Below are 144179 nucleotides of genomic sequence, written 5' to 3' on the forward strand. Positions count from 1 at the left end.
CGCTGTATTTTATTCTCCAGACGCATTTTGCCTTTTGTCACTTTTGTTCTGATATGCATTATTCGTAGATTATAAAACAGTCAACTGCTCGCTTTTTATGTAAATAAGTGATTATTTACATTTATTGGCGTTTTTCTTGTCATCTGCGTATCCTCTCACCTGGTCACACACTGGAGGTCGCACTACCGCTCTATTTACGAAACGTAAGCATGTTTTCATGTTTCGAACATTTTTCTTCATCAGTTGGCCTGATAAGGAAAAGTGCCTGGCAGGACCGGAACCAAGTCCAGTCCAGGTGCCCTTCCCCCCTCCCCCCACCCAACGCCATGGCTGTCAGGTGCGGCTCAGCTACGGAGGCGGATAGTATGCTACACATTTATGTAGACATTGTGATATGTATTGTTCTCTTTAGGCAGGTCGTCTTTGCGCGTATCTTATCGCTATAGTGTACAAATTACTGAAATTTTTAAAATTACATTGCGCAAGAAAGTGATGTAATATACAGGGTGACAGATATTGAGCTATATGAAATAAAATCATCATAACTTCTGAACAGATTGCGTTAGCCCGTTAAAACTACGCGGCTGGCAGTGGGGCATGATGGGAATTAGTATGTGGATGTATTGTTTTTTCAGCGACGATGCCCTGTTTCATCTGGATGGGTTCGTCAATAAGCAAAACTGGCTCATTTACGGAACTCAGAATCCGCATTTCGCTATCGAGAAGCCAACAGGTGACTGTGTGGTGTGCATTGTCCAATCACGGAATAATCGGTGCGCTATTCCTTGACGGCACGTTGACTACCGAACGGTACATGAAGGTTTCGGAAGATGATTTCATCCCCGTTATCCAAAGTGACCCTGATTTCGACAAGGTGTGGTTCATGCAAAACGGAACTCGACTCCATTGAAGCAGGAGAGTGATGTCGCGGAGGAGCACTTTGGGGACCGCATCCTAGCTCTGGGGTCACTGGCATGGGCCTCGATTGGCTGCCATATTCTCAGGATCTGAACATATGCGACTATATGGGACTATATTAATGGCAAGGTGTACAGCAATAACCCCGAAACCAGTACTGGGCTGAAAACAGCCATTCAAGAGGTCATCGAAAGCATCGATGTTCCGACACTTCACCGGGGCATGCAGAACTTCGCTATTCGTCTGTGCCACGTCATTGCCAATTATGGTAGGCATGTCTAAAGCGTCATAACCTAAATTCGAATATCTATAGTGACATTTAGATGTTGAATAAAGTGTGTGCACGCCGTTGTTGGTAATTAATTCACGTTTTTTTTTCGTTTAGTTCAATAATTGTCATTCTGTAAATGAAAAGAACGATATTGTTTATGGGCACTCGATCATAGAAATGCAACATCTGGCATGACTGTCCACGATAAACATTTTACTGATCATGACCACTCTCGTTATCGGTTAACGTTGTAGTCAGGTGTTGGAATATAATGTGGAGCATTTTCAGTAGTCTGAAGTTTCAAATTGCCTGTCATTTTGCTATATGAGATCCGAGATTGGAGGAACGGTAGCATCACTGGCAATTTCTTTAAAATCTATTTACTGCAAATCCATTTCAGATACTGTGTAGATATCTTCAGTGATGTTATATCCAAGTCAAGATGACTCATTGTAAATAAAATCACGCACATTTCAGATATGTAATGGAAGTGTGGCACCATGTACGATTTTATTTACGATGAGTGTCACGACTTGGATGTGACTGCATTGAAGATAGCTACACAGTTGCTGAAATCGATCTACAGTAAACAGACTGAAAAATATTACGACTAATTCTGCCCGTCCTCCTACCTTGGATCTCATTAATACGCTCGTGGAGCATTCAGTTCCTGATGGGAACAAACGTGATTTTATGACAAGGTTATCAAAAGTTCTCTTGGCCTGATAGCATTCCTTATGACGTGGAATAACATCAGAGCGTGGAACTGGACCGACGGATTGCTCGTAACATGTTATCGAGGATCGAGATGTAAAATAGTTAAGAAGAGGTGCTCAGCTTTTTGCAACAGGTTCAAATATTGCAGACAGATTCATGACCCGTTACAAAACAGGTTTTAATGGCAGTGGTAGCCTGGAGAGAATTGAATTTCTACCCTTTCTTATCGACGCCGACATGGTGACATAGCTGTACTTGATTTCGTTGAGACTGGTTGCATCCCACAGTCTTGCTCACACCTGTTGTTGGCAGCAACCTCGCCGTTGCACAAGGCGGACAAGGCTGAGAAGAGACGCAGAGGAGCTTCACCTCGGGAGAACAGCCGCCGCTCCCAGGCCTCCTAGTGCTGCGAAGCGACGCCCCACTCCACTCGATGTGCCAGTTTCTGTATTGTTTTATATTACCAAGTCACAGAAGCTATTCGGGCCCCCTGAAACAGCAGTGGAAATTCACAAATGCCTACATTCCGTGCAGTATCGTTTAACACGACACCGGTCCTTCGCTTTCATCAGTGGCAGGTAGCGAGAGTCTTGCTACATAAGTCTTCGCACAGATCTGAATATTATGCGAGTCATTACGCAGTATTCAACCGAAAAATAATGTCCAATTTTGTCTGTGAAATATATAACTGTTTTGTTCGTTTGTTTTGTTTTACATGCTAGTCTCCTATTATTAACTTTCGTGAGTGTGTGTATTGTATTGTGAATGTACTCAACTGAACAATGCAAAAACTACCCGATGAAAAGAATCACCAAATCCAGCTGATATTGTATAAAAGTGTTCCAGTAAACTATTAATGAAAACAATCAGAAAACCTAAAAAATGGCTCTGAGCACTATGGGACTTGACATCTGAGGTCACCAGTCCCCTAGAACTTAGAACTACTTAAATCTAACTAACCTAAGGACATCACACACATCCATGCCCGAGGCAGGATTCGAACCTGCAACCGTAGCGGTCGCGCGGTTCCAGACTGATGCGCCTAGAACCGCACGGCCACAACGGCCGGCAGAAAACCTAAAACTGTATACTAAACATACTATCCTGTGAAATTTCGTATTGTACAGTGCAGTGAACAGCGATAAAATGCGTGACGTCACAATAAGTTCCTTGCAATTCCAATACACATAGCCGAACAGAGTGAAAATTCTATATAAAACTGCAAACTGAACTTTGAAGGAATAAACGCTCAAAATAATTCTGTTAGGACGCCCTGCATATTTACGTACCAAACCATAAGAATAAGAATGTCTTACAAAGAAATGAGATCTGAATTAAATTGTAACTGACTGACCCTGAAAAATAGCCGGCCGGAGTGGCCGCGTGGTTCTAGGCGCTACAGCCTGGAACCGCGAGACCGGTACGGTCGCATGTTCGAATCCTGCCTCGGGCATGGATGTGTGTGTCGTCCTTAGGTTAGTTAGGTTTAAGTAGTTCTAAGTTCTGGGGGACTGATGACCTCAGATGTTAAGTCCCATGGTGCTCAGAGCCAACCCTGAAAAATAATTTTGAAATGCAGTGCTTGACTATAAGCAATCCTGTTGTGCTAGCAGTGTAATGTACCGTGTGGCAAAGGAAACTCGGTACTGCTCGAAAATGGTGAACGTTAAAATGCACTGGAGCAGGAAACCAGCTAAAGGAAACCTTATCCAAGTGCAATGCAAGGAAACCCAATTATGCCAAGCACATCGCACTTAAAGCTTGAGCATCTGTCTTCCGATAAGTGCAATGCGGTGACACACGATTACAAAATAAATCTTTAGTAAGGGGACGGTGAAAGAAACTGAATAGTATAGAACAGACTGCTATTTAAAATTGTATTGTGAACTCACACTGCACGGATTACGCTGTCATGCCTCTCTCCTCGACCCAAATTCTAACAAGGGAACCTCCCCATCGCACCCCCCTCAGATTTAGTTATAAGTTGGTACAGTGGATAGACCTTGAAAAACTGAACACAGATCAATCGAGAAAACAGGAAGAAGTTGTGTGGAACTATGAAAAAAATTAGTAAAATATACAAGCTGAGTAGTCCATGCGAAGATAGGCAACATCAAGGACATTCGGAGTCTAGGTACGCCGTGGTCCCGTGGTTAGCGAGAGCAGCTACGGAAGGAGAGGTCATAGGTTCAAGTCTTCCTTCGAGTGTAGAGTTTAATTTTTTATTTTCAGTTTATTTGACAAACTCTTATGTTTTCATCACTATTTTGGGAGTGTTTATCACATCTACAAGAAAACCTAAGTCGCGCAAGGTAGAAGAATCTTTTTACCCATTCGCTAAGTGTACAAGTTAGGTGGGTCGACAACATATTCCTGTCATGTGACGCACATGCCGTCACCAGTGTCGTATAGAATATATCAGACGTGTTTTCCCGTGGAGGAATCGGTTGACGTATGACCTTGCGATCAAATGTTTTCGGTTCCCATAGGAGAGGCACGTCCTTTCGTCTACTAATCGCACGGTTTTGCGGTGCGGTCGCAAAACACACACACTAAACTTATTGCAGTGAACAGAAACGTCAATGAACGAACGGACAGATCATAACTTTGCGAAAATAAAGAAAGTAAAATTTTCAGCCGAGGGGAGACTTGAACCAAGGACCACTCGTTCCGCAACTACACACGCTAACCACGGGACCACGGCGCTGCTAAACGTGCACTCTCCTTGATGTTGCGTATCTTGCATATGCACTACTCAGTTTGTATATTTTACTAATTTTTTTCATGGTTCCACACAACTTCTTCCTGTTTTCTCGATTGATCTGTGTTCAGTTTTTCAAGGCCTATCCACTGTGCCAACTTATAACTAAATCTGAGGGGGGTGCGATGGGGAGGTTCCCTCGTAAGTGCCGTCTCAGTCTAGTTTAAATTTCCCCTTACAGACAAACAGATTTACCGATGCTCTCCGTGTTCTGGAGTAGCACCTCAGCATCAACGCAAAAGGGGATCCAGCGTGAAACCCAAGTGCAGGTATTTATACATTTGAAATGACACAATCTCAGATACTTTACTGGTCTCATAGAGATATGATTTTGTGTACATAGACTGAAGTGGCGACTGAAAATTTCTACCAAGGCCGGGAATCGAACCCAACCGAACCCAGGTCTCCTGCTTTCTAGGCAGATGATCTAACCACAGTAGACTGGGGTGACAGTGAGAATTTGGGTCTTGGGTGCAGGGCAATCTGTGAACCACTGCCCCATGGTGGCTTAGCGGCTAACGCCTCTGCCTAATAAGCAATAGATCCAGGTTCGATTCCCGGCCTTGGTATAAATTTTAACACCACTTCAGTCTATACGCATAAAATCGCTTTTATCTATTACGGTAATCTTTGCAATGAACAAATATAACTCTGCCATGTAATTCTTTTATGAAATGATAACGGAGTGTTGAATTCATAACTCTGAGTCCAAGCCATGTGAGCAGATAATTTTATTTAATCGCGTATCGACGATGAAGCTAACCTGCTTGAATCAATAAAGGAAAATCACACGGAAGATTTATCGCCCTCAAATGTGTCATAAATTGTGCGCGAGCAAGCAAAGCAATGACAACATTACCTGAATATCTCCACACTTGTAAAATCAGTCTTTAAAAAACCGCATTTCCAAAAATCAACACCCTCTGCGTTTGCATCTCTGTGTTCTACTAATTATGCCCAGACCGCTCACCAGAGTGACCAACATCAGACGCTATCACTTAATAATCGTACAAGCTACAATATTGACAGCCAAAGATGATAACGCTTGTACTCAGAACCTCTGTGGCGTAACACATAACATTTAGACTGTTAGAGACTTCGGTCTGAAAAAGTACCCAGTGTACAAGTATAATGCATGACTCATCGAATAAAAAGAAAACTACATCTACATCTGCATGGATACTCTGCAAATCACATTTAAGTGGCTGGCAGAGGGTTCTTCGAACCACCTCCACAATTCTCTATTATTCCAATATCGTATAGCGCGCGGAAAGAATGAACGCCTATATCTTTCCGTACGAGCTCTGATTTCCCTTATTTTATCGTGGTGACCGTTTCTCCTTATGCAGGTCGGTGTCAACAAAATATTTTCGCATTCGAAGGAGAAAGTTGGTGATTGGAATTTCGTGAGAAGATTGCGTCGCAACCAAAAACTCCTTTCTTTTAATGATATCCACCCCAAATCCTGTATCATTTCTGTGACACTCTCTCCAATATTTCGCGATAATACAAAACGTGCTGCCCTTCTTCGATCTTTTTGGATGTACTCCGTCCTATCTGGTAAGGATCCCACATCACGTAGCAGTATTCTAAAAGAGGACAGACAAGCGTAGTGTAGATCTGTTAAATTTTCCAAGTGTCCTGCTAATAAAACGCAGCTTTTGATTAGCTTTCTCTACAACATTTTCTATCTGATCCTTCCAATTTAAGTTGTTCGTAATTGTAATACCTAGCTATTTAGTTGAATTTACGGCTTTTAGATCAGACTGATTTATCGTGTAACCGAAGTTTAACGAATTCCTTTTAACACTCATGTGGATGACCTCACACTTTTCGTTATTTAGGGTCAACTGTCAATTTTCGCACCATTCAGATATATTTTCTAAATCGTTTTGCAATTTATTTTGATCTTCTGATGACTTTATTAGTCGATAAACGACAGCGTCATTTGCAAGCAACCTGAGACGGCTGCTCAGGTTGTCTCCTAAATCGTTTATATAGATAAGGAACAGCAAAGGGCCTATAAAACTACGTTGGGGAACGCCAGAAATCACTTCTGTTTTACTCGATGACTTACGTCAGTTACTAAGAACTGTGACCTCTCTGACAGGAAATCACGAATCCAGCCACAGAACTAAAACGGTATTCTATAAGTACGCAATTTCACTATAAGCTGCTTGTGTGGTACAGTGTCAAAAGCCTTCCGAAAATCGAGAAATACGGAATCGATGTGAAATCCCTTGTGAATAGCACTCAACACTTCATGTGAGTAAAGTTTTATTTTTTTATTTTTTATTTTTTAATGTTTATTTGGCCTTTGAGTGTGTCCTCAATTTAGCCATCGGCAAAACATAGTGACAATGTACACATAATTGAATAAACAAATACAGAAATGCATATTTACAAGAATAAAAAGCTTAACTATTACAGTTTTGTACATAATGTTTTAAAAATTGAATTGAATTGAATTGGAAAATACACTCCCGGAAATGGAAAAAAGAACACATTGACACCGGTGTGTCAGACCCACCATACTTGCTCCGGACACTGCGAGAGGGCTGTACAAGCAATGATCACACGCACGGCACAGCGGACACACCAGGAACCGCGGTGTTGGCCGTCGAATGGCGCTAGCTGCGCAGCATTTGTGCACCGCCGCCGTCAGTGTCAGCCAGTTTGCCGTGGCATACGGAGCTCCATCGCAGTCTTTAACACTGGTAGCATGCCGCGACAGCGTGGACGTGAACCGTATGTGCAGTTGACGGACTTTGAGCGAGGGCGTATAGTGGGCATGCGGGAGGCCGGGTGGACGTACCGCCGAATTGCTCAACACGTGGGGCGTGGGGTCTCCACAGTACATCGATGTTGTCGCCAGTGGTCGGCGGAAGGTGCACGTGCCCGTCGACCTGGGACCGGACCGCAGCGACGCACGGATGCACGCCAAGACCGTAGGATCCTACGCAGTGCCGTAGGGGACCGCACCGCCACTTCCCAGCAAATTAGGGACACTGTTGCTCCTGGGGTATCGGCGAGGACCATTCGCAACCGTCTCCATGAAGCTGGGCTACGGTCCCGCACACCGTTAGGCCGTCTTCCGCTCACGCCCCAACATCGTGCAGCCCGCCTCCAGTGGTGTCGCGACAGGCGTGAATGGAGGGACGAATGGAGACGTGTCGTCTTCAGCGATGAGAGTCGCTTCTGCCTTGGTGCCAATGATGGTCGTATGCGTGTTTGGCGCCGTGCAGGTGAGCGCCACAATCAGGACTGCATACGACCGAGGCACACAGGGCCAACACCCGGCATCATGATGTGGGGAGCGATCTCCTACACTGGCCGTACACCACTGGTGATCGTCGAGGGGACACTGAATAGTGCACGGTACATCCAAACCGTCATCGAACCCATCGTTCTACCATTCCTAGACCGGCAAGGGAACTTGCTGTTCCAATAGGACAATGCACGTCCGCATGTATCCCGTGCCACCCAACGTGCTCTAGAAGGTGTAAGTCAACTACCCTGGCCAGCAAGATCTCCGGATGTGTCCCCCATTGAGCATGTTTGGGACTGGATGAAGCGTCGTCTCACGCGGTCTGCACGTCCAGCACGAACGCTGGTCCAACTGAGGCGCCAGGTGGAAATGGCATGGCAAGCCGTTCCACAGGACTACATCCAGCATCTCTACGATCGTCTCCATGGGAGAATAGCAGCCTGCATTGCTGCGAAAGGTGGATATACACTGTACTAGTGCCGACATTGTGCATGCTCTGTTGCCTGTGTCTATGTGCCTGTGGTTCTGTCAGTGTGATCATGTGATGTATCTGACCCCAGGAATGTGTCAATAAAGTTTCCCTTTCCTGGGATTTTAGTGTCTTGCATAGCGTCTGTCTCATCTCTTTTATTTCACCGATCAGAGAAAAACAGCTATATGCCATTATATTTAAAGCAGTGGTCGTCAGATATTTTTGCTTACAAGCCAATACTGACATTGGGGGGCGGCACTTCTGGTCGCGTATGTACCGGTCTTATTATTAATTGGTAATCTACATAAATTATTATGTTATGAGCTCCCAACGGACTGACTATAGTAAGGGCGCGATAAGTTTGTCGCTGGCCCCCAAATTTTATTTATTTATTTATTTGTATGCCTCACATGCAGTGTAAAATACATGTATATAACATCAGTACATGTGTATAACAAGAATACAGGAAGACAAAACTACATATGAAGCTAACTAAAAGCCAGTTTCTAAGTTTCTAATCAATACAAGAGCTGTATCGTCAGGTTTCATAAGTCGCTCCAACTACCCTGATAGGAACGCGAGGTCCATTTGTCTTTAATGTGCTGGGTTGTCTGGTTCCGTGACACACAGTCGCAGATCGGAGACTGTGTAGCCCCCCATTTGTAGAGAGAGTCTGCACATGGTCCATGCCCAGTGCGAGCTCTGTTCAGTTTAACGCATAGTTTCCTGTCGAGCTCTATGCCAGCAGTATCACAGTGATACTTTCGGAACCACTCACGCTCTTCAGCATTTTCAATAAGTTGACAGTTCTGATCCCACAGGTGTCTCACGTCGATATTACTGACACATAGTTGTTCTGCTTGCCGTAATGGCAGGTTTCTTGAACGGACTTCGTATGTCTTCCTGTATGGATAATTCCAGTTTCTCCTGTAGCTTTCGGTATTCCCTAAACAAGGACTTGCTTCTACGGATTGCGGGTGGATAGATAATGCTTAGTATTGGAAGACAGTAAGAAGGTGTTGGTCGGATTGCCCCAGTTATTAACCGCATAGTGGGGTTTAACTGGACGTCGATCAAGTTGTGTGGCAGCTGTTTAGCCACACAGGGGCACAATACTCGGCTGCTGAGAGGTCCAGCGCAATGGATGGTGAGCGCAAGGTTTCTGTTGAAGCTCCCCATGTCATTTCACAGAATTTTTGAATAATATTGTTACGAGTTTTTATTTCGGCAGTACTATTTTCAAGAATTTTTTGTATAGAGGGTGTGGTCAAGGGTGGCACCAAGGTACTTAGAGAACTTGGTATGGCAATGACCGTTCCCGATAAGTTTCACTCTGAGCTCCGTATTAGCTCGTTTGCTGTTCAGATGGAACGTACATGCTTCAGTTTTATTTGTACAGGATTTAGCTCGCCACTTTCTAAAATAGGAGCTTATAACGACTAGATCTTCTGTGAAAATTGTCTCCGTTTTTCGGAGACCTTTGGCTCTACAAGCAAGAGCGATCCGGAAAATAGACAGTATAAAATGCTGCAAGATGTTTGAAATTCTCAGGAAAATATATAACGCTATAGGAAAAGATGGGCAATGTACAGTATTTACTAGAAGGAAAAGGGGACAATAGGAATGGAACAGCATGAGAAAAGAACTCGGATTAATCAGTGTGTAAGGCAAGGATGCAGACTTTCTCCCTACTTTACAGCTTTTACATAGAATAAGCATCGACGAAATAAAAGAACGATTCGGAAGTGCAATCAATATTCAGAGTGGAAGGATGTCAGTGAGAAGATTTGCTGATGACCATGCTGTCCTCAGGGGAAGTAAGGATGAATTACAGGATATGTTGATTGGAAACAAGACCCTACCGAGTACGAAATATGGGCAGACAGTAAACCGAAGGAAGACGAGTGTAATGAGGAGTACCAGAAACGAGATTAGCGGTAACGATTATTAGCGCAGGAAAAGAGGGCATCCGTCACTGAAAGAGTTAACGGGTACAAACGCAGGCGTTAATTTGAGGAAGAAATTTCGAAAACTGTATTTTTAGAACACAGCATTTTATGGAAGTGAATCATGGATGGTAAAAAAACCAGACGAGAAGAGAATGGAAGAGTTTGAGATGTAGCGTCATACAAGACACTTGAAAACCAAGCGGATTCATAAGAGAAGAAATGAAGTCGTCCGCAAAATTGGCTAGGTAGGGGGTGTGGGGAAAACACCAACTGGAGGAAGGATAGGATGATAGGACCTGTGTAAAGACGTCAGAGGATAACTTGCGTTGTGCTACACGGAGCCGTAGCGGGCAAACAACTGTAGGGGAAGATAAATGAGTACGGTGGGTGTACTTGAGGTGTAATTGTTGAAGAGGTTGGCGTGGGAGAAGAAATTGTGGCGTACCGCATCAAACCGGTCAGAAGAATGAGATGTACAGGGTGTTCGTTTCAATTTGAGACAATTAAGTATCTGGAAAACGACGTATAGTACAAAAAGTGTTCCATATGAAAAGCTAATATTAATAGTGGAGGTATCTGTCTGTGCTACAAATGGCCACCTACTAATGACGCCTCCTTCTTGGACGAGGTCAATTTTGTATTTTCAAATGTGACCTTCCCCTATTTTTATTGTATATTTGGATTCTGCGCCAAAAAAGGATGTACGGTTTGCTCAAACCACTGCTTTCCATTCGTGGTAGATGGCGCTGCAATCGACAAATATCAAGTCTGCCAGTTTCTGCAATTAAGAATTGACATATTTGATTCTATATTTCATTTAGCACACAAATGTAAAGCTTTGTGTTATAACAGTTGATGTTTATGTTCGAAATTTACTTTAGAGTTGCAAATTTGATTGTACAGTAAAATACGCTGAGTCGTTGCAATGACTGGTTAGAAACTACGCTTAGCGTGATCCGAGAAGAATGACATGGATGAATACTTTTCTGTTCCCATCGCAGGGATTGACATCGGTGAGTCCTCTTGCCTCTCACCCCTGAAGTGCTTGCCTTCGGTGAGTATCCATGGCAGGCGCACCGTCGCTATCACTTCGTGGACATTTCACCCTGTCACAGTGCTAATGGTCTGTATTCCGCTGGTAGCCACGTAGCGACCAGCGCGAGAATTACGGCGATTAGATGGAACCCACGCCCCGATGGCGAGGTTTGAGGGCGGCCACCAAAAGCAAGCGTTCCGATGGCTTGCGGACTGACCACAATCGACCTCGTAGGGATCAGAAAACTACATTACAATCCAAATTGTTTATTTCCTGAAAAAAGCAATGTTTAGCAATATTATCTGTTTTTACGACAATTTGTAGCACTCACCTAACGTTTGAACATCAGTATCGACCGTCAGAACCCAAAAGGTTTACATTCACATCGTAAATAAAGAGTAGAAGCAAATGCGTCGGTTCTTAATTGCAAAAACAGGCACATTTGATGTTTGCCGATTATAGCACAGTCTACCACGAATGGGAAAGAATCTTTTGAGTAACCGTAATATTCTTTGGCATAGAATTTGAATATGCAATAAAAATGGGGAGGTCACATTTGAAAGCATAAAGGTGACCCCGCCCACGTAGGAGGGGTGTTTACAAAAAAAAAAAAAAAATGTTTCAAATGGCTCTCAGCACTATGGTACTTAACATCTGAGGTCATCAGTCCCATAGAACTTAGAACTTAAACCTAACTAACCTAAGGACATCACACACATCCATGCCCGAGGCAGGATTCGAACCTGCAGTCGTAGCGGTCGCGCGGTTCGAGACTGGAGCGCCTAGAACCGCTCAGCCACAGCGGCCGGCGGTGTTTAGAAGGTGGCTAGTTGTAGCACAGACATATGTCCCGTTTATTAATATTAACTTTTCATCTACCACATTTCTTTCGTACGTTGCGTAATTTTTGTCATATTTAGTTGACTCAAGTTTAAAAAAAACGACCTGTACGTAACATTTAACGAGAGTTTTTTTCCTGTGCAACACGAGGAAATACTGCACAAGTCGATTTTGATCTCTTCCTCAGTTTCGTTATATGTTTCTCCTGTACATTCTGTTTTAGCTCGTTTGTACGTAACCTTAACTTTATTCCTGAGCAGCCTACACTGCTCAAAACTCTCGCTCCGACTCAAAACTCTAGAAGAAGCAGAACTCTAGAAACGTAGGGGTATCTCCTCTTCAGTTATCCGATTTTCGATTTAATTTCAATAATATCTACAGTATCTATCATTACCCTATTCATCTATCTTTTCCAGTTCTCAGATTACTTGTCAAAAATATTACCTCATATAAACGCTTGGGCATTTGGTGCATCGTATGGGGCAGAATCGCTTATGTTGATGAAGGAATCTAAGGAAAGGTTTCAAGAATGAAAATGATGTTTCGGTAGTTATGTAGTGGAAGGAAGGAAGGAAAATTTGTCATTAACGTCCCCTTGGCAATGAACTTCTTGGAGACGGAGCACATGTGGGGATTAAGGGCGGATGGCGAAGGAAATTGGCCGTGCGCTTTCAAGGGAACCATTCGGCAATTACCTTAAGCGATTTGGGGCAGCCACGGAAAACCTAAGTGTGGATAGCCGATCGGTGATTTCAGTCGTTGTCCTCACGAATGCGAGCTCCAGTATGCTAACCATCACATGCTTGCTTGGCATTTTTAGTTTGGAAGTAGTGTTCCAAATCCACAACAATAGAGAGGGCAGAGAATGAAGACGCCAAAGGGACGTGAAAACAGATTCAACATTGATACTGTAAATATAAACAAAAAGCTGTAATGGTACGGTCACTGGGACATACGGATGGTAACAGTGTACCTCAGAAAGTGTGGGCGTGGAGACCTACATGAAGGTGAAAAAGAGGTACAGCTGGGAGAGACTAAAACGCAGGAATTGTAGAGTCCATGCAGGAAAGGTGACACTAGTTATTTGAACGGATGAAGAGGCATGCAGATTATATAGTGGCAGGCGTACAGCGATAATGTGAAACAAAAAAGTGGCAGACGAGGAACCATGCTGTGAAACAACCACTTCAGTATACTGCTCTTCTCTCTGTAGAAGGGTGAAGTCCAGTTTCCACAATTACTAAGGATAATGATGGAGAGGGTTGTATGGGCGCACGACGGCAAGGTCTTCAGCGCCCACTCAGTAACAGATTGAGACGGTTGTCAAGAAAAGACTCAGAACAGTAAGTTAAAAAAGTGGGACGAAGCATGCCGTCAGCAGTAAAACATGGACAACACAAGAAGAAAGTGGTAGAGGGAGCTAAAACAATGTAGCAGATGGAAGTGGCTGGCTGACCGCAAGGAAAAAAAGGGAAGAGCCAGCCTCTTTGTAATACACTAAAACCTCCAGCCTAAAAGTTTAGGCCAGAATCCATACACATCACAAAACTTTAAAACCCTAGACACACACGTCTCATCATTAGCTAAAACACAGGGCAGATCCCCATCAACTTGTGCTTCTGCCCTTGCATCACGGTATAAAATGCAGTCTGTTAAAATGTGCCGGACAGAGATGTGCACACCAGAAACATCACAAAACGGGGGATCCTCCCGCCGTAATAGACATATCTTTCTCTCTGAATGTTATTTATATTTCTGTATGTTAACTCAAAACGTAAACAGAAAACCCTTCCTAACATCGTATTCAAAACAGTCTTTAACTCTTTTGCCCAAATAAACTTGGAAATATTTCCTGTAAGAGAGATATATTATCAGATTTTTCCCTAGTACTTGGACTTCTATCATTTTGTTCGAAGAACATGTTATTTGATCATCTATTGGGCTAATTAAGTTTCCTTCTTTTGTGCAGACAGTGATCACAGTGAGAATATTTTGATCGACTGAATGTACTGCGTTGATATACTGTGACACAGTTTCTCAATGGAACGTAGTCTGGACAGTAGACAGCTGATATATGGTCACCAAGATCGTAAACCTTTTCCTACTGCCTTATAATTTTTAGGATTGTTAAGGACTGAAATGCACAGATAAAATATGGAAACGAGAGGTGAGACTTGGCAGTGTTTTAAACGGTTATTTCCTGTTAAAGAACGATGTAGAGAATAGCTTGGAGTTACTAAAGTAGAACGTGCCCACATTAGCCGCAAAATGCGTTGAAGATGCTTGTGAGATTTTTGAACGTGATCTTCCAGGTACAACTGACGATAAAGCAGAATAAACTTTATTTATTACGATCGTTCTCGTTCGTAGCTCTTTCCCATAACACTCGCTGAAAGTCGGAGAGAAGTAATATACATATATATACCCTCTATCGCACATTCATTTCCTCAAGAAACGCCACATATAATAGCAGTGTATATCATCACAGCGAAATCCAGTTCTATAACAAGTACGCTGCCTGGCCAATTTTGTTGTATGTATATAAATACTCGTTTTACATAAGCTCTAATATCTTTGTGCAGCAAGAAAAAGGAGTGTGAATTTATAAGGAGAATATCTATATGTCTGCGAATTCTGTTTTCGGAGAGACAGAAGAAAAGTTGAAATCAATGGTTACTGTAACTGGGGACCATTTTACCTGGCGGTCACGAAGTGCGCTATCGCAGGAGGCATCAAGGACAGCGTCGTCGGATCTGTGAGAAAAGTCGACATTGTTAGTGCAGTAGAAGCATGATGTCGATATCTGAGATAAAATTCCAAACAAAAGGCTGTACACGCAAGTTTGACGCGCCGACGGAGAAGGAATGGTCGATGTGCGCTAGGTACAAAAAAAATGAAGATCGTCAGGAAGATGAAGTTAACAGGACGTCTGAGAAATGGTGGTTCGCTCCAACTGACAGGACAAAGGAGTGGTCGCGACATGACGGACAACGCGGGAATGCCGTGGAGCTGCCTCCACGCTACTGGAATCCATATACGTCTATTTCAGAACTGATTATCAGGCAGTACCTCGTATGTGTCTGCCAAAATGGCGCTACCTGTTAGAGCAGATTGTCGACCGTGCCAACAGTACAAGAAGAATCACCAGACTGGCTCTAACTGGAACAGTCCGGTAAAACATTTATACAATTGAAAACAAACCAAGATTTTCGGTAACTTTCTGTGACAGCCGAAGTTTACGAGCCCATCTTGTTTTCGGTAATGTTTATACCTATTTTCGCCTACAAAGTAAGAGATTCAAATTTCTCACATAATTACGTAATATACTGGTGCAGTTACGAGATTTTATACCGTTCCAAATTTGTCCATAACGTAATAATATTTTTTGCATGTCTGTGTGCGATAATGTTGGAATACAAATTTTTCTTTATAATAACATAGATGTACCTATAAGAAGCGTAACATGGCTTTTATTTTTTCTTAATATCGTTCGTTACTAACGCCATCTGTACATGATTATTTTCCAAATTTCATTTATGTAACGACATACTCGTACAAAGTTTTATTGTTCACCAAAGTAAGAATCATCATTATATTGCAAAAAAGCACTTGACTTCTTCATAAATGAATTACCTTGACTTTTTTGTTTTTTAGTCATTACGAATTCCTCTCCTGTGCCAACCTCTTCTTCTCAGAGTAGCACTCGCAACCTACGTCCTCAATCACTCGTATTTGCTGGGTGCATTCCGATCTGTACCTCTACAGCTCCCTCTAGTACCATGGAAGTCATTCCCTGATGTCTTAACAGAAGTGCTACCATACTGTCCCTTCTCCTTGTCAGTGTTTTCCACATATTCCCTTCATCTCCAATTCTGCACCGAACCTCCTCATTCCTTACCTTATCAGTTCACCTAACATTCGTCTGTAGCAGCACATCCCAAGTTGCTTCGATTCTCTTCTGTTCCGGTTTTCCCACTGTCAACGTTTCACTAGCACACAATGCATGCTTCAAATCACATTCTCAAATTTCTTCCTCAAGTTGAGACCTATGCTTGATTCTAGTAGAATTCTCTTGGTCAGCTAATGCTAGTCAGCGTTTGATGTCTGTCGTCTTTGCTCCGTCCATCACTGGTTATTTTTCTGTCTACATAGAACAATTCCTTAAATTCATCTACTTCCTGACATCAGTCTCGATGATAAATTTCTCGCTGTTATCATTTCTCCTACTTTTCATTACTTTCTTCTTTCTTCGATTTATCTGGATTTATCTTGATGGAAAAACAAGGCCTAACGACGGTAGTCCCACTATTACGTCACATGAGGAGTATTCAGAACGCAAAAATCATCACATCACACCCCAGGTCTCATTTTCACACAAGAAATGTGCCGCACCCAGGCTGGAGTCGAAGGGCGATTGGAGGGTATAGAGCTCGTGGACAGTGATAGGGATCAGTTGCAGTTGCCATCCTGGCTGTTGCACAGGAGCAGGCAGTGTCGACTTTTTCTTCATGGCAATGGCAGTGTGGCCTCGGTCAAGCGTATATCACCGGTGAAACGACAGTGCATGACATCATGAAGGCGCAATATTGACGCTCTGGAAAACAATGGGGACAGCTCAATATACAATATCTTTGACAACGACAGTTCATGGCTGTCGTTCTTAGTGTCGACTTCCTTGTGTCTATCTTAGTAGGCAATACACTGTTGCTCAGCAGTCAGATGACAGTAGGATTTACATGGCTCTAGTAAGAGAAACATTGATGTGGAATATGGAGTAGCACAAGTTGGCATCGACTTGGTGTCCATGGGCTAACTGCAAATGACGTCAGTGCTGTGATTAGGGACCATAGCTGATTGGCATTCTCATGAGGGGAAGGTAGGTATATTTTTTCAAGGCCTATTTCACAGCACAATATTGCACATTGCTAACTGTCTGTCTGAATGGTTCACCAATAAAAACTCGAAGAATAAGAAAGTATCGCTGTGAATTGTGGAATGTCACTGCAGGACATTTTGATACTGTGAACCATTGTTATCTTCATATCTAAGAATTGTCAAGTCTCATTTGTACTCTCTGCTTTGTTGTCGAAACTTCAGACACCTAGAAGCCTGTTCCACTCATGTTTATTGTGGAATGTCACTGCAGGAAATTTTGTTACTGTGGACCATTGTTACTTCGTATCAAAGAATTGTCATGTCTCGTTTGTACTCTCTGCTTTGTTGTCGAAACTTCAGGCACCTATAGGCCTGCTCCACTCATGTATATTGTGGAATGTCACAGCAGGAAATTTTTTTACTGTGGACCATTGTTATCTTCATATCAAAGAATTTTCAAGTCTTATTTGTACTCTCTGCTTTGTTGTCGAAACTTTAGACACCTAGAAGCCTGCTCCACTCATGTTTAAGAACAGCAGGTCGCCGAACTGGGATGTCAGGACAAATCGTGTCTTGCGACTCTTTTGATATCAAACTGATATGCTAAGTCAGGGCCGCACAAGGTCCATGCACCGATGCATCGCACAGTGCAGAGTGCAGAAGACGGCTGCGCTGTGTTGACGACGGTGCAGACCCCCCCCCCCCCCCACTCCTCGGCTTTGCGGAACAGCGCTGCCTCCCACTTCCTTAGCTTGTGTCGCTCGCGGCCGCCTGTCTCGACCTGTTTCGAAGCTTTTACCCTGTTGTCTTCGTCATTGCCAAATACTAATGTACACTAGGTGGAGAGCTTAGTTTGGTGTACCGGTACAAAAGAGATTTATATAATAACTGTAATGGTAACAATTTTAAATTTGGTTTCAACACAAATGTATCTTCCTATGTGCTCTTTATTTTATTTACAATTATGCTACTAAGATCTGGAACAAGAGATTGGCTGACAGCAATTCTGAGAGAATTTTTTAAATTACAGTTAGAAATACTCGCACGCAATCTTGTTTTTGTACAAGACAAAACAGAAAAAAACCTTTCACATACACAAGTGGATCCAAACATAGAAATAATCTTCGCTGCTTCTCTGTGTAACTTGGGAAATTCTTCCTTCGGCAAATTCTGGTGGAATTGGACCAAACCTTTCGGTGAACATCGCTTTGCAAATCAGTTAGCTCGAAATGTAAATCTGGAGGCACAGTTTCAATATCCATCGAAAAAGGTTTCACAAAAACATAGGTTAGGTTAGTGGTGTTTAACGTCCCGTCGACAACGAGGTCATTAGAGACGGAGCGCAAGCTCGGGTTAGGGAAGGATGGGGAAGGAAATCGGCCGTGCCCTTTCAAAGGAACCATCCCGGCATTTGCCTGAAACGATTTAGGGAAATCACGGAAAAACTAAATCAGGATGGCCGGAGACGGGATTGAACCGTCGTCCTGCCGAATGCGAGTCCAGTGTGCTAACCACTGCGCCACCTCGCTCGGTACAAAAACATGGAGAATTGGCCGCAGATAGGTAATTTCCTGAAACAATAACAAAGCCAATGTTAATAAATGAAAGTAATGTAAGCCGTTGTTTCGAAGTACTAAAATGCGATAGATTTTAATAAACATGTAGTGTGTACTATTGGTTTTAATGTAATGTTACACTTGCATATGTAACGCAATATCCTTTATGTAGCTGTATGTCTTACAACGGCACATTACCTGGAATCAGTCGTTAAACGCATTATCAAGGGATTGTAGCACCTCGGCGTATTTTTCAAAGCGCGCTCCTTCCTGCACAGATGCTGTCAAACAAAAACATAGTACCGTTTTGATTAGAGCGGTTATATAAATCAGGCTGTTTTAATAAAGCTACAATTTATATCTCGCTTACCTAGTTCAGGGAAGTGTTGCGTATTTTTCTCTGAAAGGTTGTTTTTGAGGAGCTTCAGTTTATACTGGAAAGCGTTTATTTTGCTGATCATATCGTTGATGATATTGTTTTCTTTTTGGAGTTTCAGACTTAAATCATTTAGGAGAGCCATAATGTCCGCTAAAAGTCCTAAATCAGCTACCCATTCAGGGTCATGGAAAAGTGGCTCCGGACGTCCTTTGCTCTCCAAAATCTGAGCCACAGTGTGGCGTAGTCGAAAAATTCGGGAAATCACTTTCCCTTTGCTCAGCCAGCGCACCTCAGCGTGGTAGGGAATATCTGGATACTCCTCTTCAAAGGAAATAAAAAATTGACGATAAGTGAGTCCATGAGATCGAATGTAGTTCCCGATACGCACCACTACCTTCATCACATCTTGAAGACCGATAACTTTCGCACAAAGAGCCTCTTGGTGTGCAAAACAATGAACGGAAGATAAATTCGGCATGTTAAGTTTTTTCCGCAGTAGGCCAATAGACCCTTTTGCTTTACCGCACATTGCAGGTGCCCCGTCTGTGGTTACGGAAAATAGCTTTTCCCAAGGGAGTCCTATTCCTTCAGCTGCCACTTCAACAGCTGCTAAAATATCCGCCCCTGTAACAGTGTCCTTCAACGAAATCATATCCAGGAGCTCTTCCGTCACATGCAGGTCGTCGTCCACGCCACGCAGAAATATTGCTAACTGAGCCGTGTCGTTAATATTCGTGGACTCATCAAGTGCGATGGAGTACGCTAGGAAGTTTTCAATTTTGCCTGCCAGTTGTTCATGCAAATTCTCAGCAATGTCGCTGATTCTCCGATGTATTGTCATTCTGGAAAGTGGTATTCTGCTGTACGCGGGAGCTAATGTGGGATTCATTGTCTCTACTACGTCCAACATAATGTTTTTTATTAATGGCCCGTCCATAAATGGCCTCCCAGCTCTTGATAAACGTAGAGCAACTTTGTAACTAGCTCTGAGAGTCCTTTCGCAACACCCCTCATCTTCTTCACCCTAAAGTAGAGAAAAAAAGATATGTTAGAAATAATTGATGCGAAAACTAAAACTAAGGAATCTAAACAAATGTTATTTCGTTTCGCATGACCTTTAACCAAAATATACATGCTAAAGTACTTGCAACAAACCTCGTTTTTAGATACAGAATTCTCTTCTGTAAGAGTTTGCAACTTCCGTAATTCTTCCTCTCTGGCATCCCCTGTTATATCACTACACTTTTCTGAATGCAATTTGCTGTAGTGCCTTTCAATAGACGATTTTCTGACACACGTAATTAGTGTACTGCAGATTAGACATTTGGCTTTATCGTCACAACGCACAAAAAAGTAGGAGGGTTCCCATTCCGGTTTGAATTGACTTTCGGCAATTTTCCCTTTTTTTTTTTTTTTTTTTGGAGGAGATGGTTCCATTATTCCGGTAATTGTCTTGCGCTTACACTAAACACATCTGGTGAAAAAAAAAAACCTTCCTATCACACACACTCGCAGTAGCAAAGTGCACAACATCTGCCAGGCAGCCGTAGCCGCGCCAGAAGGGAGAGGCCCGCTCACACATCGACCACGCCGGTAGCTGCGCGCACGCCCCCAGCCATACCAGATGCTCAGAGACTGGACAGACAGTCACCACGGCCGCCAAGCAGTGAACCGATCAATTTGCACAGTGGAATACTCATCCAGCACGAACACTCGCTGTATTGAATTTTCTGACGCAACACACACTTTCGCTTCTGCCACTGCTCAACCAGCATACCGGCTAGTTAGGTACTCAGCCACTTAGAGGGCGCGCGAGTGCCACCACCGTGACTTACCCCTTGGACTGTGGGCAACTTCCGACTATCCGGAATCTTTCTTTGTACTCACTGGTCGTGCGAGTTTAAGCCGCGGTTTCTGACTGGCTGAAACCTTTTGTCCACTCCTGCTGCTGGCTACAGTACACTGCGAGACAACCAAACATGACCGGGACGTATAGTTCTAACTGCAACATGTAGATTCCTCCCATTTACACAAGTTGTTTTTGAAGGAAGAGCATCCACACATTTTCACATCGCTAAAGTATCGTTGCTTGGGAAAATCCGGTACAGCAGTAAGGCGTGGGCTGTATTTCCTCTAAGTATTCTATCAGGGGTATTTTTTTTTAAGAACTGTTTTCATTAGTTCAGTATCTGTTACATATCGGATCTCAGGACTAAAATATTAAACTAATTTTTGTTCATGACAGAGTGCTAAGAGGATGTTCTACCTCTGTCACAGGATGCCCCCTCACTTTCTAACTCTCTTAAAGTCTCTCAAGGTAGTAGCACACTGGAGTCGTAAGTATCAGGTTAATAAAGGTGGCGAATCGTATCAGCGAAGTTTGGTGGCAGGAGGACACATCACTTCTTCAGATTAACGTTGATAACCTACTATGAATAACATAGTGAAAGTATTATCGTAGCCAAGACAGACATGAAGCCCGCACCTACCACAGCAGAAAAAGTTTATATGCCAACTAGCTGCACAAATTATGAGGAGCTCGAAGAAATGCGTGATGAGACAATAAAAATTATTCAGATACTTAAGTGAGAAGAAAATATAATTTCGATGGGAGTCTAGAATTCGCTAGTAGTAAGAGGAAGAGAAGGAAAAGAAATAGGTGAGTAAGGAATGGGGAAAAGAAATGGAAGAGGAAGACGTCTGGTAGAATTCTGCACAGAGCATAATTTAATCATCGCTAACACGTTGTTTAAGAATCATGAAAGTAGGTTGTATTTGTGGAAGAGATCTGGAGACCCTGGAAGGTTCTGATCACATGATGGTAAGACAGAGATTTCGGAACCAGATTGTGGACTGTAAGACATTTCGCGGGGCAGATGTGGACTCTGACGACGATTCATTGGTTATGAGCTGTAGATTAGGTTATGAACTGTAGATTAAAACCGGAGAAATTGCAAAAAGAAAATTAAGGAGATGGAACTTGGATAATCTGAAAGAACCAGAAGTTGTTCAGAGTTTCAGAGGCAGCACTGGGCAACTGATTAGAACAGGGGAAAGCAATGCAATAGAAGACAAATGGGTACCATTGAGTGAAGAAATAGTGAAGGCACCAGAGGGTAATATTGGTAAAAAGACAAGGTCTTGTAGAAATTCTTAGATAACATAGGAGATATTGAATTTAAGCGATGAAAGGATAAATATAAAAGTGCACGAAATAAAGGAGTCGAAAGGGAATACAAATGTCTAAAAAATGAGATTGATAGGGTGCAAAACGGCTAAGCAACTTTGGCTAGAGGACAAGTGTAAGGACGTAAAAGCATATGTCACTAGGAGAAAGATAGATACCACCTATTGGAAAATTAAAGAGGCCTTTGGAGAAAAGAGAAGCAGCTGTATGAATGTCAAGAGGTCAGACAGAACATGGCACTAAGCAAAGAAGGGCAAGCTGAAAGGTGGAAGAAGTGTATAGAGGATCCGTACAAGAAACATGAAGGCAATATTATAGAACTGGAGAGGACGCAGATGAAGATGGGATGTTAGGTACGGTACTGCGAGAAGAATACGATAGAGCAGCGAAAGACCTAAGTTCAAACAAGGCGAGATGGCTAGACGACATTCTCTCAGAAATACTGATAGCCTTCGAGATGCACCCATGACAAAACTCGTCCGTCTGGTGCTGAAGATGTATGAAACAGGCAAAACGGCCTCATATTTGAAGAAGAATATATTACTTTCAATTCCAAAGGAACCACGTGCAGACAGATACGAATTTTGCCGAACTATGATTGCAAAATACTAACACTAATTCTTTACAGAAGAATCGAAAAACTGATAGCCAACCTCAGGGAACACCAGTTTGGAGTCTGGAGAAATGTAGCTAATCCTGATGCTACATCTTATCTTAGAAGATAGGTTAAGGAAAGGCAAACCTACATTTAAAGCATTTGTAGACTTAGTGAAGCTTTTGACAATGTTGACCAAAACACTCTTTAGAATTATGAAGGCAGCAAATTCAGGGAGCGAAAGGGTATTTACATCTTGTACAGAAACCAGATGGCAGTTGTAACAGTCGAAGGGCATGAAAGGGAAGCATACGTTGAGGATGGAATGAGGCAGGGTTGAAACCTATCCCGGAAGTTATTCAGTTTGTACGTTGAGGAAGCACTAGAGGTAACCAAAGAACAATTTGGAGTCGTAATTAAAGTTCAGGGAGAAGAAATAAGACGTCTGAGGGTTTTTTTTTTCTTTTGGGTGGTGGTGCTGAAGTCTGATCAACTTCGTTGATTTTTACTTCTGCAGGGAATGGTAAAAATTTTCTCTTTACTTATTTATTCTTCTTTCAGCTTTAGTTTGGGCACACAGAAGGGTCCTTTAACTGGCTGCTTTTGGTGTGTGTTTGAAAACATGTGTGTAGAAGTGCTAAAGGACTATATGTTTTTAAATTATGGAGAATTACGTAGGGATATCATTTACGGAGGCTCAAATACTATCGCCTTCGGTACTTTATATTTGTGGTTGCGTAAGGGTTCTACCGTACCTACTGTGGTGAGTTGTGGTGTACTATCACGTATCATGCCCAACTCCCGAAATAAGGTTCGAGCCTTCTCCTTGACCTTGTCTGAGAGGTAAGATTCGCTTAAGGCTCGATGAATGTCATGATTCCGGATCCACCATTGGGCTCCAGTGATCCATCGTAGGCATCTGCTTTGTACAACCTGTAACTTCTTGTAGCTAGTGGCACACGTAGTACCCCAAGAGGTCGATCCATACAAAATAGATGGTTCGACTGTGGCATGGTACAACTGGAGTTTCGTGCGTTGGCAGAGGTATGAGCTCTTCAGAAATGGGAGGAGAGGTCCCAGCATTTTGAGGCCAGACGTCTTCTTCTCCATAATGTGATGACTATACAACAGTTTGGCGTCCAGATGCACTCCCAGGTATTTTACAGCTGTTGCCCAGGGAGTGGCTGGTCTGATATCCGTAGGCGTTCATTGACGATGGGTCTCCGACGTGTGAAGACAATAACTTTGGTTTTCTCTGCATAGACCGTTATTTTGTTCATGTGGGTCCAGTGGTCCACTAAATCTAGTTGGCGCTGCATCCGTGTGACGAGGTGGTCCATTCTGGTGCCTGCAGTCAGGAGCGCTGTGTCGTCGGCATAGAAACTGGCAGTAACATGTGGCACCGTCGGGAGGTCGTTAATATATAAATTAAACAGCAGTGGAGATATGACCGATCCTTGTGGAAGTCCTTCAAGGATAGGCCGTGTTGTTGAATTCTTGTCATCAATGCGAACATATAATCTGCGATCCTGAAGAAAATTGTCAAGAAGTTTTAAATAGCAGTCTGGTAGGGGAGTGGTACGTCGGAGCTTGACGATCAAGTTGCGTCGCCATACTTTATCGTAAGCCTTCTCTATGTCGAGAAAGACTCCAATAGTATGTCGTTTCTTGTTGAGATTGTCTTGGATAGATTCCGTGATGCGCAGTAGTTGTAACTCAGCCGATAGCTTCGCCTGGAAGCCAAACTGCTCCGGTCGGATGATGTTGTGTGCCACAAGGATGTCCAGCATGCGTGTCAGCAGGACACGTTCCAGTACCTTTCCCAGCGTCAGCAGTAAGCTTATGGGTCTGTGGCTGTCAGGGTGTGAGACATCCTTGCCCGGTTTTGGTATTGGCACTATTCTGGCAATCTTCCATGCCTCTGGGAAGTATCCAGTCCTGAGGCAGCTGTTCACTATCCGGGTGGGAAGCACAACAGGCTTTCTCGGGAGGTGTTTCAATTCCGTATTGCTGATTCTATCTGTTCCAGGTGAGGTGTGTTCGCTATACTTGATAATCCTCCGAATTTCCTCCGGCGTTGTCAGCAGGGGCATAGTGTTAGTCGGGGCGTCCCGAATAGCTTCCCATTCCGCCGCTGTGTCCTCCTGTGCACGGTGGAGTGCATCATCTCCATCCTCCGTGGGGGGCGTAGTCATCTGTTGTTGGTATGTATCCGCATACAGCTCCGCCTGGGCCAATGAGTCGTACAAGAGGCCATGGGGTCCTCGAATTGCCCTTTTGGGGGGCTGTTGCTGTCTGAGACTTTTAACTATTCGCCATTCATCTTTGGTGCGTAATAGAAAGTTGTCCATTTTGAGTTCCCACGTGTTGCTTCCAGTCCTGAACCTTCCGCCGGAGTTCTCGGGTTAGTCTGTAAGTCTCCCGTCTATCATCCGGATGGCGGTAACGGACCCATCGTTTCCGAAATCGATTGCGCCTTGCCTTAAGTTCCTGCAGTGGTGGTGGAAACTCGTCATAATTGACTTCTGGTTGCAGGCGCTCCGTGACTGCTCGTTGTTTCGCACTGTGAATCTTCTTCGTGGGTACCGCGACTGCCACATCAATCGCTTCTCTGGTAGTAACAACCTGGGTTGGTCGCACATTGTTGTTGAGGTACGTTTGGAACTGCTGCCAGTCGTAAGCTCTTGTCGTCGGCAGTGGGAGTTGCAAAGTAGCCCTCTCTATGAGTCCTAACACCGGTCTGTGGTCCGACGAAAGATCATCCACCGTCCGCAGATGGAGATTCGGGTTGATGTTCTTGATTATGGCGATGTCTAGAACATCAGGGTCTTGTGTCTGGACGTAAGGTATCCTCGTCGGTTCCCGAGGTCCATGGACGGAAACATGTAATTTCTCAGCCAGTGCAAACAACATATGTCCTTTTGGGTTAGTCTTACGGAAATTCCAGGAAACGTGTTTACTATTAAGATTCCCTCCAAGGAGGATCTTGTCGTAACCCTCTGTAACGGCGTAAAGATCTTCTGGGTGGAGAGGCGTCTTTGGGCTAAGGTAAGCCGCAATACAGGTAATGTTTCCGAACGTCGTGTGGATTGTTACTGCCGTGGCCTCTAAAGCCTGGAGTTGGGGTAAACGTTCTTGGTGGTGACGAATACATTTTTTGATCAGAACTGCGGTCCCTCCACCCCGTTGGTCCCGTTTGTCCGTCCGGTAGATGTGCATGTTCCTCAAGCGGAGGTCGGTTGAGTCGCGGAGATGTGTTTCGGAGACAAATGCTACGTCTATCTTGTGGCGATGTAAGAAGTCCGTGAATTCTATTTTCTTCAGTTTCAGGCCGTTGGCATTCCAAATGTAGAAGTTAAGATTCCTCGTGTGATGCCGTCTATCCATTTAGGGTGTTTGAAAAGCTGTCAGTACGCTTTCTACAAGCGAGAGGATAGACGCCAGCTTCTGCTGGAGGGCGGTGAGTAGTTGAAGAATATCTGTTAACGCTGGTGTAAAGGTGGTCGACCAGGCAGATGATGTCTCCGCTGGTGTAGACGTCGGTGGATGGGCATGTATTGCTTCGGAGTAAGATCACTGTTGTCTGTCGTAGAGTCACTCTGGGTGCCGGTTGTGGTCGAGAGGCGATTGTTTCCACAGGGAGAGGTGCCGCTTGTTGTTGGGTTGCCAGAGTCGCTGCCATGGCCGGGTTCTTAACAATTATAGGCCGTTGTGGGGTCGACTTCTTTGGTGTCCTTCTAGTATATTTCCATACTTGAAATTTGGGGCAGCCACAAGGTCGCTGGATGATCTTGTTCACAAATGGCGCACTTTGGGGGCGCCGTCCTAGGATGGGTACAATTCGATGATTTATGGGATCCACCGCAGCGGACGCAGCGTGCTGGCATGCTGCAGTAGTTCGCTGTTTGCTCGAAACGTTGGCAATGTCGGCACTGGACTGGTCCTTCTTTACTATTATAGGTTTCGATTATCACTCGTGTGTAGAGCAGGTATTTGACGTCATATATCTTGTCACTGTCTTTTCCGGATGGGAGGGTGACCCGGTACCCAGGTTGCGGTATCAATTGTTTCGTCTTCTCGTCGCGTTCCTTAAATTGGTAGACTTGTAGCACTTTGAAGCCTTTTTCCTTGAGGGCACAATAAAGTTGTTCTTCGGTAACTTCCGCCGGAAGGCGTTTGACAACTACTATCAGTTCCCTGTCGTCTGGTGCTTGATGCGTAAAATAGGAGAAGCTGTGGTTCGTGATGAATTTTATTGCACGTCTTTGGTCTTCGAAGGACTCAAAGTGGTGTTTGATGCGGTCCTTTTGGTATATAGCTTTAAGGTTGCCCTCTAGAAGTCCGTTGAGCGTTTCATTGAGGTGAACGTAATCCTTTGTGTAATAAATTGTGACTGGGGGCACTTTGCGAAGCACATTCTTGTCTCTGTCCACGGCTTCTGCGGCATTAGAAGTTTGTGCCTGTGGCTTGTTGGTGGTTGATGGAGGCGCAGCTTGAGGTGTCAGCGGGGCGAATCGGTTCGTTGTGGGGATGGTCTCCGTTCGTCTCTTAGCCGGATTGGCTAAGTCCTTGGCTAATGCGTTGCTTCTGCGCCGTTTGTTGTGTACGAGCGTAAAGTCCCCCTCTGCGTGTGGGGAGTCGTTGTCGTTGTCTGCTGGAAAGGCCGCTGCCATCCGCGCGTCGTCGACCGTTTGGTGGGAGTGCCGTGATTCGACATCTGAGTCCACAGATGGAGATGCCAGACAGGTGTCGTTATCCTGCTCTTGCGTGTCCCGTGAATAGCGGATAAGGCGTTGTATGTCCTTCAGCGTTTCTTTGTCCTCCTCCCGACATATATCGAGTCTTCTGGCGTAGTCCTGGCGGTCGTCTTCATTGCTGCGTCCGTCGTGATGTGATGTATGGCCGACGTCCGAATACGGTTTCGTCGTGTGGTGTGTAGTCTTCTGCGGTCGAATAGCGCCTGTCGATCGTCGTTCTATCCTGTCATGAACCGGTGCCGTAGCCTGGGTCGTCAACCTGGGATCCGTCCTGTGTGGAGCGGCCGCTGGAGCGGCCGGCGAGCCAGGCCCAACCGGCCGACCAGCGGCCGGCGCGTCCGAGGCGGCTGCCCCGGCCGCGCGCACATCGTCCTCGCCCGTCGGCATCGCGGACTCGTTTGTGTATAAGAAATGTCTTGGAAACTTTCCTCATGTCAGCACGTTGTAAGTTTCGCCACCGGCGCCAACCTTGTGTCAATGCTCTGAAAAGCTTATCATTTGCATATCACAGCATCTTCTTCCTGTCGGTTAAATTTCGCGTCTGTAGCGCGTCATTTTCATGGTGTACCAATTTTAATGGGCAGTAGTGTAAATGCATGTTGCATTGCCCTCTCCTCATTTTGCAGCCAGTGAGACTGTTGTGTCTAGACAAGACAGCCTAGACACCAGGAGAGGAAGCCGAAAGGCACGCGCTAAGCTAAAGCAGGATGGCGTGAGGTCTGAAACAGGATACGTAATGAATACTATAAAGAAAAGTACGTAGCTGATAAAATACTTAACTTTAATCCATCCTTGTGGTACATCTGGAGATTGTGGCGATACAAGTGAGACTCTTTAGATACATACAATGTTACTAATGGCGCCTTGCTAGGTCGTAGCCATGGACTTAGCTGAAGGCTATTCTAACTGTCTCTCGGCAAATGAGAGAAAGGCTTCGTTAGTGTAGTCGCTAGCAAAGTCGTCGTACAACTGGGGCGAGTGCTAGTACGTCTCTCTAGACCTGCCGTGTGGTGGCGCTCGGTCTGATCACTGACAATGGCGACACGCGGGTCCGACATGTACTAATGGACCGCGGCCGATTTAAGCTACCACCTAGCAAGTGTGGTGTCTGGCGGTGACACCACAGAGACGATTTGTAATTCGGAGGAAGGCCAAAGCGCTCATCTGGTGTGTTGCGCACCTCCGGGTACAGGATGGGACGGACGAGGCGTGGGAACGGTGGACGTCCTGCTGAATGCAAGAGGCCCGCGTTGAGATGCCGGCTGCGAGGCCGCGGCGCAGCTGACAGCGCGAACACCAGGCAGCAGGCAGCAGGCAGCAGGTAGCAGCAGGTAGGGGGCGTCTCCAGCGCCAGAGGCGGCCGTGCCGTGCCGTGAGTGAAACGCCTCGCCCAGGCCGCCGCCTACATAATGCAACAGAGGAGCCACCGGCAGTGGCGGGGGACCACCGGATGGGGGAGGGGAACACCGGAGTGTTTTACAGCGCAGCGGGCGATGCTCGCCATCAAAATGCGATCTGCGGCCACGCTACGTGACCCTTACGGTTGCCGTGTAAGCGAGGATACATATTTTGTGAAGGTGTTGCTGCGCAACTTGTAAACATAATATTACGTACCACCATGTGACGTTGATAAACAAACCTTCATCCACTACCAGTTTCGATCGAAACAATACTTCCAGGCAACGTAATATTATTACAGCAGCCTACATGGGACCGACAGGGGCGTAACTACGCTGGCCAACCGGTGCATTGCCCCACGGCCCTCGAGGTTGCGTGACGCTTGGCACGCTCGAAAGCAAGAAACGACGAAACACGAGGAAAATGAAATTGGAGAAATGAATAAAATCGATCAGTCAAGTGTCAAAATAATTAAGTCAGCTTTATGTGGCAGGTAATACTGTGGTCATTGCTCTATGCACTAACCAGTGGAGATAAGACCATTAAAACGTTACGTGCAATTCAACTTCAAATGATGTATACTTATTGATGCTTTCTAGAGATGTTGCCTCTTTGCACACAACAATGCAAGCTTGATGTTTGAAATTCGTCTATAATCGTCAGAACTTCTTATAACTATGTATTATTTCGCATGATACGTGCGTTGAAAACGTGTGTTTCAAGATGCCACGTTGACTCCCTCGGCTTTGAGAACAGTGTATATACGAGGTGTGGCTAGAAAAAAACCGGACTAGTACTGGTGAAACAATAAAACGAATGCAATAAGGCTGAAAGTCGCGTGGCCTGTCACGTGACTCTCGATCCGCCTACTGCTCGAGTTTCATCTGCCTCCTGCACTCAGTCTGCCCGTGGCGTCTGTTTTAAGTAGTTGAAGTTTTGTCTGTGCGTCGGAAAATGTTGAGTGTACAGAAAGAACAGCGTGTTAACATCAAATTTTGTTTCAAACTAGGAAAATCTGCAAGTGAAACGTTTGTAATGTTACAACAAGTGTACGGCGATGATTGTTTATCGCGAACACAAGTGTTTGAGTGGTTTAAACGATTTAAAGATGGCCGCGAAGGCACCAGTGATGACACTCGCACTGGCAGACCATTGTCAGCAAAAACTGATGCAAACATTGAAAAAATCGGTAAACTTGTTCGACAAGATCGCCGTTTAACAATCAGAGCAGTGTCTGAGTTAACAGGAGTTGACAAGGAAAGTGTTAGCCAGATTCTTCATGAAAGTTTCAACATGAGCAAAGTGTGTTCAAAAATGGTTCCAAAGTGTCTCACAATTGAACAGAAGGAACGCCGAAGAATGATTTGTTCTGACATCCCGGAAAACATTGAAAGTGATCCCACCTTCTTACAAAATGTTATTACTTGCGATGAATCGTGGTTTTTTACTTACGATCCCGAAACTAAACGCCAATCGATGCATTGGAAAACTCCTGGTTCTCCACGACAAAAAAAAAAGCACGAATGTCAAAATCGAAATTCAAGGCAATGATGATTGTTTTTTTTTTGACATCAAAGGGATTGTGCACATTGATTGGGTACCAGAGGGACAAACAGTGAATCAGCATTACTACATTAGCGTCCTGGCTACCCTACGTGAGCGAGTACGGAGAAAACGGAACGATTTGTGGAGAAAAAAGTCATGGATCCTTCACCAAGACAATGCCCCAGCTCACAGTGCGTTGTCAGTGAAGACGTTTTTGGCAAAACACAACATTCCCATCTTAGATCATCCACCCTACTCACCTGATTTGGCCCCCTGTGACTTTTTTCTCTTCCCTAAAGTCAAGTCAGCTTTGAAAGGAACTAGATTTGAGACTGTTGAAGCATTAAAAGAAAAAGCGACGGAAGTAATGTATGGACTTACCGAAAATGATCTGCAGCATTGCTATGAACAGTGGAAAATTCGTATGGAGCGGTGTAGAGACCGAGGAGGAGAGTACATTGAAGGAGATAACAAGAAATTGTAAATAATTGTAAATAAATGTTTTTTCCAGCATCAGTCCGGTTTTTTTCTAGCCGCACCTCGTACTGTAGAGATTACTTGGTTCTGATAAGTCTTAGATGTATTCTGATTTTCCTGTAATCGCAACATTTATAAAATTCGTATTCTCTGAACCATATTACCACAGAATAACCATCATAAACTGTCTGGATGACTGCTTTAAGAAATTAAACTACTCTGAGTAAGAATACAGTGTGGAAGATCTCATTCATGAAATATGCTTCCCTTTGAGAATTTGTGTTATCTGGCCACAGATTGCAATCGGTTTGACGTTTGTGTTTCGGATGCAATGGCTTGTTGCACTCAGATATTTGTTGATGCCCTTCCTTCTGCTGCTATCGCTCTTCCGTGGTCTGAGTGCATTTAAGTGTTTCCTCAGGAGTCTGCTGACTACGGACGGTCACGTACATGTTGCTCGGCAGTTGTTTCGTCTCAGACTAACACTGAGCAACGGCAACGGCTCCTGTAGAGGCACCCATAGTATAATGTTGATAACTGCTTAACGCAGTGGTATGTTGTTTGCTCGGAGATGCGAAAAATGTTCACCGCACTATAAAGTAAACTATCCAGCGATAGCCGGCCGTGGTGGTCAAGCGGTTAAAGGCGCTACAGTCTGGAACCGCGCGACCGCTACGGTCGCAGGTTCGAATCCTGCCTCGGGCATGGATGTGTGTGATGTCCTTAGGTTAGTTAGGTTTGAGTAGTTCTAATTTCTAGGGGACTGATGACCTTAGAAGTTAAGTCCCATAGTGCTCAGAGCCATTTGAACCATTTTTATCCAGCGATAATAGCAGCGGCGTGACTATACTAGGACCACCAGGAAAATGCTCAGAGGATAAGGTACCTTTGAGGGCAAAAGTAAATCAAATAAAAAAGAAGGAAGAAATAGGGAAAAACTGAAATGAAAAAGTGCAAACTGTAAAATACTCTCGAGTTTCCAGCCATGAGAAGTGGTTTAAAATTCACAAGCTTACGGCCAGGTACTCCTCAGCCATTGTCAAGTGGTGACTGTTTCTGGTTGCTACTACCGTCCTTATATAGCCGCGCTGCCTTCTCTGACGTCACTGGTGCTCTCTCGAGAGCGGCGGCACGTTCGTCACGAGGATAGGCCCGAGCTCGCTGAGCTCAGCACATTAAATGCGTTTCCAAACCCATTACCGACCGAGGTGGCGCAGTGGTTAGCACACTGGACTCGCATTCGGGAGGACGACGGTTTAATCCCGCATCCTGATTTAGGTTTTCCGTGGTTTCCCCAAATCTCTTTAGGCAAATACCGGGATGGTTCCTTTGAAAAGGGCACGGCCGACTTCCTTACCCATCCTTCCCTAATCTGATAGACCTATGACCACACAGTTTGGTCTCCTCCTCTAAAACAACCTAACCCTCCCAACCTATTAATTCCTTTTCCATTTCATTTTTTCCTCATTTCTTTCTTCTGTTTTTATTTTATTTATTTTTGCCCCCAGAGGTACCGTATGCTCTACGCGATGATCTGATGATCTTATTCTAGTTACACCGCTGCTGTTATCGTTGGACAGTTCCCATTATTGTGCGGTGATTATTTTTCGCATCTCCTTCGAGTAAACAACATATCGCTGCGTAATTTAAGTGGTAGTGAGAATTGCATTTTCTCCTGGAATCTGCTATTATGAAGCCTGATTACTAGTGCTGCAACAAATACACAACTTGGCTGTATGCTGTAAGTTAAACTCTATCCTCGACGTATATGGTATAACAGCTTGTTTATAGCATTTTGTCTATTCTGATTAGCAGTTCTTATTTCATAGATGTGGTGCCTCATGCAACCGATAATCATTCTGGCTTGATTTCTATTTTACTGTACGCAGTGCGGCCATAACAAATTATTAGTAGCCCTATGGGCTTCCTATCGTTGTGGGACTGACACAATAGAGGATTCCAGTAAAAGATGCAATTCTCGTTTGTACGTAAATAACCAATTACGAGCTGTTTGTCTGTTGAGCTGAGCGAGCTCAGGCCTACCTTTGTTTGCGACGTACGCGGCGTGGCCTGTCTTCCTCGTGGGCCTCGTGCTCGCCCTCTTCAACTTTCCAGTGGACGGATCCCAAACTTTCGGTAAGTGACTCAGTTCCTTTGGCAGCGTCTGAGTCGGCTTGTGCTCTAGGCACCAGGGGGGCCCGAGGAGAACTCGAAGAATCTCGCTGTTTCACTGTTCTGTGGCTCAGTGAGAGGGAAGATTAGCCAGCTCCTAAAGAGGCATAACATGTTCGATCTTCAGGGCTCCAGCAAAAATTCTACCACTCATGAAGCCTGTGAAAGACGATGCAGGCTTCAAAAAAGTGGTTCAAATGGCTCTGAGCACTATGGGACTTAACATCTATGGTCATCAGTCCCCTAGAACTTAGAACTACTTAAACCTAACTAACCTAAGGACATCACACAGCACCCAGTCATCACGAGACAGAGAAAATCCCTGACCCCGCCGGGAATCGAACCCGGGAACCCGGGCGCGGGAGACGATGCAGGCCTCAGAACGCCAAGAGTGTATAAAATATGGTGTTGATATGAACGATTTAATGTAGGACACACTGTGCGCTTATTCAACAGTGCAATACAGAAGAGGATAAGTGTTTTCGCCTTCGGTGTCCTCCATCAATTCCGAACGCCAGGTAATGCCCCCCACATGCTGCCAATTGCTTACACAGAGGCAGTCACCGTTTAGCGCCGTTATGCCTACTGAAACCTCGCTAGGTATTCTAACATCAGAATCCTTGCAGCTATCTAAATTCTTCCACCTAACAATCTGGCTGCCTTCGTCACGACTGCTTCTCGCGTCTGATCGGTACTGTCTGCTCTGCAACAACTCTAACTACATCCCCGCACAACATCTGCAGCTCCCAGGGAAATCTCTGGCGAGTAATTGCGTGTCTCTAACTGTCTGTTTTTCGACGATTGACTCCCTCTAGACCTTCTGTTGTGTAATTTTGTTTCGCTTTCCCCTGCCATCCCACCAGTCCCAGACATAACGTAGCGTCGAAAGCTTCACATCGCCATGTTGTCTCCCATTGTGTTTTACTCTTCAGTTCTATTTCAGAGGCTGAGTGAAGGAGACAAAAAGCCATTCCCTATAAGGTAAACAACTGCCTTCTAACCCTTTTATTGGCTTCCTATGATGTAGCGTCACTCCCGCCACAAGTTCTCTGTCTGTCTCTACCTTGCAGCTTCTGCTCTCTCTCTCTCTTTCTGTCTCTCAATTGTTTCCCCCTATTTTCAACACTCTGTCCTCTGTTATAGTACTTATTTTGTGCAAGAACTGCCTTCATTAGCACTGTTTCCTTACTCATTCCGTTATCATCTAATGATTCCCTTCATAACTCCTGTAACGTAAGTTCTTTCGTTATTGTTTAGCCTTTGCTTCATTAAGTGTTTTCTGACTTATTTCACATGGTCTCTCTGGTCTTCTTCCTAGAACCTTCACTGCCTTTTTCCATCGTCCTACCTTTGTCTGCTTCTGCTGGTATGGTTAACTTTAATGTTATTACTAGAACTGGGCTTTCTTGAAGTAGACACAACAATGGCAATAACTCTCATCACGTTACAGTTCCTCACACGCAGGAGAAAAATTATTTAAATGATCCAAATGTTTCAAATGGCTCTATGCACTGTTGTGACCGTAGAAAATTTTAATTTTATTCTTGCTTTTGTGACCATAATAAGAGTCCAGTCTCCATAGGCAAACAGCCAGCCGACATTAAGTAATAGTCCACCAGGACGTAGGGACAAGATCAGCGGCGGAGGCTCCGAAGTATGGCTTGTTGATCAAATAACTTAGTGTTTGACTTCCTACCAGAGGAAGCAGCATGAATCAAACTTGCGCAATGGAAGACACAAACACCAGGGCGATAATACAGCAAGAGAGAGTGTCAGTCACATTCGGAAAAGACTCGTGTGGAGCCAAATTAGGTTGTGTGCAGCTATAAACGAAAGTGTCGTGTGGAACCATAGGCTTTCTTGTGCAATCTGATCACTTAGAAATGAAAGGGTCGAGTGAAACAAATTAATTCCTGTGCACCCAAGTACATGAGAAACGAAATAAAAGGCGAGGCAGCAGAATCGCTAGAAGCAGAGATTCAGATGCAGATTCAGAGCCAGTGCTGGCAGTTTGGAGATTCCGCAGCAAGACGCCAGCGAGGCCGAGTAGGCCCATAGCAGCCGATACAGCTGATAAAGACTTCAACTATGAGAAAACGGAGATAGACTCTGGTGGACACTCGGGAACTGCAGGTCAAGTATGATTTTTAGAGTTTCATTGGAATAGTGTTGAACAGAAGCTGTCAGTCTTTGTCTCAATTACTTAGAGAGATTTCAGTGCTTACCAAGAAGAAGTGATTGCTTTGTAGTTGTTTCTTATAAGTGCCGGCAATCAGCTTTGAAGTAGCAAGTCCGAATAAATAGACTGAATCTTACTAAGGGGTTTATGGTCCAACACCTCACATATGTGAGAATAAACTTGATAGAAACTAACCAATCTTTTCTGCCTATTGCAGTTCTGTAACCTATTTTCAGGACACTTAATTGCTTCAAACCAAGGAGATTCTCTCCCTCTCATCTCCGATATAAAGGTTGAGAGCAATTTGCAAGCAACCCATTGTCGTTGACGTCCAGATTGTGCTACGCAGTTCGCACTTACTTCAATACGGTATAGTGAGGCTGTGCTGGGACGCGACAGCACTATGGGACTTAACACCTGAGGTCATCAGTCCCCTAGACTTAGAACTACTTAAACCTAACTACCTAAGGACATCACACACATCCTGCGACCGTAGCAGCGGTTCCGGGCTGAAGCGCCTAGAACCGCTCTGCCACAGCGGTCAGCTACATGATCCACAACACATTTCTCCACTTACAGAGCAATGGCAAGGAGATGTCACATCGTTCTGCTCCAGAGCAGGGGGGAATCAGTGTAGTGAAGCAGCATATGAACCAGCTAAAGAGATCCGCTTGGAAAATACAATTTTTCACTGTGCTGCTGCTGTAAATGCAGTTACATCGCTGTTGAGGCACACGGTGTATGGGAGGAGAAGTGGATAGGGTTGACGAACGACAAGTTGTGGTCGGCAAAACTAACGACACGGTCGTAGCTTTCCTCCTTCTGGGCACTTAAAACAACGCGCCTATGGACACGGAGCTGTCCTCTGATGCATGGATTCCTCCTCCAGCGAGAGACCCACCTTATACTGCTTATGGTGTACATGTATCTGTACACCACATTTACACCGAATGCGTGTTATATCAAGGTAAAAAAGCTGACCTGCCCTCTGTTTTAGGACATAATGAGCCGAATGTACTTTGTACTTTATGATTCTGTGTGATGCATACACAGGTTATTAGGTGCTAAGATGTTAATGTATATCCAGGACGACTGGTTCATCTATTATTTTCACATTGATCAACAAGACATTGTTGCCTGTTACAGTATTTCTGCTGTTGTGTAATTATAGGTGTTGTGCACTTCTTCGTACACAGTGGTAAGCTGAGGTGGGCTACAGAGTGGTGCAGCAACTGTCGTCGAAGGAAAGCTGGATAGGAGCAGAAGTAATTAGCGAACAAGTAAAAACAATAAACAGAAGCTTTACTCAAATAGCAACATTTCCCAAGTACGCGAAGACTCTTTACTAATGAACATGCAGCAATAAAGTCCAGCGAATACAGCAGCAACGAGAGAGACTTCTTAACTAATGCATGAACAGTAGTTGGGGCCGCAACATGGCTGCATCTCAGTGGCGATTCCGTTGCGACTCGGTTACGACTTGTTGTGAATGGCTGCCGCCGACCACCCTGTGTCCCGTGGCAGAGGGCGTTTGTGGTACAGAACCACTTCAGCTGTGGTTCGTGGGCATGCTCCATTGGGTACGCCGAATCCCGCATGGCGGCTGTCAGCATCTGACAGGAACCTGCGTTGCCATCACCAGCTGTGGGATGCCAGTGGAGTGGTGTCGACTATAATAAGTCTGTGAATTTTAACAATAAAATGTCTTGACGCATACCTGTTTTGGTGTACTGTGTGAAAATGCGGCTACAAATGAGAGAGAGTGTAACAGAATGGTTGACATATTTTATGTTTTACCTTTAATTTAGTTCATTAAGGGTGCTGCTGACTTTGTATTTCGTGTACAACTCATATCTATACACCACGTTTTAACCAATGTGTTTTATATCAGATAAAAGGGCTGCAACTCACCTACTAGGAGATAATGAACGTTAATGTAGGTTAATTCTTACAAAGAAGAAAACAGCAACCAGCCACTGTTAACACTGCTACTTATTTAGGTAAATAGCGCCGTTACCGGTTTAGAACTGGCAAGTTCATCATCAGACGGCTGTTCACATGATTTTCAAGATACACTTTACTTTATCGTCCGTTTCCGATTTTTATTATTCCTCTGTGACGAAGTATTTTTGGTGTGTTGTTGCCCTACGGTAGAAAAACAGTGTTAGAAGCGCCCTATGTGAAAATAACTAACCTCCAAACGATGAAATGCAGCGTAAATAAATATGTGAGGTTAAGTGGTTATGGTACTTCGGTCGAAAATTCCGAGCGAATTTGTTGTGAAGTTGAAGGATTGTATTTTTCGCATATTCCTAAAGATATCCAGCACTTGCGTAACTCGTATATTACCATATTGTGCAAAGCTCCACCCCCGCCCCCCCCCCCCCCACACACACACACACATACACACCAAAAAGAATTTGCCACGTGTGAAGTTATCACAGAGATTGCAGATTAACAAACACAGCAGTGTCAGAGACGTTCTCTCTCAGAGACATCACAATATACAGGTTGCTTTCATTTCACAGAGTGACTGTTTTTGAAGAATAACATAAAAAGCACTCCGTCTTCAGGCCACAAGTGGCCCATCGGGACCATCCGACCGCCGTATCATCCTCGGCTGAGGATGCGGATAGGAGGGGCGTGTGATCAGCACACCGCTCTCCCGGTCGTTATGATGGTATTCTTGACCGAAGCCGCTACTATTCGGTCGAGTAGCTCCTCAATTGGCCTCACGAGGCTGAGTGCACCCTCAAAAATGGCAACAGCGCATGGCGGCTGGATGGTCATCCATCCAAGAGCCGGCCACGCCCAACAGCGCTTAACTTCGGTGATCTCACGGGAACCGGGGTATCCACCGTGGCAAGGCCGTTGCCCGAAGAATAACATAACCTAACGAAAATTAAAACGCGAAGATAAACCTTAGATTATGAGCGTATAATATTACAAATGAAGTTGACAGATGTAGTAACCAGCTTGTGTGAATGCTACTTATATGGTAATTTTAAATACTGTGCTATATACAAGGAGTAACGTAGAGGTGAGATAAAATGAATTATATGACAGTAACAATTGTATTAACATCTATCTATGGTGCACTGAAATTCTGAATCAAGCATAGTAGCAGTAATTTTTTTTTCAAGAATCAAGGTAGCATTACAAGTACATTACAAATATTCATATTACAAATAATACCATATTCACTGAGCATTAATTACAAATAAATTGGGAAAATGTGATGGCCAGTTGTATGAATGTTACTTATATGGTAATGTGTAAATACAGTGCAATAAACGGGTGACAACATTTACATGAGATACATGAATAATGTGACAGTAGTCATAATATAAATGTAGTACGGCACACCACTTTTATTTTTAAGTCCATCCTACAGTTGCAGTAATGTGTGAGTGAGCAGGCAGCTATATTATGATGTAATACTTTATTTGGATTATTGATTGCATGTTGTTGTTAAAAGGAGTCGTGTTTATTTATGTTTTAGACTGGAGAATAAGTGAGTGAAGTTTTGTAGAAAGGTTGCATTGGCTAACTGTGTCTGTTCATTAAAAGTATGATGTGGTGATTTGCTTTTATGTGTATGAGCGTGGTTCGTGCCTTAAGACTGTGAGAGTCTGACCTTCTACATCAGTACCACCACCACAGCTCTCAAACTTCCCAGCTGGCCGCTGTGGCAGAGCGGTTTTAGGCGCTTCATTCCGGAACCGTTGTGCTGCTACGGTCGCAGGTTCGAATCCTGCCTCGGGCATGGATGTGTGTGATGTGCTTTGGTTGTTAGGTTTAACTAGTTCTAAGTTCTAGGGGACTGATGATCTCAGATGTTAAGTCCCATTGTGCTTAGAGCCATTTGAACCGTTTGAATCAAACTTCACATACTTACTTGTCTGTGAGCTCTGCCTTCCAACTAAATTACGTCTCACTGTCCTTAATTATGTTTGGGACACTTTTGTCCAAGAAATATTAATAAGAGTAAGGGCGGAAACTTGCATGAGGAAATGAGGTGTTTTCGGAAATTCTTCGAATGAGTTTCAGTATTCTTACAACAATACGTAGATTTACAACGATACGTACCACCACGCCAGTAGTAACATCTCTGTGCCTCTCCGAAACATTACAAGAAATGGACTTCCACTAGCAAGGATGTCGCCATAATTGACGAAGATGGTCATTCGTGGTAATGCAGAACCACATGGGTGGTACACGTTGTGGCTTTAAACGCAAATGGTGACTTGGGTCATCCAGTTCGTCAGAAGGAACTCGTACGGCATGGAACATGCTTTAGGAAGCAGGATACGGCGCATATTTATCTGAGGACGGAATGCGTATGTGGGGATTACGAACTAGGGAGGAACAATGGCGCGGGGGCGGCGCGGAGGCGCGTGTCGTGCGTGCCGGCCGGTCGCGGAAACATAAATCAGGCGCAGCGCGTGGCCGCAGGAGCCGGAAGCGCGTGGCGCCACGCGGCACACAGGGGAGCGACGGCGCATGCGCGCGAAACCGGCGGCGCCGAGAAGCAGCAGTCACAGGCAAGCTGTGGTCGCGGTACACGAGGGGCATTGTTTTTACTTGCACAGACCACTTCCTTGGACAATATGGTATCCTTTCAGTTAACTGGAAACAGCTGCCACTTGAAACTTCCTGGCAGATTAAAACTGTGTGCCGGACCGAGACTCGAACTCGGGACCTTTGCCTTTCGCGGGCAAGAACTCTACAACTTATTTAAGCCACCCAAAATTACTGTAGAGCAGCAAAATCGAAGTTTCAGCCAGTTTGATGAGAGTAGATCAGCCACTTTTCTGAAATATCCAACAATGAGAAATTTATCATGAGATGCCAGATAATAACAATAGATTGGATGAAATAGCTGTTCACAACTCTCTTCCTCAGTTTTGTCAATGAAAAAGTCAAGTTTCTGGGCAGGTATCGTGACGTTAAGGAAAGGGCTTCTCTTGCTTTGAAGTTTTCACCTACATTTGGACAGTAACTAGAGAGTTACTCTGGCTCCCCCCTGGCATCAGTAAGTACCTATGGCGAGACGACTTGTCTGGTGAAGTTTTTTTTTTTCACTATCTGCTTATTTTTTTATTTTATCTGGTGAAGTAGTAAGTGCGCCCATACAGTGGTTTGCTGGGGGGGAGCATGTAATCAGGAGGTATGGAGTATTTTTAATATTTCGGAAGACGAGTGCCGATTTGTAAGTTTCCACAAAAAGTTCCTGTTTAGACCCCGTCAAAAACCTGCATAATAACCACTTTTAAATCATTTTCGTGAAAGGTAATCACCTGACTGTACTATATTTTTTTCTTTTCCCTGAGAGATGAGGGGTGGGTGGGGTGGGGGGGGGGCACTGCTTCCCCTTATCCCAGGGTATGTGCGTCCATCCGTAAAAGTAATAAATTATACACAGAAACCTTCCTCATGAATCGATCTGTCTATTAGCGAAAAACAAAAGAAGGAAGGAAGACTGGATTTAAAATCCCGTCGACATTAAGGTCATTAGAGAAGGAGCACAATCTCGGATTGTGTTAAAGGAATCACCCTGGCATTTGCCTGGAGCGATTTAGGGAAATCACAGAAAACCTAAATCTGGATGATTGGACATGGACTCGAAGCGTCGTCCTCCCGAATGCGAGTCCAGTGTGCTAACCACTGCGCCACATTGCTCGGTGTATATGAGTGAAAAACATATCAGAAGTCATACTATAGTTCCCGAGATTAGCGTTCATATTCATACAGAAAAATGCGTCAGGGGACTTAGTTCAGTATACTTCAGCCAAATTGAGAGGGAAATGTAGTTCCATAAGAGGGGCAGCAACCTTTCCAGTAGTTTACGGTTAACTGGTCTGAATGAATGATCTGGTCTTACAACATTAGCCAACACGTTAGCACCGCTAGCGGCCGAAAGCAACGGGAAACTACAGCCATTATTTTATTTATCAAGGGCATGCAGCTCTACTGTATGGCTTAATGATGGTGGCGCCCTTCTGGGTAAAATATTCTGCAAGTAAAATAGCCCGCCTTCCAGGCAGGGAATGCTTAGCAGGTTGTTGTCATCACGGAAAACAAAAAGTACAAGTAGTTTCGTTGAATGTGTGGTATCGCATGTCAATACCACCCCACAGGCGTCAGTGTTAGCAGCGGAATAGCAAGTTTCTATCGGACGCCGATAGGTCATGCAGGCCCATTGGCCACATCTCCAGCACCCTCTACCGCCGTGACACAGAATGGCTACTGGCAGCCAGACCTGCCACTTCCGCTTGGAGCCTCATCACTATGATACCGCCATTCGTGTTTACTACAGTGAATCTCATCCCAGATAACATAGTGATAGCTGGTCTCTATTTCTTGTTGCATTATTTGTGTGAGTAAGTTAACTAAATCTTCTGTTTGTTGTGTCATCTTGTTCATTAATCTCTTCTGCTCCTGGGTAGCTCTCCTACGACAATAACACACCTCTCCTTACTATTCGGTACGAAGTCATACATGACAGAGTGCTGGATCACTTAATCGTGTGGGTAGGGTAGAGAATTTATAAAGGTTGAAACTAGATGAGTGGGAATTACTGAAGAGTCGTGGTAGGAACAACAGTACTTCTGGTCAAATGAATACTTGGTTTTAAATACAAAATCAAATAAATTTGATGCAGGAGTTGCTGTTGTTATTGTGGTCTTCAGTCCTGAGACTGGTTTGATGCAGCTCTCCATGCTACTCTATCCTGTGCAAGCTTCTTCATCTCCAAGTACCTACTGCAACCTACATCCTTCTGAATCTGCTTAGTGTATTCATCTCATGGTCTCCCTCTACGATTTTTACCCTCCACGCTGCCCTCCAATGCTAAATTTGTGATCCCTTGATGCCTCAAAACATGTCCTACCAACCGATCCCTTCTTCTAGTCAAGTTGTGCCACAAACTTCTCTTCTCCCCAATCCTATTCAATACCTCCTCATTAGTTAGGTGATCTACCCACCTTATCTTCAGCATTCTTCTGTAGCACCACATTTCGAAAGCTTCTATTCTCTTCTTGTCCATACTAGTTATCGTCCATGTTTCACTTCCATACATGGCTACACTCCATACAAATACTTTCAGAAACGACTTCCTGACACTTAAATCTATACTCGATGTTAACAAACTTCTCTTCTTCAGAAACGATTTCCTTGCCATTGCCAGTCTACATTTTATATCCTCTCTACTTCGACCATCATCAGTTATTTTACTCCCTAAATAGCAAAACTCCTTTACTACTTTAAGTGTCTCATTTCCTAATCTAATCCCCTCAGCATCACCCGATTTAATTTGACTACATTCCATTATCCTCGTTTTGCTTTTGTTGAAGTTCATCTTATACCCTCCTTTCAAGACACTGTCCATTCCGTTCAACTGCTCTTCCAAGTCCTTTGCTGTCTCTGACAGAATTACAATGTCATCGGCGAACCTCAAAGTTTTTACTTCTTCTCCATGAATTTTAATACCTACTCCGAATTTTTCTTTTGTTTCCTTTACTGCTTGCTCAATATACAGATTAAATAACATCGGGGAGAGACCACAACCCTGTCTCACTCCTTTCCCAACCACTGCTTCCCTTTCATGCCCCTCGACTCTTATAACTGCCATCTGGTTTCTGTACAAATTGTAAATAGCCTTTCGCTCCCTGTATTTTACCCCTGTCAACTTCAGAATTTGAGAGAGAGTATTCCAGTTAACATTGTCAAAAGCTTTCTCTAAGTCTACAAATGCTAGAAACGTAGGTTTACCTTTTCTTAATCTTTCTTCTAAGATAAGTCGTAAGGTTAGTATTGCCTCGCGTGTTCCAACATTTCTACGGAATCCAAACTGATCTTCCCCGAGGTCCGCTCCTACCAGTTTTTCCATTCGTCTGTAAAGAATTCGCGTTAGTATTTTGCATCTGTCAACACCTGCTTTCTTTGGGATTGGAATTATTATATTCTTCTTGAAGTCTGTGGGTATTTCGCCTGTCTCATACATCTTGCTCACCAGATGGTAGAGTTTTGTCAGGACTGGCTCTCCCAAGGCCATCAGTAGATCTAATGGAATGTTGTCTACTCCCGGGGCCTTGTTTCGACTCAGGTCTTTCAGTGCTATGTCAAACTCTTCGCGCAGTATCTTATCTCCCATTTCGTCTTCATCTACATCCTCTTCCATTTCCATAATATTGTCCTCAAGCACATCGCCCTTGTATAAACCCTCTATATACTCCTTCCACTTTTCTGCCTTCCCTTCTTTGCTTAGAACTGGGTTGCCATCTGTGTTCTTGATATTCATACAAGTGGTTCTCTTCTCTCCAAAGGTCTCTTTAATTTTCCTGTAGGCAATATCTATCTTACCCCTAGTGAGACAACCCTCTACATCCTTACATTTGTCCTCTAGCCATCCCTGCTTAGCCATTTTGCACTTCCTGTCGATCTCATTTTTGAGACGTTTGTATTCCTTTTTGCCTGCTTCATTTACTGCATTTTTATGTTTTCTCCTTTCTTCAATTAAATTCAATATTTCTTCTGTTACCCAAGGATTTCTATTAGCCCTCGTATTTTTACCTACTTGATCGTCTGCTGCCTTCACTACTTCATCCCTCAGAGCTACCCATTCTTCTTTTACTGTATTTCTTTCCCCCATTCCTGTCAATTGTTCCTTTATGCTCTCCCTGAAACTCTCTACAACCTCTGGTTCTTTCAGTTTATCCAGGTCCCATCTCCTTAAATTCCGACCTTTTTGCAGTTTCTTCAGTTTCAATCTGCAGTTCATAACCAATAGATTGTGGTCAGAATCCACATCTGCCCCTGGAAATGTCTTACAATTTAAAACCTGGTTCCTAAATCTCTGTCTTACCATTATATAATCTGTCTGATACCTTTTAGTATCTCCAGGATTCTTCCAGGTATACAACCTTCTTTTATGATTCTTGAACCAAGTGTTAGCTATGATTAAGTTATGCTCTGTGCAAAATTCTACAAGGCGGCTTCCCCTTTCATTTCTTCCCCCCAATCCATATTCACCTACTATGTTTCCTTCTCTCCCTTTTCCCACTGAAGAATTCCAGTCACCCATGACTATTAAATTTTCGTCTCCCTTCACTACCTGAATAATTTCTTTTATCTCGTCATACATTTCATCAATTTCTTCATCATCTGCAGAGCTAGTTGGCATATAAACTTGTACTACTGTAGTAGGCATGGGCTTTGTGTCTATCTTGGCCACAATAATGCGTTCACTATGCTGTTTGTAGTAGCTAACCCGCACTCCTATTTTTTTATTCATTATTAAACCTACTCCTGCATTACGCCTATTTGATTTTGTATTTTATTCATTATTAAACCTACTCCTGCATTACCCCTATTTGATTTTGTATTTATAACCCTGTAATCACCTGACCAAAAGTCTTGTTCCTCCTGCCACCGAACTTCACTAATTCCCACTATATCTAACTTTAACCTATCAATTTCCCTTTTTAAATTTTCTAACCTACCTGCCCGATTAAGGGATCTGACATTCCACGCTCCGATCCGTAGAACGCCAGTTTTCTTTCTCCTGATAACGACGTCCTCTTGAGTAGTCCCCGCCCGGAGATCCGAATGGGGGACTATTTTACCTCCGGAATATTTTACCCAAAAGGACGCCATCATCATTTAATCATACAGTAAAGCTGCCTGTCCTCGGGAAAAAGAGTTGCTATAATAATGAATAAGGAAATAGTAATGCAGGTAGGATACTATGACCAGTATAGTGAACACATCATCATAGCAAAGAAAGACTTGAAGCCAACATCCACCATAGCAGTACAAGTTTATATGGCTACTAACTCCGCAGATGATGGGGAGATTGAAAGAATGTGTGATAAAATTAAGGAAATAATTGAAACGGTTAAGGGAATCGAATAGTTGATTATGATAGGAGAATAGAATTCGCTGGTAAAAACAGGAAAAGAAGGAAAGTTGTAGAAGAATACGTACATGAGAAAAAGAAAGAAAGAGAAAGACAGATGACAGAATTTTGCACAAGCGCAATTCACCCACCTTTAACTATGGTTTTACAATCACTCAACAGTATTGTAAACATGGAAAAGACCTGAAGGTACCAGAAGGTTTCACGTAGACTACAAATGGTAAGACAGAGATTTCGAAACCAGAATTTAAACTGCAAAACATTTCCAGGGGTAGATGTAGACTCTGGCCATAAGTTCTGAAACGTAGAAAAAAAACTGAATGAACTGCAGAAATATGGGAAGAAGGTGGTACTTGCAGGGTGAAACAACCAGATGTTGTTGGAGGTTTAGAAGGGAGTAATAAACAACGACTGACTGAGCAAGTAACTCTATAGGGAGGAATATGTAGCATTGTGGGATAAAACAGTGAAAGCAGCAGAAGCTCTGATAGACAAAAAAAAAATAAAGCCTAGTAGAAATCATTTATTATGCACAAGATATTTAAAATAGACGAAAGAGGAAAACACAGAAAAAATGAAATGAAGCGTGCAACAGTGAAAGCCGGCCGAAGTGGCTGTGCGGTTAAAGGCGCTGCAGTCTGGAACCGCAAGACCGCTACGGTCGCAGGTTCGAATCCTGCCTCGGGCATGGATGTTTGTGATGTCGTTAGGTTTAACTAGTTCTAAGTTCTAGGGGACTAATGACCTCAGCAGTTGAGTCCCATAGTGCTCAGAGCCATTTGAACCATTTTGCAACAGTGAAAACAGGCAGCTAGAAATTAAGATTGACGGGGGAATGAAAGTGGAAAATCAAGAATGGTTAGAAGAGAAATGCAAAGCTGTAGAATGTATGTAGGACGAGGGGATGGATATATACAGCATATAAGAAACTTACAGAAAGCACTGGAGAAAAGAGAAGGGTCTGTATGGCATATAAGAGATCAGATGCCAAGCCCCTGCTAAGCAAAGGCCGAAACATGGAAGGAATACACATTATCTGTAAAAGGGAAAAAATTGTAGACAGACAAAGTGAATCATGATTACATAGGAGATACGATTCTGCGATAAGCAATTGACAGAATTTTGAAAAACGTGAGTCGCTATAAGTTCCCTAGAGTGGAAGCCATTCCGTCAGTATTATTGTGATCCTTAGGAGGACTAACCACGACAATGTTATGCCTCCTGGTGTGCAAGGTATGTATCAAATAGCAGAAGTATCTTCGAACTACAAGAAAAATGTAATAATTGGTATTTGAAAAAAGGTAGCTGCTGACAGACTATCAGTTTAACAAGTAATGGTTGCGAAATATTGAGACGAATTATTTACAGAAGGATGCAACAGCTTGTAGAACCCGCCCTCCAGGAAGATCAGCTTGACTTCCGGACAAGTGTGCGAACACGCGAAGCAATACTGACCCTACGACTCATCCTAGAGTTTCGAATTAAGAAAAACAATTTATAGATTTAGAGAAAACTTTTGACTCTGTTGACTGAACTATACTTTTTGAAATTTTGAAGGTAGCCGGGACGAAATGCGTTAAGTGAAAGGTTTTTTGCAACTTGTACAGATACCAGACTATAGTTACAAGAGGCGAAGGAGGGTGAAAGGGAAGCTGTAGTTGAGAAAAGAATGAGGCAGGATTGTAGGCTAGCCCTGATGCTATTCAGCTCATACGTTGAGCTAGCTGTAAAGGAAAGCATGGAGAAATTCTGAAAGGGAATTAAGGCTAATGGAGAAAAACGAAAAGTTTAAGGTTTGTCAATGACACAGTAATTCTATCAGAGACGACAAAGGAGTGTAAGATATTAAACGAAATGGATAATGTTTTGAAAACAGATTATAAGATGAACTTCAACAAAGCAGTGATGCTGAGAAAATTAGATTAGATAATGAAAACTTAACCCTTTCAAAATATTACAAAATAAATTTTTTAGGTTTTATTGTTTTTGTTGGATCATTACAGTTATTATTGAGACAGAACAATGTGAAAAACAAGTGTTGCATACATTAATTACTGCCGCAGTGGATACACCGATTCCCGTGAGATCACCGAAACTAAGCGCTGTTGGGCGTGGCCGGCACTTGGGTGGTTGACCATCCAGCCGCCATGCGCTGTTGCCATTTTTCAGGGGTCACTCAGCCTCGTGATGCCACTTGAGAAGCTACTCAACCGAATAGTAGCGGCTTCGGTTAAGAATACCATCATAACGACCAGGAGAACGGTGTGCTGACCCCACGACCCTCCTATCTGCATCCTCATCTGATGATGACACGGCGGTCGGATGGTCCTGGTAGGCCACTCGTGGCCTGAAGACGGAGTACATACATCAATTGAACACATTAGGGATGGTTTCTGTGGGAGTACATCGTATGAAACTGTCACAGCTAGTCGTGTTACCCTTAGAAACCGCAGGGGATTTAAAAGGAACCATCACAACAATTATGAAACTAAATACAAAAATTTAATTATTATTGTAATACACAGCGTACGAATATGAACAGAACAGTTTTATCTACCTCATTCATGCGCAAAACTGCCTTCTTCTTCTTCTTCTGTAGTGGTCAATCCAAGGATTGGTTTGCAATAGCTACAATGGCAGCTTGTCTCCATTCTGTGCGTCTTTCAGCTTTTCTCTTCATTTCTTTCTTTATAGGTGTTACATCCCACATCTTTCACGATTTGATCCATGTACCTCAGTCGTGGTCTTCCTCTCGGTCTTTTTCCCTCGACATATCCCTCTATGATGGTGTTCAGGAGTCCTTTATGTCTTAATAGATGGCCTGTAAATTGCACTCTTCTTTTAACAATGAAACTCCAGAAGCTTCTCTTCTCACCTGCTCTTTCCAGAACCACTTCGTTTGTGACCTTGTCGATACATTTCATTTTGAGCATGCGTCTATAGCACCACATTTCAAAAGAATTTAGCTTCTGCTGTTCCTCTGTCCCGAGAGTCCATGTTCCACACCCATAGCATGCCACACTCCACACATATGATTTCAAAAATCTTTTCCTGGTTTCAAGGCTGATGCTCTTAGATGTTAATATGTTTTTCTTCTTGTTAAAAGCAGCCTTTGCTTGAGCTATTCTACTTCTCACTTCTGCCTTGCTCCTTCCATCCCTGGTAATATTACTGCCCAGATAAGTAAATTTATCAACTTGTTCAAGCAGTTCATTGCCTACATGAACTTGGACTTTCACTTGATCTTCTTTGTCGCATGCCATTACTTTTGTTTTTGCTTTATTAATTCTCATATTATATTCTTCACCCATAACTTTATCCATTCTATTCAGTAGGGCTACAAGATCTTCTTCACTTTCAGCCAGGACAGCTATATCATCGGCATATCTTATCATATCTATTCGTTGGCCATGAATTACTACACCTGTCTGTGAATTTTCCCTTACTTTTTTCAGCGCCTCTTCAATGTATACGTTAAAGATAACAGGGGATAGTGCGCAACCTTGTCGGACACCTTTCCGTATCTGCACCTGTTCTTGTTTTGTCCGTCCACGGATAACTGCTGTCTCGTTTTTGTACAGGTTCCATACCATTTTTCTATCTTTATGGTCTATTCCTACTTTTTTGAGTACCTCAAACATCTTATCCCATTTAACATTATCAAAGGCTTTCTCTACATCTACGAAAGCTATGTATGTTTTCAGGTTCTTATCTAGTCGTTTCTCTATTATTAGTTTTAGAGCAAATGTTGCTTCTCTGGTTCCTCTATCTTTCCGGAATCCAAACTGGTCTTCGGAGAGTGTAGCTTCGACTTTTTGTTCTATGCGTTTTAGGATAATTGAGGTTAATATTTTAGAGGCGTGAGTAACTAGGCTGAGTGTCCTATAATTTTCACATCTTGTAGCATTTGCCTTCTTTGGAATGGGGATTATAATGTTTTTCTCAAAGTCTGTAGGAATTTTACCCTGCTCGTACATGTTGAAAACAAGATTATACAACTCCTGATTCAGTTTTTCTCCTCCAGATTCCAGAAGTTCGGCTGGGATATTGTCTATACCAGGCGATTTGTTGTTTTTCAATTTTTTCAGAGCTAGTTCGAACTCTACCTTTAATATAGGTTCACCTATGTTGCGTGCATCTACTTCTGTTTCTTCTTCCATAATGTTTTCAGACAGGTCTGGTCCGCTGTACAGTTTTCCTATATATTGTTTCCATCTTCTTGCAACTTCATCATCGTCATCCAACATATTGCCATTTTCATCCATCACAGCCCTACACTTGTTTCTTCTATCTCCAAAGCAATGTCTCACACATTTATAGGCCTTGTCGATATTTCCCTTGCTCATGTTGGCCTCAACTGAAATACAGAGATCATCAAGGTATTTTTCTCTTGCTTGTTTTGCCTCTCTGTTGATTCTGTTTTTCAGACTCTTGTATTTCTCTTGGTCTTCCTTCTTCACAGAATTTTTTAATTTCCTTCTTTCTTCCATCATATTTAGTAGGTCATTAGTGATCCATTCCTTCCTTTTCTCTGTCCTTTCTTTTCCTATTACTTCTTCTGCTGCTTCTAAAATACCAGTTTTTGAAACTTCCTGGCAGATTAAAACTGTGTGCCCGACCGAGACTCGAACTCGGGACCTTTGCCTTTCGCGGGCAAGTGCTCTACCATCTGAGCTACCGAAGCACGACTCACGCCCGGTCCTCACAGCTTTACTTCTGCCAGTATCTCGTCTCCTACCTTCCAAACTTTACAGAAGCTCTCCTGCGAACCTTGCAGAACTAGCACTCCTGAAAGAAAGGATATAGCGGAGACATGGCTTAGCCACAGCCTGGGGGATGTTTCCAGAATGAGATTTTCACTCTGCAGCGGAGTGTGCGCTGATATGAAACTTCCTGGCAGATTAAAACTGTGTGCCCGACCGAGACTCGAACTCGGGACCTTTGCCTTTTACGGGCAAGTGCTCTACCATCTGAGCTACCGAAGCACGACTCACGCCCGGTCCTCACAGCTTTACTTCTGCCAGTATCTCGTCTCCTACCTTCCAAACTTTCTCATTCTGGATACCAGTTTTTATTTTTTCCCAGCTGCTTTGGCTGTCATTGCATCCCTGCGTATTTGTTTTCTTGTCTGTTTCTAGTTGATAGAGCTTCAGTGTATTTTCGTTTTTCAGGTTTGTCAAATCCCATTTACATGTACTTCTTTTTTTAATGTTCTTGAATTTTAGTTCAGTCGTCATCATAACGAGTATGTGGTCACTTTCCACGTCACAGCCTGGATATGATCTGCTGTCCTTAACTTGGTTTTTAAATCTTTGCTTCACTAATATGAAGTCAATTTGGTATCTGTTAATGTCACCAGGCATTTTCCAAGTATATCTTCTTCTTGGATGATGATTAAAGAAGGTATTTGTAATGCAAAGTTTATTTCTTTGGCAGAATTCTACAAGTTTATCCCCTCTTTCATTTCTTAAACCTAATCCAAAATTCCCTGCCACATCCTCTTCTTTACCTTCCCCAACAACGGCATTCATATCTCCCATGATGACAAGGTTTTCAGCTCCTTTAATTCTGCCAATTACTTCTTCAAGGTGGTCATACATCATGTCGATTTCATCATCCTCGTGCCTCGTAGTTGGCATGTATACTTGGATTATGATTGTGTCTCTTGGTTTAGTTTCCAATCGGACATAAATTATCCTCTCACTATGTTGAACAAATCCTTTTACTCTTAACCCCATCTCTTTATTGAGGAGAATTCCCACTCCTGCAATCCCGGGACTGTCTTGTGCTGTTCCAGTGTGTATGATTCTGTAATCCCCTGACCAAAAGTCGCCAGCGTTTGGCCATCTCACTTCTGAGACTCCCAGTACATCAATATCCATTCGTTTCATTTCCATTTTCAAGTTTTCCAGTTTACCACATTTAAGAAGTGAGTTGACGTTCCATGTTGCTATCCTTCTTACATTAATACTTTTGGATTTTGGTATCTCTTTAGTTGCCCCCGCCCGGAGATCCGAATGGGGGACTATTTTACCTCCGGAGAATTTAACCAAAGAGCTTTCCATCATAAGCTGTTGATACTTGGGATACCCGCCCGGGTCTTTAATGGAGTGGTTTCCCGTTTCCTTCTCCATTCTATGCCGTTGGCCACCTTGTGGCTCCTCCGCCTTTAGGAGCAGTTTCCCACCCCAAGGGCAAGAGAGTGCCCTTCCTTCTCGCCGCTCGTCCGCCCTCCTAGAAGGCCGTTGGTACTTGATAGAAGGTAATCTCCTTATCCCGGGAGATATTCGGCTCAGTAGAAGTATAGGTTGGAAATGGAGGACCCCTAGTCCTCGAAACCTAATAGCGTCAGGGTCGGAAAAAAACAAGAGTTGGCCTAGGGTGGCCAAATAGGAAAGATAAAAGTGAGGAGCCTGGCATAAGTAAGTGGAAGCAATGCCAGGACTCAGCTCGGGACCCCGTGGTCGCCAGCCACGTACTCACTACGTGTGAGTCCCTGAAGGGAAAACTGCCTTAGAGAGAGAAATTAGATCACAATTTGAAAACAAGGACAATCTTGCACTGCATACAAAAATGGCTCCTCGTCTAAGTGTTGAGATTCGAAATTGATGACGTTGTTGAAGCTGCAGCCGCTACAGAGCAGCGTCTACAGGAGACGTAAAGGGCGGCTACAGATGCACCTACTGTGCATATCCACTGAAAAGCCAAAGAAACTAGTACATCTGCCTAATATTCTACACGGCCGGCCAGGGTGGCCGAGCGGTTCTGGTGCTACAGTCTGGAACCGCGCGACTGCTACGGTCGCTGGTTCGAATCCTGCCTCGGGCATGGGTGTGTGTGATGTCCTTAGGTTAGTTAGGTTTGAGTAGTTCTAAGTTCTAGGGGACTGATGACCTCAGAATTTAAGTCCCATGGTGCTCACAAGGGGACCTCCCCATCGCGCCTCCCCTCAGATTTAGGTATAAGTTGGCACAGTGGATAGGCCTTGAAAAACTGAAGACAGATCAATCGAGAAAACAGGAAGAAGTTGTGTGGAACTATGAAAAAAAATAAGCAAAATATACAAACTGAGTAGTCCATGCAGAAGATATGCAACATCAAGGAGAACATGCCCTCAGGAGCGCCGTGGTCCCGTGGTTAGCGTGAGCAGCTGCAGAACGAAAGGTCTTTGGTTCAAGTCTTCCCTCGAGTGAAAAGTTTAATTTTTTATTTTCAGACAATTATTATCTGTCCATCCGTCCGTCCGATGCGGTCCCTTTTTTGGGAATGACTATCACATCCGCAAGAAAACCTAAATCGGGCAAGGTAGAAGAATCTTTTTACCCATTGGCCTAGTGTACGAGTTAGGTGGGTCTACAAGATATTCCTGTCATGTGACGCACATGCCGTCACCAGTGTCGTATAGAATATATCAGACGTGTTTTCCTGTGGAGGAATCGGTTGACCTATGACCTTGCGTTCAAATGTTTTCGGTTCCCATTGGAGAGGCACGTCCTTTCGTCTACTAATCGCACGGTTTTGCGGTGCGGTCGCAAAACACAGACACTAATTACAGTGAACAGAGACGTTAATGAACGAACGGACGGATCATAACTTTGCGAAAATAAACTTTTCACTCGAGGGAAGACTTGAACTAAGGACCTCTTCCTCCGCAGCTGCTGACTCTAACCACGGGACCACGGCGCTTCTGAGCTCAGACTATCCTTGATGTTGCCTGTCTTGCACATGGACTACTCAGTTTGTATATTTTGCTTATTTTTTTCATAGTTCCACGCAACTTCTTCCTGTTTTCTCGATTGATCTGTGTTCAGTTTTTCAAGGCCTATCCACTGTGCCAACTTATAACTAAATCTGAGGGGGGTGAGGTCGGGAGGCTCCCTTGTCAGAGCCATTTGAACCATTCTATAGGGCCCCCGCAAGACGACGTGGAATGAACTTGACTAATGTCTGAAATAGTGCCCGGATCGAATTGACACCTAATCCTACAGGAATGTCCATAAATCCGTAAGAGTATGACGGGGTGGAGATTTCTTCTGAACAGTACGTTACAAGGCATCCCACATATGCTCAGTAATGTTCATATCTGGGGAGTTTGATGGTCAGCGGAATTGTTTAAACTCAGAAGAATGTTCCTGGAGCCAATCTGTAGCAATTCTGGACGTGTGGGGTGTCGCATTGTCCTGCTGGAATTGCCAAAGTCCGTCGGAATGCACAATGGACGTGATAGATGCACGTGATCAGACAGGATGCTTACGTACGTGTGTCAGAGCCGTATATAGACGTATCAGGGGGCCCATATCACGCCAACTGCACACGCCCCACACCATTACAGAGCCTCTACCAGATTGAACAATACCCTGCTGACATGGAGGACCCATGGATTCACGAGGTTGTCGCATACCCGTACTCGTCCATCGGCTCGATAAAATTTGAAACGAGACTCACCGACCAGGCAACATGTTTCCAGTCATCAAGAGTCCAACGTCGGTGTTGACGGGCCCAGGCGATGAAGCTTTGTGTCGTGCAGTCATCAAGGGCACACGACTGGGCCTTCGGCTCTGAAAGCCTATGGCAATGATGTTTCGCTGAATGGTTCGCACCTTGACACTTGTTGATGGGCCAGGATTGAAATCTGCAGCAATTTGAGAACTTCCGTCAAGTTGGACGATTCTCTTCAGTCGTCGTTGGTTCCGTTGCAGGATGTTTTTGCGGCTGCAGCGATGTCAGCGATTTGATGTTTTACCGGATTCCTGATATTCACGGTACACTCGTGACATGGTCGTACGGGAAAATCCCCACTTCATCACTACCTCGGAGATGCTGTGTCCCATCGACCGTGCGCTCACTATAACACCACGTTCAGACGCACTTCAATCTTGACAACCTGCCATTGTAATAGCAGTAACCGTCCGGCTGCTGTGGCCGAGTGGTTCTAGGCGCTTCAGTACTGAACCCCGCTGATGCTACGGTCGCAGGTTCGAATCCTGCCTCGGGCATGGATGTTGAGCCGTGCGCGGATCGTGTTCCAGCCATCATGTATTTTACACCCTGTTTTTAACGTACTTCCACCTCACTATGTTAATTTAAATTACTACCGTCACTGATTTGCTGCTTTGCCTGACCGTGACCGGCGCTAGCTGCGCGTATCGATGTATCCCCTCTCGTAGTATCTTTGCTTGACTGCTATTACTTCCCGGTGGTGTGTAGTAAGCCAGTTCGGAGTTCGGATAGCGACTTAGGGTCTGCCAGTCAGTTGGAACACGTCTGGAGCGCAGTCCGGGCCTGCCAGTCGGGGAGTTGCAATGCGGCAATTCTAATTACCTGTTCTGCCCAGCGGGTTAAGCAGGCGTATCACTGGTAGCAGAGAGTGGTGACGCTCGTGCTTACCAACCTAGTTGCGGTCAGTTTCACTCTTGTTTCGATTGTGTCTGTGGCATCGTATTGTTTGTCTTGTGTACATAGTCCCGCGTAGTCAGCGCGTACACAACTTTCCCACTAGAGCGTGCCCCGCTAAGCACAACAGCGCAGGCGCAGCGCTCGTCTGTCTCCGCACTACGAAATGGCGCTGCCTTAGAGACGGAACAAATTCTGCTTCCGCCGATCCGCGTATTAATATGTAACGCAGCCAATGAGATTGCTGCTAATGTAGAACCTTTTCTCCTCGCGGATCACACTCGCGGATCACACTCGCGCAGTGATACATGAACGCGCGAGGTATTATAACGAGTGTACAGACCTCCGATTACTCAGTCTGCATTGGTCTGCACCAGTCTGTACCAGTCTGCATTAGTCTGTACCAGTCTATAGTCAAGTTTCAGTTTGCGCCTAATAAGATTATCATATTCCTGTACATAGCCATGAAGATAAATGAATAGACACTTTGTAAAGTATCAGAGATATGTGAGAATAAGATTAACGTACCAAGACCAAAGGAACTTCAGACTGTCAATTGTAAACAGCATCCAGAATCAAGTTACGTAATGTCTATATTTTTTATTATTTCAGTAAATGTGTATAAAATTAATCAAGTTCTGTTTAAAGTTGGTCACCGTCAATCTGCTACTCTAAGTGTGCAAGTGGCATTTCTATCGTCTGACCTAACGGCAGAAGATAAACACGCCACGATAAGACCGCGAGACATATTGATGACACTCGCCTACTTCGTCAGAGCGACAAGTCAAATAATCTGATGGTGTGTGTACCGAAGGTCTTACAGTACGCACACCAAAATGGTTCAAATGGCTCTGAGCACTATGGGACTTAACATCTGTGGTCATCAGTCCCCTAGAACTTAGAACTACTTAAACCTAACTAATCTAAGAACATCACACACATCCATGCTTGAGGCAGGATTCGAACCTGCGACCGTAGCGGTCACGCAGGTCCAGACTGAAGCGCCTAGAACCGCACGGCCACACCGGCCGGCGTACGCACACCACAGCTTGCTATTGTTTCAGGTGTTAAGATAATGGCAATCAGACAGAGTCCGGCTATCGGCCTGCTAAGAAGCCCATATTGTTTACGGGTTGACAATAAAGTGCCATCCGATTGAGGGCAGTGCTCCAGAATTGGTAGCAAGTTCACGCTGCCATGCTGCAGCCCGTTGATGTCACGTCGGCGGTGGTCGTAGAGACCGGAGCGGCAATTCGGTTTCCTTTAAGGCTGTTGATGGCCTTGGAGACACTATTTGTTTTCTAGAGGGAACCCAACCTGGTGACAGTCAGCTGTTTGTTCTGTCTACTTAGCCTCAAGGCTTTCCAAGTAGCCGTGATATGTTTTTTTTATTTAATTTGCCTCTTTAATTGCATTTTAATCTTTTTGATTTTTAAGATTCATTTGTCCAATGAATAGCCGTTTATCATCTGCATTTCTTCTTGGTGTAGCAATTTTAATGGCCAGTAGTGTAGATTCCATTGTCGAACGACTCGTTATCATTGTCAGCGTGGCAGATGACAGTTCCAGTACTGAAATGTATTTCTTGGATTCAGATGTGGAACTAGCTTACAATTACTAGACGACTGACTGTCAGTAATACCTCCAGTGGCTTCAATATTTTACTACACGATGAAATTCCTGCAACGTGCTTTTGTGCTACACATAGATTGTACAGAAATATTATCCCGTATGGAAGTTAAGAATTTTCATTAAGTTCTCGTTTCTAATTATAGTATTCTGGTAGCTAAGAGAGAGAGAGAGAGCAGATTGTGCTTTCCGTCTGGTCCCCTAAGGAGCGTGCGGTATTTTTGGACGTTTGCTGAATATTATGTCATTTTGTTTGAAAGTAAATAACATTCGAAGCTATTTTGTTTCTCTGCTCATATCTTTTTACGTCTTAACTGCAACTGGTCACATCACTGCAGGTTAGTTGGGTCAGCTGTCTAACCTTTGCTGGCCGTTGTGACCGAACGGTTCTAGGCGCTTTAGTCCGGACCCGCGGTGCTGTTACGGTCGCAGGTTCGAATCCTGCCTCGGGCATGGATATGTGTGATGCCCTTCGTTAGGTTTAAGTAGTTCTAAGTCTAGAGGACTGATGATCTCAGATGTTAAGTCCTATGGTGCTCAGAGCCATTTGAACCATTTTTTTTTTTTGTCTCACCTTTGCTGTACGAGTTAAAGTGGGTCGGTAAAGTTGTTGTCCCGCTCAGCGTAAAACATGTCACCATTATCATACTTGACTGTACTCGATACTGCTTGGATTTGACTCCAAGTGAAATCCACTGAGGTTCCAGCAAACGCGGAAGAATACGCGGTATAACTTTTATGGTTCAAATGGCTCTGAGCACTATGCGACTTAACTTCTGAGGTCATCAGTCCCCTAGAACTTAGAACTACTTAAACCTAGCTAGCCTAAGGACATCACACACATCCATGCCCGAGGCAGGATTCGAACCTGCAACCGTAGCAGTCCCGCGGTTCCAGACTGTAGCGCCTATAACTTTTACACTGGGTTAATCCTTACGTTGAACACAGCACAATAAAGCAGTGTGGTGTTCAAAACAGTTATCGGATTAATGACTCCTTTATTTAATTTTTTAGGGCAGAAGTCTGGGACTTTATAACCCACAGATGAGCTTTACTACTGAATTTGCCTTGTGCTGGTCTCTTACATCGGCCTGCAGAACACGCCATAGTTCCATTTAAAGAAACGGAGTTGATACCTATATCTCGTCGGTCTCCAATCAAGTAGTAAAACACGTTGATCTCTGTTTTATGAGCCCCGGGGCACTATTTGCCTAGTTGAAAAGACACTACGTGTATCTTTACGAGTAAGAAGTTACTTTAGGTGAAAAAGCCAGCTGCCTCGCTCCGTATATGTAACGTGCCTTTAGTCGGCGGACAACGCCTTACATTTAGATGGCGCTACTACGCGAACGATGTTTACGGCCTGGGCGTAACCCGCGAGCGGCCGCCGGCGACGGGGCACTGCGCAAAGAACTGGGCGACGGTGCCGACGTAAAAGGACGGCCACTCTGCCGGCTAGCGGCCCCCGCGCACTAAGTACCCCCGGCCACGCACTATTTAAGGCCGGCGCCGGCCATTAGCGTAAACGCGGAAGCCCGGCCCGCGGTAATCTGCGCGCCACTTCTTCGGCACTTCTCGTCCGCTGGCCTACGCCCTGCGCCCATGAATATGCATGGCGACGCCCATCGACAGGTCAGCGACCCGTGACGTCACGCGGTGGACCATTAGTGGCGCCGCTGCCGGCGCCGCCGCTGACGCACTCCGGCGTTGCTGTCGCCACCGTGCAGGCGCGACGCGGTTTCTGCCTGCGTCGAGGCGCAACTATCGGAAAGTGCTTGCGATGCTTCCTTCCACAGTCTAAGTCGAATCACGCTCTCCTCGCTGTTGCCAGTTTAGGTATTATACCCTCTTCACTTCCGAAATAATCACATATTTTGCCAACCACATAGCAAAATTCAGAAATTACCTTTAACCCCTTCAGACGATGTGGTTCCGTTTGAAGCCACCTTTTCTCGTTTCGTGCACTGGTATGGGCATGTGTATTCAAATACAGAGATATGTAAATAGGTAGAATACGGCGCTGCGGTCGGCAACGCCTATATAAGACAGCAAGTGTCTGACGCAGTTGTTAGATCCGTTACTGCTCAAAAATGGTACAAATTGCTCCAAGCATTATGGGGCTTAATATCTGAGGTCATCAGTCCCCTAGGCTTAGAACTACTTAAACCTAACTAACCTAAGGACATCACAAACATCTGATACGCCCGCTAAACCCGCTGGGCAGAACAGCTAATAGGACTGTGGAAAGGGCCAAATAGGTTGAGGTCAGTTTCACCTTCTAATTGTTATTTATTGTAACTTAATAACCTTTACAACCAAAGCGGCACATAGCCGGGCCTTTACCGAATGCAACTCTTTCACGACTGAAGGCCTCCAAACAAGAAATCTTAACAAATCAACAAGACAAAATCCAAGTAAGATAGAAATAAAATAATTTTTAAAAAATCATAGCAAACTAGATAGAACAAACATATGCAACGTGCACTAGAAATGACTGGGGGACACAAATAAATATCAAAATTTTAGAATATACTACCATAGACTTTTAAAGGCAGAAGGCCTAGAACCGACATGTGATTACATTTTCACGCAATTTGGGTGCATAGATCCTGAGAAATCAGTACCCAGAACAACCACCTCTCGCCGTAATAACAGCCTTGATACGCCTGGGCATTGAGTCAAACAGAGCTTCGATGGCGTGTACAGCTACAGCTGCCCATCCAGCTTCAACACGACACCACAGTTCATTACGAGTAGTGACTGCCGTATTGTGACGAGCCAGTTGCTCGGCCACCATTCACCAGACGTTTTCAGTTGGTGAGAGATCTGGAGAATGTGCTGGCCAGGGGAGCAGTCGAACATTTTCTGTATCCAGAAAGGCCCGTACAGGACCTGCAACATGCGGTCGTGCATTATCCTGCTGAAATGTAGGGTTTCGCAGGGATCGAATGAAGGGTAGAGCCACGGGTCGTAACACATCTGAAACGTAACGTCGACTGTTCAAAGTGCCGTCAATGAGAACAAGAGGTGACCGAGATGTGTAACCAATGGCACCCCATACCATCACGCCGGGTGATACGCCAGTATGGCGATGAAGAATACACGCTTCCAATGTGCGTTCACCGTGATGTCGCGAAACTCGGATGTGACCATCATGATGCTGTAAACAGAACCGGGAGTAAATCGAAAAAATGACGTTTTGCCATTCGTGCACCCAGGTTTGTCGTTGAGTACACCATCGCAGGCGCTCCTGTCTGTGATGCAGCGTCAAGGGTAACCGCAGCCATGGTCTCCGAGCTGATAGTCCATGCTGCTGCAAACGTCATCGAACTGTTCGTGGAAATGGTTGTTGTCTTGCAAACGTCTCCATCTGTTGACTCAAAGACCGAGACGTGGCTGCACGATCCGTTATAGCTATGCGGATAAAATGCCTGTCATCTCGACTGCTAGCGAGACGAGGCGGTTGGGATCCAGCACGGCGTTGCGTATTACCCTCCTGAACCCACCGATTCCATATTCTGCTAACAGTCATTGGATCTCGACCAACAAATGGTACTCATTTCTCCTCCTTACACGAGGCATCACAACAACGTTTCACCAGGCAACGCTGGTCAAGTGATGTTTGTGTATGAGAAATCTGTTGGAAACTTTCCTCATGTCAGCACGTTGTAGGTGTCACCACCGGCGCCAACCTTGTGTGAATGCTCTGAACAGCTAGTCATTTGCATATCACAGCAACTTCTTCCTATCGGTTAAATTTCGCTTCTGTAGCACGTCATCTTCGTGGTGTAGCAGTTTTAATGACCAGTAGTGTACAAAGCTATCCAAGCGCCACATTGTCTCCTCTTCTTTCACGACGTGCCATTCTGCATAGAATTAGCGTTTGGCAGTGACGTGAGACAAGGCTTCGAGCATTAGTTGAATCACGTCTGGCAACTTAAATGCTTTCTTATTTCCCCCCGAGATATCCCTTTGCTTGGCTCCAGACCAGTTCCGTCGGGTTCATACTGCAGTGGTACGGTAGCCACTATAAAAATGCAGTATTTGTATGGTGTGCTCGATGTCGTGAAAATTGCTGTGTTTTGTTTCTCATCGACGCTCATTACTCTGACTCGTGTGAGACTGCTCCTGTGGTATAAAACAATGGACATAGTACAAGTAAAAAGTATCTGACTTTACATTTTTGCCCTAAAAACTTAATTTGTTATGTTTTCTTAATATCAACAATATTGTAAAGTCAAGAATTTATATTTACAGTGAAAACTGTGATTCTGAGTGCCATATGTATTTAGAAGCAAGAATACGCACATTTTTCGTAAAAAAAAAACGATTATACGGGGGTTATAACCTAAATAGTGGCAACTATTTATTTACACCTTTACATTTATTTTCACCTACATCTGTTTGCGCTTCACAGGTGCAAGTTGTAAAAAGTGCTGGTAGGTATCTGGGATTTCCTTATGTTGACTAGACTGTAGAAGTAGTAAGGAACAAAATGTGTTAAAACTTCATGGCTGATGTGGCAGTTTTTCATGCATCTCAGGTTTTATGACGTATTTCTTGAACTATTTATTTACAACCGATACAAAATTGTTACATGTTTGCACCAGAGTTGTGTAGAACCTGTTGCCAGCGATGTGAAAGGCATAGCAGAGCCTGTTCTGTTGATGGTGCGAATGGAGCGGTGGTGCTACAGCAGAATGCTGAAAGTCATATGGGTAGATCACGTAACTAATGAGAAGGTAATGAACAGAATGTAACAAAACAGGAAACTGTGGCACAACTTGACTAGAAGAAGGGATCGCTCGGTAGGAGACGTTCTGAGGCATCAAGGAATCACCAATTTAGTATTGGAGGAAAGCGTGGCGGGTAAGAATCGCAGAGGGAGACCAAGAGCTGAATACACTAAGCATATTCAGAAGGATGTAGGTTGGAATAGTTACTAGGAGATGAAGAGGCTTGCACAGGATTGAGTCGTATGGAGAGCTGCATCAAACCAGTCTCTGGACTTTTTTTTTTTTGTTATGGTCATTAAAACCCGAGTCTCTGGACTGAAGACCTCAACAACAAAAACAATGGCCTAAAATATGGAAAGCAACGAGCTTGCAGTACATGAGGTTTGTTTCACATTATCGAAGGTGAACAAATGCACGTAGCTCTTAAGGAATGCATTTTAGAGGCTGTATTGAGAGGCCTTTTGCTTGTAATGATTGTTCCTGTCATATCGCTTAATACTGAGCATTCCTCCTGAGAGAACCTATATATTTTTTCCCAAACTATGTGCAGGATCTAAATATACGGGGGTGTCGGGTTCTTCATCCAAAATTTAAATCGTTTAATATACACTCCTGGAAATGGAAAAAAGAACACATTGACACCGGTGTGTCAGACCCACCATACTTGCTCCGGACACTGCGAGAGGGCTGTACAAGCAATGATCTCACGCACGGCACAGCGGACACACCAGGAACCGCGGTGTTGGCCGTCGAATGGCGCTAGCTGCGCAGCATTTGTGCACCGCCGCCGTCAGTGTCAGCCAGTTTGCCGTGGCATACGGAGCTCCATCGCAGTCTTTAACACTGGTAGCATGCCGCGACAGCGTGGACGTGAACCGTATGTGCAGTTGACGGACTTTGAGCGAGGGCGTATAGTGGGCATGCGGGAGGCCGGGTGGACGTACCGCCGAATTACTCAACACGTGGGGCGTGAGGTCTCCACAGTACATCGATGTTGTCGCCAGTGGTCGGCGGAAGGTGCACGTGCCCGTCGACCTGGGACCGGACCGCAGCGACGCACGGATGCACGCCAAGACCGTAGGATCCTACGCAGTGCCGTAGGGGACCGCACCGCCACTTCCCAGCAAATTAGGGACACTGTTGCTCCTGGGGTATCGGCGAGGACCATTCGCAACCGTCTCCATGAAGCTGGGCTACGGTCCCGCACACCGTTAGGCCGTCTTCCGCTCACGCCCCAACATCGTGCAGCCCGCCTCCAGTGGTGTCGCGACAGGCGTGAATGGAGGGACGTGTCGTCTTCAGCGATGAGAGTCGCTTCTGCCTTGGTGCCAATGATGGTCGTATGCGTGTTTGAGGCCGTGCAGGTGAGCGCCACAATCAGGACTGCATACGACCGAGGCACACAGGGCCAACACCCGGCATCATGGTGTGGGGAGCGATCTCCTACAGTGGCCGTACACCACTGGTGATCGTCGAGGGGACACTGAATAGTGCACGGTACATCCAAACGGTCATCGAACCCATCGTTCTACCATTCCTAGACCGGCAAGGGAACTTGCTGTTCCAACAGGACAATGCACGTCCGCATGTATCCCGTGCCACCCAACGTGCTCTAGAAGGTGTAAGTCAACTACCCTGGCCAGCAAGATCTCCGGATCTGTCCCCCATTGAGCATGTTTGGGACTGGATGAAGCGTCGTCTCACGCGGTCTGCACGTCCAGCACGAACGCTGGTCCAACTGAGGCGCCAGGTGGAAATGGCATGGCAAGCCGCTCCACAGGACTACATCCAGCATCTCTACGATCGTCTCCATGGGAGAATAGCAGCCTGCATTGCTGCGAAAGGTGGATATACACTGTACTAGTGCCGACATTGTGCATGCTCTGTTGCCTGTGTCTATGTGCCTGTGGTTCTGTCAGTGTGATCATGTGATGTATCTGACCCCAGGAATGTGTCAATAAAGTTTCCCCTTCCTGGGACAATGAATTCACGGTGTTCTTATTTCAATTTCCAGGAGTGTATAATTAACTGTCTAAGGCGGTTTTCTTTCGAGGTATGACAAGAAATTGTGAAATAAAAATACATCGAATATGAGTATTTTTGTTCAGTTGCTGATATTGAAGGAAGATGGGGCTTAACGTCCCGTTGACGTTGCGGTCTAAGAGCCGGAACTCAAACTCGAATACGGGTGGGCTGAGGAAGGAAATAGGACGTGCCCTATCTGAAACAATCAACTCGACGATCGCCTGACCTGACCGACGGAAATCACCGTAATCCTAAATCTGGATGACCGATTCGGCAGCTTGTGGTCCTCCTGTCGATCCCGGGGCTCTACTTTCGATTCCCTTCCGTGTTCCTTTCCGAGCACAGCGTTATCATCAGGGTTGCAGCTCGTTTTCGAATGTCTCAGGGCAGCAGCTCGTCATAGAAGATCTTCGATTTGGATGCACAACAAGAAAAATTCACAGGCACAGTTTTCTGACGTGTTGTCATAGCAACCCAGCAGAGGCCCTTCCGCATCCTACAGCGCACGTGATGATGTAGATGTGGTTCGAAACGTGTACTGAGGAAGTAAAAGCACTCTGAAAAAGGGCTGTGGGCAGAGAACGCAGATTAAGTTGCTACGTAATATCGCGCAAGAGGCCAGCGACCATTATCAACACGATTTCCACTAGCGCCGATGGTGCCAAAGTCTACGTTGTCCCCAGTATGTCTTTTTTCACTGCTTTTTTGCCAATAACAACGGTCCAGTTGTTAATAAAACTTTATTTGTTTACACATTCTGTGCAGAACCCGCCATCAGACCATCCGATAAAAGGATCAGAAATATCGTGACACTAGATTGTAGCTGAGCACCATTGTTACGGCTCAAATCATTGTGACACGATATTTTTAATTAACTCAATTTGTCCGGTGTTGTGACGATGAGCTATGCCCAAAATGCGTGAACAATTGACTGAACAGGTGGAATGAAGTCACTGGTCACCGAGGAAAAAGAAATGCTCTGGGGAACGCAGACTTTCACATAAGCGATGCTTGTGAAATCGGTGTTGATCTTTACACAGTATTTGTTGTTCTACTGACTGTATCAAAGTCGTATACGAGTACAGCAAATGTAGCATAAGTCTACTCCAGATAAAATATCACTCCTATACAATTGCAAATCTATGTGCTTGTCTTGGGGCGATTTTTAAACTCGGCGAGGATCTTCGCCACTGTCCATTTACATGAGACACAGCTACGAAAAGAGGGCACAGTTCTTATATCTTTTCAATGCCGATTTTGATGCGTACTCCATCAGGTCTAGTGGCCTGTTCTCCATCGAGTTGTGATACTCTATGTGTTATTACCGCCATTTGATATCAGCTTAAGCATGATAGTTAGCTACATGTTCCGTAGATCTTTGGAACACATCTTTTTATCGAAATTATGTGGAAAGAGTCAGTTTATAGGATATGTAAATATAATTAGTGTTAACAGTAATGAACATGTTACGTTTTTAGACCTATTCGTGCGTCTATAGGTAAAAAAAAGGGTTATTTTTTAATGGCTACCAGTTTTTAGACGGAACTTCGTTAGTTAAATAGAAGGCGTGGTCCAGAAGAAATGATTGTAAGTTAGATTTAAAACTTCGTTTGTTACTTCTCAGACATGGCAAACGATAAAAATTTTTTGCTTCTGCATACTGGATTCTCTTCTAAGCCACTGACAATTTCAGTAAAGGGTAATAAAAGTCATTTGTCCCTTTAGTGTTGTAGACACGGACATCACTGTTCTTCTCAAATCACGATGGATTATTTATGACGAAATTCGTTAGTGAATATATATGTATTGCTACGACGCTGTTAAAATGCCTAGTTACTCGAAGAGTGGATGGATACCACATATTATTCTTACTTCTCACTTTTGTGCAAGCAACACTTTCTTTCTAAGTGATGAGAACGCTAAAACACATAGTTCTTTGCTAATTATCCAGCAGTCCAGTTGCCATTAATCTGTTTTTCGTCATGACTCACAGACACCCAACCCTTTGTCTATGATATACACATTTCATTTCCTGGAACACGCTAATGAATTTATCCAAATAATTTTGTTTGATCACTGATCCATAGTTGCTATGGATTTTAAAAAGACTCCTTAGCTACCTGCAGTTGTCGACGTTTTGCCTTGTGCTGACAAAGGAAGTATTCCAACTGAAGCAGCTAGAAGCGAATAAAAATGAATTCACAATACGGTCATGTGTGTGTTCTGCCATAAGTCGAGATCATGTACCTGCGAAACTCTGCGTTTTTATATAATCAATGTTACTACATAGCAGTTTCAAGACTTACTCCTTGAAGAAATCATACCGTGTAACAGAAAAACAATTATATTATTTTAGATAGTTTGACGTTGTTAATAGTATACCAGACGTGTTGTTGATTTTGTACGCTTACAAACTCGCAAGCTGTAAATCACGTTATATTATCATCATCTTTACTTTGTTTACCACAAAGAAGTAAATGTTACCACATGTATGACAAAGATCTGGTTACGAAGTTGATTTTATTGTTGCACCTTTGGTAAAGTGATCACTGTGGCTTGCTGCAGTGCGGATACACCAAAAAAGTAACATCATGATGTGGTGTAACGGGTTCCTCTTTGACGCATCGAATGATGATTAAGGTTTATGAATCGACCGTGTGCTGCCCGCCTCACATTGCTGTAACTCTTATGCATTATTATTATTAGTGATTGAGATCACATACAAAACATTGGCAGTCTGAAATCATTTGGTTTGTGTCAGCTGAAAGGTGATTTACAAAAAATAAGTGTAGTGCACACATTGGGGTGCAGAGCATCGATGAAGCAAGTGTCGCTTGCAAGAACAGTGTTGCATATGAAGCATATTTTGTAGCAAGTGTCTGCCCTCACTGGGGATAGTTAGCTTTCTTTTCTGGTTCTTGCAATGCACTGAGAATCTCCCATCACTGAAATAAGCAGTACCAATCGAATTCGTGGTTTAATAAAACACCTACAAAAATAAATATTTTCCTTTCGTCATTTTGCAAACAAAGTATTCAAAGGAAACAATTTTTCATTTCAAAGCTTATATGGGCATTAATGTTGACCGTGAGGGGTAGGAGTTGGTAATGAAGGGATATACTAGCCAATATCTGATTACATTCAGGAATAATGGGCTCAGAAAGGTTGGGAACCACAGATATAAACAAATCCTTTGTTTTACTTATTCATATAACCATTTTCTGAGATTTTTTAATTTTGTCTGATCAAAGGATGGAATTCAGCTTACTGATTGCTTTTGTTATCATCTACTTATGTCTTCTTCACTGGAACCCTGATATAGGTTCATAAGTCTGAGGTGATTATACCTTTAACATTGTTTCTGCTGCTGGCGACGATAACAGACAGCTATTGAAAGCTTGAGTGTTTTTTAGAAGTGATGCTGGTTGTTAAGATTTTACTGAAGCATATCACTGTGAAACACTACTAGGACATTTCCCTTAATAGTTTTGCCATCTATGGTCATATCATATTGTTATGTTTTTATAGAAACAGATTCTGTTTTAGAAAAGTTTCTATAATTTAGGAATGTATCACTCTTTAAATGCTGTATGTGTTAACAAACAATGCTCCACACAAATGTTTAGCTTTTTTTCTGAATGGTACTTCATTTCTGATTCATGTGAATCTGTTGGTCAGAGCCGTCTGTTAGGCGACATTGTTTGTTCAGCGAGTTGTGCTTCTATAATCTTTGGACAATTTAATTTTCAAACATCGGCCGTTCACAAATGCAGTAGACTTTAGATAAACAACCTTGATGGGTAGTATAAAATGAGAAGCTCCCTATTTTAAAATAATTTCTATCCCTTGTTAGCCATTGTATCTAATATAGTTCCCTTGTTAGTAAAGTAGTACAATTTAGGCCTTATGCTATTTTCAAGTACTACACTCTTCTTCAACATGTTTACATGTAAATGTATTAAGGCGATAGTTTGTACGGAAAGTAAACCAAAAAATTTACCGCTGCGCGTAGTTACGGAGTCATATAAAAACAAATTTTTAAGTGTGTTCACATTCCGTGCAGTCACAAGTAAACAGTTATAACTGGGAATCTAGAGAACCACTAGGCGAAATTTCAAGTCGAACAACTTCACGTTGTACTAGACTTATATTTTGTAGGGCACAAAATTTTTTGCTGGAAGTGTTACATATAGTCTAGATGGCTAAGGAGTTTGTTTGAAAGTGACGGCCACAGAGCTGGCCAGTTTGACGGACTGAAACTGCTCGCCGAAACTCGTTTTCTCCGCTTTGCGCTGAGCAATTACGGCTTCTCATTGGCGAGCCCTGTGGTTAAGCCGATAACTTTTTAAAACAATTTCCCAGTCGCTGTGGCCTGGCGCCGAAGTGGTGTTCCTGTTGGCACCAGTCAGAATCTCGGTTACGTCGATTATATTCAGCCACGACAAGATGATTAATGGTCTGAATTTAAGTTAATAGTTACCCAGCACAGGCGGAGGCTATCAAATTCAATAGAACTTATAAAAAAAAAGGCGCGCTGTCAAAGCGGACGCCGTATGACTCGTAATAAAGATTTATTTCTACCGGAGCACGGCTCGCATTTAACGCAGGTGTGCTGGGGCGATAAAACAAGGGCGAAAAATATGCCAACAGTCTACCCACGGCCCAGAATGCCTTATACGGTTTCGCTGGCAACAACCAGGTTTTTATTTCGCCTTGTGTTGAGTGTTTCACATAGTATTTCTCCAAAGAAGGAAGCAGTCGGGAAGAGCCCCTATGCTAATGGCCCCGTTCTCACGCTCTACGTGGCTCTAAGAGATTATTGCACGCAGTATCTGTAGTTGAACACTTAAAACCTCAACTCCGTCTAAACGCTTCGTTCTTATATCAGAGTTCGCAGAGCCACCTTCTCGTAGACTTCCACTCTTACATATGCATCTGTTTAACTATCTTAACTATTATGGGCGATAGTCGAGAGCCGTTATAAATTATATGAAGCTCATCATGCATAATCATCCACCTGCGTAACAAATATTTTTTATACAATCAATTTCAATGTTACAATTTCGCTATTACCAGGTGTCAAAGTAAAAATAAAAACAGAAAATAAAAATATGGAAATTGTATACATACGTTTTAGTAAGGAAGTTGCAACACCACATTTGATATGATTTATGATATCAATACTAATTCCTAAAATTGTTTCAATGCCTCGATAATACCTGAACAATACCGACAGCACCGCAGGGTTGTTTCAGGCTTTTTTCTTTAAAAATTGACTTATTTTAAATTCAAAGAGAAATAAGGGAAATATACGGTATTTCCATGAACAAATTGGTCTATAAAATCGAATACAGCTAAACAATAAAGGAACGCTATTCCAAACATGACCAAAAATGCAGACCTAGACGTAAATGTTGAGCTACATGCACGTATCATTATTACAAGCAAAACAATTTTCGTAGTGAAAAGTCGTATCAGTTTGCGAAATGCCTCAGTACTGTGGGATTTTTGCTGTACTACGCAGCTGAAGAAGGGCGTTTATCGTTTTCCATTTCGTGGTCCCCAGAGTACCCCGAGCAGATGATGGAACCAAAAGGAACACGAAGTTTTGCTTGACAGCGAGGATTAACAAACGCAAGATAATTTCTTCTTTACCTTGGACTTACATCACTGTCTTAATTATCTATATTTAACTATTTAAATAAGTCTCTAGTGATACATTGTATCTAACACCCTTTCAAACACGTCTTACATTCAAGTTGCAATTTTGTCTTGTTGTTTAATTAAGTAAAAATTCAAAAGGCTCTGAGCACTATGGGACTTAACATCTGAGGTCATCAGTCCCCTAGAACTTAGAATTACTTAAACCTAACTAACCTAAAGTCATCACACACATTCATGCCCGAGACAGTATTCTAACCTGCAACCGTAGCGGTCACGCGGTTCCAGACTGAAGTGCCTATAACCGCTCGGCCACAGCGGCCGGCTCTAATTAAGTGCTTCTGAGCTTGTTTAACAGGTGGATGTTTTGTATCCTGAACAGATCTGTTTAATAGAAAAACGAGAAAAAGAAGCGAATGTATGGTTAACGCTTAATAGTGTACTACAGTGCTGAATGGTTATAAGAGTACTTTTCGCAAATACGTCAGAAAACTCTTGAATGGAATGATATCTGAATTTTTCTTAATACTATACCGAATTCGGGAACATAGATTGCCTGGTGACGTTCACAGCTGAAAAATGCTGCAGGATCTGTAAAATGTACGATGTCTAGGTTTCAAAGTAGTGTACAGAACTAAAATTGTATGAACTGTATGAACAATACTACTGTCATGTAGATCCTGTTTGTTATTGCTTTCTGATGAGAATTATAACCAAACATGTTATCGTAGCCTAACTCTGAAACTTGTAAAGCGGTTACTACTCGAAACATGAACAATTTTTTTTAAAATTAAAGTTCTGTTAACACTTTCCTCTACCTGCATGTTAATCATAAACATCTGAATAGCAGAACCACTTTTGCACAGAAATATTTACATGTTCATGTTCCTGGCATATGTTACTGAAGTCATAAATATTCCATATGAAATTCAGTGACAAGAGGTTTTTCCTGCTGCCATTGTATTTCCTGTATGTGGGAGACGGCTGTTCCTTGGTACATGTCTGAGACTTTTGTCTCTAGCCACACCTGTAATAGAATATATATATATATATATATATATATATATATATATATATATATATATATATATATATATATATTATTCCATTTGTAAATGATGGCATTCACTTTTAATGAGCTACAATCTTCCTCTGAAATTACAAAAATTACCGCAGAAGATTAAGAATTTTCCAAACGTGAAAACATCTTTCAAGGTACAACATGATCATGTATTTAAGTACAAATATTCGATTAAAATTTAAAAGCATTGCAATCTAGAAAATTTTGTCAGTTCTGTATTTAGTCATCTATCTCTTACGTCACTGCTCTATTGCACACCAATAATCGACAGGTGAAATACAATTAATCAGAAGTATTTTCAAAAATTAGAAGTTAAATACACTCTGAAATAGGAGCTACTGGGACTTAAAACAAATGTCCATTTTCAAGATTGATAAAATTTTTCAGATGTTAGTAGAAACTCAGTTGATTTGCAGGTATCACATGTCCCATGGTAGAAGACCTCCTGTTCTAAAGCACAATATATTGCACGACTGGCGAAATATCTATATTGAACATAAATAATTCTAAAAATGCATTGCGTTTTACTCAACATAAACTTCTGTACCATAAGAATTAACAGTATGTTTCAAATAACTTTAATATTTTATACAACACTTAAATGTGCAGAGCACGAAATATTTATAAATGCTGCGTAAAACACAACCTCATATCTAAAAACAGCAAAAACTGTCGGAAACGGCGGAAGCTGCTTCATGTGATTCTAAAATCAGTCACTAGACTGAGGTACCGACGAAGAAACTTCATGTGTATCTAGATATACCATCCTCTAGTGGATCAATTTCCCCTGCTACATAGATAATACGTGAATCCCGTTAAATTAATAGTGGAAAGTTATCATTTTACACCATTTCATTCGACACCTCCGATACCGAAAGCGTTCGCTGCCATTATATTATCGAGTACTTGATACCAGCACCAATTCCATAGCCATCCATACAAATGTATCGAAACTTATCAGAAACATAGGAACATCTTAACCACCGTTTGTCATTAGCTGTGTTCATTTAGACACACATTGTTTCATGGATCAACTGATACCATTGTAAATGTATTAAGATAAAATTTTGAGAAATACATTGGTTTTCTAAAGACACAGGACTAAATATGTGTAATTCAAACAATTCAAGTTACGTATCCAGGTAATGTGAGGTAATTCTCAACGAAGCAATATCCTAATGTGTAATATCGTCCAAAATGTAGTGTACACTAGTGTCGAACTAACAGTGACATCTGATTTAACAGTAAAATATTCCAAAGCCGTAAACAATAGCGAAGACATCACAATAAGTGGTTGTACGTATAATGGCTCATAAACGACCTCAAGTTTTACTTTCTTTAGTTCGATTTTCTATTTACTTTTTACATCGTAACCTGACACTGTTCATTTCACTAACTGATAAATACACTCCTGGAAATTGAAATAAGAACACCGTGAATTCATTGTCCCAGGAAGGGGAAACTTTATTGACACATTCCTGGGGTCAGATACATCACATGATCACACTGACAGAACCACAGGCACATAGACACAGGCAACAGAGCATGCACAATGTCGGCACTAGTACAGTGTCCACCTTTCGCAGCAATGCAGGCTGCTATTCTCCCATGGAGACGATCGTAGAGATGCTGGATGTAGTCCTGTGGAACGGCTTGCCATGCCATTTCCACCTGGCGCCTCAGTTGGACCAGCGTTCGTGCTGGACGTGCAGACCGCGTGAGACGACGCTTCATCCAGTCCCAAACATGCTCAATGGGGGACAGATCCGGAGATCTTGCTGGCCAGGGTAGTTGACTTACACCTTCTAGAGCACATTGGGTGGCACGGGATACATGCGGACGTGCATTGTCCTGTTGGAACAGCAAGTTCCCTTGCCGGTCTAGGAATGGTAGAACGATGGGTTCGATGACGGTTTGGATGTACCGTGCACTATTCAGTGTCCCCTCGACGATCACCAGTGGTGTACGGCCAGTGTAGGAGATCGCTCCCCACACCATGATGCCGGGTGTTGGCCCTGTGTGCCTCGGTCGTATGCAGTCCTGATTGTGGCGCTCACCTGCACGGCGCCAAACACGCATACGACCATCATTGGCACCAAGGCAGAAGCGACTCTCATCGCTGAAGACGACACGTCTCCATTCGTCCCTCCATTCACGCCTGTCGCGACACCACTGGAGGCGGGCTGCACGATGTTGGGGCGTGAGCGGAAGACGGCCTAACGATGTGCGGGACCGTAGCCCAGCTTCATGGAGACGGTTGCGAATGGTCCTCGCCGATACCCCAGGAGCAACAGTGTCCCTAATTTGCTGGGAAGTGGCGGTGCGGTCCCCTACGGCACTGCGTAGCATCCTACGGTCTTGGCGTGCATCCGTGCGTCGCTGCGGTCCGGTCCCAGGTCGACGGGCACGTGCACCTTCCGCCGACCACTGGCGACAACATCGATGTACTGTGGAGACCTCACGCCCCACGTGTTGAGCAATTCGGCGGTACGTCCACCCGGCCTCCCGCATGCCCACTATACGCCCTCGCTCAAAGTCCGTCAACTGCACATACGGTTCACGTCCACGCTGTCGCGGCATGCTACCAGTGTTAAAGACTGCGATGGAGCTCCGTATGCCACGGCAAACTGGCTGACACTGACGGCGGCGGTGCACAAATGCTGCGCAGCTAGCGCCATTCGACGGCCAACACCGCGGTTCCTGGTGTGTCCGCTGTGCCGTGCGTGTGATCATTGCTTGTACAGCCCTCTCGCAGTGTCCGGAGCAAGTATGGTGGGTCTGACACACCGGTGTCAATGTGTTCTTTTTTCGATTTCCAGGAGTGTATGTTCAGGTATATGTGAGCATTTGCAAGTCCTCAGTGAAATTTTAGAACCTAGTCATCAGCATGAATTTATTCAAAATTAAATAGACCAAGAAACGAAGTGAGTACTCCCTCATATTATGTTATCGTCCTCTTTTTCTGCTGATGGCGACAGCATACACCACGACTGCAAAGAATAATTTCAATATATATGAGTACTATTGTTTTTCATATGGCCGTGGTAGACTGAAGAACAGGTATGTACATCGAAACATGTTGCTTTGTTAAATTAATTAAGTAAATCAAAAAATTTGTGACTGGTAGCGTTACCCGGGAAACCACTTCATAATTTTGAAGCAGCCACAGTCGATTAACAGTCAATATGGCTCTAAAATATAGTTCCTTACCGAGAGAGATTGAAGCAAGTTGTTATGATCTTCAGAATCTGTGATCGCTGACTAATGAGGATGAAGGCCATTACATAAACGTCAGTGCTATTCATTTTTTTTAACGAGGGTGAATTACTTAATTTACCACCTAAAGATGTCGCACCCTTCAAGACGAACATTTAAGATCAAATGAAGCAGTATAGGTATTGGTAACCGCACGATTTTTTTAGAACTATGTCTTCAGGATACTTCTTCAGAATAAATTTCTTTTTCTTCCATTTGTGTCTATAAAACTTTCTGTCCTCAGACAACCGGCTTCGGTCAGCGATGACCAGATCTGTTGTAAAACATGGCCTAATATAAAGAAGCCACTATGTCACTTTGGCTGAGATTACTCTGAGGACAAAAAAATTATGTTTATAGAAGGAAATAAAAGAAATTTATTCTACACTTCCTGGATAACTATTACATCCGTTGCAATGTCGCATGGTGGTATTAACCTCTGTTCCTTAAATGTCATATTCTTCAGCTCTTACTGTGCACCTAAGCAACACACTTCGGTTGTTTCCTGCTGAAGTTAATCCTTAGAGTCAGCATCCCCGACCGTAATTTGAAGTTTCTGCAGCGACAGGTGTTTCGTTTTAGTCAGTGCCGCGGTGCGTGTGTTGTAAGCTCAGTACACGTGTTGTCCGTCCTTGCTTATCGATTCCGAACGCAGTGTCTCTGGTAAGCGTACGCTGCGCGCAACTAAGGTGGGTACGAGAGAAAGTCTCAACAACACAGAACATGACACGCATGGACGTAAAGGGCCATCCAACGGCCCTGGGCGGAAAACTGATCGCGCCTACACCATCTGTCATCTCTCTGAATTTGCTACTGAGATATTGAGACGTCCTGTATTTACATGTTAACAAGGTTATGTCTCGTGGGCGAAACGGTTATGGGCCTCTGCATAATCATAGTCATCTAGTGCACCCACCTGTGTCTGTGGTAAAAAGATTAGTTTCGTGGAAAACTACTGTTACGTAAAAGTACTGTATACTGTCCAGCTGTTTGTATAAACGAGAACTCGCCGTCGCCTTCCTCCTGAACTCTTGAGTTGAGCCGGAAGTGTATCGTGACTTCAAGAGCAGGGATTCCCAAATTATGTTCAGCGGGAAGTGAATAAGTGCTCCGCGAAAAACTATTAATAACATGGTGTCTCTTTTACATTTTCTTCTTTTTTAATTTTATTGTGATTACTGTGCCATTAGTTACGATTTCAAATTAATCAACGAATAAAACAAATTTTTCTCATTCATTAAAATTTTATTACTATTATGAACCTCCAAAATCAAGAAGATATTCCATAAAAGTACCAGGATTCTCAAGGTTTCCCGCGAGAGGAAAAGTTTTGGTGCTCTGTTTCTAAATGGAGGCAGTGGTGTTGATTGGCTAGCAATCTGACCTCCTACGACTTCTTGTAACATGAAGCGAAATAACAAGTCGTTCCTTCACTAGGAGACGACGGTCGGATGCATGGGTCAGAGGAAAACTGGACGATACTTGTCTTTACCTGTAATAGACGTCAACGTTGTATTGGACTTTGATGATATGGTATGTCCCCATAGAGTGAAACACCTGATGATGGCGACATGTATGATCGCCGAAATATTGTGCCCGTTCGACACTGTAGACCGGCAGTACACCCGTGGACATTTTGATTATCAAATACGCCGGGAGAAACTCAAGAATCACAAAATTTTTCATGATCATGGCAGTCATTCATCAACTTAGGCATGGTCATGTCACTCCATCAGCAGCTTGGGTTCTCCGCAATATTCCCTGCTCTGCAATTAATTTTATCTTTCGCGTCATTTTCAGTTTATACAGATGATGACGAAATACAGAGCGACACGGCGCTACGGTACAAGCGCTGGAATCGCATTCGGAAGGAGCAGGCTTCCAATTCCTATATGCTCATCCAGACTGAGTTTTCCGTTGTTTTCCTAAAAGCTTAAATCAAATGCTGGGAAACTCGACATCCATATCCAGTATCTTCACTGTTTATTTGAGACTAAACTTCCACATCCCATTTGTCTCCCTGATAGTATAGTCTGATCAACTAACCACATTTTCTAAACGCTTCTGTCTGATACTTCTTCGCTGTTGATGAGGACGAACAGCTACCCTTTCCCTTCATTGTTCATAAGTTACTCCAAGGCTTTATTTGAACGTGGAAAACACCGAAACCATTAAAGAGCGTTCACTAACACGTTTGACATATCATTTTCGAATAGAAAACACGAATGCAAAAACAGAGATAGGTAGAGGATTTACTTGCTTGACTTGAACTAGATTCCGTTTGGCCACGAATCTGACTGGGTAGTACTTTTTACGAAACACAATGTGGGAGAATCTCTTACTTAATGACTTTCTAACAGACAGAACTACTTATGTCTCCACACGAAACAGTGAACTCACGTGTTAGCCGACACCTGTCTAAAGTGTTAAATCTTGTTACTGTATCAGTCTGGCACACCAATGTTCACTGATGTCCTCGCCAACTAACACGTCTATAGGTCATGTAAAATTTGAAAGCGGTTTTGTAAATATCTGAGTTCATAGGTCGAAAGCTGCATTGATCTGGAAATCACTTTGGCGAGCGAGGTGGCGCAACGGTCAGCACACTGGGCTGGCATCACGGACGATGACGGTTCAAATACGCGTACAACCATCCTGGTTTCCCTAAATCACTCCACACAAATTCTGGGATGGTTTCTTTGAAAGACCACGGCCACTTTTCTTCCTCATCCTTGAATTACTCCGAGTTAAGTGCTCAGTTCAAAAATGTTCAAATGTGTGTGAAATCTTATGTGACTTAACTGCTAAGGTCATCAGTCCGTAAGCGTACACACAACCTAAATTATCATAAGGACAAACACACACACCCATGCCTGAGGGAGGACTCGAACCTCCGCCGGGACCAGCAGCACAGTCCATGACAAGTGCTCAGTCTCATGTCTCATGTCGACGGGACGTCAGACCACTCTTCCTTCCTTCTAAATCACTTTGCAGTTGTTTGACGGCCTGTACTGAGAATATCGTTTTGATAGCACTGACGGAAAAGAAATCGCAACACCAAGAAGGAAGTATCCGAAGTAAACGAATGCTGGTAGGCGTGATCCCACATCTGAAAGAAGATGTCTGTTCAGATTCTGTGCCGCACGCCTAAGAGTGCCGTAAGTAGCGCCACCATGATGATCCAAATCAGGCTTGCTTTAAATAACACTGTAGCGGTCGTCAGCGTTAGTTACCTTTGAGATTTGAAATGGTGAGTAAATGTTAGTCAAGGATGCCTTTAAAGCGACAATGACCTCACTGACTCTGAACGACGTCGTGCAATAGGACTACGAGACGCTGGATGTTCCGTCTGCGATATTGCAGAAAGTCCTGGCAGAAATATGGCCACCGTACGTGATTGCTGGCAGTGGTGGTCACGAGAACTTACGGTGACAAGGAGACGGGGCTCCGGACGTCCACATGGCGCCAGTGATGGCCGTCTGTTGGTTAGACCGAGGCCAGTTGAGTGAGTGCAACCAACCTGTCTGCGTGCTAGACACACTGGACCCACACATCGAGCTGTGGTCTGGGGTGCGATTTCCTATGACAACAGCAGTACTCTCGTGGTTATCCCACGCACCGTGACTATGAATTCGTACATCACTCCGGTGAATCGACCTATTGTGCTGCCATTCATTAACAGCATTCCAGGGCGTGTTTTCCAACAGGACAGCTCTCGCCCACAGACCTCTGTTGTGACCAACATGCTCTACGGTGTGTCAACGGCTGCCTTGACCTGCTCGATCGCCAGATCTGTGCAACTGAGCACGTGTGGGATATCATGGGACAACACCAGCGTCAGCCACAAACGGCATTAACCATCCCTGTATTGACAGACTTACCTCGCGTTTACAATAACTTGTGATCTTGCGATGTTAACCACTTAAATATATTGCCTGGACAAATGTATTCCGGAAATTTCATTACTCTATATAGATTTATTTTTGGTGTTGCAATTTTTTTCTGCCAGTGTAGATACACTGATGAGCAAAATATTACGGTCATCTGCTTAGTAGCTTGTGGGCCCACGTTTGTATGGAAATGCAGTAGCTATTCTGCATGGCATGGATCCAACAAATCCTTGGTAGTTTACCAGAAATACACTCATGCTCATAAATTAAAGACAATGGTGATACGTGGGCCTGGTGGGCGGTTTGCGGGTTTAAATCACGTCGGGGTATGACCATGCGGTGCATTTGACCTGCTTTCGTCGCACGGTGGCGCTGGCTGCAGTCCACATACGCAGGGGTGTGTTGGTGCATGTCAAAGTATGGTGCAGCGAGTAAGTCTGCAGACGTTTTCAGACGTGCTAATGGTGACTGTGTGTTGAAAATGGCTCAAAGAATACATGTTGATGACGTTATGAGGGATAGAATACTAGGGCGACTGGAGTCTGGTCAAACACAGCAGGTCGTAGCACAGGCCCTCCGTGTGCCACAAAGTGTGATCTCAAGATTATGGCGACGATTCCAGCAGACAGGAAACGTGTCCAGACGCTACAGTAGGGGACTTCCGCAGGCGGCCACGGAGTACTGCAGGTAGCCTTGCTTGGGCCTTGCCACGGCCAGTGGAACAGTTGTCTCCAGACACACAGATGACTGAACAGATATGGTTCATTCGCCCAGAGACCTGTAAGGTGCATTCCACTGACCCCTGGTCACAGGAGAGCCCTTAAAGCCCGGTGTCAAGAACAAAGGACATGGTGATTGGAACAGTGGTCCCAGGTTATGTTCACGGACGAGTCCAGGTATAGTCTGAACAGTAATTCTCGCCGGGGTTTCATCTGGCGTGAGTCAAGGACCAGATACCAACCCCTTAATGTCCTTGAAAGGGAGGTCGTGGTATGATGGTGTGGGGCGGGATTATGATTGATGCACGTACACCACTGCATGTCTTTGACAGAGAAACCGTAACAGGTCAGGTGTATCGGGACGTCATTTTGCACCAGTATGTCCGCCTCTTCAGGGGTGCAGTGGGTCGCACCTTCCTCCTGATCGATGATAATGCACGGCCCCACCGAGCTGCCATCGTGGAGGAGTACCTTGCAACAGAAGATATCAGGCGAATGGAGAGGCGTGCCTCTTCTCCAGACCTAAACCCCATCGAGCACGTCTGGGATGCTCTCGGTCGACGTATCGCTGCACGTCTTCAAACCCAAACTGATCCAGAGTATGCCAACCCGTTGTGTGCCATGCGTACGTGTGCAAGGTGACCATATCTCATATCGATGTCGGGGTACATGACCAGGAAACAGTGGCGTTTTGTAGCACATGTGTTTCGGGACGGTTTTCTCAACTTATCACCAATACCGTGGACTTACATATCTGTGTCGAGTGTGTTCCGTATGTGACTATGCTATTAGCGCTAGTTTTGTGTAGTGCCACGTTGTGTGGTACCACATTCTGCAATTATCCTTAATTTATGAGCATGAGCGTGTTGTAACTCCGACCGGAACGGTCGCGGAGTTGACGTGACGGAAAGCGCGGCTGGACCCGCGGGGCGGCCCACGAACAACAACACAAACGGGAGAGGACGGACACTACCAACGACGGACCTTACGAACAACAACAAGATCGAAACAACAGAGTCACAAGAAAACCTAACTAGACAACCCCGTCCACTCGTACACAGAACAAGAAAGTAAATACGCTATCTAAGGCGAAGCGATATGTCAAGAGACGCATTCAAAGGTTAGACTGACAGGCTGAGCGAGAGGCAGAGGCTTAAATAAATGATCGTGTTCCACAGTGGCGCCCTCACACTAAACGTGGGCCAGGAGGCGCGTGTCGGCAGGCACGGCTCACGGCGCGATGGTGCAGAGACCTCCAGGGGTCTTCGACGTGCATGCCGTCTGGCGCAGATTCATATTCCGCGGCGCGCGGTGCCAGAGAGTGTATGGCCACGCACAGGTTAACCCGTTCCCGTAAATTGTGGGTCGTGGGTGTCGGGCGCGGAACTTGCGCCAGATAAGATATCAGAGGTGTTCCGCAAGACTCAGATTAGGCGAATTTGCTGGCCAGGACATCAACGTGAGTTCACTGTTGTGCTCCTCAAACCAACGTAGTACGATTCTTGCTTTGTGAAACGGACACTCATCCTACTTTAGCACCAGCGCAATATGCAAATCAAGACGATATCCTCTATAGAACAACACTGCTCCCATTGGCCTGTGTTCGTAGCACCCTACATGTTTGGACCATCCGTTTGCCTGTGTGATGTACTAGGACACTGCTGTCGACGTGGTGTGACAAGGAAGTGATTCATTCGACCAGAGGACACGTTCCACTGATACACGGGCCAATCCCAGCACTCCCGATTTCAGTCGAATTTATGATGTGGTTTCACTGCAAAATGGCTAAGCAGGGATGGCTAGAGGACAAATGTAAGGATGTAGAGGCTTTTCTCACTAGGGGTAAGACAGATACTGCCTACAGGAAAATTAGAGACCTTTGGAGATAAGAGAACCACTTGTATGAACATCAAGAGCTCAGATGGAAACCCAGTTCTAAGCAAAGAAGGGAAAGCAGAAAGGTGGAAGGAGTATATAGAGGGTCTATACTAGGGCGATGTACTTGAGGACAATATTATGGAAATGGAAGAGGATGTAGATGAAGATGAAATGGGAGATACGATACTGCGTGAAGAGTTTGACAGAGCACTGAAAGACCTGAGTCGAAACAAGGCCCCCGGAGTAGACAACATTCCATTGGAACTACTGACGGCCTTGGGAGAGCAAATCCTGACAAAACTCTACCATCTGGTGAGCAAGATGTATGAAGCAGGTGAAATACCCTCAGACTTCAAGAAGAATATAATAATTCCAATCCCAAAGAAAGCAGGTGTTGACAGATGTGAAAATTACCGGACAATCAGTTTAATAAGCAACAGCTGCAAAATACTAACACGAATTCTTCACAGACGAATGGAAAAACTGGTAGAAGCCTGCCTCGGGGAAGATCAGTTTGGATTCCGTAGAAATACTGGAACACGTGAGGCAATACTGACCTTACGACTTACCTTAGAAAAAAGATTAAGGAAAGGCAAACCTATGTTTCTAGCATTTGTAGACTTAGAGAAAGCTTTTGACAATGTTGACTGGAATACTCTCTTTCAAATTATAAAGGTGGCAGGGGTAAAATACAGGGAGCGAAAGGCTATTTACAATTTGTACAGAAACCAGATGGCAGTTATAAGAGTCGAGGGACATGAAAGGGAAGCAGCGGTTGGGAAGGGAGTAAGACAGGGTTGTAGCCTCTCCCCGATGTTATTCAATCTGTATGTTGAACAAGAAGTAAAGGAAACAAAAGAAAAATTCGGAGTAGGTATTAAAATCCATGGAGAAGAAATAAAAACTTTGAGGTTCGCCGATGACATTGTAATTCTGTCAGAGACAGCAAAGGACTTGGAAGAGCAGTTGAACGGAATGGATGGTGTCTTGAAGCGAGGATATAAGATGAACATCAACAAAAGCAAAACGAGGATAATGGAATGTAGTCGAATTAAGTCGGGTGATGTTGAGGGTATTAGATTAGGAAATGAGACACTTAAAGTAGTAAAGGAGTTTTGCTATTTGGGGAGCAAAATAACCGATGATGGTCGAAGTAGAGAGGATATAAAATGTAGACTGGCAATGGCAAGGAAAGCGTTTCTGAAGAAGAGAAATTTGTTAATATCGAGTATAGATTTAAGTGTCAGGAAGTCGTTTCTGAAAGTATTTGTATGGGGTGTAGCCATGTATGGAAGTGAAACATGGACGGTAAATAGTTTGGACAGGAAGATAATAGAAGCTTTCGAAATGTGGTGCTACAGAAGAATGCTGAAGATTAGATGGGTAGATCACATAACTAATGAGGAGGTACTGAATAGGATTGGGGAGAAGAGGAGTTTGTGGCACAACTTGACCAGAAGAAGGGATCGGTTGGTAGGACATGTTCTGAGGCATCAAGGGATCACCAATTTAGTATTGGAGGGCATCGTGGAGGGTAAAAATCGTAGGGGAGACCAAGAGATGAATACACTAAGCAGATTCAGAAGGATGTAGGTTGCAGTAGGTACTGGGAGATGAAGAAGCTTGCACAGGATAGAGTAGCATGGAGAGCTGCATCAAACCAGTCTCAGGACTGAAGACCACAACAACAACAACATTCACTGCCCTTCAGCCACTGTCCATAGATGCTCACGACGATGACACGCGAACACCTTATCTGTTTGCGAGAGGTTCGTTGCCATGTGTCTGTCCGTAATAATCTGCCCCTTTTTCAGAGTCCCATATGTAAGTAGATTTTCTTCATTTGCAGCCCGTATCGACGCCAGAATGATTTCCCATTCGTCTCTGCTCCACTTATATACAGGGTACCAGGACCAGAGGTATACAAAAACATTTGTTTACATATCAGTATCTATTAAGGTTTATAACTTTATTTGTTTAACATTTTTATACGTGCTGGTAGATTTCTTGGCGAGCACCATTTGTAACTCGGCAGATATCAAAACAGTACTCCACTGCTCGCCAGATGCTCATAAGCATGACAGGTGGCGTAGGTCCATCATCTCAAATGTACCAAATATTGAAAATTTGTCGTCGATAGATCCCCATACATATATCTAGCGAGTCAGACTCCCACATTCTAACGCTCACGAAACGTCTCATAGAGCAATGTGGTAACATTCTTTGATAGTGGGGCACCATCACGCTAGGAAATGGCTTCGAGAGGTACCTCTTGAACTGCATAATTTGCCAACACGTCGAGATAGGTGTGACATGTTGCTGTAGACTCTATAATAAATGGACCCTTCACACCACCTTTTATGTAATCCCAACCACAGATTAAATCTGATGTGTCCTTTCGTAGTCAGTCACTTCTCCTGGAGTCTCAGTTCCTCATAGTCGACAGTATTTCGGTTAACTTCGAGCCACTGACGTGGAAGGTAGAGCCATCACCGAAGCACTGCTTTGAGGTAGTCGTTATACTCGTCTATACGATGCAACATTTCAACAGCAAAATCACATCATCTCCAGTGATCCCCAGGCTCAATGTGAGTTGGAGTTGTAAGTACACAACTGGAAAAGTTTGCGGACAGTGTCGTGCACTGATGAACGTGGGACAGCTAGTGGCCCACTAGCCAATCTAATGGATTTACATGGGCTTCTAGCGAATGCTTTGCGCTCATGTTCCACGGTCTCTTCATTCTCAAGCGCTTTAGAACGTTTTCCAGCATCTGAAATAAAACTTCCCGTTTCTCGGAGAGAAGTGGATTTACTTGTGGGAGTATCCACGATCCATTCTCTCCTTCCACGCTGCTGAACATGTGTTACAGATTTTGACTCCGCTAACCATATCACACAGCAAACTTTTCGTTTGTGGCGTCCACACGTTGACTGTTAGGAGTAAGTCTGCTTGCTGCGCAGTAAACATTTCTGCGCATGTGCCGTACGATTCAGCGCTGAGCTGATTTAGTCACATCTTGAAAAGTGTCTCTGTCGACTGTATATTTATCACATAATATAAAATGTCGAGTCATTGCTTTATGATTTTTTTATATATACCTGCAGCCCAGACACCCAGTACCTTCCTTATCGCGTCAAGTTCCCGTAATTCTTGCAGGCGGTCTTCAGTATCGCAGTGAGCAGTGGCATAATGATTTCGTTGATCAGTGTAAGTTCCATCACAGCAAAAAGAGTACATATTGATCACTGAAGTGGCTTCTGATCGAACAAGGGATTGGAATTCGAAAAATAGAAGTAACCTCAAAAAGGCAATGGTTGGTTGGTTTCAATGTATTACTCCTTAGTCTACGTGCTTTATAGACATTTAAGTTTCACACACACTGAAGAGCCAAAGAAACAGGTACATCTGCCTAATATCGTGTAGGACCCCCACGATCACCCACAAGTGCCGCAACACGACTCCAATAATGTCTGAAGTAGTGCTGGAGGGAATTGGCACCATAAATCTTGCAATGCTGTCCATAAATCGGTAAGAGTACGAGGGGGGGGGGGGGGGGAGATCTCTTCTGAACAGCACGTTGCAGAGCATCCCAGATGTGATCAATAATGATCATTCTGGGGCGATTGGTGGCCAGTGGAAGCGTTTAAACTCAGAAGAGTGTTCCTGGAGCCTCTCTGTACCAATTTTGGACATTTGGGGTGTCGCACTGTGCTGCTGGAATTGCCCAAGTCCGTCGGAGCGCACAGTGGACATGGATGTAGGTGATCAGACAGGCTGCGTACGTAGCTGTCACCTGTCAATCGTATCTAGACGTATCAGGGGTCCCATATCATTCCAACTGGATACGCCTCACACTATTACAGTCCCCTGTTAACATGCAGTGTCCATGGTTTCATAAGGTTGTCTCCATAACCGTACACGTGCATCCACTCGACTCAATTTGAAACGTGACTCGTCCGACTAGGCAACATGTTTCCAATCATCAAAACTCCAATGTCGGTGATGACGGGCCTAGGCGAGGCGTAAAGCTTTGTGTCGTGCAGTTATCAAAGGTACACGAGCGGGTCTTCGGCTCCGAAAGCCAATATCGATGATGTTTCGTCGGATGGTTGATCGCTCAGCACTGAAATCTGCGGCAATTTGCTGAAGGATTGCACTTCTGTTAGGTTGAACGTTTCTCTTCAGTCGTCGTTGGTCGCTTTGTTGCAGGATCCTTTTCCGACTGCAGCGATATCGGAGATTTGATGTTTTAGCGAATTCCTGACGTTCACGGTAACTCGTGTGATGGTCTGCCCAATTCATAGCTGCCTCCGACATGCTGTGTCCCATCGCATGTGCACCGACTATAAAAGCACGTTCAAACTCATTGTAATCATGACAACCTTCCATTGTAGCAACAGTAACCGATCTAACAACTGCGCCAGACACTTGTTGTCTTATATAGCCGTCGCCGATCGCACCGCCGTATTCTGGCTGTTTACATATCATTGTATTTGAATACACATGCCTATATCAGTTTCTTCGGCACTTCAGTGTGTAACCTTTGCTAGTCACATCATTTTCCACCCTACGGACAATTGTGACACGTGTATACTTTTTGCAGCAGTCTGCTGAATACAAATCTTGTCATCGTCTACGGTTTCATATTTATTCTTTTGTATTACTTGGGAATATCAGTTTCTACTATTTTTACGGAGTCTCTTCTTTCTCGATTCAGTCCTGTCCTATGGTGGTTGTCTAGGTTTGGTCGTAGCAGGGATGCAAGGTTGGGTAACGTAAAAGCAACTGTTCCCATGTACTGAGTGCATAGCATAATTAGAACCTCACAGCTTCTGTTAACTTCTTGAGGATTGGCCGTTTACCAATGAGAACAGTATACGATGGACTATCCAGAGCAGTAGTGATCTATATTTAACAATTTTTTATTTTACTCTTCATATGGTTCCTCGGGGAAGATCAGTTTGGATTCCGTAGAAATGTTGGAACACGTGAGGCAATACTAACCTTACGACTTATCTTAGAAGAAAGATTAAGAAAAGGCAAACCTACGTTTCTAGCATTTGTAGACTTAGAGAAAGCTTTTGATAATGTTAACTGGAATACTCTCTTTCAAATTCTGAAGGTGGCAGGGGTAAAATACAGGGAGCGAAAGGCTATTTACAATTTGTACAGAAACCAGATGGCAGTTATAAGAGTCGAGGGGCATGAAAGGGAAGCAGTGGTTGGGAAAGGAGTGAGACAGGGTTGTAGCCTCTCCCCGATGTTATTCAATCTGTATATTGAGCAAGCAGTGAAGGAAACAAAAGAAAAATTCGGAGTAGGTATTAAAATTCATGGAGAAGAAGTAAAAACTTTGAGGTTCGCCGATGACATTCTAATTCTGTCAGAGACAGCAAAGGACTTGGAAGAGCAGTTGAACGGAATGGACAGTGTCTTGAAAGGAGGATATAAGATGAACATCAACAAAAGCAAAACGAGGATAATGGAATGTAGTCAAATTAAGTCGGGTGATGCTGAGGGAGTTAGATTAGGAAATGAGACACTTAAAGTAGTAAAGGAGTTTTGCTATTTGGGGAGTAAAATAACTGATGATGGTCGAAGTAGAGAGGATATAAAATGTAGACTGGCAATGGCAAGGAAAGCGTTTCTGAAGAAGAGAAATTTGTTAACATCGAGTATAGACTTAAGTATCAGGAAGCCATTTCTGAAAGTATTTGTATGGAGTGTAGCCATGTATGGAAGTGAAACATGGACGATAACTAGTTTGGACAAGAAGAGAATAGAAGCTTTCGAAATGTGGTGCTACAGAAGAATGCTGAAGATAAGGTGGGTAGATCACGTAACTAATGAGGTATTGAATAGGATTGGGGAGAAGAGAAGTTTGTGGCACAACTTAACTAGAAGGAGGGATCGGTTGGTAGGACATGTTTTGAGGCATCAAGGGATCACAAATTTAGCATTGGAGGGCACCGTGGAGGGTAAAAATCGTAGAGGAAGACCAAGAGATGAATACACTAAGCAGATTCAGAAGGTTGTAGGTTGCAGTAGGTACTGGAAGAAGCTTGCACAGGATAGAGTAGCATGGAGAGCTGCATCAAACCAGTCTCAGGACTGAAGACCACAACAAAACAATGGTTCAGTCAGTGGTGGTAGCCTTTTAGTTAACCTCACTTGTTCACCTCGTACGTCATGTGCCTTATGTGTAGCTGTGTCGATTAGATGACTAGGTGTAATGTAGGTGTTTATAATTAATTTCGTGTTTGAGCTGGGAATACTTAAAGAGGGAAGGAGGTGGAGAGCGGTGCCATTCCTCTCGACTAGCACCATTAGCGCTGCCGATCTGAACGACCGAACTGAAGACCGGATCACGATCAGCACTGTGGAGAGGTATTGGATTTAATCCAAGTGAACTGATTTAAATGGAAAGGAAGTAGTTATACCGGTGAATCTATGACGGCACGAGATGAAGTATCCTGTAGTTACTCTAGGATTTTATTATTATTGACTACAAAGCAAGTGTAAGCATAAATTTGGATCATTACACGAGAAATAAACTGTTGTGTCAAAACCTTATTACCACATGGTTAATAGCGTGTTAGAAGAACTTCAGGATCGTAATGTAACAATGACTGCACGTGCCTTGGATCGACGAGTCCTTAGTAGGACTTCCGGAGATATGTGGTACCAGATGTCTACACACAGATCAAGCAATTCCACTAAATTACAGGCCGGTGGCTTGCGGGCGCAGAGATGGTGCCCGATAGAATCCCAACTATTTTCCATCTGGTTCAGATCAGGCTAATTAGACGGCCAAGACATTAATGTGAACTCATTTTCGTGCTCCTTGAACTACGGGAGTACGATTCTTAGTGAGATGGACTGTCATCTTGCTGGTTGATGTCATCGTCGTTGGGAAAGGCATTAATAATAAAGAGAGGGAGGTAGGCTGCAGTAATGTTCGTGCAGTCCAGAGCTCCCATGATGCCTTCGTTTACCAGCTCAGGTGGATGTCCCATCGAAGCCAAGATTAACGTCCCCCTTAGCATAATACTGCCCCCACTGATCTTCGTATGTGGTGCTGTGCATGTCTTGGCAGTTATTCACTTGGCTCCCTTTGTTGCTTTTGCCGGTAAAATACTGCTGATAACATGCTGTTCAACGAATGGGATGTTTTTAGAGTATTTTCTACACTGTCTAGTCACAATAATGTGACCACCTGTCAGAAGACTGAGTAACGACCTTTTGCGTTGCGTACCACTGCAAGACGTGCATCAACAGTTTCTGTGAGGTTCAGTAAGGAGCCGTCAGGGATATGGAGTCATGCTGAGTACCAATCGCACTCCATTGCCTTGGCCAGTTGCAGTAGACTTCTCGGTTGAGGGTCAATCGCACGAACAGCCCAATCGAGGTGCTGCCATGGATTCTTTAGTGGGTTTAAATTCAGGGAGTTTGATCAATAGGGAAGTATGTTAAACACATCCTTGTGGTCTTCTATCCACCCACATACAATGCGAGGAGTGTCACACGTTGCATAGAGCATAGTGCCAAGGTAAAAACAAACTGCATGTACGGGTGGACATAGTCCCCAAGGACAGAGGCATACTTGTATTGATCCATTGTACCTTCCAGAATAACGAGATCATACAGTGAATGCCACAGAATCATTCCCCGTACCTTAATGCTTCTATCTCCTGCCTGGACCCGTCCATCAATTGTTGCAGGGAGTCTGCTTTCAGTCCGATGGGGCACAAAACGCGATTCATATGAAAAGACCACCAGTCGCTAATCAGTGGACGGACGTGCACGTTCCAGTCTTTTTCATCGATCAACATGAGTGCATGAACCATACACCTCCTGCAGAGGCCCATTTGAAGCAATTCTCGCTGCCCAGTCATTGAGAACACGCAGTAGGTAGCCCCGTGGTTCATCTGGGTGGTCACTTCCTCACAAGTTGCATGACATTCACCCATACACATAAACACAGCTGTCATTCAGCCCTGTAATCTATGGCCGTGGTGCACCACAGTTGTCTCAGCGCCAGTTTTGGATAGCGCCATGAACAGTATACTCTATCCATGGCAGCATATGAACAGTTCACAAATGTAGCGATTTTGGAAATGCTTGTACCCATAGCCTGAAAACCATTGATCATGTCCTTTTGGACATTAGACAAATTGCTCCTTTTCTGCATTACAACAACAAAAGTATTACTGTCTGTGTCTCCCCAACACAGTTTATGTAACCTCCACTGCCACTGCTGCCACCTTCATCTGCGAATGGTTACTTCACATTGACATGAGACATTTTAATGTGATGATGACGTATATTTCAATTATTGCTGAAGATTTATTTTTCTATAACTTTCATCTATTTTCACTTGTTAAAGGTGCTACAGTCCTTGTTGTCATGTGACTGAACAACCCACCATCAAGATCACCACCTCCATTGTCACCACCGTCACCAGCATCATCACTGGCATCATCATCACAAATGCCATCATTACTACCATCACTATCACCATAACTTTCACCTTGCCATCACAATCACCACATCATCACCATCACTGTCACCATCACCGTCACCATCACTGTCACCATCACCGTCAACATCACCATCACAGTAGCATTACCATTACTATTACCATTACCAATACCATCACCATCGTCACCACCACCACAACCACCGTTACAACCATCATCTCCTTCAGCACAACTACAACCATCATCACCATTGCAATCACCATCACTATTATCATCACTATGACCACCACCACCATCACAACAACCACCAACATCATAGGACCACCTATTCCAAGAGGAACTGTGACCACACTGCCCTGTTAGTGACTTAAGCTATGTAGGTGCATGCAAACAGATAGAATAGACTAAGATTCACCAAAAAAAAAAAGATATGATGAAATGAGCACAATATCCTCAGAGGCTGTAACAAGAACGCTAAGAAAACCATACCAGGGAGTAAGCATTAGTTGTTGAAAATTGCAAGTAGAACATATTATGACCAGATGAAACTACAATTGTCTGGTCACAACAGTGAATACTTCGACTGCTCATGGAGAGGGTTTGTCAGAACTACACAACATGAAATATTAGTTCACTTTATTACATAAATGAATAACACGATCTCTTTAACTTGATGCAACCGTTTGACAATTTACAACTGTCATTGACTATTAAAACACAAAAAAAAAATGGCTCTGAGCACTACGGGACTCAACTGCTGAGGTCATTAGTCCCCTAGAACTTCGAACTAGTTAAACCTAACTAACCTAAGGACATCACAAACATCCATGCCCGAGGCAGGATTCGAACCTGCGACCGTAGCGGTCTCGCGGTTCCAGACTGCAGCGCCTTTAACCGCACGGCCACTTCGGCCGGCATTTAAAACATCACTTGATGCACTAATTAACATGATTCTCTTGAAGTATAATGTTCAACACCTACAAAAGTGCTTTTCCACGTGAGACTTGATTAACACTTTAGTCCTACTTGATGGTGTTGACTGTTTCAGCTGAGACCACGAACTGGGCAGAGTGCTTCCGTGCTCGGCTCTATATTGATCTCTGTGCTGCGAGAGAGGGCTCCTCTTCCTCAGCATCTCCCATTCGTCATTGCCATTTGCTGCGAAACATCTCTAATGTCTGTGGTATCGATGTATGTTGCCGACTTTGATCTAGTGCCATGAGTTTTTTATGAGACCACAAAACAAGCAAAATAAGAGCATAAAATTTCAGAGTAATTACTCTGCCTGACGAAAATTACCCAGATGGGCAGATGAAAACGAAATGAAACTGAGAGATAGGTGATGTTATTTCAGAGATACAAAATCGAATCAAATTTACGGAGGTCTTGGCAATACACACCCACTTATCACTGTGACACTGCATCCCTCTGTCTTAGATGCATTTACTGATTCGGCTGGGAAGGATGCCATAAAGCCATTGTTTCCCTCCTGAGTTAAGCTGGCCCGCAGCTGTTGTAACTCGTCCTTGACAACCTACATACTGGCACTGGGATAGAATACTGGCACTGGGATATATTTGCCTCCAAATAGGTACTACATACACTCTATCAATGACAGATATTGGGCTTGTACTGACCAAGGGAATACCTCAACACAGACAGTTCACAGAGGCACTTTCCATAGGTTGATGAGCGTTTTCCTGTTGAAAAATGGCACCACGATACAGTCGCACGACAGATAACAATACGAGGCCACAGGATATCCATGACGTACCGTTGTGACGACCTCAAGTCATTCCCCATGACGCCAGTAGTAACACTGCTGTGCATCTCCAAAACATTGGAAGAATTACACCTCTCTCCACATCGCCAGCATACACACATACGATGCTCATAGATCAGACCAACGAGTGATCGCTGAACGCAGTGCAACGCCGTTCATGCTCCCTGGTCACAGCACCTCTCCAGCAGCAGCTGCCTCTGCTGTGGGGTTGACTCTAGCCTGTGCTTGTGACAGTGGTCTGCTAGTTCATCTGCTGATAGACCCTGACCAATGATGCAGGATGATTCAGAACGTTGTGAGGAGTCCATTATTTGCTCTTGGATGGCGAGTGCGCTTGTGGAGGAGTTACGATGTACTTGGTCACGACATAATAATACTCGCTTGTGTTGGTCAGACGTGGTCTACTTTAACCTAAACGATGAGTATGCTGTCCTCACATTCCTACGCGGTGCAACATGCGGCTGTTACCACACCCGAATGACCCAAAAATCTGCATAATGCACGATTCGACCAGCTGGTCCAATTGAGACCCACAAAGAGCCACCTTTCAGACTCTGCCATGTTCTGATAGCGCTTTCTCATATGGGTTCAGTGGCATCCCTGTGCCCTTGGATCACTCAGCATCACACCCTGTTCTTGGCCCTTGTGTATTCTACCAGGTCTAGTACCGAGAGTAAACAGGAGCCACAGTAATATACTCTGGTGGCCGTTCTATCGGCGTATAGAATTGCAACGCTGATCATTCACATAGCTGCCGATGGCGTTACATGCACGAAGTTACTCTGACAGCCGAAGATATCTTCTGGGTGCTTCATAAAAGATGTTCTTTCATGAAAGTGGTTTATTAGCCACATGTTCGAATGTAACGCGTGCATGACTCCCTATAAATTACTCAGTGGCTTTTGATCCGAATTTTCATACCCAAACGAAGAGTGGGAAATGGACAAATAAGGTATCAAACTGACCATTGTGAAATTTAGTTTAAAAAAAAATTAATTTGCTTGAAACTAGTAAGCGTAATTAAGAACAACTCAATTAGTAATTTGAGGGAAATTTGGATTATGAATTCTTGTCCAAATTTTGGTAGCCAAAAAAATTTTGCGAAATGGATTCATAGGGTATCAAATTGTCCAGCGTGAGTTCTAGTTTTACGAAAACGCGTTTAACTGCTTGGAAGTAATAAACGTACTTTAGAAAAATTTGATTCTTGAGACAAATTTCTTGCCGAATTTTCATAAGCCACACGAAGACTAGAAAATGGACAAGTAAGCTATCAAACAGAGCAGAGTGAGGTGCAATTTCAAAATCATATTTAATTGCTTCAAAGAAATCGAGGTAATTGGCAAGTCTGCAATATTTCACGAACAGCTGCTGTTACCTACCAAATGAAGAGTGGAGAAGTTCATCTCTTCAAGGCCTGGAAGTTTTAGTATAGAAAGTTGCATTGGTGTGATATTTAACTGACAGAAAGGCTCCTTTTAATCAAGTACTAAATTTAGAAGATTTCGAAACAGATGACGGTGGGAAAGCGGTTTTGTCAGGGTCTGAATGCTAAAGCCTCAGTGTTGTCACAGCTCTATAGAATACTATTGCTTCTGCTGGAGCCGTTAGCACTTAACATTTGAAAGTTGGCGACATCGCTTTTACCTGTAGGGATCTTCTCATGCCGAATCGACCATAGTAGTAGTAGTAGTAGAGGGGTTGTGTGGGCGCACGACAGCAAGGTCTTCAGCGCCCGTGCAGTATCATAGTGAGACGGGTGTCAAGAAAAAAGCTCAGAACATTTACATAAAACGGAACATAAAACACGGGGAACAATCATTGGAAAATATGTGCTCACCCACACCGAAGCGTGGGATGAAGCAGGGCGTCAGCAGTAAAACATGGACAACACAGGAAGAAAATGAGAGAGGGAGCTAAAACAATGTAGCAGATGGAAGTGGCTGGCTGACCGCAAGGAAAAAAAGGGAGGAGTCAGCCACTCTGCAATACACTAAAACCTCCAGCCTAAAAGTGTAGGCCAGAGTCCAGACACATCACAAAACTTAAAAACCCTAGACACACACGTCTCATCGTTTGCTAAAACACAAGGCAGATCCCCATCAACTTGTGCTTCTGCCCTTGCATCACGATACAAAATGCAGTCTGTTAAAACGTGCCGGACAGAGATGTGCACACCACAGGCATCACAAAACGGAGGATCCTCCCGCCGTAATAAATAGCTATGCGTCAGAGGACAGTGCCCGATCCGAAGACGTGTGAGGGCCACCTCTTCCCGCCTGAGCAACCGGCAGGAGGAACGCCACGGCCGAGTGGTTGACTTTACCGACCGCAGTTTATTGGCCGTCACCGCCAGCCATTCGTCCTCCCACAACTCCATGCACTTCCTGTGGAGTGCAGCGATGACTGACTGCAAGGGGATAGGACACTGGACCACAACCTGCTCTCTGCAGACCTCCTTGGCAGCCCAATCAGCCTGTTCATTGCCCCATATGCCGACATGACCAGGCACCCAGCAGAAGGATACCTCTTTACCCCGCTGTTGGAGCAAGTACAGTTGGCCATGTATCAGCTGGATCATCTCCTCAGTCGGGTATAGGTTCTGCAGTGATTGTAAGGCACTAAGAGAATCGGAGCAGAGAAGAAATCGATCGCCCCGAACACGATTCATCTGCTCCAGTGCCTTCAGGATCGCGTGGAGCTCCGCTGCGAAAACGGTATATTCAGCAGGTAGGCGAATCCGGGTAACATGGTCAGGGAACACCACAGAACAGCCAGGGAAATTCTCCTGTTTGGAGCCATCAGTGTAAACGACAGTGAAACCGTGGTGCACATCTAAAATGTTAAAAAACAGTGACTGGAATGTAAAATCTGGCGTGCCATCTTTCTTAAAACGAGTCAAATCTAAAATAAGTTTGGGTCTCCGGAGGAGCCAAGATGGAGATCTGCTCCAACCGCGACGTAAAACACGAAGACCAGTCATAGACATTGCAGCGAGGCAATCCTGTGCGCGAATCCCATAGGGCTGCGTCGCACGTTGCCGGTTATGAAATAACCGTGCCAGAGGAGGCTGAGCAACGGTATGGTATGCAGGTGTGTATGGTGTGGACAAAGTTTTATACGCCTGGCGGACCGTAAGAAGCCGTCGCCGCATATGAAGTGGCGGTTCGCCAGCCTCTGCACAGAGGCTTGGTATGGGGCTAGTTCGGATTGCCCCAGTGGCCAACCGAAGCCCTTCATGGTGGACAACGTCCAAAATCTTTAAGTAAGAAGGCCTCGCAGACCCATACACCGTGCACCCATAATCGAGCCGAGATCGCACAAACGCCCTGTAAAACTGGAGCAGACAAGTCCTGTCAGCTCCCCATGTACTGTGGCTAAGACATTTTAAAATACTTAAAGCCTGAAGCGACCGCCGTTTCAGGTCTTTAAGATGAGGTAACCACGTGAGCCTCGAGTCAAAAATGAGCCCCAGAAATCTCACCGTGTCTTTAAAAGAAAGAATAGTGTCTCTCAAGCGCAACTCAGGAGAATTCATATAAGCTACGCAAACGTAGTCAGCCACAAAAGACACCTGGGAAACGTGGAAGGTCTTACAGCAGCATTGAAGTCAGAGAAGCATGTGGGAAGGGCCGATGCGATCGTCTATATTGTGGATTATATTATTTCATGTCGTAAAAAATAAAATAAAAATCAAGCCACAACATAGAATGAAACTTCTCTGTTTTTTTATTGACGTATACATTCTCAATAATAATAAACCTATCGATATTTAAATATATTGTATTTCATGCTTTCTACCGAGCGAGGTGGTGCAGTGGCTAGCTCACTGGACTCGCATTCGGGAGGACGAGGGTTCAACCCCGCGTCCGGCCATCCTGATTTAGGTTTAACGTGATTTCCCTAAATCGCTCCAGGCAAATGCCGGGATGGTTCCTTTGAAAGGACACGGCAGACTTCCTTCCCCGTCCTTCCCTAATTCGATGAGGCCGGTGACCTCGCTGTCTGGTCGCTTCCCGAACAATCCAATCCAATCATGCTTTCTGAATAAAACTTGGAAATAAAAAAATGAGAAAATGGTCAAATGTTTTGTCAAATCAGTTGTCTAAAAGTAAAAAAAAAATTGATTAGAGAGACATTTGATGCACCTTCGAATGATTTACGAAATCACGTACAGCAAATGATATGTCGCTTGAGAATTTATGATTCAATGCTTAACATAGAATTTTAAAACGCACTAGAGGAAAGTCTGCTGTTGTGTGGCATCGACATATTTATATCATTTAAGCCCTAAGATGTAGAAACTGTCTGTCTCAAAAATGTTTCATTAGGTAATCTCTCAAGTATAAGGAAAGACAATAAGTGTGACGCAAGAGGAAATGGCTCCTTTCCACATGCTGTTATCGTCATTGTTCTTGTCTACTTACTTTTCCCGATTAAAAATGACATGTTTACGAGCAGCGTCTAATGGCACGCCAAATGACGTTAAAGCTTCATATTAACGATTTTTAACGTATATACTATGTGATCAAAAGTATCCAGACACACCCAAAAACATACGTCTTTCATATTAGGTACATTGTGCTGCCACCTACTGCCAGGTAACCCTCAGCGACCTCAGTAGAGAGAGCAGAATGAGATCGGAGACGCACCTTCGTCCAACAACTGACCTCAGATTTCGTAGCATGTACATCTATAGAACGGACAGACAAGGCCAACGAGGTGGAGGGACAGCAGTTCTGCTTAAAAGGGAATTGTGGCACCATCATGAAACACTACCACACCTCCAACATTTGGAGGCAACAGCAGTAAAGGTTCGATCGGCGGCAGGCAACATCACTTTCATCGCGGCGTACAGCAGCCCCGGTCATCAACTGGTGCCAGACGACCTACGGAGTATCTTCAGCATTTTTGACAAAATCTTCCTAGGAGGTGACCTTAATAGCAAACAAGTCGCTTGAAATTCCCGGCGTACGAACCCTCGTGGATGGACTTTGATTGCCGTGGAACAAGAACTGGGCATCACAGTCCATGGTCCACGAGAGCTCACACGGATTCCTTACTTCTATTGGCAAGAAACAGACGTCCTAGATATTGCTCTCATCAAAAACTTTGAGACGAACCTCCAGCTCCGACCACCGACCTGTTCTCAGCATAGTGGAAAACGCAACGGCCAACCTTCCGCCCCCAGTTCACAAACTCTGAACTGGGGTCAATTTTGGACATATCTTGACAACAGAATCCGACCGACGCAGGACGTTTCAACACCGGAAGCCATCGACATCACCGCACAAACTTTGACGGAGAAGTGAAAGATAGCCAAAGGGAGGGCAACTACTCACACGGTCTACCCTGTAGTAGCTTTCGACGAGTTCCCGCCTCTACTCCAAGAACTGAAGACAGAGAGAAACAGGAGCAGGCGACGTTGGCTTCGCTATAGAAACCCTATAAATCGACGATAAACACACGTCTTAACACGAGAACTGCACAGGAGAGTGGCCGAGTGGCGACGGCAGGTCTGATAAGATAAGATGGATGAATCCTTACTTCGAACCAAGAACGAATGGCAGGTAGTCAAGAACATACGACACCAGCGGCCACCTAAACGAGCCATCAGATGACCAGATGGCCTCCTCTATGACGAACTCGCCCAGGCGGAGCTGTATGCTACGACTTACCAAGAACAGATGTCTACACCGGCGACCCCCGTGAACGACGTCCGCCTGTAAGAACAGATAGCCGTCGTTACAGCAGAATAGACTGCTTTTCACACTACGCCTGTGCAGAGCCTCCCACAAATCACCACACCAGCAGAGGTCCGTAAAATTATCCGGAAGACTCGGAATAACGCGCCAGGCAACGACTTCATAAGCAACACCGATTTGAAACAATTGCCCAGGAAGCCAACTGTGCTCCTTACCCGAATTTTCGACAGCTGTCTCCTGCAGGGATATTGTCCTACGGCGTGGAAGACGGCTCGAATAGTTCCAATCCCAAAGCCAGGTAAAGACACAGCAGAACCCAGCAGTTACCGGCCAATTAGTATTTGGCAGACCCTTGGCTAGGTGCATGAGAGGGTGCTGTTGAAGAAGCTCCATGACACGCTTACAGCACATGATGTTATACGACCCGAACAATTCGGCTTCAAGGACAAGTTATCTGCCGAGCTTCAACTTCTACGGATCACCGAACGGATACAAGAAGGATACAACAAGCAGCACTTCATAACTGGTGTATTCCTTGACATCGAAAAAGCATACGATAAGGTGTGGCGGCTCAACCTTATCGTCAAACTACATCGCACTACCCCTATTTCGGATTGTTACATTGGACTCGTAGAGAACTTTCTGCAGGACAGGAAACTGATTGTCCGAGTAGACTATAAAAACTCCGAAATGAAACTGATCTCCTCAGGTATTCCGCAAGGCCCTGTCATTTCGCCTCTGCTTTTCAACTTATATATACACTCCTGGAAATGGAAAAAAGAACACATTGACACCGGTGTGTCAGACCCACCATACTTGCTCCGGACACTGCGAGAGGGCTGCACAAGCAATGATCACACGCACGGCACAGCGGACACACCAGGAACCGCGGTGTTGGCCGTCGAATGGCGCTACATACGGAGCTCCATCGCAGTCTTTAACACTGGAAGCATGCCGCGACAGCGTCGACGTGAACCGTATGTGCAGTTGACGGACTTTGAGCGAGGGTTTATAGTGGGCATGCGGGAGGCCGGGTGGACGTACCGCCGAATTGCGTGAGGTCTCCACAGTACATCGATGTTGTCGCCAGTGGTCGGCGGAAGGTGCACGTGCCCGTCGACCTGGGACCGGACCGCAGCGACGCACGGATGCACGCCAAGACCGTAGGATCCTACGCAGTGCCGTAGGGGACCGCACCGCCACTTCCCAGCAAATTAGGGACACTGTTGCTCCTGGGGTATCGGCGAGGACCATTCGCAACCGTCTCCATGAAGCTGGGCTACGGTCCCGCACACCGTTAGGCCGTCTTCCGCTCACGCCCCAACATCGTGCAGCCCGCCACCAGTGGTGTCGCGACAGGCATGAATGGAGGGACGAATGGAGACGTGTCGTCTTCAGCGATGAGAGTCGCTTCTGCCTTGGTGCCAATGATGGTCGTATGCGTGTTTGGCGCCGTGCAGGTGAGCGCCACAATCAGGACTGCATACGACCGAGGCACACAGGGCCAACACCCGGCATCATGGTGTGGGGAGCGATCTCCTACACTGGCCGTACACCACTGGTGATCGTCGAGGGGACACTGAATAGTGCACGGTACATCCAAACCGTCATCGAACCCATCGTTCTACCATTCCTAGACCGGCAAGGGAACTTGCTGTTCCAACAGGACAATGCACGTCCGCATGTATCCCGTGCCACCCAACGTGCTCTAGAAGGTGTAAGTCAACTACCCTGGCCAGCAAGATCTCCGGATCTGTCCCCCATTGAGCATGTTTGGGACTGGATGTAGCGTCGTCTCACGCGGTCTGCACGTCCAGCACGAACGCTGGTCCAACTGAGGCGCCAGGTGGAAATGGCATGGCAAGCCGTTCCACAGGACTACATCCAGCATCTCTACGATCGTCTCCATGGGAGAATAGCAGCCTGCATTGCTGCGAAAGGTGGATATACACTGTACTAGTGCCGACATTGTGCATGCTCTGTTGCCTGTGTCTATGTGCCTGTGGTTCTGTCAGTGTGATCATGTGATGTATCTGACCCCAGGAATGTGTCAATAAAGTTTCCCCTTCCTGGGACAATGAATTCACGGTGTTCTTATTTCCATTTCCAGGAGTGTAAATGACATCCCAACGGTCCCCCTTGTTACGGCGAGTTTTTATGCGGACGATACGGCCTTTCTGGCGACTGGACGACACGGACCAGCTAATCGCTAGGATGCAACGGCATCTTGGTGTAATGGAAAGCTGGGTGCTGCAAAATAAGATAACAATCAAACCGGCGAAGACAGTAGCCGTTATGTTCACACAGAGGAAACCAGTTCTGAACGACGAACTCCAAATAGCTCATCAATTTATCCCATGGTCGCCGGCAGTGAAATACCTCGGTGTCAACCTTGACAAAAAATTGCTCTTTACGCAGCATATTGACGACAAGAAGACGACAGCCCAGAAGATGGCCGGGTCATTGGTTCTGTTCCTGAAGAGTAAGTATCTCAATCCTAAGACTTAACTCCAATTGTATAAGGCAACGGTGGAAACCAGAATGTTATATGGCTCCACCTCGTGCGGAACTACGTGCGTCTCCAATTACAACAAACTCCAAGCGCTGCAAAACATTTGCTACCGATGGATCACAGGAGCTCCATGGTGGACAAGAAACGTCGACATCCGCACCGCACTCCACGGGACCACTATACAAAAGAAGGCTCGTGACAAGGCTCTACGAGTTTTTGACAAAATCGATGCCCTTAGGGACGAAGATCGACAATTAGAATCGGTAGGAACGGTAAACCCTGCAAGATGGGACAAGTATCGAGTACCGAAGTCAATAACGTTTCACCCCCCATAGGCGATCTGTCATAACACGAGGAAGCAGTCACACATAACAGCCTAGACACATCTCACCCTCCACAGGAGATAGACATCACCAAAGACAGCAGGCTAAAGGACCCATTGAGTGCCCAAGCCTAATTGAATGTGTAATAAATAAAGTGTTTTCCTTTTATCCTTACTTCCCATCCTAGAAGAATAAGTCATTAAGGGTGATCTCTTCAGCTCACATTACACAGTATATAAAAAAATAAATAATAAAAAAAGCTGAATGTGGCGCTCCGCGAAACTCTCGGACTTCGAACATGGTCAAGTGACGGGGCGTCAAACGTCTGTACGCGAGATTTCCACGGTCCTAAACATCCTGTTTCGGATTGATAGTGGAGTGGAAACGTGAAGGGACACGTACAGCACAAAAGCGTACAGGTCGACCTCGTTTGTTGACTGACAGAGACCGCCGACAGTTGAAGAGGGTCGTAATGCGTAATAGGCAGTCATCTATCCAGACCATCACACAGTAATTCCAAACTGCATCAGCATCCACTGCAAGTACTATGACAGTTAGGAGGTGATAAAACTTTGAATTCATGGTCGAGCGTCTGCTGGAAGCCAAATATCACGCCCGTAAATACCAAAAGACTCCTCGCTTGGTGTAAGGAGCGTAAACATTGCACGATTGAACAGTGGAAAAAGGTTGTGTGGAGTGACGAATCAAGGTATACAATGTGGAGATCCGTTGGCAGTGTTTGGGTAGGCAAATGCCCAGTGAATGTCACCTGCCAGCATGTGTAGTGCCAACAGTAAAATTCGGAGACGGTGGTGTTATGCTGTGGTTGTGTTTTTCATGGAGAGGCCTTGCACCCCTTGTTGTTTTACGTAGCACTGTCACAGCACAGGCTTACATTGATGATTTAAACACCTCCTTGTTTCCCGCTTTGAAGAGCAATTCGGTGATGGCGATTGCATCTTTCAACACGATGGAGCACTTGTTCATAATGCACGGTCTGTGGCGGAGTGGTTACACGACAGAAACATTCCTGTAATGGACTGGCCTGAACAGACTCCTGACCTGAATCCTACAAACACCTATGAGATGTTTTGGAACGCCGACTTCGTGCCAGGCCTCACCGACCGACATCGATACCTCTCCTCAGTGCAGCACCTGATTAAACGGTTGCCTGCGAGAGTGGAAGCTGTCATTAAGGCTAAGGGTGGGCCAACACCATATAAATATTAGCGAAAACACCTTTGAAGCCAGGTGCTGTGGCCGTGCGGTTCTAGGTGCTTCAGTCCGGAACCGCGTGACTGCTACGGTCGCAGGTTCGAATCCTGTATCGGGCATGGATGTATGTGATGACCTTAGGTTAGTTAGGTTTAAGTAGTTCTAAGTTCTAGGGGAATGATGACTTGAGATGTTAAGTCCCATAGTGCTCAGAGCCATTTGAACACCTTTGAACTTATGAAACACTCGTACAAAGAAATATGAATAATGTACAAATTTATAAGCACAGTATCCAAATTAAGGAACACGATCTCGGAGAGTTTCTGCAGGCTTTGCGCAGCTGCTTCTCCTCTCTACAACACGATTTGGTAAACGTCTGTATGACAAGGTCTCTTCGTAGCTCTAGAGACTGCTACCGTTTTCGCCCACAGACGTTCGCGCTTTGCAGCTGAAAGCTGACAAAAGCGCTACCAGGCGTTAGGCATTTCCTTGTGTTGATTCGGCCGTAGGAGTGTCTTACTAGTAAAGAATAAATGCATTAAAACTTCACGCATGTTGCTGCATTTTATCACCCATCTCTGTGTTTATGACGTCATGTATCTTGAAATGTGTGACGTACAGTAGGTACATTCAGCGGCAAGTGTGGATACTGTCGGCGAAATATTTTGCGAATAGAACTAGAAGCAAAGAAGTTATAAATTTAAACGTCACGCATGATGCTGCAATTTTTCACGTATCTCATTGTTCATGATGTATCTCATGAACTATAGTAAGTAGGTGATTCTTACCCACACAACGATTGTCTCCTGATAGTAATGGATACGTGTACCATGGTTGGTTGAAATCAGTCCAGTGGTTTAGGTAGAGATGTGGAACATGGAGACACACATACATACATCCGTTTCTATGTGTATGGATGTATAGGCTGACCCAAAAAACAACGCCAAAATTTAGAGACAGGTTCCTTATATAGAAATATATAAAAAATGTCTAGTATACATGTGATGTCTTAAGAATTATTAGCAGTTGTTCATTTTCGATACTACGAAACATCTCTTTTACTGCAAGGCCCTTGCTTTCCTTATTTTGGAAGGGGGAAGTATTGACAAAAAGAAGAAAAAAAAGGTGTAGTAATCATGGGGTCTAAAATGCATAGTTTAAGAGCGGTGAGCACTTACTGATCTTCGCTGTTCTGCTAAACAAACCTCATAGCTCTTAAGGTATACGTTTAGCAGAGTTTTTTTTTCCTGATTCTGGACCGTGCTACCTCCTCCCAAAATATGAGCAGCAAAGAGCTTGTAGAAAAAGAGATGCGTTTCATAGTATCGAAGATGAACAAGTGCTCATACCTCTTAAGGTATGTGTTTTAGAGTCTTTGTTTACTAGACTTTTTTTTTCTTGAGTGAATTTTAAAATTTTCCAGGCGAATTGAATATTCAGACAAATTTCGGCAATGGAGCCGGTCGTCGTCTAACTCAGCGCACGGTATTTCGACTGGGCATCTCCCAGTCTTCTTGAGATGAGCTATCAAAGACTGACGAAGACGTACTCCGTTTACTCTACAGATAGCGCGCTGCGAGTATTCCAAGCGTGCGTCAAAGTTCAACTTCACAGACGGACCACACTTCCCGGTGGCAGCACCCTCGCTCGTGGAACCGCGGAACTCAGCTGCCCTTAAACCAACTGCATTTTGGAGGTTCGTGGACTATACTTTCATAGTGTGGCCTCATGAAGGAGATAAACTGATGGACCTGCTTCACTGTGGAACTAGAGGAACATGGTTCCTTGGGTGTGTTGGAAGCACGAAAGAATGACGGCTCTATGGGACATTCATTTTATCGTAAGCCCACTCATACTGATTTTTACTTGCAAGCATCAGGTTGTCATCACCCGTCGAAAGCTATGACCATGCTTAAAACACTCGTACACACACTGTCTCAGGTCTAGATAGTTTGCCAAAAGATCTCGCTTACCTGAAGACGGCGCTCAGAAAGTAACGGATATTCTGCCCAGCATATTAACAGGGCACTGTCGGTTAAAACCAAGAATCAAAGAGTGGGTAATGAACAGAATTGGCCGACGAAATCCTCAGCTATTAGTCATTTTCTGGGGAACATTTCGTTTAAAATATCGAGAATCCTCTGTACATTTCAGTTGGAAGTGACTTTTCGTCAACCATTACAATCCTGTTGTAACCCATAAAGGACGACTTGTTATTGAGGAAGGCCGGAAATTACAAAACGTCTTTCAGTCTCGTGTGGCGTAACTAGGACAGGCCACACACACTGTGGGAGAACGCTGCAGTGAATAACAACGTTGGATTCGCCTTTTTGCAACCAAACTAATCCACTATTGCCGAACACTGTGTTTCCACTGTACACTCAATACAGTATGATACAGATATGATTCTGATCACAGCAACATCTTTTTGGCACTCCATTATTAAAGAATCCGGGGAAATACGCCCTGCGGAAAATCTGATGAACCGTGATAGCGACTACCAGTCGGACAGTGCGTAGAACACCGTCATCTCCACGATTTGTTCTGATATAACACGACAGAGTGCGCCAACAGCCGCGGCGAGCACCTGACACAAGAGGACAGCTTTCACACCCTGGTTCCACAAGCGGGGGCACTGCAATCGGAAATTGTGGCCCGTCTGTTAACTTGATGTCTAACGCGTGCGCGGAGTACTCGCACCGCACTGTATAAGCCGGGACGGAGCAAATCTTCTTCAGTCTTCGATGGCTCACCTCAAGATGAATGGCACTTGCGCAGTCGGAATACCGTGACAGTTGGCTGCAAGCCCCAAATTTATTTGAACATTTTTCTTTTTTTGTTTAGCTGTAAGGCCTGTGTCCCTAAAGTTTGTCGGGCTCTTTTTGGGACACTCTATACTTATATTTCGCGTACTATTTCAATTAATAATTCGCTGGTAGTGGCTGCAGTGGTATTTAGTTACTACAATGACGAGCTCTTTGGGTATACTTTTTGTACAAAAATCTCATCTTTTTTTGAAAAGTGTCTCCACCTTCACATATTAAGATGGACATAATGAAACAGTTTGTGAGAATCTCACCCAAAGCGGAAGAATATTTGGAATACCTCTGCTAGAGCCCACAGAATTGGAAATGGACGAAGACTTGTCTGTTCGACCTGACATTTGAAAAATAATGTTCAAATTCCAAATCTGCATAAAAAGAATGAATGAGTGAGAGAGCGGTTGTGGATTATTCAAGGAGGTTGTTACTGAGTTCAAAGAGGAAAAACAGAATTGTGTTAACATTGTAGCCGACATTCCGCAAAAATTCAAGTAGTTAGGCTTTTGTTGAATCTCTGAGCCTCTAGGTTCACTTTTTGAACACTCACCGTAATTTTTTTGCTGTAAAAGTTGGGTGATGTCTCGGAGGAACAACGAGAGCTCTATCTTCAGGACATTTTAGTGATGGAAACTACGTAGCAGGGTCACCGAAACGTTCAACGAGAATCTGTAAGGGGGAGAGAGGAAAAAAGCAGGAGCCAGTGGATACAAAATTTCTACTTAATTAAACAGTATTTCCATATCTATACATCTATGAAACCTTTGTCAATGTTAATCCAGTTACAAGCACCTAATAAGAGTCGGCTTTCGCTCACGATTAACGCCGGGAGCTCCCTCTCCAAAGTGCCAGAGGGGGTCGGGGGAGGGGGGGGGGCAGGGGAAGTGGGCAGGACCGCTAGCTAGAACCAGTCCCCATGTTGGAAGGTTTTGACAGAAACGGTACATTTCTGTCTTGCACACAGTTAAATTCTACATCCGACTAGAGTACGGTTAGCATGGCAAAGCTGAGACGCACGGAGCTTAACCTATGGGGCCTCACGGAACTCTTAATATAGCCCCATTTATTCATACAGTCACTTAGTAAGGACAGACAGTAAGGGATGTGGACTAGATGGATTGGATTGGATTGTTTGGGTGAAGAGACCAAGCCGGCCCTGGTGGCCAAGCGGTTAAAGGCGCTACAGTCTGGAACCGCGCGACCGCTACGGTCGCAGGTTCGAATCCTGCCTCGGGCATGGATGTGTGTGATGTCCTTAGGTTAGTTAGGTTTAAGTAGTTCTAAGTTCTAGGGGACTGATGACCTTAGAAGTTAAGTCCCATAGTGCTCAGAGCCATTTGAACCATTTGAAGAGACCAAACAGCGACGTCATCGGTCTCATCGGATTAGGGAAGGAAGAGGAAGGAAGTCGGCCGTGCCCTTTCAAAGGAACCATTCCGGCATTTGCCTGCAGTGATTTAGGGAAATCACGGAAAACCTAAATCAAGATGGCCGGACGCGGGATTGAACCGTCGTCCTCCCGAATGCGAGTCCAGTGTGGACTAGATGGAATCAGTTACAAGATAAATAAATGCATTTTCGGAATCATTATTACTACAGAGGACCGTCAACACAGAGAAAGAGTGACCCGAGGAGCGAGTCGCGTGTCGCAAACACGAGCGGAAGTTGGAGACGATAGCTGTTATCAGACGGAACTGACGGAGCCGTTTCAACAGAACAGCTATGCTGGTAAGTACACTGCCTGACAGAAATAGAGCAGCATCCGGAAGGGAAGGAGGGAAGGAAACGAAACTTGGCGGGTTGAGAGGGAACGTGGTGTTACTGCAGTGGTTACAAAATCGAATCGAATTTACGGAAGAAGCAAGGAGCTGGCCCACAACTACTGTAACTGGTCACACCAGAAGTGGGACGGGACTGGTGGCCGAGCCGGCCCCACACATGCTTTGTCAGGGACAAATGTGGGTGTCTTGTTGGCCGAGGGAGTACCTCGGCAACAAGCAGACAGTTCATAGAGACACATGTGGGTGGGCATTTTCCTATAGAAAAATAGCGCTGTGGAACTCTCGCGTGACAGGTAAACGCACTATGACGCAGGATCTCCGTGATGTACGGCTGGACGGACTTGCCTCAGTGATCACCTATCGTGGCCTGAAGCCATTCTCGGTGGCTGCCCCCACTGCAACAACGCTGTGCCGCTGTAAAACACTAGGCGAATGGACCTCTTCCCAGGTGACCACCTATTCGCCGACGGGGGCCATGTAGCTGAACAGCGAATCACATTTGAACATAATGCGACGACATTCATCAGCAAAATGGTTCAAATAGCTCTGAGCACTATGGGACTCAGAACTACTTAAACTTAACCTAAGGACATCACACACATCCATGCCCGAGGCTGGATTCGAACCTACGAACGTAGCGGTCGCACGGTTCCAGACTGTAGCGCCTAGAACCGCTCGGCCACCTCGGCCGGCCATTCATCAGCAGTCCGTGCTTCCCTCTCACGGCACCGCTCGATACGCAGCCGGTGTGCCTGTACTGCTGATATCACAGTTACCGATAGTCTGCGTAAACCAGTTATCTTGGCCACTAGTCAGCGTATATGTGGATAGTGATAACCCTCAACTAAGACCTGAAGATGGCGGACGGAAGCACCGAAACGGGTAGGTAAAAAATAAATAAGATCACAAGGACGGCTGTAGGACTTTCATTTTATTACAGTACTGGCATGTTGGACCGGAACCTTGGCCATGAGTGTGCGTCCCCTCACGTTCTCATGCAGTCTGACGTCGAGCCACTGCCACATCCGAATGTCCCATAAATTTGTACAATGGACCAAACTGCGACCGCCAGCGACGCCCCTTTCAAACTGTGTCAGGTGCTGGCAACGTGCACTTCACGGTGATCACTCAACATCTGTTGCTGTTCATGTCCTTATATAACATACCACGCCTGAGTAGGAACTACACTAAACAGGAACAACACTAACGCACTCCAGTGGCTCTTCCATCTACCAGAGACTTGAAGCGCTAATCATCTACACACACAGTGTATGCGTTATAAAGTTACACTGACATCCGACGACACTTCTGGGTGCTAGGACTGCTGACATTTTTAAAAATATTTGAATCCGATACATCGATATTTTAAAAAAATAGCGTTATCGGCCCATGATATATCGGAAAGAATTATCGATGTATCGACGGAAAAATATCGACGTACCGGCCAAAAAACAATGTCGGCTGCATTAATTTATTATTAGGTATCTGTACACCAAACGTTAACGGCCTACTTATCCCCCTCACAGCAAGAATTAAAGCTGCGCCTTGCCACGGTTTGCCCGGCACCTCCCGTCCGAAGTTCGAGTCCTTCTTGGGGAATAGGTGTATGTGTTGTCCTTAGCGTAAGTTATTTGAAGTAGTGTGTAAGCTTACGGAGCGATGACCTCAGCAGTTTGGCCCCATAGGAACTTACCAGCACCACCATCAAGAATTGAAAGGAAAACGATGCACATTCACGCTTGGCGATGACCACTTTGCTAGATATGGTAACTGCACAATAAAAGATGTCCGATGGGCGCGTCATTCTGTTTCGTCACATATCGGATTTCTCTGCAACACTTCATGTCGCCTTCCCTGTTTTTTCATTTCTGCAAACACCAGCGATACCAAGCAGTTTTAGTGTCAAAAATACGTGGCGAGGTTACATGTTGCATTTTGTGTTCGTAGCGCCGACCGCCGAATATGTCACCATTTCCCCTCGCACGTCTCCGCCACGGCAAAGACCGATCTGGTTATTTAGATTTTTGTTCGGTAGTCTCAGCAGCTATTTTTGAAGAATGCCGATGTGAAGAAATAGCACACTAGTTGTCTTAAAATTTACTGTTTAACACAACAAGTGTGTTATTTCTTCACATCGGATCTCTTGTTATTCCATCAAAAATGCCGCACCCCAGTGCAATTGGACTTCTTCTTTGTGCCATCTATACTTGTTGCACACAGTCAAAAAGAAAGACTGGAAATGATTAAAAGCTCAAAAAGTAGTAAGAATCCTTCACACAGTGACAGTAAAATTACGTTCTACTACGCTTTCAAGAGAACAACTTCAAATATTTATTGAAAATTGGGAAAAAAAAGTAATACAAAATAGAACTATCGGGCTCGATAATGCCATCTCGATGGCGGTATATTGACATATCTGTGGAAGATACTACCGATAATTATCGATATTTGTCGGCAAAGATATCGGTACACCGATATAAAGCAAAGCACTCCGTCTTCAGGCTGCAAGTGGCCCACCGGGACCATCCGACCGCCGTGTCATCCTCAGTTGAGGATGCAGATAGGAGTGGTGTGTGGTCAGCACACCGCTCTCCCGGTCGTTATGATGGTTTTCTGTGACCGGAGCCGCTACTATTCGGTCGGGTAGCTCCTCAATCGGCATCACGAGGCTGAGTGCACCCCGAAAAATGGCAACAGCGCATGACGGCTGGATGGTCACCCATCCAAGTGCCGTCCACGCCCGACAGCGCTTAACTTCGGTGATCTGACGGGAGCCGGTGTAACCACTGCGGCAAGGCCGTTGCCGGTACAGCGATATACCGATGTTTTATCAATAGCCCTATTGGATGCTTCAGTTTTTGTGGCAGGCATGTGTATATTGCACGCTAATTGCAAACCAGGCAGTATCTTCCTGTTGAGAAGCGCGTCTGAAGTCCAGTCGGTTAATTTGAACCGCAACACTGATGAAGTCTTATCCAAAACACGCGTACTAGTATACGGCGCGTAGTTCGCTGGAGGTTCGGCGACGGTGCAGTTAGCACGGCAGCAACTGCGGGCTCTCAGGTAACCGTCTCCTTGAGTCATGCGTGTCGATGGCTGTCGCCAAGGACGAAGCACACACAGCGTAACGCGAGGAACTTTTAATACCACACTACGTAACAGGTAGCTTTCACAGAGACACAGTTATGAACCAGTTAAAGTTGCACTGCACTGCACGTGATTGCAAGCTACTATGGCTTTCACGCGCGACAGACAGAAGCAGTCGCTCGAATCGGATTAGCGCACTGCGGGTACTCGTCAGACGAAGAACCGATGGGCGTGGCCTTTCCATGGCACTCCGACAGGAGGTCATGTGGAAGGCGGTGTTCCGTGACGTCACCAACGTCGGAATGCTTATTTACAACCAGTTTGCTTCCACCCGTTGTCGCAAGGCTTGGATATTATGAGAATGAATAAATACAAGAAATATGTCCACATCGAATCCAAGAGACCTGTCATAACAGAGCACAAGCAACTTTTGAACAACAAAACAGACATAATAACAAATCACTACTAAACCTCAAAAGAGGAAAGGCCGCTGGACCTGATGGGACACCAGTTCGATTTTACACAGAGTACGCGTAGGAACTTGCCCCCCTTCTTGCAGCGGTGTACCGTAGGTCTCTAGAAGAGCATAGCGTTCCAAAGGGTTGGAAAAGGGCACAGGTCATCCCCGTTTTCAAGAAGGGACGTCGAACACATGTGCAGAACTATAGACCTATATCTCTAACGTCGATCAGTTGTAGAATTTTGGAACACGTATTATGTTCGAGTACAATGACTTCTCTGTAGACTAGAAATCTACTCTGTAGGAATCAGCATGGGTTTCGAAACAGACGATCGTGTGAAACCCAGCTTGCGCTATTCGTCCACGAGACTCAGAGGGCCATAGACACGGGTTCACAGGTAGATGCCGTGTTTCTTGACTTCCGCAAGGTGTTCGATACAGTTCCCCACAGTCGTTTAATGAAAAAAGTAAGAGCATATGGACTATCAGATCAATTGTGTGATTGGATTGAAGAGTTCCTAGATAACAGAACGCAGCATGTCATACTGAGTGGAGAGAAGTCTTCCGAAGTAAGAATGATTTCAGGTGTGCCGCAGGGGAGTGTCGTAGGACCGTTGCTATTAACAATACACATAAATGACCTTGTGGATAACATCGGAAGTTCACTGAGGCTTTTTGTGGATGATGCTGTAGTATATCGAGAGGTTCTAACAATGGAAAATTGTACTGAAATGCAGGAGGATCTGCAACGAATTGACGCATGGTGCAGGGAACGGCAATTTAATCTCAATGTAGACAAGTGTAATGTGCTGCGAACACATAGAAAGAAAGATCCTTTATCATTTAGCTACAGTATAGCAGATCAGCAACTGGAAGCAGTTAATTCTATAAATTATCTGGGAGTAGGCATTAGGAGTGATTTAAAGTGGAATGACCATATCAAATTAATCGTCGGCAAAGCAGATGCCAGACTGATATTCATTGGAAGAATCCTAAGGAAATGCAATTCAAAAACAAAGAAAGTAGGTTACAGTACACTTGTTCGCCCACTGCTTGAATATTGCTCACCAGTGTGAGATCCGTACCAGATAGGGGTGATAGAAGAGATAGAGAAGATCCAACGGAGAGCGGCGCGCTTCGTTACAGGATCGTTTAGTAATCACGAGAGCGTTCGGAGATGGTAGATAGGCTCCAGTGGAGGACTCTGCAGGGGAAACGCTCAGTAGCTAGGTACGGGCTTTTGTTTAAGTTTCGAGAACATACCTTCACCGAGGAGTAAAGCAGTATACTGCTCCCTCGTACGTATATCTCGCGAAGATACCATGAGGATAAAATCAGAGAGATTGGAGCCCACACAGAGGCATACTGACAATCGTTCTTTCCACGAACAATACGAGACTGGAATAGAAGGGAGAACCGATAGAGGTACTCAAGGTACCCTCCGCCACACACACTCAGGTGGCTTGCGGAGTATGGATGTAGATGTAGAACCTGGCCAGTCATGAAATCTTCCCCCCCCCCCCCACACACACACACAAATGAAACGACTGACCATAGACAATATAAACGAATTTTGCGTATACTGTTTGAAGTGTAGAGTGAAAATATGTACCAAGCCCCGGAATCGTACCTGGGTCTGCTCAAATGGCTGGTGCGTTAGCCGCCAAACCACCTTGGCACACTGGTTCAGACAGCTGCACCGTTTACCCTGCCACCTCTGCCTTCCCGATCAAAATTCTCCCTACCACCGGTCTACTTTAAATACCCCTTACGCACGAATTTCCGATGTTCTACATGTTCTGGAATAGCACCGCAGCATCGTCCGCTAGATCCACCACTTACGTTCGACGCTGACGTCGTATTCCAGAACATGGAGAGCCTCGGAAATTCTGTTCGTGTGTAAGGGTGAATTTACAATAGACTGGGGCAGCGGGGAGAATTTTGATCGAGGATGAAGGCGGGGCATTGTGATCCGTGTAGTTGTCCGAACCGCTGTGCGGAGGCGAAAAAATGGCTCTGAGCACTATGGGACTCAACATCTGAGGTCATCAATCCCCTAGAACTTAGAACTACTTAAACCAAACTAACCTAAGGACATCACACACATCCATGCCCGAGGCAGGATTCGAACCTGCGACCGTAGCAGTCGCGCGGTTCCGGACTGAAGCGCCTAGAACCGCTCGGCCACCACGACCGGCGTGCGGAGGCGGCTCAGTGGCTAACGCATCTGAAAGCAGGAGACCCGGTTTTGATTCACGACCTAGGTACAAATTTTCACTCGCCACTTCAGTCTATATACGTAAAATAATGTCCGTACGAGACCAGTAAAATCACTGAAATTGTGTCATTTCATTTGTATTAATATTTATGTACTGTTGGCATTACCGCAGAAAACAAAACATAACATGGCGGAAAGGAGTGTGTGTGTGAGAGGGGGGTAGGGGGGGGGGGTGGCGGAGGTTTGTATGCTGTATAAATTAGTGTTAATGGTGTTAGAGATAGAACAGCTTCATCAGCAGAAAAGCAAGGACACATAGTCAAACACGAACAAATCGTCTAAAGTAATAAAAGACGCGTTAGACAAAAAAGTAAAGGAATCATAACAGTTTATTATTTACACTACTGGCGATTAAAATTGCTGCACCACGAAGATGACGTGCTACAGACGGGAAATTTAACCGACAAGAAGAAGATGCTGTGATATGCAAATGATTAGCTTTTCACAGCATTCACACAAGGTTTTCGCCGGTGGCGACACCTACAACGTGCTGACATGAGGAAAGTTTCCAACCGATTTTTCATACACAAACAGCAGTTGACCGGCGTTGCCTGTCGAAACGTTGTTGTGATGCCTCGTGTAAGGAGGAGAAATGCGTACTATCACGACTTTGATAAAGGTCGAATTGTAGCCTATTGCGGTTTATCGTATCGCGACATTGCTGCTCGCGTTGGTCGAGATCCAATGACGGTCAGCAGAATATGGAATCTGTGGGTTCAGGAGGGTAATACGGAACGCCGTGGTGGATCCCAAGGGCCTCGTATCACTAGCAGTCGAGATGACAGGCATCTTATCCGCACGGCTGTAACGGATCGTGCAGCCACGTATCGATCCCTGAGTCAACAGATGGGGACGCTTACAAGACAACAACCATCTGCACGAACAGTTCGACGACGTTTACAGCAGCGTGGACTATCAGCTCGGAGACCATGGCTGCGGTTACCCTTGACGCTGCATCACAAACAGGAGCGCCTGCGATGGTGTAGTCAATGACGAACCTGGTTGCACGAATGGCCAAACGTCATTTTTTCGGATGAATCCAGGTTCTGTTTACAGTATGATGATGGTCGCATCCGTGTTTGGCGACATCGGGGTGAACGCACGTTGTAAGCGTGCATTCGTCATCGCCATACTGACGTATCACCCGGCGTGATGGTATGGGGTGCCATTGGTTACACGTCTCGGTCACCTCTTGTTCGCATTGACGGCACTTTGAACAGTGGACGTTACATTTCAGATGTGTTACGACCCGTGGCTCTACCCTTCATTCGATCCCTGCGAAACCCTACATTTCAGCAGGATAATGCACGACCGCATGTTGTAGGTCCTGTACGGGCCTTTCAGGGTACCGAAAATGTTCGACTGCTGCCCTGGCTAGCACATTCTCCAGATCTCTCAGCAACTGAAAACGTCTGGTCAATGGTGGCCGAGCAACTGGATCGTCACAATACGCCAGTCACTACTGTTGATGAACTGATGTATCGTGTTGAAGCTGCATGGTCAGCTGTATGTGTATACACCATCCAAGCTCTGTTTGACTCAATGCCCAGGCGTATCAAGGCCGTTATTACGGTCAGAGGTGGTTGTTCTGGGTACTGATTTCTCAGGAACCTATGCACCCAAATTGCGTGAAAATGTAATCACATGTCAGTTCTAGTATAATATATTTGTCCAATGAATACCCGTTTATCATCTGCATTTCTTCTCGGTGTAGCAATTTTAATGACCACTAGTGTATATGCACCCGAAAGATTTTGACGTTGAGTCGGAAAAAAGTTTCCGTCCCTAAAGCAGTCTATGAAAACCAGGTGAGCACTAGGCCATCTGTTGATATAGCTTTGTACGAATCTTCCAGACGGCAATACAATGCTTTTTTGTAGCTATTCGTCAAAAAAAGGAAAAAAAGGGCCGGCAGACAGACGAACAAAAGTGATCAGCTGCTGTTATTGACTTCTTTTTCGAAGCTCCTTATGACGGACTGCCCTGACGGCGCGTTAAGAGTCGGTCCCATAATAGAAAACGTCTATTAGAAAATGTGGATGTAGCTTGTATGAAGGCCTCACAGGTTATTTGTTGTACTGAATGGTGACTAAGGGTGTCTAAAACGTACTATGAAACCCAGGTTGTTGAAAAAGTAGGCCTAGATCAACAACAGAATGAGAATACGGCGCCGAATCACTTTATTACGGCTGCCTTCTGAGTGTGACGTACACAGCACGCAGGTAAGTCTACGCGGTGTTCTGTTGTCATTACTTCTACTGGTTTGGGAGCGAGCGCAGAATCGCCAAATGAAAGCGAGCGCAATATACACTGAAGAGCCAAAGAAACTGGTGCAGCTGCTTAATATCGTGTAGGGCTCTTGCGATCACGGATAGGTGCCGCGACATGACATGGCATAGACTCGACAAATACCTAAAGTAGTGCTGGAGGGAGCTGACACCACGAATCCTACAGGGCTGTCCATAAATCCGTAAGATTACGTGGAGGTGGAGATCTCTTCTGAACAGCACGTTGCAAGGCATCCCAGATATGATCAACAATGTTCACGTCTGGGGAAGTTGGTGGTCAGCGTAAGTGTTTAAACCCAGAAGAATGATGCTGGAGCTATTCTGTAGCAATTCTGGACTTGTCGGGTGTCGCATGTTCCCGATGGAATTGCCCAAATCCGTCGGAATGCATAATGGATATAAACAGATGCAGGTGATCAGACAGGATGCTTACGTACGTGTCACCTGTCACAGTCGTATCGAGCTTGAAACGCTCCCTGCTGACATGTAGGGTACATGGATTCGTGAGGTTGTCTCCATACCCGTACACGTCAATCCACTCGATACAATTTGAAACTAAACTCGTCCGTCCAGGCAATATGCTTCCAGTAATCAACAGTCTAATGTCGGTGTTGATGGCGTAAGGCAAGATTTGTGTCGTGCAGTCATCAAGGGTATACGACTAGGCCTTCGGCTCCGAAAGCCCATATCGATGATGTTACCTTGAATGGTTCGCACGCTGACACTTGTTGGTAGCCCAGTATTGAAATCTGCAGAAGTTTGTGGAAGGGTTGCACTAGCGTCACGTTGAACGATTCTCTTCGGTCGTCATTGGTCCCGTTCTTGCAGAACCTTTTTCCGGCTGCAGCGATGTCAGAGACTTGATGTTTTACCAGATTTCTGATATCCACGGTACACTCGTAAAATGGTCGCACGGGAAAATCCCCACTTCATCTCTACCTAAGAAATGCTGTTTCCCAGCGCTCGTACGTCAACGCCACGTTCAAACTCACTTAAAGCTTAATAACCTGCCATTGCAGAAGCAGTAACCAATCCAACAACTGCGCCAGACACTTGTTTTACACTCGTATAGGCGTCGCGATCACAGCGACATATTCTGCCCGTTTACATCTCTGTACTTGAATACGCATTTCTACACCAGTTCCTTTGTCTCTTCTGTGTACTTTTCCGTAGAGAAAATAAGTCGAATTTTATCCATAGAATTTCTTCGGAATTGGTATAGAGTTCGCATAAAATGCAGCGTTTCCAGCAAGTCAGCATTACTTTTACTCCATGTAACTACTGCAAAAATAAGAAATATTGATACAATGTATCAAACTTATATTTTTGTGGACCATGAACATACTACAGGGGGTGAAATTTGACGGTATAGAAGGAGAAGAGAGTTTTTACGCCAAAAAGCATAACGGTTTCATTTCCTGTTTTTCCAAGTGCATCTACCTCATGATACAAAGTTTTCGGTCGATTTTTGAAGAAAATGTATTGCACAGACAACAGTGGTCCACCAAGTCTGATTACGGGCGTTATTGTGTGTGCTTGGACTGCGCAGCCGCCTCTGTATGTTTTCCCCTTTGACTGAAAGCGTCCATTTATTGGTATTTCTTTTTCAAAAGTGGAATGATTTTTAGCGCAAGAGTCACTAAGACTAGTGATCTTCTGATATGCTTTCGTATTGAGATCATCGAACAGTCAGCCTGGATCACTTAACTTGCTGAAGTGATTCTCGATACGAATTTTGTTACTTTTTTACGTAATTTTGAACATTTTTGTAATTAATCCAACTGTGAGAAGCTGTAAACTCTTTACTGTCCATTTCGTAAACAATATCTAAAATCCAGTAGCGCAGAATATTATCACTGAAAAAACAAAGTGTTGGAAATGAGCCGCCTTTAATCAGCAACATATCCGATCGTCTCTCACTTAGTTCTGCAAATTCGTATTTTCTGCCTTTGCTGTTCACGTTCAGATCGACCAAAGCGGAATGTCTTTTGAACAGCACTCATACGTAGGCGTTTCTTACCACTTCCGTTCACTCAGTACACCGCGGTCTTTTCATTACCTGACAAGGTAATTTTAGTACCTGGCGTTGCTTTCAGAGATAACTGACACTTCAATGCTGCACTATCGCTCTAAAATGCTTCGCTATTATAATTACTTAAATATTTTCGTCTTCGGCGAATCCATAGCGCTATTTAAATGTTAGCCTACCGGTTTAAAGGCTATTTCTCACATCACGAACTTTACGCGCGTTTTCTGTTGACGGATTTCGTTGGCGAAATATTAACAGGGTTCCCCAACATACGCGAGGGAGAATGAGTGTACAGAAAACTTTTAAACTCGATCTAAGGCAAGAAAGATGCTTTTCCGAATACTTACCATAAATTAAAAGGAGGAGCCCGAAGAAACGTACTTCAACATCCCTTTTTGACAAAATCTTGAAATGATATTCCCCTCTGAGTACGCAGAGGCTACAACAAGAGGACCGCACTCACGCGATTATGAACGCTCGGTTCTTGTTTGTTCAAAAACTGAAGAACTGAGGACGGATAAACAGCAATCCAGATAATTCACGTGCAGATGGCCCATACTTTGTTGTACGTTAAGAGCTTGCTGGTCAGTCCAGAACGTATTGTTTTGCTCGACTCAGCACCAAGTCACTTCCTTCACTTTAACCAAAATTTAAAAAGCAAGAAGCAACGTAACAGCCCAATCACGACTCAAATGTGGTAGACTGTGTGGTATTGCACAGAGACTGGATTGCCACACCAAAGTTGACTACGCAAATCCATACCGCAGACTTTAGCGAGAGCTCACTCCAATAAATGAAGTGGAATGATCATATTAATTGTTGGTAAGGCGGGTGGTTAAAAAATGGTTCAAATGGCTCTGAGCACTATGGGACTCAACTTCTGAGGTCATCAGTTCCCTAGAACTTAGAACTACTTAAACCTAACTAACCTAAGGACATCACACACATCCATGCCCGAGGCAGGATTCGAACCTGCGACCGTAGCGGTCGCACGGTCCCAGACTGTAGCGCCTAGAACCGCTCGGCCACCCCGGCCGGCTTAATGCGGGTGCCAGGTTGAGATTCATTGGGAGAGTCCTTAGAAAATGTAGTCTATCAACAAAGGAGGTGGCTTACAAAACACTCGTTCGACCTATACTTGAGTATTGCTCATCAGTGTGGGATTCGCACCAGGTCGGGTTGACAGAGGAGATAGAGAAGATGCAAAGAAGAGCGGCGCGTTTCGTCACAGGGTTATTTGGTAACCGTGATAGCGTTACGGAGATGTTTAGCAAACTCAAGTGGCAGACTGAAAGGCGCTCTGCATCGTGGTGTAGCTTGCTGTCCAGGTTTCGAGAGGGTGCGTTTCTGGATGAGGTATCGAATATCCAGCTTCCCCGTACTTATACCCCCCGAGGAGATCACGAATGTAAAATTAGAGAGATTCGAGCGCGCACGGAGGCTTTCCGGCAGTAGTTCTTCTCGCGAACCACACGCGACTGGAACAGCAAAGGGAGGTAATGACAGTGGCACGTAAAGTGCCCTCCACCACACACCGTTGGGTGGCTTGCGGAGTATAAATGTAGATGTAGAATATACGACGACGAATGAGAGGCAATCCTAAAGACATTACTTCCCCTCTCAGCAGCAGTAGCGCTCTCATGCTGCAGTCAATATAGAGTCGGGATAGCAAGAGCTCTTTCCCAATTCGAGACCTCAGCTACAGCAGAGAACATCATCGTCTTGGACCAATGTGATAGTTGAAGTTTCTGATGTCAGGACACATGCTTTTGTCAGTGTGGAACGTTGTACTGCAGCAGAACAGTTCGTCAGTCTGTGCATCAAGTAATGCATTAATAGTCAATGCCACTTGTAAATTAACCACTAGTCCTGTGGCAGAGAACTTATAACACTACCGTCTGCTACTGTTATACCATAACCTCAAAACTGGAGGCAGTTCGCATTATGAAATTATTTTTATTCACGCAATTATAGTATAAAGAAGCAGAGCAGTGTCACCCTATGAAAGGATTTTAGTTGTGTTGACCGTGAAATACGTAACGGAGGTAGCTTATCGGGAGTGAAAGTCGGAATTACGTAAATATTTAAACAGTAACAAACAATAATTTGCCTATTCACAGTTGCCAAATGATAATAACAAAGGTCGCCAGTCTTATTAGGCATAAGAATGAGTAACATTCTTGTTCAAGAAACTGAAAATAAGTAACTTCAATGGGCAATGACAGCCTACACTTTGTCACAAGAGAATGCAATGAACTCTGGCACCTTCATATGTTCGCGCTAAAGAAATTACTAACAATTATAAGAGAACATAGCTATTTGAATAATGGTAACAGAAAATGACATATGGTTTTGCCTTCAAGGCTTGGTCAAACTGAATGGTCTCAATAATATTACTATCAATGTTCACTATAGAATCATAAAATGGGCATAGGTTCAATATTACTTTTCAAACATTTTCCTATCTGACAAAAAATTGTAAATGTAGTTCACAGCAAAATTATGAACTGGTCATAGGTTAAGTCACTCTCAGCTAAGTACTTTTCTATTTAGAATGAAAGTTAAATGTATTTCACTAACAAACAATTTCTCACTGAATTTTGAATAAAAGAAGTTGCTATTTTCGTAGATAATGGTATTTCTATTAATTGTTATTTATCATGAGCATAAAGGATAAACTGTGGATCCTATTACACTATTAATATGTACTTTCAATACACAAGAGAAACAAGTGCGTAGCAAGCATGAGTATATAACTTTCCACAACTGCAGTTTTCAATTTTTACTACAGTGAGACACAAAATTGACATATTTGTTAGATCCTTTCAACAAACATTATTAATCTTAGCACACACTATTGCCATATTAATTTTAATATGCTCTAAATAGTTTGAACGGAGAGGAACTTGAGAAGTGTTGTGATAAGTAAAAAAAATCAAGGTAGGTACATAAATTCGGTTATAAATTGCCTTATATTTGAGCACTCTAACACATCCAATGAGCTGATCCTTCACTGTACATTACTATAGTTCTTCTGTTCTATTTCAGTGATTGCGCAATATGGTGGCGAGTGCATGTTGGTAGGTGAATTTGCAGGTAGAATTGCTGGACTCTGTCATTTCTTGGTGACAATGATAGATATCAATTCCAGAATAGATCCAGCTCTTTATTCATCCATCCGAGGCATAGGAAAGCGGCACGGAAAGCCTCTCTCGGCACCAGTACAGTATACAACTTTTACATGAGCAGTTGACAGTTTGGTAGCTCGTCCCCGACTGACTCTTCGTTCCATCTTTTCTACCTAGGCCAACCACAATTTGCACGCGCTATACAGTTCCGTTCCCGAGGGGAACCAAACACCTTTTACATACAAAATAACTAAGAACCCTAAGTGAAGGTCAGCAGTTTACATAACAGCAACCAAACATATTAAATAAAACAGAACCTTTGCACATATTGACATTTCTATAAAAAATTATGTAAACAAAATTATTCAACATCAAAGAGAACCAAATAGATTAGGTGAGAAAGACAAAACATATCATTTGCTCATATTGTGCATATTACACAGATTACACTTCATTACAGTGGCGAATAAATCATACACTAATTACAGAAGTTCAGCGATGTGATGTTGAACAAAACAGAAAGCTAAATGAATCAACAAAGGGTATGTAGTGTGTAAGTTGTGGTGTTACAAACTGTGCCAAAGTTAAGTAAATCTTTTATTCACTTATGTAATAAAGTGAACTAATATTTCAGCTGCTGTAGTTAAAAACGAACCTTCATCCACAGCAACCAAAGAACCCACAATTGTGGCGGCACGAAAGTAGTTTCGTGTGGTCAACTGCGTATATGGAAAATAAAACACCATGGAAGCTGAAATCTGGTAGCCAGGATATTTCCAAAACCGACATTGGAGAGTTTGCATGACCAACCAGAAGCCAAATTGGGGTATTCGGATTACGGAAAACAGTGTCCGGCGTCCACGTAAACGTACTGCGTGTGGATTTTTCGGCACGCACCATTCAACAGCTGAGACAAGCATACCAGGCAGCGTGGCTACAAATTCCGTTCGGAAGTCTGTGGAGGCACTTGCGGCTGGCGCGACTTCTGTGACCAGGAGGCGTCAGGAATAGCGGCCACGGGTGCGGCGCTGCAGTCGCGGCCGGCCACCTGCGCGGGGAAGCACCCGCGTGACATCACCGCCGGCCGGCTATTGTGGCGCCGCCGTCGCGACACCGCGGCGCCAGCGCCGGCCCGCCGGCGCGCGCTCGCATCCTGATGAGGAGGCGGCCATTGTCTGCCGCGGCAGGAAGCCGCCCCCCTCCCCCACACCCCAACCGTCTATCCGCATCTTAAGCATTCCGCTTATGACTGGGAAAGTGACCCGGCATAACAAGCTCCCACCCTGGGCGCGCACGGAAAGAAACCACGTGGCACCAGCAAAGTGTCGGCAACTACAACAGCCTTGCGCTGTCTCAACCGCTGGCACGGCGTAGCAGCCTAATGTCATTACGGGCCATCCGACCCCTCGGTTCATATAAATTTCAGCCTGTGACGCGTACTACTCGTCTACGATATTATTGCACTAGGTCTCCCGTGGCCATTATCGGAAACTCTTGGTGACGTCATACACTGAAGAGCCATAGAAACTGGCACACGTACCTAACATCATATAGAGCCCCCGCGGTCACGCAGAAGTGCCGCAACACCACCTGGCATGGACTCGACTAACGTCTGAGGTAATGCTGGAGGGAACTGACACCATGAATCCTCCAGGGCTGAGAATGAGTGGATGACCTGAACAGCAGGTTGCAGCCATCCCCGATATGCTCAATAATGTTCATGTCTGGGGACTTCGGTGGCCAGCGGAGAAGAGCGTTCGTGGAGCCACTGTAGCAGTTCTGGACCTGTAGGGTGTCGCATTGTCCTGGTGGAATTACTCAACTGCGTCGGAATGTACAATGCACATGACTGGATGGGCTGGCCGCGGTTGCCGAGTGGTTCTAGGCGCTTCAGCCTGCAACCGCGTGACTGCTACGGTTACAGATTCGAATCGGTTCGAATCCTGCCTCGGGCATGGACATGTGTGATGTCCTTAGGTTAGTTAGGTTTAAGTTGTTCTAAGTCCTAGGGGACTTACGACCTCAGATGTTAAGTCCCATAGTGCTCAGGTGCTCAGAGCCACGAATGGATGCACATGATCAGACGGGTGCTTACGTGCGTGTCACCTGTCAGAGTCGTATATTGACATATCAGGGCTCCAATATCAGCCCAACTGCACACGCCACACACCATTACAGAGCCTCCACCAGCTTCAACAGTCCCTGCTGAAAAAAAGGGCTCTGAGCACTATGGAACTTAACGGCTGAGGTCATCAGTCCCCTACAACTTAGAACTACTTAAACCTAACTAACCTAAGGACATCACACACATCCATGCCCAAGGCAGTATCCGAACCTGCGACCGTAGCGGTCGCACGGTTCCAAACTGTAGCGCCTAGAACTACTCGGCCACTCCGGTCGGCCCCTGCTGACATGTAGGGTCCATGGATTCATAAGGTTGTCTCCATACCCGTACACGTACATCCAGTCGACACAATCTGAAATGAGACTCGTCCGAACAGGCAACATAGTTCCAGGCATCAATAGTTCAGGCCGGCCGAAGTGGCCGTGCGGTTAAAGGCGCTGCAGTCTGGAACCGCAAGACCGCTACGGTCGCAGGTTCGAATCCTGCCTCGGGCATGGATGTTTGTGATGTCCTTAGGTTAGTTAGGTTTAACTAGTTCTAAGTTCTAGGGGACTACTGACCTCAGCAGTTGAGTCCCATAGTGCTCAGAGCCATTTGAACCATCAATAGTTCAATTTCAATGTTGACGGGCCCAGGCTAGGTGTAGAGGTTTGTATCGCTCAGCCATCAAGGGTACAGGAGTAGGCCTTCGGCTCCGAAAGCCCATATCGATTATGTTCCGATGAATGGCTCGCACGCTGACACTAGTTGATGGCCCAGCATTACAATCTGCAGCAATTTGCCGAAGAGCTGCCCTTCTGTCACGAACGATTCTCGCTAGTTGTCGTTGATCTGGTTCTTGCAGGATCTTCTTCCGGTCGCAGCGATGTCGGAGACTTGATGTTTTATCAGATTGCTGATATTCGAGGTACACGTGTTAAATCGTCGTACTGGAAAATCCCCACATCATCGCTACCTCGGAGATGCTGTTTCCCATCGCTCTTGCGCCGATTAGAACACCATGGTCAAACTCACATAAATCCTGATAACCTGCCATTGTAGCAGCAGTAACAGATCTAACCACAGCGCCAGACACTTCTTGTCTTATATAGGCGTTGCCGACCGCAGCGCCGTATTCTGCCTGTTTACCTATCTCTGTATTTGAATACACACGCACATACCAATTTCTCAGGCATTTCGAGTGTAACAAACAAGCACAGTACTAGTTAAGGAAAACGAATCGCACTGTGAATACTTTCAGGACCACTGAGCATGTACTATCAAGTGGTTTAGCGTGTCCTCGTGAAACATCACGATAATTACAAGATGACCGAAGGACCCTCACTCCCAGGTGAAATAATACTATGGTCGACAAGTACTTGCGTTTAGACTAACCGCAATTTACAGCACAGACAACAGATAGACAGGCTCAAAGTGATGCCATTCTACCCACAGTGCTCTCCACAGCATTTGCTGTGAACGTGGTGGGTGATCGCCCAGCTACATAGCCACACGTACACAGAAGAAATTGCGAGATAAAGTTGCGCAGGAGGCATGCGACTATCGAATATGTAGTTCGCGCAGCTTTTTTCGACGCTTTATTCCGATGCTAAAAACAATAGTTCACTTGTTGTTATAAATTTCTTTCTCGATGCGTATCAAGTATAGACTGTCATCACAATTTATCTCTGAAAGATCACAATTATCATGAAAGCAGTTATGAAAGTCTCTGTACTTAAAGAGTAGCTACTGACAGAGTACCAGTACTGGCTGTGATTATTATCTGATGGCATCGAAACTTGGTAGATATTCTAATGGATCAATGCGGAACCGATCAGCTCTGGAAAAAATTATTTGCAACTTTGACCACCACGAACAAACCTGATGCTTTGAATGCGTGAAACGTGTACAGAAATGTTTCCATATCTATTGGTTTAGAAGCAGGAAGAGCACAGAAGAGATCAAACAACTGAAAAAGGCACAATGGTGATTTTATTATTAACTGCACAACCCTTGAAGTGTTCATTTTGTTCAACATGAGCACCGGAGACGTCGACAAAATGCTGTAAGCGGCAGATTTGCACCTGGTGGCCAAAACTGGAACTAATTTTTTTTCCGCCATAGATCTGTATCAAATTAATGCGTTAGCATATGTTGCAAGTTTCGCTTCCGTACGTTAATTACAGCTTACACTGGGCATCCGTGAGGAGCTGCACTTTAATTATAACCATCCAATACAAACGCAGAACATTAGACGAAATTTAAAAGTAAACATAATCGAAAATGTATTGACCAATAATTTGGAACCATATAAAAGAACATGATAAATACTATTTGTCATGCAGTTCCATCTTGATGTTAGTGCTCAGCTGAACACGGACTACAGTTACAAAAGCTTTTTTTTTTTTTTTTCATGAGTCTTCTGTCTGGTTTGGTGTGGCCCTCCACGAATTCTGGATGTTTTCCAATCTCTGTTTTCCTTTACAGTTTTTGTCCTCAACGACTCCCTCTAGTACCATGGAAGTCATTCCCTCATGTCTTAACAGATGTCCTATCATCCTGTCCCTTCTCCTTGTCAGTGTTTTCCACATATTCATTTCCTCTCCCATTCTGTGCAGAACCTCCTCGTTCCCTACCTTATCAGTCCATGTAATTTTCAATGTTAGCCCGTAGCACCACATCCCGAATGCTTCGATTCTCTTGTGTTCCGGTTTTCTCACAGTCCACGTTACACTACCATACAATGCTGTGCTGCAGACGTACATTCTTAGAAATTTCTTTCTCAAATTAAGGCGTATATTTCATACCAATAGACTTCTCTTGGCCAGGGATGTCCTTTTTGCCTGTGATGTCCTCCTTGCTCCGTCCATCATTGGTTATTCTGATTCCTAGGTAGCAGAATTCCTTAGCTTCATCTACTTCGTGAGCGTCGATCCTGATGTAAAGTTTCTCGCTGCTCTGATTTCTGCTACTTCTCATTACTTTCGTCTTTCTTTGATTTACTCTAAATCAATACTTGGTACTCACTGGATTGTTCATTCCATTCAACAGATCTTATATTGGCTGTGGCGCTGTTATTTGCGTCTTCTTCTGTCTCACTTCATAGCACTACGTCGTTTGCAAAGGCTAGGCCATCCACTTGGGCACTGTTGTTTGTTTTTTTTGGCATTCCTATATCGTCGTCCATTGCTCACCAACATGTGACTACTTCATCCAGCAATATCTCGAACGAAAATGGTGAAATTTAAGCTTCCTGTTTGACATTAGTCTTGATCTTATACTTGCCTTTGTGTCTGTCAGAATGTCCGTAATCACTTCCCGCATGGTGGCTTCTAGTCCCGTGTTCTTGTGAATCCTTCCTAGAGTCTGTCTGCCGATACCGTCGAGGACGGTTTGAGTACTGCAGTACGATGTCACACTGAAGTATTTTCACTGTCCGAAGGCATACATGTACACGCATCTCATACAGAATAGCCCCCAGTTCATCTAGGGAATCAGTTGAAGTACTGGAGGAAATCTGTAGCTGGAGCTCTGAATTGTTAATCACGCGCCCGTACGGGCTACAGACGAGAACGGTTAATGTACCGGATCCAGTACCGCAGGTATAGATCTTCATAAATGGCTGGCGACATGCGAAGGGCTCGTTCGTCATCCAGTCGCCGACGGGTTCAGTACAAAAAGCGTTCAGCCAGCACTCCATACATCAAAGTATTGTATCATCGTAAAACGGCCGCGCCGCGTTCGCGTTCATTCGGAGGGGCGCTGGGTTCTTGCCCAGGGCAAGTCATCAGTCAGTCGTTTCACGGGTGCTCTTTTCTTCTTACAGCCGTATCGCCATTTAAATGGTAATGCTGCACTCACTGCTGTCGCTTTGGACGCTATAAGCTAGTAGAGAACGGCACAGAACGAGCATGAAACAATGAGCCGTTCTCGGCATCGTCCAGAGAAAGGGACTTTCTCTCACCTTATGTGCATGCGCTGCCCATTCAATTAGAACATTGCCGTCACTAATTATCTTGTCCTTATTTATGCACACGACAATTGCTACTTAGTGATTTTTGTCTGCTGCATTTCTTTGCTACCTTTCGAGTTAAAAGATTTGCTTGTTGATTCAATTCATATTACTTACTTTCCGTTTGGCCCTCAACACAGTGTATGTCATTATAAGACACAATGAATGTGAAAGCTCCAGAATTAGCTGGTAAGGTACTATATTTAATATTTTACATGGCAGACCTGTTTAGGCTTAATTGACACTATCAGGTGACGTCTAGTAGGAAGTGATGAACATACTGCATCTTTCGTAAATTTTTTTATATCAAGTTGTGGGAAGTATAGAATTTTTTGTAGTTATGAAACGGAAAAAAACGGTTGTGACAGATATTTTCACAGTTCAGTATTTTCACAGTTCTTCACTACGATGCTATATAGCAGTTATTTTGACTCTTTTTTTTCCCTACTTAACAAGCACTGAGATCTCCTTTGCCCTTCAGGAGAGTGAGGGACTCATAGTTGACTTTAAACAATACGCCTTTACACACAAAGGAGCCCAATGCATTCAATATGCGTCTGGCCATTGACGGTTGGATGGGAAAAGTCTGGAGCATGTGCGGGTTTTGTGATACGACATAAACGTTAGCATACGAGTCTGTTGCAGCATGTCCAGGGTTCTCAGTCGATGGTCAAGGAGCCCTGCCCGGATGTGGCGTTATAGGCGGCTACTGTTAAGGGCCACAGATCGCCGCAAGTTGGCCGTAAAATCAATGCTCAGACATCGTACCGCGTCATAGACCCACAGGGGAATGAGGCATCGGAAAGCCCACAGACAGTGCGCAGAGATTTACTAATTTTAATGATGCTGTCAGAAGTAGCGCCGTAGGACTCAATCCACTCCCATGCTGCGTGAATATCGTTGCCGCTGCACATGACGAAGACCAGGTCGTTCGTACAGGCCATGCAACAAAAAGTGTGGTCGCCAAGAGACATCCCGTTTAGGCACTGACAGAGGCTGTAAAGTAATGGTTCCATGTGAGAGTGTGCAGGATCGCAGAACGACGGGTTCCTTGCCGCACCGATTGTTATACCAGGTTGAGCGGCGTAAGACGACCATTGTACAGGATCCTAGATGTGGCGCCCCAGAGCAGATGCATTATTACCTCCACAAAGCTCCCTGGGAATCCTGTATTCTGCATCACCGCTGCCAGAAAGGAGTGAACAGCCCTATTGAAGGCCTGAAATCGAACGCAGCCAAGCCCCGTCTGTGCAAGCTTATTAGTGCTAATGCCATATCGAAATAGGTTGTGATCGCCTCCTAAAGACACCTGATTGTGGGAGGCCACGAAGTGGACTACCTTTTAGAGCGTGCTGCCAAAAACCTGGTAGATATCTTCATGTCATTCAGGAGCGATAGGGGGGGGGGGGGGGGAAGGTTCCTCCATTTCGTTTATGTACAGGAATGAGCAATTCTTCGAGGAAAACACCAGGAAACTGTACCTCAGGGAACATCAGATCACGGCATATGCCCGTCCCAGCGTCAGCTGAAAATGGTTCAAATGAATCTGAGCACTATGGGACTTAACATCGGAGGTCATCAGTCCCCTAGAACTACTTACACCTAACTAACCTAAGGACACCACACACATCCATGCCCGAGGCAGGATTCGAACCTGCGACCGTAGCGGTCGTGCGGTTCCAGACTAAAGCGTCTAGAACCGCTCGGCCACACGGCCGGCTCCAGCGTCAGTAATAGGCACTTTAGATACTGCAGAACCAACGGGAGGGTGTCAGGTCCTGTCGACTTGCAATGTTTCCTGGTCAATATAGCTGGAGTGACCTCCTGCTGTGTTACATCCTAAAGTAGCTCCATCTGCACGTCCTGCGGTAACGTGCCATACGTAAGGCAAGAGACTCAATCGCGCCCAGATGGTGGATCTCGAATAATTGACAGTAGTGAGTGTGGAGTGTACGTCCGATCTCACGTCGTGTAACCCCTTAACGACCGTCGGCTTAAGCATGGATAAGCGTCTCTCGCCGACGCCAGCGTTCAGCAATGATGTTATACACCGACAGCATTTTGTTGCCCATTTTATTCACAGGGCACATATGAACAATCATCCCTCCGACGTGTTGGCTCATGAGTGCATTGATCGACACTTTCGCACGCTTCATTATCTGCTGACGGACAGGCGAGTGCGGCAATGAGACATAATCACGCAGAGTGTTGTTATAAAACTGGAGTGAGCGCCGCCTCCAAGCGGAAGCGACCCTGCCATGACCAGTTAGAAATTGCGTAATAGTCAGGTTGGGGCGTAGCAGCCACCGTGAGAGTGCAGTCAGATATTCCCCTCACCGACAGCCGCAGGATGTCTGTTGCTCCCACGAGCTACCAGTATTCAGGCGAATATAGGAGTGACACGGTCAGTTGCCAGAGGTCTCGTCCGTGACATAACATCTGGCGGCTCGAGGTACATAAAGAGGCCGTTTGGTTGGAAAAGTCAACGGGCCATATTTCAGTGGTCTGTGTGCCCCAAACAATTGAACACGAGGAGTAGGCCACGTGTATGGGACTAGAGGAGTGCATCAATCTCTTCCAATCGCCATGTACATACTCCCACATGTCACCGAGTCGAAGGTTGTTTACAATGGTGATGAGCACTAGACATCGACCGCAGTGTGGTAGTTGTCCCTTCGGCGTCTGGGTAGAGTTAAAATACCAACCAAATGTTAAGGTGTCCTGATGTCCCATGTAGAGGAGCGCAACCACGGCCGCAAAGGACCGGCCCGAACCTAAGGGCGCGTAAATGCTTCCTATTCTGACATCATGGAGAGAGCGCCATACCCCTTCTATCAGGTAGGAAAGCGATGTTTTTCAGCGATTAACCATTTAGAAGAAGGATTGCCACATCACTGCTAATGGCAGATGCGTTGGAGACATTGCAAGCCATCGCTTTCTTTAATCATAAATATATGTCTGAGTGATGCTAAATGTTATTTTTACATACAGAAAAGTATAATCTTCTCCATAACCTTCAAATCGTGAGGCATACCCTTGACTTTTTTATACGAATCAGTGAATTTACTCATGGCATTTTCCTTGCCTAAGCCTGTGGACACTTTCAGAAATCAAATAATTAATAAAATTAATTACTTTAATAAGCCTGAACTATAAATTTCTAGTGTGTACAGCACCACACAATGACACAAAGAAGGAATAGATGGGTGAGTATGAATGAGAACAGTGGAGTATTAAGTTTACAAAATAATGACTAGTTTTATTGGCAATTTTGTAACTACAACTAGCTGATAAATCTTACACAGAAATGACCATCACAAATCAGAAAAGGAGTCATGTTTGACTGGCAAAGCATACATTAGGATCCAAACTATACCTTTTCTCCCTCGAATTCATCCTTTTTACAACACAATCTGACTTTGTTTACATGAATCCACAGTGAGGCCCAACTCTATTCAAATAGAATCAACTATGGCCGAATATACCACAAACTATGGTTCACCTGAAAAGATGGAGTCGTGAGTGTCATTTAACAACTCTACACTGGTGCAGAAGTACTATATGCTTAGCCCGCCCGGCTAGCCATGTGGTCTAACACGCTGCTTCCCAAGTGGGGAGGCGTGCCGGTCCCTGCCAAGAATCCACGTAGCAGTTTAATGTCGAGGTCCGGTGTTCTGGCCAACCTGTGGATGGTTTTTAACGCGGTTTTCCATCTGCCTTGGCGAATGCGGACTGGTTCCCCTTATTCCGCCTCAGTTACACTATGTCAGTGATTGCTGCGCAAACACTGTCTCCACGTGTGCTACACCATCATTACCACGCAAACATTTGGGGTTGCACTCATCTGATAGGAGACGTTCCTGGGGGGGGGGGGGGGGGGGGCTCCACTGGGGGCCGAACTGTACAGTAAACCTGGGTTTGGTGGACTGCTGTGGTCTGTTGTGGGGTTGTGAACCACTGATGGCTACGGGGGGATGAAGCCTCTCTGGCGTTTCTAGTCCCCCAGTTCAATACACAATACTATACCCTTTCACCTTCATGTAGGTGGCAGCAGAAAAATGCGTGCTGTGTGCGAGGAGCGGTGTGCTGCAGCAGCTGTAATCTTCTAATGCATCTACAAAAATTTCCAAACTAACCAGTCTTGCATTCTGATTATCAGATCGTGGGAAACATCCATATTAGAGCTCTGAGATCCTGGCAGATTTCAGTTGAGATGCACCTGTTCACTGATCTGGCCAAACAATTTCACTCACAGATATGATGGCATATGCTGGAATTCTCAAACGTCATGTGGCCCAGTCAAGACGAATTAGTTTGCTCTTGTGACACACAATATGTGTCAGATGATATGGATTTCTACTGTTGGTACAGTTGGAAACTGCCTATGGCTCTTGGTCCACCACAAAAGATACAGACAACAAGTCCCACTCCACCAGAGTGGACCAGAAGATGAGGAAGGCAAACAATCACAACCACTTTCCACTAAGGCGCAGCACAGGAGGCGAATTAGCAAAAACGAATCCGCCCCCACATTACGCAAACCAATCGAACTACCTTCAACACATTGAATCTCACGCCTTGTCTCTTACGTTAGCCAGCCAGCCAATCCAGACACAGCACCAGTTGTAAAGTGGAAGAATAAATGAAGGTCAGATTCGCATCTTACATGAGAGCTTTATACATTGCAACGAGAAGGTGAATGTGACACCTAACGTAATTCGGCGGTTATGTCAAATTTGCCTATCAGTATGTAATGCAAAAAGTGATGACAGTCAATCAACAGTAATTAACACACCGTTCCTATATAATGCATGTCTTTGAGCGGAAGGTCGAACAAGCAGTGAGAGGCGTTTTTACACTCCTGGAAATGGAAAAAAGAACACATTCACACCGGTGTGTCAGACCCACCATACTTGCTCCGGACACTGCGAGAGGGCTGTACAAGCAATGATCACACGCACGGCACAGCGGACACACCAGGAACCGCGGTGTTGGCCGTCGAATGGCGCTAGCTGCGCAGCATTTGTGCACCGCCGCCGTCAGTGTCAGCCAGTTTGCCGTGGCATACGGAGCTCCATCGCAGTCTTTAACACTGGTAGCATGCCGCGACAGCGTGGACGTGAACCGTATGTGCAGTTGACGGACTTTGAGCGAGGGCGTATAGTGGGCATGCGGGAGGCCGGGTGGACGTACCGCCGAATTGCTCAACACGTGGGGCGTGAGGTCTCCACAGTACATCGATGTTGTCGCCAGTGGTCGGCGGAAGGTGCACGTGCCCGTCGACCTGGGACCGGACCGCAGCGACGCACGGATGCACGCCAAGACCGTAGGATCCTACGCAGTGCCGTAGGGGACCGCACCGCCACTTCCCAGCAAATTAGGGACACTGTTGCTCCTGGGGTATCGGCGAGGACCATTCGCAACCGTCTCCATGAAGCTGGGCTACGGTCCCGCACACCGTTAGGCCGTCTTCCGCTCACGCCCCAACATCGGGCAGCCCGCCTCCAGTGGTGTCGCGACAGGCGTGAATGGAGGGACGAATGGAGACGTGTCGTCTTCAGCGATGAGAGTCGCTTCTGCCTTGGTGCCAATGATGGTCGTATGCGTGTTTGGCGCCGTGCAGGTGAGCGCCACAATCAGGACTGCATACGACCGAGGCACACAGGGCCAACACCCGGCATCATGGTGTGGGGAGCGATCTCCTACACTGGCCGTACACCACTGGTGATCGTCGAGGGGACACTGAATAGTGCACGGTACATCCAAACCGTCATCGAACCCATCGTTCTACCATTCCTAGACCGGCAAGGGAACTTGCTGTTCCAACAGGACAATGCACGTCCGCATGTATCCCGTGCCACCAAACGTGCTCTAGAAGAGCATAGGCGTAAACATGAAGGTGTAAGTCAACTACCCTGGCCAGCAAGATCTCCGGATCTGTCCCCCATTGAGCATGTTTGGGACTGGATGAAGCGTCGTCTCACGCGGTCTGCACGTCCAGCACGAACGCTGGTCCAACTGAGGCGCCAGGTGGAAATGGCATGGCAAGCCGTTCCACAGGACTACATCCAGCATCTCTAGGATCGTCTCCATGGGAGAATAGCAGCCTGCACTGCTGCGAAAGGTGGATATACACTGTACTAGTGCCGACATTGTGCATGCTCTGTTGCCTGTGTCTATGTGCCTGTGGTTCTGTCAGTGTGATCATGTGATGTATCTGACCCCAGGAATGTGTCAATAAAGTTTCCCCTTCCTGGGACAATGAATTCACGGTGTTCTTATTTCAATTTCCAGGAGTGTAGTTTCAAAGCCAGAGGGATCAGAGCAGAAGTGAAGGTGCGCTGCAGGCTTTACCACAGAAACCACTTAAAAGGGGTGGCAGGTGGAAAGTCAATGGCCCGACCAGGTGACTCAGGTGGGAGAAACGCATGTAGCGGCACATCTGCAGAGGGACAGAGAAAAAGCTTTAGAAAGCTGCGTTTTGGAATTCTAAAGGGATACGAACAAAAGCCAGTGACGCATTTCGATCACGTGTCCAGAGAGTGCGACACTAATGAAGGTCAATGTACTTTAGACGTCTAGAACGGGCACAAAACATCTGACTGGCGGAAACGCACTAGGAAGGAGAAAAATGCTGAAGTTTCGACGCAGTTTAATAGAAGGGACATTGTGATTGGTAGAGAGTTTCCACAAAATAAGAGGAACGCTCCTATTGGTCGAAAAAGACCGTTACGTGAATAACGAATGAATCCAGGTGGGGTAGGTAGTTCAGCCATGAGAAAGACAAGAGAGAAATTTTCATGGACTCTTCTCTGAACTGGTGTCAAGTGCAGAATGGAGCGCTTAACGCTCTGTACGATGCAGAGAAGAAATTTGTGTGAACACTGCGTTCACAGTGGCTGAAATCCAGCTAGAAATTAGCTGTAGCAACGTTTAGCTCCAACTCTGGAGAAACTAACCAGCCGATTAGTTAACTGTTCTTGCGAGAACTGAGAGGGCGCTATAATATGCAAGCTGCTCCAACCACACGTGTGTATATTACAAAGACTAGGGCTGAGTACATGTTTTCTCACATAACGAGAAACACAAGGAAAGTTTCTGCTGGGAAGTTCAGCAAAGGTTTGATCAGTTTTATAGGAATTTCCGAGGAAGACAGCGGCCTAGCAGACGGCAGCTCATCACAGCTTAAGGTAAATACCACGTGCAAAAATTCAAATAGTTCAAATGGCTCTGAGCACTATGGGACTTAACATCTATGGTCATCAGTCCCCTAGAACTTAGAACTACTTAAACCTAACTAACCTAAGGACATCACACAACACCCAGTCATCACGAGGCAGAGAAAATCCCATACCACGTGCAGAGGCGTAAACATGATGGTTCACCAGCTTGCATCCACTGTAAATTCGAGCGGCCTTGGGTAATGTTTCGCCCAATTTGTCACATAACTAACCATCCACCGTAGACTTGATTGTCATATTAAATATTAGCGAACTTTGAACCGGAATTGGACGATTTTCGTAGTACTGACCAACATCATAACGTATGTGTAGGAACAGTTTTGTAAAGAAACTGCTAATTAAACTTTAATATTGTTGTGTTTAGGATTAATATTCTTTCTGAGAGTTAATATTTAATATTGTTGTGTTTAGGATTATTTAACTTTTTGGTGTTGGCGAGATGCGCTATCCTGACAACTGTTTTTATGTTGTCAAATTGAAAACTGTGTAAAATCGTGTATTTTTGTGCTAAAAATTGCGACATTAAACATGTCATTTCAACTTAGACAGTTGTTCTCAATCATATAACCACGTTACATGGTGTTCACATGCCTCTACTTTGCATATCCTCAGGAGGGAGTAAATTAGTGGGTCCAAATCTCTCTTGTTTGAGAAAAAGAAGAATTTTGATTAGGCAAGTGTCGTTCTCACAGTCAGCATGGCCATGTCTTGGCAAAAAATATCTACCTATATGGGCCCACAATCCCTCATTTATAAGAACTAATCTTTGGGGCCCAACCTTTTCCAGTTTCTGAAAGAAGGTTGTTAAGCTTCCCAGGCAGTCATACCCCTGAAATCGAAATTAAATCTCGACATTTAGCAACGGGAGTCAGGAGAGTACGACCTGGAATACAACTTCGATGGCTTGCGAGGATACTAGCCAACAATACCGATAGTCGGCTATTTACCGCCCGCGCCACTATTTTGTAATCATAGTTCAAAAGGGTTATCGGGCGGACCTCATCCACACGCAAACGGCCCGGCTTTTTAGGGATCAGGACAATTTCAGCTACCTTAAGGCTGGGCGGGAGAAGGCCTCAGTGGAGCTCTTCATTCACCATAGAAGTTCTCGTATCTCCTACCAGGGGCCAAAATCGAATATAAAATTCTTTGGGAAGGCCATCGAAGCCAGGCGATTTGTGGGAGGGCGAACGAGCCACAATATCAAGCATATCATCACGAGAAAACACAGACAAAAATCTTCCTGGAGAGCTGGCGTAGCAACACTATCAAAGAGGGCTGTAAAATCAACAGACGGTGGACCTTCTGAATCCACTTCAGTATAACGTTCGGAAAAGTACTGGTAAAGTTCACACATGATATCAGATTGGAAGGAACACTCACGCCCATCTAGAGAACGAATGGCAGAAAGACACGTCCTTTGAGATCGCTTTTGAAGCCGAAGAAGATGATAGAGAGAGGTCAACTCATCCTGTACGATTGAACGAGGCTGGGAACGCAGTCGGACACCGTCACCTGCCTACGTTTTGCCTTCGCACGGTGGACGTCGACGACTCTCAAGAGGGTATCACGAGCATTATCGTAAAGATAGCGAAGGACAGCATAATAAAATTCCCTAGTTCGCCTTATTTCACCCGCCTTTTCAGCTTGAGTGTATTTCGAATCCGGGGTTTAGCAAAGGTAACCCACCATTATAGGTGTGAGGAATAACGCGCCTGGGACTGGGTTGTCCGCCGCCATCCGTCTGCGATGATGCCTTCCAGAGAGGAGTCTGTGAGGTGTAGCATGTTTAGCTCCAATAAAGGGCGCGAAAGATGAACCCGCTGCTGGACGTGGTTAAATGTCATTGAAACAGCACAGTGATCAGTGAAACTGGCAGGAATTACATCACTCGATGGAAGCTGACTACATATGGGGGCAGATAAATAAAAGCGGTCCAATCGGCTACTTGAAGTACGCATAAAAAACGTAAATCGCACCAATGTAGGATATCTGCAAACCCAAGCATCTTGGAGATGCAAGGCCGTCCCATATTGTTAAGTTCACCACAATATGTACCGGGGGATCAAAAAGTCAGTATAAATTTGAAAACTGAATAAATCACGGAATAATGTATATAGGTACAAATTGACACACATGCTTGGAATGACATGGGGTTTTATTAGAGCCAAAAAAATACAAAAGTTCAAAAAATGTCCTACAAATAGCGCTTCATCTGATGAGAATAGCAATAATTAGCATAACAAAGTTAGACAAAGCAAAGATGATGTTCTTTGCAGGAAATGCTCAATATGTCCACCATCATTCCTCAACAATAGCTGTAGTCGAGGAATATTGTTGTGAACAGAACTGTAAAGCATGTCCGGAGTTATGGTGAGTCATTGGCGTCGGATGTTGTCTTTCAGCTTCCCTAGAGATGTTGGTCGATCGCGATACACTTGCGACTTCAGGTAACCCCAATGCCAATAATCGCACGGAGTGAGGTCTGGGGACCTGGGAGGCCAAGCATGACGAAAGTGGCGACTGAGCACACGATCATCACCAAATGACACCCGCAAGAGATCTTTCACGCGTCTAGCAATATGGGGTGGAGCGCCATCCTGCATAAACATCGTACGTTCCAGCAGGTGTTTATCAGCCAGGCTGGGGACGATGCGGTTCTGTAACATATCGGCGTACCTCTCACCCGTCACGGTAGCAGTTACAAAACCAAAATCACGCATTTCCTCGAAGAAAAAAGGCCCGATAAAGGTAGATGTGGTAAATCCAACCCATACCGTGACTTTCTCTTCGTGCAATGGAGTTTTCACGACAGTTCTAGGATTTTCGATAGCCCACATTCTGCAGTTGTGGGCGTTGACAGACCCTCGGAGCGTGAAATGAGCTTCGTCGGTCCACAACACGGTACTCAACCAATCGTCATCTTCCGCCATCTTTTGAAACGCCTACACCGCAAATGCCCTCCGCTTCACTAAATCGCCAGATGATTGCCGATAGATTTTGTACGGATAGCATCGGAGGGTACGCCTAAGTGCCAACCAAACAGTAGTGTATGGAATGACGGTGCGACGTGCGACTGCACGAGCGCTGACTTGCCCGTGCATAGAGGAACCCGCTACAGTCTCCATTTCTTCCTGATCTGTCTCAGCAGCACTACGCCTTGTGCTCGGTCGGCCACTACGGGGTCTATCGTCTAAACAACCCGTGGCTTCGAACTTCCAAATCATTCTCGCCACAGCTGCATTTGTCAACGGACCTTTACCCGTTCGAATCCCCTTCCTATGGCGATAGGATCGTAACGTTGAAGTAGCACATTCCCCATTCTGATAATACAGCTTCACTAAGAGCGTCTTTTCACGTAACGTCAACATGCTGCGACTGCTGGCGCATCTAATTCTCTCTCTCATTACAGCTCCTTTTATACACGATTGTCATGCGCAGTCACTGACGTTTTGCTGTCCAGCGCCATCTGTCGGAGAGTTTGTGAACTTTGTTTTTTTTTTTTTGGTTCTAATAAAACCCCATGTCATTCCAAGCATGTGTGTCAGTTTTTACCTCTCTATCTACATTATTCCGTGGTTTATTAAGTATTCAAATTTATAATGACTTTTTGATCATCCGGAATAATTGGGGGTCTGATCTACACGACGTAAGACGGAATGAAAGTCGCCCCCCATCAAAGCCTTGGCGGGTTCCGTCTGAGTAAATAAACACTTCTTCCTTAAAGAAACGCGCGCGATCGGATGAACGACCGGATCCAGACGGAGCGTAAAGACAAATTAAGGTGAGGTCATGAAAACTGCAGCCTATACCGCGACCATCATCTAGCGTTTCGAAGTCCGTCAGCGGGATTCCATCTCGATAAAGCAAAGCCATACCGGTAGAATTTTCAGGTGCCATTTAAAAACATAGAGTACCCAGGAAGACAAAACACATCAAATAATACCACTTGTAAACATACGATATCAGCTTGGAAATCGTAAATAAACTGGCGTAACGCAGCAAGCCTTAACTGCGAACATATCCTATTAACATTGAGGATAAGAAATGTATATGCCTGCATCCGTTAGCACATGTAAGGTCAATGAAAAAACACTAAGGAAAAAGCAATCATCACGTCCTTCCCTCCTCAACGTCAGGAGGCGGGGGAAAGAAGGTATAATACTAATCTTCCCCACCGGAAGCCGAAGAATCCTCGTTTTTAATTTTACGACGCGCCGCTGCACGTGCAGGTTGAAAACGCTGTTTCACACCACTCCGTGGAAACATACGCTCTTGATATGGAAGGGTTGGGAGCACGTGAAGCTCCGAATTGATAGAGGAGCCATCGCCACTGCACTAATCGGAAACAGGGGAGCACAACTTAGAATGACTAACAGCAACATCAGGTACAGAAGAGACGGGTAATGCAGTGTCGGTGTCGGATGGCATCTCCTAATCATCAGGAAGAGAACCCGTAGAATCCTGTTGCTCCACCATCTCAGCGTGGAGGAGGGGTGGTATTTCACTGGAACACAGTGAAGACTGGCCAGCAGGCAACGTCTCTGCGGGAACATCTGAACTCACGGGAACCGTCGCGTCTACGGGCGAAGTGGGGGTTGCAGATTCAACACATATTTCAACAACAACAGAAGCAGCTACACCATCTCTGGTAATACTGGAATCACAATGAACGTCAGTAGAAAACTCATTATTGCCAGAAGGTGCACCCTCTGTCAACGCCGTATCAGTAGAACGAGACTGGGGCGTCCTGAGTCTGCCGTCGTCCCCTCATGGACAGATGCCGAATGCCGCACTGGGACGCGCCGGTAACGGTGGAAATTCGCGAGGAGTAGGGGGTAATGTTGTCCCTACATCGCTTAAAGCTGGAGACTGACTGACAGCTGACTGAAATGACACTATGTCTGCTAAAGTTAAAGGAAGACGGACAATCAGATCTGTGATGACCGCTTTCGTTACAGAGAAAACATGTTCCTTCTTTCCCTGCATACTGTAATGGTACTGAACCTCTCCATACCAGCAATATTCTACTGTGTTTCTGTAGAATAGTTAACATATTTCTGACGTACTTGTAACTCTGATTTTTGGGCGCGTAAGCGATTATTAGTTAGTTGTCGACCTTGAAAAAGTCAAGTCTTGGACGTCATGTTGGAAAGACGCATATTGTAGTCAGCTTATAAAATGTGAACTTTAACAGTGAGGAAGATGTTTTCAAGTATGTCTTGTATTGTGAAGTGATGTTTGTGTGTCACGTGATATTGCAACAAAAGCAATAAAAAGGAAGTGTAACTTAAATTCGGAGTGCTGATTATTTTGTTTACATCACTATTGTGCTAACTTTGAAAGGTTTAATCTCCAAGAATGGTTTGTGAAGCGCATCTACAAAGTTTTTGAATATAGCAGAATAAAACTTAGGCCTTTTTGCATCCGAGCTTGCAATCATCACCACATAGATTTTCGACGGTTGAGCCATGATTTTACAACGAGACCAGCGTTGGAAACACGAAAGGATGAGTGCCTAGTTTATTCATTATTACATGAAATGACTTTATTAACAGCGCTCTAATGACACCTGCTACATAATAACTATGTTGTTGCCCGAAAATACAGTATTTAGCAGCGTGAGCAACACCACAATCAACATTAAATTTTGACCTTTGTTGTGGTAGGGTTGTTAGAATACATAACATGGATCCGGTAACCACAAACAGTTAAGTGGGAAGGAATATTCTTTCTAACGCACATGTCCACAGTCTGGATACCATTATAACAAAATGGTTCAAATGGCTCTGAGCACTATGGGACTCAACTGCTGAGGTCATTAGTCCCCTAGAACTTAGAACTAGTTAAACCTAACTAACCTAAGGACATCACACACATCCATGCCCGAGGCAGGATTCGAACCTGCGACCGTAGCGGTCTCGCGGTTCCAGACTGCAGCGCCAGAACCGCGCGGCCACTTCGGCCGGCTATTATAACACTGGAAGCGATGTTGTGCTGACCAGCGTTCCCATCGGACACACAGTATTACTCAAAACGGAAGCAACGCTGTTTTAAGAAATGAATCGTCCACTTCAGGAGGAAAGTTATAAATTCTAACCGGAGTATACGCGAGTGCCGCATTTTTAAGGAGGACTTGACTAACAGAACCATCTCTATGTGTAAACAACACTTTAGAACCAACCCGAGAGAGAATGCGTACAAATAAGAACCAAAGTAAGCAGTATCTACCTGATCAGGTGTAACACGGATAACATCAGCCAACCATTCGTGAATTTCTAAATAGCCTGGTTGAACGGGACGCGTACTATTGTCAAAACTGAAACGAACAGTAGCTCGACGAGGAACAGAGTTAGGAGACTCGACAGACAGACGATGGTGCGGGCAGAAAACACCGCCGCCAAGAGAGAAACGACAACAAACTCCGTTACGCAACTACGATGTGACTCCGGCCGGAGTGGCCGAGCGGTTCTAGGCGCTACAGTCTGGAACCGCGCGACCACTACGGTCGATGGTTCGAATCCTACCTCGGGCATGGATGTGTGTGATGTCCTTAGGTTAGTTAGGTTTAACTAGTTCTAAGTTCTAGGGGACTAATGACCTCAGCAGTTGAGTCCCATAGTGCTCAGAGCCATTTGAACCATTTTGAACCCCCTGTTGGACGTCCGAATCCTCCCTCGGGCATGAGTGTGTGTATTGTCCTTAGCGTATGTTAGTTTAAGTTAGATAAAGCAGTGTATAAGCCAAGGGACCGATGACCTACGCAGTTTGGTCACTTAGGAACTTACCACAGATTTCCCCATAGTACCCAGAGCCATTTGAACCATTTTGAACTACGATGTGACTCCGGTGGATACACCAACAAGACAGAGTAGCTTCGACATAAGCTGCGCTGCGGCACAGGCGGAAGTTAACTACGACCTGCTCGCTCGACGAGCAAGGCGACACTTTCATATTTATGGTTCCTTTAATAAAACACAAGCTGGTGACGACGATGATGTTTGGTTTGTGGGCCGCTCAACTGCGCGGTCATCAGCGCCTGTACGAAGCGCCAGTTTTTTCATAGTCCAATGTTTTACACACTCCAATCTAGCCACTGTCACGAATGATGATGAAAATGAAGAAATGATGAGGTCAACACAAACACCCAGTCCCCGGGCGCAGAAAATCCCCAACCCGGATGGGAATCGAACCTTTGACCCCGTGATCCAGAGGCAGAAATGCTAGCCACTAGACTACGAGCTACCGACACACAATTTGGGAATGCGTACTAACGATCATATATCTCTAACCATGTTAAGTCTCCCTGATCAGCAGGAAAACACCATTGCACAGACTATGGTCAATAATTGGATTTCAAAATTCAGCGTACCAGAAGCACCAAGGTAGTAATTTCATGTCTGACCTCATGAAACAACTTTGCCCTTTGCTGAAAGTACTTAAATTATGCACCACCCCAGTACACGCACAGGCAAACGGACGGACAGAAAGGAACCACCGTACTGTCTGGAAGATGCTTAGATATTCTATCATCGACCAACACAGCAATTGGCATATCGTTGTTCAGTACTGTGTAAGCGCTTACAACGCCTAGACACGTGACGGAACGGGCATGTTCATCTACATCTACATTTATACTCCGCAAGCCACCCAACGGTGTGTGGCGGAGGGCACTTTACGTGCCACTGTCATTACCTCCCTTTCCTCTTCCAGTCGCGTATGGTTCGCGGGAAGAACGACTGCCGGAAAGCCTCCGTGCGCGCTCGAATCTCTCTAATTTTACATTCGTGATCTCCTCGGGAGGTGTAAGTAGGGGGAAGCAACATATTCGATACCTCATCCACAAACGCACCCTTTCGAAACCTGGCGAGCAAGCTACACCGCGATGCAGAGCGCCTCTCTTGCAGAGTCTGCCACTTGAGTTTGCTAATCATTTCCGTAACGCGATCACGCTTATCAAATAACCCTGTGACGAGACGCGCCACTCTTCTTTGGATCTTCTCCATCTCCTCCGTCAACCCGATCTGGTACGGATCCCACACTGATGAGCAATACTCAAGTATAGGTCGAACGAGTGTTTTGTAAGCTACCTCCTTTGTTGATGGACTACACTTTCTAAGGACTCTCCCAATGAATCTCAACCTGGTACCCGCCTTACCAACAATTAATTTTACATGATCATTGCACTTCAAATCGTTCCGCACGCATACTCCCAGATATTTTACAGAAGTAACTGCTACCAGTGTTTGTTCCGCTATCATATAATCATACAATAAAGGATCCTTCTTTCTATGTATTCGCAATACATTAATTTGTCTATGTTAAGGGACAGTTGCCACTCCCTGCACCAAGTGCCTATCCGCTGCAGATCTTCCTCCATTTCTCTACAATCTTCTAATGCTGCGACTTCTCTGTATACTACAGCATCATCCGCGAAAAGCGGCATGGAAAAATGGCTCTGAGCACTATGGGACTCAACTGCTGAGGTCATTAGTCCCCTAGAACTTAGAACTAGTTAAACCTAACTAACCTAAGGACATCACAAACATCCATGCCCGAGGCAGGATTCGAACCTGCGACCGTAGCGGTCTTGCGGTTCCAGATTGCAGCGCCTTTAACCGCACGGCCACTTCGGCCGGCTAGCGGCATGGAACTTCCGACACTATCTACTAGGTCATTTATATATATTGTGAAAAGCAATGGTCCCATAACACTCCCCTGTGGCACGCCAGAGGTTACTTTAACGTCTGTAGACGTCTCTCCATTGAGAACAACAGGCTGTGTTCTGTTTGCTATAAACTCTTCAAGCCAGCCACACAGCTGGTCTGATATTCCGTAGGCTCTCATAAGGCATGTTGCCTTATGAAGTTATCGCCATTCGATATTATGAAGCCCAAATGAATGGAGGAGCAATTAGGAAATGTGCTCGAATAATTACGGACTTGTGGAAAGAAAGTTCAGAAAGCAAATATCAGAGAATTAGAATGGCAAGAGAAATTACGCAACGTACACCTTAAGCATCCGGGATTCAAAATTGGACAATGGGTTTTTCTATCCACTCCATATGTTGCTAAAGGAAAGACGATAAAATTTGTGACAAATTACCAGGGTGCTTACCAAGTTGTCGAAATCATGTCACCAGCTAACGTCAAGTTACAATTACCAACAAAAACAACTATTGTTCATGCAAGTTGGTTGGAACTTTTTAAGGGAGTAACTGATGTAATGCCACCAACGGTAGCAAATACTGTTCCGAAGCGTACTGGACTGTGCAAACGGAAGACCGGTGATACACCAACACAGAACACGCACTCGGCTCCATATAACCTATGGCCACGCGAGTCAATTACACATGCACAATACAAAATCTACCAATGTAATGCAAATGTAAATAAGCTTTATATACTACAGATTCTAGCGATAATGTACTTACAGGGAATCCGGAACGGAGAAGGAAATGATAAAAATAATTGAAGGGGATCTCTGGGTTTTAAATAATAGGAAATACTGACGTATGATTAGAGACCGTGTGTTAAAGAAGTATGTCATTCAGTACAATGTATTGACAAGAATATCTTGGTCATACAAAGTGCACCCTACCGGTGCACTATGCAACTACATCTCGGTTCGTTTTACGAACTGAAACACGGAGAGACGCTCTGTAGATAGAGATGTGTAACTTTTCCTCTTGTGTCGTAGTTCTGGTGCAATCGTCTTCGGAAAACCCAGAAGTACTCATGAATAAACCCGTACTTCCAGAAGTAAAGTACTGTAGCTGCTACTGGAGCATCACGCACAAATTGCTCCTCGTATTTACGACGAGACTTTGGAAAGTAAGGTACACATTAACGCGATGGGTTAAGTAACTTTTAGTGCTGCACTACACTTTAAAATGACTTTCATGACACTGCTTTTCAGCACAGACAGTAATTTTCTATAGGGAACAGACATGGTACCAATCGTTCTATTCCTAGACGACAGAATTCCGCTCCTTCGTCAAGGGGATATTCGAGAACGGCTGTGAGAACGTCGCCGTCGTTTGAACATCTCTTTGCCCCTAAATCTCCTTTCAGGCTTGCCGACACGGTGGAAATCTGATATTGCGAGATATCCTAAATCTCCTTTCGGGCTTGCCGACACGGTGGAAATCTCATGTTGCGAGATCTGGACTTTCCAAGCAGCATCGCCCAGGTTCATATACCAGCAGAATTTCACGACGAATCTGCGTACAATTCAGAAGTTTTGCCCACAAGAACCGTATTGCCCATCAACTTTGGAGTACTTTTCCAGTTTCCAGGCTGTTTCACTCCCACACTAAGATGTACCTCTTATCCGTTCTACAGCAGAAATGCGTCTGTAGGAAATCCGGAACTCTCTTCTGACAATGCGCCACTCTTGTTGCGTAATGTTCTTAGCGTGGACGACATGTATATCTTACTTTCTCAAGTCCTTACGTACCAAGAGTTTGTCCCTTAACGTCGTCGAGTAATTGAATCTTCACGTTATGTTTTACTTGGTAAAAAGCTTTCTAAAGCCAAGATTGCGTAAATATTTCTTTATTTTCAACAACAGGTTTCGACAGTGTTTACTATGATCTTCAGGCATTCAAGATTTTTGTTACAAAACGTATTCGTATTCATTATACGTAGGATAAAATATGAACTACCAGAATATGGTCGTCCAGAAACACAAGCAGATATTACGATTTTTGCTGAGCAACAGTCAAACAGTATTTTTTAAAGGAACACACCGCCATTGCACTGTTTTATTGTTTATTTAAGTAGAATCCAGGTTTCAGACTTTTAGGCCATTTCCAAATATCTGATTTTATGTCTTTAGCATATATTGCAGGACACATGTTGTCAGGCTCGAAGTTGGCCATTTTTGAGCTTGAAAACAGGTTAATTGTCCTGCAATACATGTTAAAGACATAAAATCAATACTTGAAAATGGCATAAAAGGCCGATACCTGGATTGTACTTAAATAAACAACAAAACAGTCAAATGGCGGTGTGTCCCTTTAAAAGATATTACGACAAGTTAGTCCTGTGGTGCCTCGCATAGATCATTAGCACCGCTATAGAGTTTCACAGTTTTACAAAATGCAGACTTTTACGAGTGAACGACCTTGAGGAGATAAATTTTCATATTTTAAAATTATTTTTATTCCGTTTAAGCAGTTGCAACTTGGATACCGGTTCTTCTTTCGGCAGTGTACTGTGATATTACTGCGAGTTCTGTAGTTGATTCATTTCGTATCCCGTTTCCAGCTTGTTTCAGAGAGCAATTCTGTGTTAGAACCACTCTAGTATATAACCGATATAAAATTAAATTACTAGCATAAATGAAGTAACTCCAGCTGCTATTGAAGCGTTAGAGACAAATTGCTCCTCGCATTTCCCAAGACTGTGCCCCTTAACTATGCAGTATAGAGTCTGAACTGCCAGAACAAGTTGTTTCAGAAACACAGCCAGATGTTATGATATTTTATTCCTAAGTGCCAACGCGCTGGCGTCCCGCTTCGGACCATTAGCATTGCTATAGAAGCCACACGCGGCAGTATCGCAAATTGTGCAGAGTGTGACTAACTATAATGGCGCAGGTATCTGGGAACTGGAGCTTGTAGCTCAACTCCTCGACCGCCTCGCGGGTGTCGGCAATTTGCTGGACAATCCTTTCTCTCTCCCTCCCGGCCCTCGGCAGCACTGGCCGCCCACCCGCGCTGCGCGGCTGGTCATAAACTCTGAGAGAGGAGCCGCCTGAGCAGCGGCACCCCCGGGCTCAGATCTCTCAGTGATACTCCCGCTGCCGAAGTTTATAGAGGCGTAATTCCCTCCAATACACCGCAGATTATTGGGAAACGGCCAGCCGTCCGACGCACGCATAAAAATGTCCCGCAGCGCGGTCCACTCCTGCTACTCAGCGACAGAACAGGTTTCTCTATGGCACTGTGCACACAGTCCGACGTGCCGGAATGGACGGCCCTGGGAGCGGAGCGCGACAACTGTCCCTGCCGTTTTTGAGGCTAGGAAATTAGGCAGGCGAAGGAGCCAAACGGACGGCATCCGTCATCAGAACGCACGTGGCCGCTATGGCTCATGTGTGCATGGTAAGCTACGTGACTACAAATGATTTGATGATTTCATGTTTTCATTAGTACCGAACACAGAATAAATGATTTCAGCAGCGTGTTAGAGTGAGAAAGTATTAGTTTATACACTACTGGCCATTAAAATTGCTACACCACGAAGATGACGTGCTACAGACGCGAAATTTAACCGACAGGAAGAAGATGCTGTGATATGCATATGATTAGCTTTTAAGAGACTTCACACAAGGTTGGCGCCGGTGGCGACACCTACAACGTGCTGACATGAGAGAAGTTTCCAACCGATTTCTCATACACAAACAGCAGTTCACAGGCGTTGGCTGGTGAAACGTTTTTGTGATGCCTCGTGTAAGGAGGACAAATGCGTACCATCACGTTTCCGACTTTGATAAAGGTCGGAGTGGAGCCTATCGCGATTGCGGTTTATCGTATCGCGACATTGCTTTTCGCGTTGGTCGAGATCCAATGACTGTTAGCAGAATACGGAATCGGTGGGTTCAGGAGGGAAATACGGAACGCCGTGCTGGATCCCAACGGCCTGGTGTCACTAGCAGTCTAGATGACAGACATCTTATCCGCACGGCTGTAACGGATCGTGCAGCCACTTCTCGATCCCTGAGTCAACAGATGGGAACGTTTGCAAGACAACAACCATCTGCACAGACAGTTCGACGACGTTTGCAGCAGCAGGGACTATCAGCTCGGAGACCATGGCTGCGGTTACCCTTGACGCTGCATCACAGACAGGAACGCCTGCGATGGTGTACTCAACGACGAACCTGGGTGAACGAATGGCAAAACGTCATTTTTTCGGATGAATCCAGTTTCTGTTTACAGCATCATAATAGTCGCATCCGTGTTTGGTGACATCGCGGTGAACGCACATTGGAAGCGTGTATTCGTCATCGCCATACTGGCGTATCACCCGGCGTGATGGTATGGGGTGCCATTGGTTACACGTCTCGGTCACCTCTTGTTCGAATTGACGGCACTTTGAACAGTGGACGTTTCATTTCAGATGTGTTACGACCCGTGGCTCTACCCTTCATTCGATCCCTGCGAAACCCTACGTTTCAGCAGGATAATTCGCGATGGCATGTTGCAGGTCCTGTACGGGCCTTTCTGGATACAGAAAATGTTCGTCTGCTGCCCTGGCCAGTACATTCTGCAGATCTCTCACCAATGGAAAACGTCTGGTCAATGGTGGCCGAGCAACTGGCTCGTAATAATTCGCCAGTGACTACTCTTGATGAACTGTGGTATCGTGTTGAAGCTGCATGGGCAGC

The sequence above is a fragment of the Schistocerca nitens genome, chromosome 4 (assembly GCF_023898315.1).
Source record: "Schistocerca nitens isolate TAMUIC-IGC-003100 chromosome 4, iqSchNite1.1, whole genome shotgun sequence".
Lineage (NCBI taxonomy): Eukaryota > Metazoa > Arthropoda > Insecta > Orthoptera > Acrididae > Schistocerca > Schistocerca nitens.